This window comes from Echiichthys vipera, assembly GCF_963691815.1.
Source record: "Echiichthys vipera genome assembly, chromosome: 18".
In the NCBI taxonomy this organism is placed as follows: domain Eukaryota; kingdom Metazoa; phylum Chordata; class Actinopteri; order Perciformes; family Trachinidae; genus Echiichthys; species Echiichthys vipera.
In genome coordinates, this window is record NC_139843.1 from 7,411,010 (window position 1) to 7,535,522 (window position 124,513).

Below are 124,513 nucleotides of genomic sequence, written 5' to 3' on the forward strand. Positions count from 1 at the left end.
GAACGGGGTATTTCTTATCTGACACGAATCAATCGATCTCCTGTTGTTTTCTACATGTGTGGAAGGGAGACTTTGGTCAGGGCCTTCTTTGGACATCCAGAGTTCATGCAAGAAAACGTCATGAACCACCATGAAACTTCAGAGATGGAAAATTTTGGACCTTGACGAGTAAAACCAAGAAAATATTTTTTGTTATTTTGGCTGAATCAGCCCTTTAAAAGTTTAAATGTAATGTACCTTCAGAAGATCAAGTGGTGTTTCATCAGCTGACGCATCACAGATGCACGCACACGGAGTCAGTTTCTTCTCCTCTGGAGGGACATGTTAGACACAAGAGATCTGCTTCACAGTATTCACAAAGACATTAGACAAAGACAAAGACACTGGACATTACAATACCAGTGAAATTATAACAGTGCAGCTTTTATACCTTTGCACTCGTCCTCTCGGGATGCAGAGTCTTTCTCCATCAGATACATCACCAAAATCGTCTCCAGGAGGCTCAGCAGCATCAGGGCAAAAATCCCAATGCAGTAGACCGCTAACAGGAGGAGGCAGCATCATTAATGTGGACAACTAACCGCATGTTGACTCAGTTTATGTTCTGTTCCTGCTCATATGAAGTGCAGTCCAATAAATGCAAGACTCTGAGCTTTGTTACCTATAAGAGGGATCCTGTCTGAAGACGACGGCAGGATCTCATTGAGAATAAGCTGCATCACAGTGACGGCGAGCAGCACAGTGACCTTGAAGCCGAGCTTCTCGCCCCCGCTATCTGAGACCAGGAAGGAGGCCAAGTCCAGACCCAAGAAGAACATGATGGGTAGTATGAAGTTGACTATGTAGAGGAGAGACCGCCTCTTCATGGTGATCTGTGAAATGATGTTAAAGGGTATGTTTCCTGCGACGTATCATAACGTCTTCCATGACTTTACACTGTCTACGTTCCTGTAGTAATACACAGTAATGCTTACAGAGTAAATCACCACATCTTGTTTGTAGTCAAACATGTCAACAGTTTTGTTGGTGACTGTCATGTTGATGAACAGCCACTCGTACTGGGTCCGCATCACCTCACGAGACCACTCTGTGATCTTTGAAGAGTTGTGCCAGCGAACAAGCTGTATTTCAGCGACTGATGTGGGAGACAAAGACAAACCGAGGTCGCATGAATACCTGGTTGTGTGTGTTAAGGAAGTGATGACATAATGTGAACACATATGACAAGACGCAACGGACTCACCAGAGTGTACGACAGACTTGAACGAGAGGGTACACATCTGAGTGTCGAAGGGGAATTTGTAAACGTGCATCCTGCAGGTGCTGACCAGCACCTGGTCGTCCTGAACACGGACTGAACCGGTGTAGTCGATGGTGAGATGAGGACTCGGAGGGGCTTTGTCCTTTTCTGTCCTGAAACAAACAAACATGCACACATTACACACAACAATAGCAAATTATTATGTTGCAACTATCTTGGTCCATCCAAATGCTTTAGCTGAGGTTTTATTTCAAACCGTAACATGTTTCCCTATCGCACCGATTACTGTAATTACTGTCAGGGATGGGAATCGAGAACCGTTTCCAGTCGAGAGCCGGTAACAAATTTAAATCCGAACCAGATGTCAAAGCGTTATAACAATTTAATTATAATAATATTAGTCCCAATGAAAGCTATTGAAAACCTGTGTAGACCAACTGAATCAATAAGGGAATCGATAAAGTACCGGACCGATAAGCAGAATCAATCATTGGTATCAATAAAATCTTATCGATTCCCATCTCTTATTCCTTTTGTGAGTATTTGTGAGTGTGATTGCGTTTGCACTTACATTTCTTCAATAATTATGTCTGGCTTCCACAAAACTTCAGTAGGGAGAGAAACAGTCTCAATACCACAAAAGTCATTTGGATCCCAGGAAATGTGTTCGTTCTGCCAGTTCTACAAGAGGAAGAGGAGGAGTCAGAGGAGACGGGTTATGAACTCAGAGAAAATACATTTGAGTTTTCAAACACAGGCTTAAACACCAATATTTCAGATTTTGGGCAATTTTGCTGATTTCAGACTGGACAGACTAAAAATACTAAGAGTACACATTTAGGTTTTTATCTTACTACACTTTGTCTATTTGCATCTGTAGATTTCTCCTAAATCCCCAGAAGGTTAGCAATAGATAACGCCTCATGCATCCTTTAATTCAATTTCTGTTTTTCCAGAAGAGAACTCACCGAAAAAATCCAAACGTAAGGAACGAACGTCTGGTCGATTTCTCTCTAGAAACAAGCAAAGAAAACTGTCGTAAAGCTTTGAATCACTCAGACGCATTTTTAAAATTCGAGCAACTTTGAATATTTGAATGTGAATGTCAAATTCTCACCACATCTAGAATGGCGTACAGCAGTACCTCCAGTGACACCTGAGTTGGGCGTTTGTGGTCTTTTACTGGCCGGGCCATGGTGTACAGATCACTGTTTTTGGTCAAGTTCAGGTAGTTTAAAACATCCTGATAACTGCACGCCGTCTCAGAAGACACCCTGCCCACAGCTAAAGACATCAAGACACATTCACTGTGAGAAAGATGATCTTAAAGGGATAGTTCTGACTTTTAGAAGTGGGGTTGTACAAGGTACTTATCCATAGCCAGTGTCAGAGAAGCAGAGAGGAGGACAGGCACTAAGAAATGTACGGCTGTGGACGAGGACAGCAGCAAAATGTATTTTAGCCACCCAAGATGCATGTTCTCCCCGTGTCTGCGTGGATTTTCTCCGGGTTCTCCGGTTTCCTCCCACAGTTCAAAGACGTGCTCGTGTTAGGTTAATTGATGACTCTAAAATTGCCCGTAGGTGTGCATGGTTGTCTGTCTCTGTTCGTCTCTATGTGCCCTTTGATAAACTGACGTCCTGTCCAGGGTGTACCCCGCCTCACGCCCGATGTCAGCTGGGATTGGCTCTAGCCCCCAGTGACCCCAACAGGGAAAAATGGTTGAAGATGAAGGAATGAATGATGAAGATGCAAATAGTTAAAGGGTACACTAGAATGTAAGTTGTCATGTTTAAGTTTAAACAGGGCGAACTTAAACTCCCTGCTCTTGTCAAAGCCGCCAGATACCATAAACAAAACCAGTCATATGAAAAAATATCTTATGAAATAAAATAAAATCACTGATCGCGGCAGCGGTAGACCAGCAACGCCCGTGTCCTGTGAGGTAAAATTACTTTTTTTTGCCAAAGGAGTCTGTTGGCTTTGACGAGATCATAAATCGGCTTTCGTCCCCCATTAGAACGGGCTGTATGACGGTGAGGTAAAGTTGGGAAAATATTCTAAATATAGCGTACGCTTAAAGTGATAATGTTGTTTTTTTAAGGCAGGCCTTTCTTAGGGGGCTTATATACGTTTCCTCCTTCCTGCTTCTCCAAACTGCTGCGTGCCGACCACCGTCTTACTGTAGGTAACACACTTATGACTATGGATAAGTACCTCATACAACCCCCCTTCAAAAAATCCAAACTATACTGGAAAGACAGACCGATTTCCACATATTACCTTTTAACTTCAGAGCTCTGTCTGTACGTTTGTTTAGTTAGCCACTCCATCTGGATTTAGCGTCTGAAGTTTATGAATTTTTAAACATCTCAAATCATATCTGGTGCCTGTGGTCACAGATGGATATTGGCAGGCATGTCTCGCTCACCTCCTCGACCACTAAATGAGTCAGTCATCTGAGTCTTTATGGCTGTCCATTTGCAATCCATCAGCTATATACAGCGCAGTAAATGCATGATAATAGAATTATGGTCAGCAGCACTTAGGACTGTCTGAAGACCTGATTCAGTTGCATCAATTTAAAGAGCTGTACCCAATATTGTCCCAGAATATTGCAGTCATATCCCTCTTCAATCAAATACTAAATTGTGATAAAATTATCAAAACTGTCTTTGTTTTACTTATATTTTTTTCGCAAGCTACTTTTATTGTTTATGTCCTTTGGAGAAAGCCTGTAGATGCCTCATTAAGGAGAAAAACTAAAAAGTATAACCGTGTATGGGATAAATATGACAGCATAAATATTGTGTTTACACAGAATAAAATAATAAAGTGTCCAGTACTGGAAAAAAGTGGAGCCAGAAGTGCAGTTATTGCACTTTTTAGCTCTAGGGATGCAGACCATTTTGAGTTAATTTGTCCAGGTTTTTTTTTTTTGTATCCATCTCTGAGATTTCTGATTCAACTCAATGAGGATGAGTGTAAATTTATTTTTGTAGCGCTAAAAAATTAAACAGCACCACCTCTTTTCAGAAACTGTGGCCATGTTACTCTTGATTAGCCACAGACGTCCCTTTGAACAGTTGTCATTGGTATAAATTAATTCCAATTAGCACACTGTCAATAATCCAGAGCAAAAGGGACACTGTGTGGATGAGAGAAACCTTACCTGTGAGGAGGAGCAGGGAGAGGAAGGCAGCAAGCATCATGAGCGCAGGGAATCCAAGACGTGAGAATCCAAAGTCTGAGAGGTGAGTACAGCCGATTGTTCAGACTGTTCAGACACATCACCCCTCACTGGAAGAGGGCTGGGCAAACTGAGTGACCCACCCTTTGGGTTTTGCAGGAAACAGGAGTCACTGATGTACTACACTGTGGGCAGATTATTTTACTGTCAGACCGAATGCACTTAACTGCTTTTAATGCCTCCACATCAGCCAAACGACCGTTGTCCGTCTCATTCTTGTGAACAACTCAGGAACAACTTGAGGTATTTTCTTCAAATGTGGCACAAAATCAACCTGGACTCAAGGGGGAACTGATTCGAATTTGGAGGTCAAAGGTCAAGGTCACTGTGACATCCAAAAGACATTTCACATGAATTGTCTACGTAGGATAAAGGGATGACATTTTTAAAAGACCAAAGGTCAACTCCACAGTTATATCGTAATGTTCTGCAAAAAATGCTCTCCTGGCCATTATTCAACACACACACACACACACACACACACACACACACACACACACACACACACACACACACACACACACACACACACACACACACACACACACAGACACACACACACACACACAAACACACACACACACACACACAAACTCTGGAAAAAATGGTCCCCAAAGCGTGGGTAGTATGTCCCCCATGGACCCCACCAGGACAGAAAAACAAACACACACACACATACACTCACACACACAGACGTAAAAAAGGAGACGAAAAAAAGTTTGTGGTTATTGTTTATTTCAGCAGTATAAAGTCTAATACATGTGATTACAACATGAAACTACTCAAACCATAATAGAGGAAACATTTACATGTCTTCAGAAAAAAGCTTGCAATACTCGCTCACTCCTACTATTCACGGCACTTTTTTGTGTACAATGCCCGACACTGCACACATGATTTCCACTGGTACTGCAATCCAATCGGTCCTGAATCAGTCTGTATTGGTTCGCATTCGCAAGCTTGCAGAATACGTGCAGAAAAACAGAAGAAATGTAAGCAGAAGGCTCCGTCTGTATCCGTATCTAACGTAGAGCATAAATGAGCCTTAATGTTGCCTTTCTCTCTCTTCATCAGCATTAAGGATGCTGCCATCTGACCGAATTTACAGTGTGGGTAAAACGCCTACCATCTGATCCACCACGTCCTACATGGCATTCTCTTTCCCTTCCTCTATCTACGCTATCTATTTTTTGCAAGGTTGTGTCTTTCAGATACTGGGTTGCGGATCTTTACCCAGGTAGCAGGAGCAACAGTTGTGGTTGATATATACACAGCAATGTTCATTGTATAATGCACTTAATACTTCCACTCCTTGATTTGAAGTGTTACTTCTGGGCTTTGATCAAATTATTGTTACAGTCAGAGGAAAAACTGTAGTAAATTGCGATCAATTTGCCGATCACGTCATTTGTGAGGGTTTTGACGATTTTCCTGATAATGGATATTTGCCAGGATTAACTTATTGTGAGTGTCCCATCTCTAATGTGTTTATTATGGAGAGAATGGACTTATTTTGTCTCATTTATGTAAAGGTTATATTGTTTTACTGATAAAAGTAAATCAAAATGTGATCATTTTAGCTCTGTCTATATGGATTACTTAGTCTTAGTTATAAAGCAATGGCTATGTTTTCAATGCACTAAGTGAAGTTGTGATTCATCAGATGTATATCTCTTCCAAATGGTTGATAATATAAGCAAATGGTCAAGTAGGTAACCTTAAATTTGCAAAACACTCGAAAAACTTGCCAACAGAAGACCTATCCTAACCTTAGCCACTCAAGGTCAATGCCCAACCACAACCATTGGGTTGTCGTCTAAACACGACCAATTTGCAAGGGAACAGTCGCTGCATCGGATGCACAGCGTTACTCAAGACAACTGTTGTTGATTCAAACAAAGAAATACAAAGCATTTATTTCCCCTGTAGCAGACACTTGTGCAGCCTGAACACTAACAATAAAAGTAGTAACTTGATTTGCAGAGTCTCTGTAATGAAATCAGTAAACTGCAGCAACTGTTATTTATCATAAATATGAATTCATTGGGTCATTATTTTCTTTGGTCCAGACCAGCGAAACTGAGCTGCAGGGGGAAACACTACAGATGTGTTGCATGTTAAATATAAGCCTTTACCATTACTCGTCTTCTGCTTTGTTCCAGATTGAAAAGATAACAATGAAAAACACACTGGCCGCCGTGACATAGAAAATGAAGAACACTTTGTTGATTGTTTTAGTCACTCTGGTCCAGTAGCCGGGCTTCCCTTCTTCCTTCCTGCTGTTGAGGAGCAGAATCAGTGTTTTCTTCACCTCCCTCAGCTCACCTGAGACTTTCTCCAAGGCAGCGGATTCCACCTTCAGTGGGCCGCTGTCGCCCTGCAGAAGTAATTTAATGGACTGTTAATTAATGACATAATAGAACATATAAGATTTCAAACTGCTGGTTTTTGTGTCCATTGGGATTAAAACAAAAGGGTCGGTTCATAGATAGATCAACAGACAGACAGACAGACAGACAGACAGACATATAGATAGTTGTTTTAACAACTATCTATCTGTTTTGGACAAGTGTGTGTGAGAGAAAGAGAAAAAGAAATGGACAGAGAGAGGGTCGCCGAGCAATACAATGAATAAGAAGAGTGCTCTGTAATCTAGAACAAAGCAGTGAATCAGGGAAATAAAGCGTTATTTTCGCCATTTCATCACAATCATAAATGTAGCTGTAGCAGGTATCTCACTATCTCTGTCCTCATTTTTAATGCTACAAATTAGATCCAGCTAAGAAAAAAGGCTGAAAAGTCAGAGGTTAGAACGGAAGTACAGAGAGTCATTGCTATAGAGATGGTACATCGTCACACTGGTGTGAACTGGCAGGGTTCAGAACATTGCAGACCTGCACGTTGGAAGTAGCTGCAAGTTTTAACCCGTCTCTTTTTTGCGAATCTTTGCGTCACTGAGCAACTCTCATAGGAATGAACAGGGCCCTGCCTCCAACATGTATCCAGTTCTTTTTATACAGTCATGGTCGGAGCACACAGGCTGTCTTGGTTCGTTTACATAACTCATAGGGAAGGTGAAATATTGCCACTTCTGGGAAGCAGGAGGATTTTCCGGTCCAATTTATCTCTGTCATCTCTGCAGCAGCCACGCTGTCTGGATATGTGCCGCTGCAGGCTACAAGTAAGCTAACGTTGTCTTTGCCTGCATGCTAAGCCTTATGTTGCTGTAACGTGTAGTGTTGCTTTTATACAGCAGTTGCGATCAACTGTCAAATATTACGCTAATCTTACTAAACATGTCTTTGTGTCATCCATTTTACCCTGTCCACCAAAGTTGTGGATGGCCTCAGTCTCAGTCAGTCTGAGAAACCCAAAGAACACACTGTTTACAGGGTTTTAGGGATTTATGTACCTCTAACTCTTTTGTTTTTTAATTTGGGTGAACCGACCCTTTAAAGTGCAATCTGATGCTTACCTCTTTGGTCACTGACAGCAGTTCAGATGGAGGTTCATCAGCAGGCACATCACAGACTTGAGTCCATCTCTTCACCACTGAAAGGATTTGGCACAAAGGAGGTTGTAGGGTTCAAAATTCAGAGTATTCAAATAAAAGTAGTAAAATATAAGAGTAGCAAACTGAACGACAAAGGGAGTTTGAGCTGAGATCCAGAGGCTTTTATGCTTTATCTCACCCCCATCAGAGTCTGCACTGTCCTCACTCCAACTACGGTCAATGTCTGCCTCATTGTCTTGCCTCATCAGATACATCACCAAAATAGTCTCCAGGAGGCTCAGCAGCATCAAACCAAACATCCCAATGCAGTAGACCGCTAACGGGAGAAGGCAGCGTCATTAATGAGGACAAATAACCACACATTGACTCAGTAAACGTGTCGTTCCTGCTCATATGAAGTGCAATAAAGGGAAGACTCTGAGTTTCTTTACCTATAAGAGGGATCCTGTCTGAAGATGACGGCAGGATCTCATTGAGAATAAGCTGCATCACAGTGACGGCCAGTAGCACAGTGACCTTGAAGCCGAGCTTCTCCCCTCCGCTGTCTGAGATCAGGAAGGAGGCCAAGTCCAGACAGAAGAAGAACATGATGGGTACCAAGAAGTTGGCGATGTAGAGCACAGACCGCCTCCTCATCTTGATCTATGAAAAAAGGATCAGAGGATTGATCTTCATGATTGTCTTTATTCTGTGGCCAAATAGGTAAATTACATCTCCAGCCTCACGTTAGGGAAAGTCTTGTTATCAAAGAGATATGAAAACATAAAGCATGCATTTTAGATGAATGAGATGAGACTCCAGTTGGTCCTCGTCATTGCTCAGCGCCGTTGAATTGCATGTACGAGATACAGGGGTAATGTTAACAGACATTGTGTGGGGAGGAGGTCAGATGGATGGGTCAGACAAACACTTTAAGCCTGCAGACAGCTGTTTGTGTCCTGTGTGAAACCAGAAGTCCACGTATTTTAACTTAGTTCTTTTAACTACAACCACGATATTTTCCTAAACCAAACCATAACCTGCATGATGAAAGATGACGGCAAAGGTAGAGAGTTAAAGACTTAGATGGATCCTGTCCTGACCAAGCAGCTGTATGTGACGAGTTTGGAGAAAGAATGTGTTGCTCACATATTGACTTTGGTTGTGACGGCGCCAGGAGCTACGCCTGGCTTGTGTGTGTTTTGTTGTTGCGGGCGATGTCTAATCTTTCGGAGAGCCTACATTTAGATTTGTGCTGAAAAGTCTTAGCGGTAGAAAGTGCTGAAAACTTACAGTGTACACGATCATACTTTGGTTGTAGGTCAAATTGTTGACAGTTTTCTCTTTGACTTTCATGTCGATGAACAGCCACTCGTACTGGGTCCGCATCATGTCGCGAGTCCACTCTGTGATCACTGAAGAGTCGGAGATGACCTGAAACTTTATTTCTTCATCTGAGGTGGAAAACAAAAATGAGTTGTTTTCTTATCAGGTTAACAAAGAAGGATTGTGTTGGTGTGACAATAGACTGTTGGAGTGATTACAGCACACATGCATTTGAACACAAATCACACATTTTAGATTAAGTTCTACATACTTATCAACACAACAGGTTTCAGGCTCACCCGAATATATGGCAGACTTGAAAGAGAGGTCGCAGCTCTGAATGTCGAAGGGGAATTTGTAAACTTGCATCCTGCACGTGCTAACCATCATCATTTCATTCCTTAATTCGACGAGACCATGCCAGTTAATGGTGAGATAAGGATTCGGAGGGGCTTTGTCCTTCTCTGTCCTGTATGGGAAAAAACACATTATGGCAAAGTCTTTATGCTCAACATTGTTTATTTTACCATCAAACATGAATCTATAAAATGTACAGTATAATGCAATCATGGATGGAACTGAACAGGTGTACCATGCACAGGCACAGAGGTCAAGGGCTCAGTCACATGGAGAGTTGTTTAAAAAAAACATAACAATCACAAATAAACACAAAAAAAAGATGCAAAACAATCACAGTGATTCAAAACAACTACACAAGGATGGGAAATGACTAATAATAGATTCAAAATGACTACAAAAGGATGCAAAATGACTAATAATAGATTCAAAATGACTACAAAAGGATGCAAAATGACTTATAATAGATTCAAAATGACTATAAAAGGATGCAAAATGACTAATAATAGATTCAAAATGACTACAAAAGGATGCAAAATGGCCAAATGTTTGATTTTCTTTCCTGTGTAGGGGAGACTCTTACATATCTATTACCAGGGGCCCATTGTCTCATAACAGTTACTGTCTAAGGCTTAAAAACTCTTCTGTTTTCCTATAATATACCTTGAGTGTTAAAATATAGAAAACACCATCAGCACAATATGAATATCACATATTTTGACATCTCAAATATCATCAACATGGCCCCCGACTGCTCCTCTGATCCGTGAGGCTTTAACAAACTTACATCTCTTCAATAGTTAGATCCGGCTTCCACAATATTTCAGTAGGAACTATTATTTTTTCAAGTTCACAAAAATCTGGTGGATGCCAGAAGATGTGTTTATTTTCCCAGCTCTGCACAGGAAAACAGGGGAGGGAGAGAAACAAGAAGCAGGAAGGAGAGAACGAGAAAGACAGAAGGAAAAGATGCATTTTAAGTGGAAATGTTAATTAAATATTATTAATAATAATACACAGGAGTTTCTACTACAGAAACAACTCACCATATAAATCCAAACATAAGGAACAAAAGTCTGGTCGATCTCTCTCTGTGAGCAAAGAAATACAGAATGTGTTAAAATCTTTACTGCAGCAGATTTAACATGATCATATTTAATGTAGCTGACCGTAACCACATCAAAACTGTCTTAACATAACACTATTTTACACCTGCATTATCATTCATTCATTCATTCATTTTCAACCGCTTGTCCCTGTCAGGGTCGCGGGGGGCTGGAGCCGATCCCAGCTGACATTGGGCGTGAGGCGGGGTACACCCTGGACAGGACGCCAGTCTATCACAGGACACATAGAGACGAACAGAGACAGACAACCATTCACACCTACGGGCGATTTCAGAGTCATCAATGAACCTAACACAGGCATGTCTTTGGACTGTGGGAGGAAACCGGAGAACCCGGAGAAAACCCACGCATACACAGGGAGAACATGCCAGGATTTGAACCAGGAACCCTCTTGCTGTGAAGCGACAGTGCTAACAACCACACCAGTTTATTAATGTTCTTCTGTGTTTTATGTGAATCTCTTTGAGTTAAGAAACAAAACAATAACACTTAATTAATCAGTTAATCAAATTTAACTTCAGGCACACATGATTAGACAGGGGTTTCATTATGAAACAGACGACACATTACTAAATCATAACAACAACAATCATAAAATCCTAATTTTCCCTTTTTTTAACTAAAAATGGTGAATATTTGGTTCAAACGTTGGTTTGATTTTATCATTGCTTATAGATATGATGACCACGGACTCCCTCCTAGTGGTTGGGTCCCAGAGAGCTTTCCCCTTTTATGGTACTAAAGAATTGTTCATTTTTGGCCAGGACTGCCAAAAATGAACAACTGGACACAGGTTTGATTTCCACAGTATACTTCCTGTGTATTGTTCAATGTAATAATTGTAAAAATAACAAACACACCCTCCTTTCAAAAGGAAATAATCAAAAATCATCAAAAGAAAAACTTCAGGAATTTGTAAAACTTACCACATCTAGGATGCCATAAAGTGCCATTTTGAGGTAAACCATTGTCGTCTCTTTGTGGTGTTTAACAGGACGGGCTATCGTGTACAGCTGCTTATCTTTGATAAGATTCAGGTGGTTCACAACATCCTGATAACTGCAGTTACCTGTAGAATCTATTGGAAGAATATTAAGACACAATCTCTATCAAGGAGTTTATTCTTAAATACTTACATGCTCTCATTTTCTATTTTAAAGTGGAAGCTGTTGTTTGTCTGGACATCAACACTATTGTATTCATTATTTATCATTTTGATATAGCAACAAACATTAATCTCTGTGTATAGATATTCACTGCTATCCACAATGTACTGTCAAACACTGGAAAACACCAGCTCACATATATCTGCAGTAGCCTAATATCCAGTGATTGTGGAGTCATCATAACAGAGGCGTTGGCAGCACTGCAGGGGTTTGTGTCATCAGTCCACTAATGAGCTTTAAATTTGAGCATTTTTCTGTCATGAGGACCCTTTATTTGACATCCTTCAATTACAAGTTGTCCAAATGCATCTATCGTGATCCCAGGCCAATACCCATCCACTCACATGAGACCATGCATACTTTATTGAAATTCATTTGCTGTTTACACCAGTGACATCTTTTAGTTTTACTACTGCACTCAAAAACATCAAAAATAGTTAAAAACATACAAGTATCTTAAAGTAATCTCATCTCATCTCATCTTCAACCTCTTATCCGGGGTCGGGTCGCGGGGGCAGCTGCTTTAGCAGGGGACCCCAAACTTCCCTTTCCTGGGCCACATTAACCAGCTCTAACTGGGGGATCCTGAGGCGTTCCCAGGCCAGTGTGGAGATCTAATCTCTCCACCTGGTCCTGGGTCTTCCCCGAGGCCTCCTCCCAGCTGGACGTGCCTGGAACACCTCCCTAGGGAGGCGCCCAGGGGGCATCCTTACTAGATGCCCGAACCACCTCAACTGGCTCCTTTCAACGCAAAGGAGCTGTATTTTAAGTGAATCTATCGCAATTATATTAAAAACTGTAATTATATTAAAAACTGTGTTTCTGTGGCAACCTTTAAAGATAAAATGCTGTATTGAGTTACTGCTAATGCAAATCGAATGTTTCCTGCTGCTGCAGCTTCACATTAAAAGCATTTAACTGGTGAAACAAAAGCTGACATTTTTTATGAGTTAGTCACAGGAAATGCAATGTTTTCAGAGCAGTTTCAAATATTGCAGTGAGTAATGGCGCAGGCAGGAGCAGGCACACTTTTGCTGTTTGCATCTCAGGCTGTGTGCTGAATAAAATCATCACACTTGTTCACAGGATGATAGAAAAAGCCGGACTTCTTTATTGAAATGATGACTTTGATTTGCTGCCCCCAGTATTTCTGGAACCCGTAGTGTTACACCACATCTGCTGTTGCCCGGGGAGTCACCAGATTAACCATGAAAAGTACCAAGACTTCCACATAATTACTGCGTACATACCTTCATCACTGTCCTGATTGAAGTTCTGTTCATAATCATAACCTGAATAATTGGAAGTACTTCCACCTGACAGGAAAAAAAACTCTGTTACAATGATTCAATTGCATCAGTTTAAAGTCACAATTTTGAAATCAGTATTAATCTTTTGACATCCTGAAAAACATAAAGGGTCAGTAAACCAAACGTCCTGAATACATATTTTTTCACTAATTATTGTAGACTTTTGGAGTGTCTCCTGTAAATACCTTCCTCAAAGCTGTAATTGAACTTCTGCTGATCATCAAGGAGCTCTGGTTGCTCTGTGGAGGTGCTTCCACCTGACGGAAAAAAGAATATGCAGCTCATTAGATGCATTGTTATTTCCATTCACACATTTCTACTGCTTTCCTACACAACGTGAGGTGGGACACTTCTTGCAAAAACTATTGCTATTTTTCTTCCATAACATGTTTAGTGTCAGACGAGCGGCAAGAAAACATCAAAAACACACATTAAGGTGTTTACTTTATTACACTTTGCCTATTTTTGCCTGTAGATTTCTTCCAAATTCACCAAAAATTAGAATTAGCAAATGCCTCATTTGCATATTTAAACCTTTCAGAAAACATAAAATAATTATCTCAATGTCGTTTTTGTGGAGCCCACGAAACATCAAAATGGCAGTTTAAACAGCATCATCTCTTTCCAGGAACAGTGTCTTTGTTACTTTGAATTATCCACATGCCACACTTAACAGTTTTTGGACAGAGATAATGCTTACAGTATTCTTATTTTTAGTTTTTCGTATGCTTTATCACAAACAAAACTCAATACACCTCCATTGTATTGGGGAGGAAACAAAAGTTTCACTTCTGCATGCATCATAAAGAGCTTACCTGTGAGGAGGAGCAGAAAGAGGAAACCTGCGAGCATCATGACTGAAAGTCAAAGTTAGTGAGTATCCAAGTCCTCTCTGTGTTTTCTGGAGATGTTTGTTACATATATATATAATGTCACTGCCTTGTACTGGAAGAGGGCAGGACAAATGTCATGACCAACCCCTCATTGTTCAAATCTCATCATTCAGTGATAGAAACATATTGTTGTTGCTAATGCAACAACGCTCCCAGGAACTGCCAACACCCTCGACACTTAGCCGCCTGTGGGCAGATCCATTTTGCCAGTAAAACCAAAAGCTGTTTATTTCTCATTTCCACTGTGGAGGCTGTTTGGTTTCTCAAGTAGTTCAGTGTTAAGGTCTGCTGCGTCCCTCAGCTCTTTTAAATCAAGACTGAAGACTTTTCTATTTGCCGCTGCTTTTCAGTGATCTGCACTGTAACTTCTGTTACTGTAACCATCTTTGATTCTTTAAAAATTCTTTTATATGTTTGAATTGACCTTTTATGTTTTTAAAATGTATATGTTTTATGTGTTATTTTTCCCAATGCTTTTAATGTTTTATGTCAAGCAATTTGAATTCCCTTGTTGTTGAATTGTGCTTTACAAATAAAATTGCCTTGCCTTATATTTGATGCTCACAATCACAATACTAACATTCAGTCATTCATTCATCTTCAACCGCTTGTCCCTGTCGCGGTCGCGGGGGGCTGGAGCCGATCCCAGCTAACATCGCACGTGAGGCGGGGTACATCCTGGACAGGACGCCAGTCTATCGCAGGGCACATAGAGACAAACAGAGACAGACAACCATTCACACCTACGGGCAATTTTAATGACATCAATGAACCTAACACATGCATGTCTTTGGACTGTGGGAGGAAACCGGAGAACCCGGAGGAAACCCACGCAGACATGGGGAGAACATGCGTGCGACTCCACACAGAAAGGCCCCAGTCGGGATGTGAACCTGGAACCCTCTCGCTGTGAGGCGACAGTGGCACTCAGCTTGCACTTCTAGCACACTGCAAGTTGACTCACATGGAGTGAATTTTAGAGATGCTGTAAACACACACACAAGAATCTAAACATGTTATAAATAAAGATTGTCTTGTGAGCAAAAAAATATAAGCTAAAATCGAGCAGAGCGAAGCACAAGAACCAAGTCGATATTCAGTTATATCAAAAACTTTTCTGCAGATCATCCATTACACCACAAAACATGAATGGTTTCCACATAGTTATAAGACAGAAAGAGCGTCTCTGTGTAACCTCTAACCACTCATACACCATTTGCTGGTATTGGCCCTATCTTGACACATCCAGTCCAATGCAGTTTCCCGTCTTTTGTGCAAGTAGAATTCACTCACACACTTCTAAGAAACAATGAGGGAATTTTCATATATTTCCATGAGCATTTACAAATCTAATTAGAATATGAAAGTGACTTTGATGAAAAAGCAGAAAAAGTACTTGGACGACACTCAGCCTGAGCGGCTCAGGAGGGAGTATAAATATAAAAAATGTAAATTTAGGAGATTTTACAGCTTATTTTGTTGAAAGATGTCATTTTATTGTAAAGAACTGAAGCACAGTCCCAGATGTGTAGACAGCATCGATGTAAATTAGGACCATTAGGGCCAAAAGCAGAAAACAGCTAATTCACTGGTGTTAGTGTCCTTTTTGCCAACTCTTGTAAAGGAAGTCAAAGTTAAAATAAGGGGTTAAAATGATAGTCAGTTAGAAAAGTAAGTCAGTTAGACTTTACTTTTACACAATTAAATTAACTTAAAACAAAACTCAATTAGAAAGCGCACCGGAATTGATAGAACCAAAAGTAGTTAGGAAAAACGACCAGCAGGTGTCGCCCTAGGAACCTCCGGATCAATATCCCCAATGCAATTTCAGTGAAGAGCAACTGGACTTGGTTATTTGTCAGGAAGACGTTTCACCTCTCATCCAAGAGGCTTCATCAGTTCATGTACGCATCTGACCAGGCTGGGACTGGACCAGGACCAGGCTGGGACTGGTCCAACTAACTGGTGTGAGATCCAGATATCTAACCTCTCACAAGGCCGATGATGTCACTGGAACCCTTTGTGCTCCAAGTGTCGACGACCGTTGTTATAGTGACAGTCGTTGGTGGGAAGTTGGTTTCGACTTTGTTAGTGCTCTATTGAGCCTCACAGCAGTGGTTAAGACTCAATAGAGCTCTAACAAAGTCGAAACCTCACTCTATCAACGCTCGTTGGCACTTGGAGCACAAAGGGTGCCAGTGACATCATCGACCTTGTGAGAGGTTAAATACCTGGATCTCCACACCAGTTAGTTGGACCAGTCCCAGCCTGGTCCTGGTCCAGTCACAGCCTGGTCCTGGTCCTGGTCCTGGTCCAGTCCCAGCCTGGTCCTGGTCCTGGTCCAGTCCCAGCCTGGTGAGATGCGTACATGAACTGAAGAAGCCTCTTGGATGAGAGGTGAAACGTCTTCCTAGACAAATAACCAAGTCCAGTTGCTCTTCACTGAAATTGCTTTGAGGATAACGACGACCTGGACAAAGGAGAACATTCACAGGCTCCTGATCAATTAGTTTGTTAAAACTAGTTTTCTCAAAAACTAAAATGTGGCTATATTGACAGAAAAAAAGGCATCTATAGATATAGATAGGTATTTACGCAGTGAATATACTACAGGGATAGTGAGCATCATATGTATACTAACAGTGTGCATTGACTACTGTATTTCCACAGAATAAAACTTGATTTGAATCTTCAGAGCTACACTTACATTTTCTTTTATTAATTATATGTATCATTGACTCACTAACAATTACATATTAAAGGCATATATTATTAGAACTTTATAATACAACCAGACCGGTGTCATAGGCTAATACAGAATATGTGTTATTTTGATTTGGTGTTAGTTGATAACAATTCAGTGCCTCCATGGCCTAGGGGTAATTGTTTTCTGTGGTCCAGACCCGTGAAACTGAGCTACAGATGGAAACATGGACTAGATGTGTCCATGTTCTCCCATTACTCGTCGTCTGCTTTGTTCCAGATTGAAAAGATAACAATTAAAAACAGACTGGCCACGGTGACATAGAAGATGAAGAACACTTTGTTGATTGTTTTAGTCACTCTGGTCCAGTAGCCGGGCTTCCCTTCTTCCTTCTTGCTGTTGAGGAGCAGAATCAGTGTTTTCTTCACCTCCCTCAGCTCATCTGAGACTTTCTCCAAGGCAGTGGATTCCACCTTCAATGGGCCACTGTCGCCCTGCAGAAGTAATTTAATGGACTGTTAATTAATGACATTTTGGGCCGTACACTGACTGGAGATAAAAAGTTAGAGAAAAAAGTATTAATACTTGATTTATTCTGAAATAATGCAGGACTAAATAATATCATATTTTTTGAATAACCAAGGCACTTCAACAAAAAAACTTTAATTTGTGAAAAAAAAACACAGTGAACAAAATTAAAGTAACAGTAACCAATGTGTCAGAAGAGAAGACTTAAACAAAGTTTCCTTAGGGCTATAGATTTCAAAAACAACAACCTCCCTCTCTTAGCAAGCTCTGAAAGAAACTTTTGAAGTTTCTTTTGTCTGCCAGAAGTAGCCGACTAAACTGGTGGAAGTCTCTTTGCACCAGTGTGGAATAGCTGCGATCATCTGGGGATTTTTTGGCTTCATGCGTCACTGAGCAACTCTCATAGGAATTAACAGGGCCTTGTCTCCAACATGTATCCAGTTCTCTTTATACAGCCATGTTCGGAGCACACAGGCTTTCTTGGTTCGTTTACATAACTCATAGGGAAGGCGAAATATTGCCACTTCTGGGAAGCAGGAGCATTTTCCAGTCCAATTTTTCTCTGTCATCTCTGCAGCAGCCACTGTCTGGAAATGTACCGCTGCAGGCTACAAGTAAGCTAACGTCAGGCTTTGTCTTTGCCTGCATGCTTAACTGAACATTGCTGTAACGCACAGAGTTGCTTTTATACAGCAGTTGCGATCAACTATCAAATATTACGCTAATCTTACTAAACATGTCTTTGTGTCATTGTGTCATTTTCCCTGTCCGCTAAAGTTGTGGATGGCCTCAATCTCAGTCAGTCTGAGAAACCCAAAGAACACACTGTTTACAGGGTTTTAGGGATTTATGTACCTCTAACTCTTTTGTTTTTTAATTTGGGTGAACCGACCCTTTAAAGTGCAATCTGATGCTTACCTCTTTGGTCACTGACAGCAGTTCAGATGGAGGTTCATCAGCAGACACATCACAGACTTGAGTCCATTTCTTCACCACTAAAAGTATTGGGCACAAAGGAGGTTGTAGGGTTCAAAATTCAGAGTATTCAAATAAAAGCAGTAAAATATAAGAGTAGCAAACTAAACGACAAAGGGAGTTTGAGCTGAGATCCAGAGGTTTTTATGCTTTATCTCACCCCCATCAGAGTCTGCACTGTCCTCACTCCAACTACGGTCAATGTCTGCCTCATTGTCTTGCCTCATCAGATACATCACCAAAATAGTCTCCAGGAGGCTCAGCAGCATCATAGCAAACACCCCTATGCAGTAGACCGCTAACAGGAGAAGGCAGCATCATTAATAAGGACAAATAACCACACATTGACTCAGCAAATGTGTCGTTCCTGCTCATATGAAGTGCAATAAAGGGAAGTCTCTGAGCTTTGTTACCTATAAGTGGTACCCTGTCTGAAGATGACGGCAGGATCTCATTGAGAATAAGCTGCATCACAGTGACGGCCAGTAGCACAGTGACCTTGAAGCCGAGCTTCTCCCCTCCGCTGTCTGAGATCAGGAAGGAGGCCAAGTCCAGACAGAAGAAGAACATGATGGGTACCAAGAAGTTGGCGATGTAGAGCACAGACCGCCTCCTCATCTTGATCTATGAACATTTTTTTAAGGATCAGATGGTTGATCTTCCAGATTTACTCACATACTAGTGTCAAAGGAAACGATGTGGTACCCAGGTTACAAATGAATCTGCAGGGGTTGAGAAAACCTTAAAATGAGATGAGAAATGAGAAATCATCAAACATGCATTTAAGATAAATGAGATGAGACAATATCCATTTTTTCCTTGGCCCCATATGCTCAGCCCCATTGAATTGTATGCGTGGGATGTAGAGATTTTCTACCTGGAAGTTATTGTAAACAAACATTGTGTAGGGAGGAGGTAAGGGATAGATGGATGGGTCAAACAATAACAGACTGTCCAGGTTGTACCCCACCTCACGCCCGATGTCAGCTGGGATCGGCTCCAACCCCCCCGCGACCCCGACAGGATAAACGATGAAAGATGGCGGCAAAGTTAGAGTTAAAAATGTATGTTAAGGGGTCCTGATCAAGCAGCCGTATGTGACGGGTTGGGAGAAAGAACATAATGCTCAAAGTGATGAACCAACAGAAACCAAAGTCTTGTGTGTGTTTTGTTGTTGCTATGGGTGTGTAATCGTTCAGAAAGCCTTCATCTAGATTTGCGCTGAAAATCTTTGGTGGTAAATTGTGCTGAAAACTTACAGTGTACACGATCATGCTTTGGTTGTAGTCAAAACTGCTGTCAGTTTTCTTTTTAACTGTCATGTTGATGAACAGCCACTCGTACTGGGTCCGCATCACCTCGCGAGACAACTCTGTGATCCCTGAAGAGTTGAGGAGTGGCATAAGCTCTAGTTCCTGATCTGACGTGAAAAAATAAAAATAAAACTTTTTTTATCAGGTCAACAACAGCATTAGTGCTTTTCTGACAATAGGCTGTTAAAGTGATTACAGCACACATGCATTCAAACACAAAACTTCCATTTTAGATTAAGTTCTACACACTTTTCAGGTTTCAGGCTCACCAGAATATACGGCAGACTTGAAAGAGAGGTCACAGCTCTGAATGTCAAAGGGGAATTTGTAAACTTGCATCTTGCACGTGCTAACTATCATCATTTCAGTCCTTAATTCGATGAGACCGAACCAACTAACGGTGAGATAAGGAGCTGGAGGTGCCTTATCCTTCTCTGTCCTGTATGAGAACAAACACATCACTTAATGCTCAACATTGTTTATTTTACCATCAAACATGAATCTATATAATCTACAGTATGATGCAATGGATTACTGAGAGAGGCCCAGGGGCATTTCCCTTTTTAGAAATTTGCTAAGTCTGTTTTTGTCATTGCCCTGTGATAGACTGGCGTCCTGTCCAGGGTGTACCCCGCCTTACGCCCAATGTCAGCTGGGATCGGCTCCAGCACCCCCGCGACCCCGACCCCGGGATAAGCGGTTGAAGATGAATGAATGAATGTTTTTGTCATTGTGATGTATTGTGTGTAGATTGATGAGGAATAAGATGGATTTTATTTATTTTATATTGAGTCTATAATGCAACAAAATTTGGTAAAAGTGACGGGGTTCACATACTTTGCACAGCACTGTATTTGTTTATACGTATATACTGTATAATGATAATGAAGGAATGATAATGTATTAAACATAACGCTGTATCACCAGTGACTGTTTTGAGTGTGGCAACATGAACAAACTTACATCTCTTCAATAAATATATCTGGCTTCCACAATAAATCAGTAGGAACTACTATTTGATCAAGTTCACAAAAGTCTGATGGAATCCAGAAGATGAAGTCATCGAACCAGGACTGCACCGGAAAAACAGGGAGGGAGAGAAATATAAAGCAAGAAGGAGAGCAAGAGAAAGACAGAATGAAAAGATGCAATTTACATGGAAAATATATAGTTCCCACTACTGATGAACAGAAAGAACTCACCATATAAATCCAGATGTCAGGAACAAAAGTCTGGTCAATCTCTCTCTATGAGCAAGTAAATTCAGAATTTGTGAAAATCTAAACAACAGCACAATTAACATTATAACATTTACTGCAGCTAACACAAAAAACAGCAACATTTCAGTTATTTACATTTAAGTTCTAGCACACATGATTTCAGACAGAGATGACATGCACCTGTGTAAACCTGATTTAGGATTCATTAACTTGTTCTTCCCTGAGCCCCCGCCGGCGGGGGCTATCAGGCAGTATAACAACATCCCCCTGTGCAGCAACATGTAGCTTGCATACAGACACACATGCTGCATACCCACAGAAAGCTAAGAATCTTTTCTTCACGCTCATATAAACCATTCCTATGACCAACAAACCAAGTTACAACACCGAGCAATCAAACATGCAAGGCGAAAACACAGAAATACGAGTGACACAGACAAATAAAGCTGGCGCAGTGGCTGCTCTGATGTCAGCAAGATTTCACTGCATCCACTCGATAGCAGAGTCTCCACACGCAGTCGCCCGAGAAAAGCATTGGCGTTAGACCGCAAACTGCGTCAAACTGGATGTGTCAGTATCGTGCCAATAACAGCAAACGGTGTACGAGTGAAGACACAGAGACGCTAGGTACACACATACAATAGAATACATTATTATTTCGGTTTGAATTCCCTTCCAGCTCCCAGGTTTTAATTTAAGAATTATAAAAAACAAACATACCCTAGTTGCCAGAGGGAATTATGATAATCAACTATAACAAACTTGAGAAAATGTAAAACTTATTTTAAGACTTACCACATCTAGGATGCCATGGATCACCATTTTGAGGTATACTTGTGTAACATCCTTGTAGTTTTTAGCAGATCGGATCATGGAGTACAGCTTCTTGTTGTTGGTCAGATTCAGGTGGTTTAAAACATCCCGGTAACTACAGATTTTCCCTGAATCCACATCTATTGGAAGAACATTAAGACATAATCTCTATCAAAAAGTTTACTTTAAAAACACACACACAAAACAAAGTCTAACTTACAAGCTCGGATTTTTGCTTTTAAATTGAAACCTGTTGTTTGTCTGGCACATCAATGTTATTGTATTCATTATTTATGAATTTTAATAAATTACAAACATTAATCTCTGCAGACAGATATCCACTGCTAGCCACAATGTACTGTCAAATACCGAAAAACAGCTCACATATATCTGCAGTAGCCTAATATCCAGTGATTGTGGAGTCATTATAAGAGAGGCACTGGCAGCACTGCAGGGGTTTATGTCATCAGTCCACTAATGAGCTTTAAATTTGAGCATTTTTCTGTGATGAGGACCCTTTATTTGAAAACCATCAGCTACAAGTTGTCCAAATGCATCTGTCGTGATCCCAGGCCAATGCCCATCCACTCACATGAGACCATGCATACTTTGTTGAAATACATTTGCTGTTTACACCAGTGACATCTTTTAGTTTTACTACTGCACTCAAAAACATCAAAAATAGTTAAAAACAGTATCATTTGGTGACCTTTATAGATAAAATGCTGTATTAAGTTACCGCTAATGAAAATCTAATATTTCCTGCTGCTTCACATTAAAAGCATTTAACTGGTGAAACACAAGCTGACTTTTATTATGAGTTAGTCACAGGAAATGAACGAGCAGATCAGGTTGAAATATTATTTAATATAATTTGCTGTTTGCTGAATAAAATCATCACAGAAGTTGTTCACAGAAAGATCCAGAAATTCAGACTTCTTTATTGAAATGACAACTTTGTTTTGGTGCCCCCAGTATTTCTGGGACCTGCAGTGTTAAACTTTCTGTTTAATCTTCTGTTGCACCAGATCAATCATGAATTCTTGAGTTTCCATTAATCAGGGATACAGGAATAAATATCCATTATTCTAATTACTGCGTACATACCTGTATCATTGTCCTGACTGGAGTCCCGTTCATAATCATCACCTGAATAATTTGAAGTACTTCCACCTGACGGAAAAAATCACTGTTACCCTGATTCAAGTGCAACAGTATAAAGTCAATTTTGAAATCAGTATCAATCTTTTGACATCCTGAAAAACATAAAGGGTCAGTAAACCAAACGTCCTGAATACATATTTTCTCATTTAGCTCTGCAGGGTTTTAACTGGTTTGGGGATTAAATACAGGCTGCAGGAATAAATACCAATACATATCATTACTGTGAACTTTTGGAGTGGTTGTTTCCTGTACATACTTCCCTCAAAGCTGTAATTGAACTTCTGCTGATCATCAAGAACCTCTGGTTGCTCTGTGGAGGTACTTCCACCTGACGGAAAAGAGTATACAGTTCATTAGATTCAATCCTTTCCTACACAAATTAAGGTGAGATACTACAGGTAAAAACAGAATTTTTTTGCTTCCATAACATGTTCACTGTCAGACGAGTGGCAAGAAAACACTCAAAACACACATTAAGGTGTTTACTTTATTACTCCTTCTCTATTTATTCATTTCTACCAAAGTCACTCAACGCTAGCATTTGGTAATCCCTCATTTGCATATTTAAAAACACATTTCCGAAAACTTATAATACAAAAATAAATATCTTAATATGAATAATGGCTCAGTGCTCAGAGCAAAACTATACAGTCGCTCAATCTCTTTCCCATTTCCTATCAATCCCCAGCTGTCTTTATAAATAAAAGGCATGACCAAATTAATAATTAATCAACTGGGAATGTTTTAATGGTGATATCTATTTGTTAAAAACACTTATCCTATTCACCTGTAGTGTCATCCATCTCCAAGATATTTGCCTCTACCCTAAAACATCGAGGGTAATGGGATTTTGTTTGTGGAGCCACTTTGAAATGGCAATTAAAAAATTAAACAGCAACATCTCTTTCCATGCCACACCTAACAGTGTTTGGACAGAGATATTGCTTACAGTATTCTTATTTTTAGTTTTTTGTATGCTTTATCACAAACAAAACACAATTCACCTCCATTGAATTGGGGAGGCAACAAAAGTTTCACTCCTGCATGCATCATACAGAATTGTTCCAGCTTACCTGTGAGGAGGAGCAGAAAGAGGAAACCTGCGAGCATCATGACTGAAAGTCAAAGTTAGTAAGTGTCCAAGTCCTCTCTGTGTTTTCTGGAGATGTTTGTTACATACATATAATGTCACTGCCTTGTACTGGAAGAGGGCAGGACAAATGTCATGACCAACCCCTCATTATTGTTCAAATCTAATCGTCCAGTGATAGACACATATTGTTGTTGCTAATGCAACAACGCTCCCAGGAACTGCCTCGACACTTAGCGGCCTGTGGGCAGATCCATTTTGCTATTAAAACTAAAAGCTCTTAATATCTACTACTTCCCCTCTGGTGGCTGTTTGGTTTCTCAAGTAGTTCAGTGTTGGAGTTACATCTGAAAATAGTCTTATGTCATGCATATATAATATATATTTGATATGTATGTACTGTAGTTTTTACAATAAATCAGGTGTGACAGTTAATTTCCTGCCCACTTTTACCACCGAACATCCTGTTCCTCACAACGCCCACTTTTATAGAGTTGCAAAGTGAAAAAAGTCTCCTGAATAATTTAATAATACTATAGGTTTATTATTTCTTTTAACTGTTTAACTGTTTTCTGAGAAATGGCTTGAAACACTACGATACCCATGATCCTCAGCCACCATTGCTGTTGAAGCAACCAGTGAACGACTTAAATCAGAGCTGAAGCAGATTCTCAATTGTTTGTCATAGAAAAAAGACAAACAATCCACAACCATTTAAGCAGCTTTGTGATTCTGTACTGTGATGCTTCCAGCTAACATGCTGCTAACATTAGCATGCTTACAGTAGATGCTCACAATGACAATACTTACAATACAAGGACAAAACATGCTCTGTGTAAAACTGAGTATTTAAAACTCAGCGGTGGCGCGCAGCTTGCACTTCAAGCACACTGCAAGTTGGAACATGAAGTGAATTTAAGAGATGCAGTGAACACATACACACACAATGAACATAACAAGATAAGAAAATAACATTGATAGCAAATAGCATTACTTCCAAGCACACCAGACATTGCATCCATGCAAATAGGTGGTCCCCACAAATGACCAACCAAACAGTTGTCCCCATAACTGTGAAAAACAAGAATGTATGTGTGTGATTGTCAGGCGTAAAAAAAGTTTTTTTTTGTTTTATTTGTGCAATACATTGAGTCTGATATGTTTCAAAACCTTTACTGTACATACAACAGATCACAGAATTGTTCTATTAAATAATGATTTAATAATATTTATATATATCTAAATATAGATACATATATCATGACATAATGAAGCCTGAAGCAAACAGCATTAACTAGTTGTACACTGAACTGCATTTCCTCAAAATAAAACAAAGTGATATTTATGTTTCCTGCAAGAATCTAAACGTGACAAATAAATACTGTGCATATTATATGCTAAAGTCATGTTAGTGCATTACAAGTTTACAATACAACCAGACCAGTTCATACTGTGTATATGGGTTTGATGTTGCTGTAGAACGGCATAAACCATGCAAAAGACTTATACTGAAGGACTAAATATATATGAACAGCCAAGTAAATATTTCCCTCATCAGCTGTATGGAAAACAAGACTTTTACGAGTGTACATCTTCCAGCAGAGCAAGATGTGAAAAGAATAAAACCACTGTTAAGTGCTCAGGGGTCTAACAGAGCCGAGTGCCAGGACTCACGTCTATCAAAACCTTTTCTGCTGAGCATCCACTACTCCACAACGATGGATGGTTTCCAGATCGTTATAAGACATAGGTTTCATCTCTGTGTCACCACTCACACACCATTCATTATGGGGAACACCCACTCTGAGGCAGTTTCCAGTCTTGTCGTGGTGTTTTTTTGGATGATTGACACCAAATGCAAGTAGAATTTACTTACACACTTCTACGAATCTACGAGTGAATTTATATACATTTCCATGTCCATTTCCATGTCTAATTAGTATATGAAAGTGACTTTGATGAGAGAAAGCAGAAGACCCATTGGGCGACAGTCGGCTTGAGCGGCTCAGGTGGAAGTTTACATCAAAAATGGTAATTAAGGAGCTTGTATGGCTAATTTTGAAGTTGTCGACGGATGTTATTTTATTGTAAAGGACTGAAGTCTGGTCCCAGATGTGGCATTGATCTTAATTTGGACCATTAGAGGCACCTGGTGGCTCAGTAATTAGAGCAGGCGCCCCATATGTAGAGGCTAAGAGTCCTGAACGCAGCGGCCCCAGGGTCAACAATGATCTTTGGGTCTTTTTACTGCATGTCGCCCTCGAATGGTCCCGACCATTAGGACCGTGAAATTGGGTGAGAAGGTAAGAAGTAAGACTTTCGTTTCACACCATTAAATAACTCAATATATTAAACAATCCTTTAGACATTTTTAGAGAACTTTAGTCAAGAAATGTGCGACTAGTGACAAAATCACTATAGATGGTACTAATACATCTGTTGAGTGAACCGTGTGAACTTGTTGTCCTGTTAGTGATGGAACTTAGTTAATGAGTTCAAAAGTTCACTTTTTTAATTAAACAAAATTGTGTACAATAACAATTTTAGCTCTGGCTCAGGCTACATCAACAATCTCTTTCCTCAAGTTTTAGCACCATTTCATAACTAGTCTCCATCTTTCTAACCCGCCTGAAAACACATATCACACGGCCATTCGTGTAAACTGGAAATGCTCGTGCCAATAATGGACGTGGAAATTATTGCACATTGTTCAAGTAGGTAAGGCTGTTAGCATTATAAAATGCATAATTCAAGTGCACAACAGCTTCTAGCAACGACTACAAGGTCAGAAATGTCCGTAATTCGTCATCTATGTTGAATCAACCCCCAGTACTCAAGGCGGATGTTTCTCCAAGAAAACGGTCACATGACAGAGGAGTGATGAATCAGGGAATGCCGCGTACATGTCTCAGTTTCTGCTCATCCAGACCAAAACACAACCCCTGATTTTTCAAACTAAAACAGGGTCAGTAGCCTTTCCAATGTCTCCATCTTAGGGCCTCAGAAACATCGGAGTAGTGTGGACAAAATAAAAGTTAATATGGGTATGGGTAATATGGTATGGTAATATGTAGCCTCAGAGTACACGGCTGTGCTATGCAAACATAACAAATCAGGTACGTGTTAAGCTCAACAAAGACAGGAGAAAAGAAGGAAACTGAATGACACTATGTAGCATGATCACCTCTATGGATTGTTCCACTTTAAAAAGAGAACAATTAGAAACAGACTGACCACTGTTATATAGAAAATTATGAAAACTCTGTTGACTTTTTTAGCCACTCTGGTCCAGTAGCCGGCCTTCTCCTCTTCTTTCCTGTTGCTGAGGAGCTGAGACAGCGTTTTTTCTATCTCCCTCAGCTCATCTGAGAGCTTCTCCAAGGCATGGTATTCCTCTATCAGTTTGCCGCTGTTGCCCTGCAAACATGGTTCAGGAGACGGGTCTATGCAATTATGGATTGTAACATTATCAGCTGAAATTTGATATTCAATTATGTTGTGTTCAGTGTAGTTAAAGTGCAGCCCAGTTCTTACCTCTTTGGCCACAGGCAGCAGTTCAGTTGGAGTTTCACCAGTAGACACATCATAGATACACGCACATTCAGTCCATTTGTGCACCTCTGAAAGGACAGTTTTTTCCCCAAATTAAAATAAAACTATTAACAAGCATCAAAAATCCTTCTTACCAAGGTTGTAAGGTTCCTTTTTTCATAGTTTAAATAATTAATAAACAGTTTTTCATCAAAGTCTTGAGTACATACATGCGAGTTCCCCAAAAGAGAAGCCAAAACATCTTGAGCTCCCCCTGGTGTTCATGTCAGTGGATGGGACATGAGCTAAACTAAAAAATAGAAAGTAGACCACACGTCAAATCAACTTTTCCCAAGATGGTTTCTGTGATTTTAAGTAGTTCTTATTAAGTGTCAGTTTTTGTGATAAGTTCCGTTTTAATTAGTTATTTGATGCTATGATAAAAGGTTATAACCTCATGTTTGGCAGCTGAGACTGACTCACGATTGGTTGGGTCAGTGTATGGACAGGACTTCATAACTGCCTGATCTCTACTGCGCAGACTCTGGCTCTACAGTTACAAGATACCAGCGTCCATTTCTGTGATATTTTGGCTTCACTTTTCTACAGTGGGAGGAAATGGAGATGTGTTGTCCAGTCTACAGGTGACAATGTTCCATGTTAGCTTCATCTTATACTCTTTAACCTACAGTAAGCAAGTCATATAGGATAGTTTCTAGTCCGCTCTAACATTACATGTGGTATATATTAGCTTTAAAAATGTGTTGTAAAAGCTAATCTTTACTTAAGGACTGATAACTCCTTAACTCGGCTAATTTTGGTGCAACTGGCTCCTGGTCTGACCTCCATGACAGTTGACCATGCCCTGTTTGGTGCAGTCCTCACTCTGGCGTCGGTCTTTATCTGCCTCGTTGTCTCGGGATGCTCGGGAGTCTTTCTCCATCAGGTGCATCACCAAAATCGTCTCCAGTAGGCTCAGCAGCATCAGAGCAAAACACCCAATGCAGTAGACCGCTATGGGAGAAGGCAGCATCATTAATGTGGACAAATAACCAAACGTTAGGGGGGATGCAGGACTGATGCAAAGCTCCTTTACCTATAAGAGGGATCCTGTTTGAGGAGGAAGGCAGAATTTCATTCAGAATAAGTTGTAACACAGTGACGGCGAGCAGCACAGTGACCTTGAAGCTGAGTTTCTCGCCCCCGCTGTCTGAGATCAGGAAGGAGGCCAAGTCCAGACACAAGAAGAACAGGACTGGTACCAAGAAGTTGACAATGTAGAGGAGGGAGCGCCTCTTCATGGTGATCTGTGAAATTATGTTTCCCGTGTTAACAGAAAGAACAGAGTCGTTAAGTAGAAGTCACTCAAATGATGGCTTAAGTAAAAAGTAGTAACATGTAATTGTGAGGAAAAGTATTCGTTGGTGGATTTGTGTATTTTTAGATCAGTTAGAGAAGGGAGGAAGAAATGGGAGAAAGCAGTGAATAAATAAGGAAAGGTTGACGGCAGAACGGAGGAAGGAAGGAAAAAAAGGGGACGATGGAAGGACAAAAAGAAGAAATACTCAAGTTAAACGGCCTAAATGTTAAGTAAACATACAGTGTAAACGATGATGTCTTGGCCGGCTATACTGCTGGCATTGTTGGTGGTAACCGTCATCTTAATGAACAGCCATTCGTACTGGGTCCGCATCACCTCACGAGACCACTCTGTGGCCTCTGAAGAGTTGTCACTTGCCTGGAGCCGGATGTCCCTGGCTGAGATGGGAGATAAAAGAACTGTAAGGTTGTTTTAGGTGAGATAACGTGCGATGAATGGATGATAAGTGCCAGTAAACGATTGGGGGCAAAAACAGGACAGACCACCAACTTGCATAGCATTAACAGCATATTTCATAAGATATCAAAGGAACCAACGAGACTACAGGACGTGATATTCACAAAGCTGTTCTGTATGCTGCAGAAAAAAAAATTACAATGACATACTTCTGCACTGAGTCAACTCATTATATTTATTGATATATGTGTTTATTGACAGATGTTCAAGGCACTGTACTCCACTTTTAGATCATTTTCTATGTAAAGTTAGAGTGGTGTGATGGCGTCATAAGTTCGTTATTGCACGTATTTGGGTGAGAGCCCACTTTTGTTTTAGCATTTCGAGTACAGCTCCGCCATGACCGAAAGAACGGGGTCGCGGCTGAAATGTGTTTTCTTAGGAGGGGGGCTGGAGTCTCCCTTAGAGAGAGGGGGAGAAGTTCAGCCATCCGTGAGGAACTCGGAGTAAAGCCGCTGTTCCTTTGCGTTGAAAGGAGCCAGTTGAGGTGGTTCGGGCATCTAGTAAGGATGCCCCCTGGGCGCCTCCCTAGGGAGGTGTTCCAGGCACGTCCAGCTGGGAGGAGGCCTCGGGGAAGACCCAGGACCAGGTGGAGAGATTATATCTCCACACTGGCCTGGGAACGCCTCGGGATCCCCCAGTTAGAGCTGGTTAATGTGGCCCAGGAAAGGGAAGTTTGGGGTCCCTGCTAAAGCTGCTGCCCCCGCGACCCGACCCCAGATAAGTGGTTGAAGATGAGATGAGATAAGAGTACAGCTCCTTTGAACCCGTCACACGTCAAACTTGTCGCACTCTTGTCACAGTAAGTGGTTCCTCTGGAGGATTTTAAACACATTTTACAAAATCTGGAGCGATCATCCGTGGGGGTCTGCTCTTGTTTTTCTACATAGTTTTAAACTACCGCCATTACACTTCGCTCTTGTCACTTTTACGGACTGTGAATGTCCTGTTCTAAGTAACTGTGTGTTGTTTGGCTGTTGTATCTTAATCAGGTCCCTCTTGAGAATGAGAACCAGTGTTTCAAAGACATTACCTGTATAACTAAAGTTTAACTAACTAACAAAATAATAAATATATCCATTATGATCTCACCGGTGTGTATTATTGACTTGAAGGAGAGGTTGCATCTCTGTATGTCAAAGGGGAAATTGTAAATGTGCATCCTGCAGGTGCTGACCAGCACCTGGTCGTTCGAGACCTCGACATCCCCTTTGTTATTGATGGTGAGATAAGGACTTGGAGGGGCTTTGTCCTTCTCCGTCCTGTATGAGAAAATACGGAGACATGAGAACAAAAACACACGTGATTGGCAGTTTCTTCAGGACGCTTTGCTGATTTCGATCTAGTTCCATCTAGTTCACAAATACTTTTCATGAAACTTGAGGACAGGTGTTGCTTTGGCACTTAAATTGACTGATGGCTATAGAAACTGTATTTGATGCGGGTCGGTTACGTTATTGCTGATATCCAATCAGGTCAGTTTACCAACACAGGTTATTCAGATCTTTTGGATCTGTGAAAACCAACAAAGCTCTCTTAAAATGGATATAACCGAGAAATGTGACACCAATCTGAGAGCCATTACATCAGTTTAGACATCAGAGTTAAGTTACTTTGATCATTTGTCTTTTTAAAAAAAAATTTGTGTATGCACCACACTAATCAGTGTGTGTGTGTGTGCGTGTGCGTCTGTGTGTGTGTTTGTGTGTGTGTGTGTGTGTGTGTGTGTGATACATCCACACTCACATTTCTTCGATAGTGATATCTGGCTTCCACAAAACTTCAGCAGGAAGAGAAACATTATCAATTCCACAAAACTGATTTGGATCCCAGGAAATGTATTCATTGTGCCACCTCTACGGAGGAAAACAAGCCACAAAGAGAAACATGAACAGCAGGGGGCACAAATGGAAGGGTCAGTGCAGGATTTGATGCCATCTAGCGGTGAGGTTGCAGAGTGACACCAACTCAAACTTCTCCTGTGTGTGCCTGGCATGTAGGAGTGCTATGGTGGCCGATGGGGAAACGCAAATGGTGGTATTTAGAGCCCATATCTGTCTGTTCTGGGCTTCTGCAGAACTGGACTCAGTGGAAGAGTGTGTACATCACATCTGCTGCTGAGTACTTAGGCTTCAACACAATTCAACAGACAGTTAGACTGGCTTACAGAATATAACGACACTTTTTACAGTGAAAAATCCAACAAAAAAATGATAATTTACCCATTTAAACCAGGCTTTTGTCATGGAAATGTGGGCATTGTGTTAATGAATGTTTGGCCTTCTCAGTGGAAGAAGTCCTTGAGGAACAGAGCATCGCGGGGGGGCATGGAGCCGATCCCACCTGACATCGGGAGTGAGGCGGGGTCCACCCTGGACAGGACGCCAGTCTATCGCAGGGCACATAGAGACGACCAGAGACAGACAACCACTCACACTCACATTCACACCTGCACCAACAGCCTGTCTTTGGACTGTGGGAGGAAGTCGGAACACCCGGAGAATACCCACGCAGACATACTAACCACCACACCACCGTGTCGCCCCCATTTAAGTATTTAAGGCTTCTAAACCAGAAACAACGCAATCAAACATGTTCCAGCAGAAATGTGACAACAACAGACATTACTTCAGTGTTTACATTTACACTGCTCCACATAGTTACAGTAGCTACATGATAATGTCTGGGAAAACTGTAATCTTGGTTTCAGATGCTTTGATTTAGAAGTGTTTATTTGGGATTTCTCACGGTAAGAAAGTGCAGCTCCCTTATTGTCAGTTTAACTGTCTGTTGAATGGTGTTAAAGCTAAGTATTGACACCTGCTCAGTTTGCGTCACGTCTACATCTGTGGAAGAGGACCAGCTCCGTATGAAGATATGAAGGGCTCATTCTGAGCTAACGAGAAAAGACCTTCTTCTTTAAGGTGATTACACACTAAAGAAAATATACTGAATGATATATTTCATGTCTACCAATAGATCACCATAAATCCTACACACTGTTCCATTAAAACGGGCTCTGAGAAAATAATGAAATATGCCATTTAAAAGGAAAAACATTGGATTTTCACAACAAAAGTTCAGCCTTCATGATCTACTGACAGGACTCACCATGACGGCCCAAACATAAGGGATGAACTTCTGGTCTTTCTCAACCTGTAAGCAAAGAAAATGTGTGCAGAGTCCTTTACATAGAAGTCTGTTCAACTGACAAAGTCGGGGAAGGTTAAGTTACATTACAACACGTTCGCCCATCGGCAATAAAAAACAATAATACATGTAAAAAAGTAACAAATAGAACCTTTGAAGTTTTGTCGCAATTACTCGGTATGTTCAAGAGACATGGCGTTTTTTTTTACGACAAATTCAAGTAAAACTGAAAGGAATATCAACAGTGGACGAGGCCTTTTCTGACAAAAAAACCAATATAACAAGTTTAATAATTGACGAAGAAAGCCTTTGAACACACACCACATCCAGAATGGCGTAGAGCAGCACTTCCAGGGACACCCGTGTGGGGCGTTTGTAGTTTGTAACGGGCCGGGTCATGGTGTACAGCTCATTGTTTTTGGTCAAGTGCAGGTGGTTTAAAACATCCTGGTAACGGCAGTTTTGCTCAGAGTTCACCCCATCTACAACAGAAGCATGTCAGACAATTATAAGTACATTGAGTTTCTTCTCAAAAACACGACACATACACTACGCATCATTGTCCATTTTCTCCTCTTCAGTCATTCCACCATTCACACCTCAAGAGTCAAATAACATCTTGCAGATTTTACATCCAATATTAAAAATTAGAGGAAGTTTCACTAAGATGTTATCCATCTCATCTTCAGCCTCTTATCCGGGGTCGGGTCGCGGGGGCAGCAGCTTTAGCAGGGGACCCCAAACTTCCCTTTCCTGGGCCACATTAACCAGCTCTAACTGGGGGATCCTGAGGCGTTCCCAGAACAGTGTGGGGATATAATCTCTCCACCTGGTCCTGGGTCTTCCCCGAGGCCTCCTCCCAGCTGGACGTGCCGGGAACACCTCCCTAGGGAGGCACCCAGGGTTCATCCTTACTAGATGATCCTGAACCACCTCAACTGGCTCCTTTCAACGCAAAGGAGCAGCGGCTCTACTCCGAGTTCCTCACGGATGGCTGAACTTCTCACCCTCTCTCTTTTTTTTTCTTTTGTTGACATTAATTACACATAGCTTATAAGGTATAAATAAGTTAATCTTTTCCTGTGTTGGTTGTTTCTTGTTGTAGTCCCTTTATCTTAAATATGATGAGAGTTTAAAAGAGATTAGATCAGATTGACTTAATATGCTCTTAAGAAATGGCAACCATTAGTCTCTGTGGGTAGGTATCCGTCACCTCTCTAATGTATCAGCAAACCTTGAAAAACACCAGCTCAGAAATATCTGCAGTCCTGTCGGTGAGTGTGGTCACTGAAAGGCCATTATCAGATGGGCGTTGGCGTTGGGGCTTTATCAGATTAGTCCACTAACGATTTTTTAAATATGAGCATGATCGCAGGGTTAAATGGGGCTCTCAGTCTGAGATCAGCCACACACATTTTGTCTGTAATTGTAGAACTGTGCTGCTGCCGGTCTTGACCAGGACTCTCCTGTAAAAGAGATTTTTAATCTCAACGAGACATTTTCCTGATTAAATAAAGGTTAAAAAATACACGTTGTTCAAATCAAGGCACAAGTTTCAGCTTAAATCTTTGAAAACCTCTTTATGTCCCATTGTGTGTCTATGTTATTGTTCCTATAAGAAGCTATATATTTTATGGTATTAAGAACCAATAACATTTTAATATTTTTAGGGTGAAGTCAGCTAAAACGGGTCGGATAAGGTTGGATCGCCATAGCCCTTCAAATGAACACTTCATCCTACCTGCAGGAGATTTATCAGGATACACTTGAACGCATCGTGCTGAACAAGCTTACCTGTGAGGAAGAACAGAAAGAGGAAACCGGTGAGCATCATGACTGCAGAAGAAGAATCCAAAGTCAGTGAGAGGTCTGTACAGTCATTCCCCGTCCTCTCAGCATTGTCTGGAGATGTCACCAAGTGTGTTGCAGTATGAGGTGGTGGTATCATTAAACCACCTCCTCATACTGGAAGAGGGCTGGGCAAACTGAATAACCAATCATTTATTTTTGTTTTTCATTAGTATGACAGGCATCCGGAGACAATAATCCCTCCCTAAGGGGTCTTTTAGGGGAGGAACAAGAGGCGAGAACGCCCTGGTGGAGACAAAAAATGTACTGTAATAATATTCAATGGTAAAAGTAAGTACAGTTACTGCAACTCATAAACATGTTGCACACACATCTGAGTCAGAGACATCTGAAACTCTCCTGTCTGAGACTCTCAGTAAATTGCTATTACATGATCCTCTAATGTAGCCTTTTGCAAGTTATTGATGTGGATTATTCTCCTGACATTGATTCTATTAAACGCCTGTTAAACCATCTTATTAGACTGTATGGTTATGCTAACTAGGCTAACCAAAAGTGCAGCTTTCAGCATTTTTGAGAACCGCTCATCAGATCACATTCATGCACGCCCTTGGGTCCTCAGCAAGACACCCGTCTAGTGTGAAAACTATATTATGAGTAGTTCTTGAGCAATGTGAAGGACTGTCATTTATGCATGCATAAGACAGAGATTTGTGCCTCATAGTTAGATGATGATGATGCTACAGTGCAGCATGAATTGTGTCATTTTTTGCTACTTCTTCTATTCTTCAATCGACCAAACGGTTGAATTGTCATATCCACTCAGACATCATATCTTCACATGTCCACCAATAACACAAAGCATATGTCACATGTTTTGTAATATAAGCCCTGCCCACGGCGTTTGGGCAACCTTTGAGGGCCAGCTGTGACAAAACTGTACAGAAAATCAAAAATCTGAAAAAGTCACTTTATGGAGATGTTATGGACCAAATTTGGGGACGATTGGTCAAAACTTGTAGAAGAAGTAGCAAAAAATGACAAAATTCAAAATGGCAGAAAATCACTATAGATGCATTTGTCTTGACCCAAAGAATCCAAAGAGAAAATACTTAGATACAGAATAAAACGTAAAGTTCATTGTTATAGCAACACCATCTGGCCAGTTTGTACCAAACTCAACACAAAGCTCGTCACGTGGTCCTAAGCAACGCACACACCAAGTGCAAAGTAGAGCGGATGAACAATTCTTCAGAGAAATGCAAATTACTGACGGACTCAGAGATTCTTTGCTTAGATCAAACTTTGCATTGGAGGCAAAATAATGTTTTGTTTTACATTTTAGAAAGTTGTTGTTTTGTATTAATTTTTGTAATAATCAACTGTGATCTCACTCGAATACTGCAAAAGAAGAATGTCAAAGCTGACTGACTGCAAAAAGGAGAGCTCATCAGCCAGGGGGTGCTGCTGGAATGGGGCATTATTGGGTGAAAGTCCAGCCTCATGGGGATGTGAAGACTTTATGTATATGGGACTTCCGGAGCACTTGTTGGAGACAAAGGCCTCTTTCACGCATGCACCACAAACCTGAAATGATCTGGACCAGGGGTGTCAAACTCAGGCTCGTGGGCCAAATCTGGTCCGCGGTGTAATCATATTTAGCCCGCAAGATCATATCATGGTTCTATGAGAGCTGGCCCGCGAGTATAAAGCACATACACGTTTACTTTCTGTTAACAAACATGAGCATCCATGCTGCCAGTCTCTGCAGACAAACTTAATCCACCCCTTCCCAAAAACGGCCAAAAGAAAGATGGAGAACAGGAGCTTTCAGCAGCGGTGGGAGGCAGATGATCTGTTTATGGAGGTAAAGAGCTGTTTGTCTCGTCTGCAGAGCCACCATGGCTGTAACCAAAGAATAAAACATGAGAAACACCACGACAAGAACAAGGACCTGCACTGAAGAGGTTCAACATCACACATCTGGGGAGAAGGAAGAAACATGTACATTTGCAGTCTTTGTCTTTTTTAGTAAATATTGAGTTTGGCCGCAACTTCGTCCGAGGTTTTTTAATTTGACCCACTGTGATTTGGAGTTTGACACCCCTGATCTAGACATTAAGCGACAGGGCTATATGTGTGAACGCAAATATCTAATTCAGTCAGACTGGACTTTAAACAGAGTTTATCCTGCCAGCTCCCCAGTACAAGGACCGGGTCATTTCTGAGTGGGCTCATGTGCAAACACAGCCGCTCAGTCTCCGCTTTATCAGAGTTGAAATGGGCTTCTTGGTGACATTTGTATCATGCATCGGCTAAAAGCAGAGCATAAAACAAACCTTTGACAGGGAAAAAGAAGGGTCATTTACATTCAGACGACAACGAATATATCTAACCGGAGAGACAAGAAGATTAAGCAATGTCTGGAATTTCTAGCCGAAGACTTAGAAACCGCACACGGGGCCCCAATAAATGTAGAAGGAAACATGATGGTGGGTGTAATCAATTAATATAAGCCAGGGCTGCCAAACCCTGCTCCTGGAGGGTCACTGTCGTGCGTGTTTAAGGTTTCTCCCTGTTCCAACACACCTGAATCTAATGATGTTCTCGTTATCAAGCAGCTGAAGCTCGTCACAGGTTTGAAAATCTTTAGACTCAAGTGTGTTAGAGTAAGAAGAAACCTTAAACATGCAGGACAGTGGCTCTCCAGGAGCAGGATTGGGCAGCCTGATTTAAGCTATCGTAAAATATGTATCAAAGACAATAATAAACAATAACTATAGTTAATATAAGGGGAATGTTTACCTGCTTGTGGTGCTAGAGGATCAACACAGTTATTAGGATGCATCCTCCGGGGAACACGAATATCTGTCCGGCAATCCATCCAATAGCTGCTGATATCTTTCATTCTGGATAAGAGAGAGGTGGACGGAGCAACACCGCAGCCGGCATGGCATAAAAAATAAATAACATCTAATGTGATTGGATGTGGTGAAACAATAAAACATGTAAAAGCCCTGAGGGGAGTTTTTCTAGGCAGCCTGAGTGATGAGTGTGCACATGTGTGTTTGACTCGTCTTGTTCTTGAGTGCATCCACGATAACACCTGATCCTGCTTTATTTACCAGGCTGGTGAGGACGGACGTGATTGGTTTAAAGTGTGAGTGACAGATGACCTGCGAGCTGAAATAAGACTGAAGCAGGACAGGAGGGAAAGATGTGTTCGTCCGAGCGGAGAGATAATGAGAAATATCACATGAAGGATTTGAACTGGAGGCGGTAAAGATTCCTCTCCCGTCTCTTGCGATCGATGGTCCTGATTGGATTACATTTTTTTCCCTGTCTTATTGCACACAACATGTTAGGAGATGGTCATGACGGCATCGAGGTTCACCAGCAGACACAGCTGCACTTTCATCTACGTAAGGCAGGGGTGTCAAACTCCAATTCATAGTGGGTCAAATTTAAAAAGGGGACAAAGCTGCGGCCAAACAAAAAAATATACTGCAAATGTGCATGTTTACTTCTCTCCAGATATCTTATGTTGAACTTTTTCGGTGGAGGTCCTTGTTCTTGTCGTGGTGTTTCATTTAACGGTGGCTCTGCAGACGAGACAAACAGCTCTTTACCTCCATAAACAGATAATCTGCCTCCCACCGCTGCTGAAAGCTCCTGTTTTACATCTTTGTTTTGGTCGTTTTTGGGGAGGGGTGGATTAAGTGTGCACTTTGAACCAGAGTCGAGTCGTGCATTTGGGTCCTGATCCAACACAAACCTTAACACTTTGGCTTTTATTTCAATACAACTATTAAGACATCTCTACAATGAAGACTTTAAACGCTGATTTTAAAACTCTCTGTAGGATGGTTATGTGTTAATATTCATTTTCAAAACATTTTGCGGCCGTAGTATTTATTTATTTATTTCAGCTTACAAATTGATCATGAATTCACATTTGGTGTCAAAGACTCCAGATGGCTTAAAGCGGCTATTGTGTCTCTGTTTTTCCTTTCTCTTTTTTTGAAATTCAAACATTTAGCTTTGACTTTATCCTGGTATCTATAACTTTACAGTCATATTCAAAGGCACTGCATTAAACTGGTCTCTGCAAAAAAAGTTTTCTCCAATGCAAAAACAAATAAAGCTTTCATCGATGGTAGAAACCTCTGCTCCACACGTCTACAGGATCATGCAACTTTGCCTTCAGCTGTGGGAAATGTATCTCATCTAAAACACATAAATTACATTCACAACCACAACCTGTACATGCAGAGCGTGTGCTTCTATAAGCTCAACACGACACTTGTAGCCACACGATTTGGCACAAAGGTGCAATACAGAAACTAAAAGGGTACTACGAGGATTTCTAAGTGTTCCACTGGATGAAGATGAGGCACAGAAACAGTGACACAGTGGTGACGTAGAAAATGAAGAAGGCTCGGTTGATTCTCGCGGCCCAGTGGCCGGACTTCCCTTCTTCATATCTGCAGTTGAGGTTCAGATTCAGAGTTTTCTGCAGCTCCCTCAGCTCCTCCAGAATCAGCAGTAACAGGTGGGACTCTCGCGACTGAATGCTGTTGGTAACCTGCACAAAACAGGAGTCAGACGTTAGAGACTGAAAATGAATTAAAGGACAAGTGGACAGAATTAAGTTATCGTCTCTTAACGGGTTGAATCAGGCATCTTAGGTTGTTAAAAGAATACATTTTCATTTTACCATGTTAGTGTTGGCTGATGCTTCTACCTCCTGATCTTCCACTGAGGGGAGACGAATCTGCAGCCTAAATGTTACTATAGACTGTAACAAATAGTGATGCATAATAAACTGTCATTTCCTACTGATCAGCTAAATAATCTACACTTTTCTTCGTCATGTTTCCACCTAAATGTAGACCATTTTTTTTACAGAATTTCCAGAAAACTAGCAAAATAAACGGTGAATGAATGCACTTCTTCACCCACTGCTGTTGTGCAAATATTAGGAGGTAGTTGTTAACAGTTGGTTGCTAATTCTGCGATCGGGTGCCATTGAAACAGTGCAGAGGATGTAAAATTAAAAGAGTCCAATAACTGAAAATTATGTTGCAATAATGTATGTTTCATGTGTTAATTTGAGGAACTTTTCAGCCTTCTCATTGTTCCACACACATCTAATTTTTTGACTGTTATGCTCTAATTGAAAATGTGTATCCAACAGGTGGTTGGAAACACATTTATTGGCATAATATAAGTTCTAGCACCAATTCTATTAAATACAGTAAATTAAGAAATACACGATTTATTCACATGACAGTTTGAATACAGATAGAAGCATTACAGGATATTTTAGGGTGTAATGATACAAAGATCCTGCACGATACATGCACACGCAGAGAGAAAGTGATAATAATAACATTTCTCTTTAATTGTCTGAACCTGTCTGTACCTCTTGAGCCATCGGCAGCAGTTCATGCTGTTTCTCACCGTCGGACGCTCTGCAGATGCAAGAACAGCGGGTTTGCCTTTTCTCCTCTGAAAACACACACACAGCAGGTTTGTCACAGGGAATCTGATTCATAATGATGCTGCATATAAAAAACACATTCTTCTAGTACATTTTGTGACTAAATGTGGAAGAAAAAACCTTGTTATGATTTAATACGTTTCTCCTTTATTTGGACTGAGCAGGCAGTTTGATCAGACACAGTGGCAGAACGGACAAAACGACAGTGTCAGCAGATCTGGATTCATATGAGCAGTTTGAAAATTAGGCTTTAAGACCTTTAAGATTATACACTAGCCAGTTCCTCCAAAGATTTCCATTCATGGAGCATCCAATAAGTGAGCTGCGTCTCACCTGTGTTTAAGTTTTCGGTTGTGACTTTCCCCCGTTTGTCGTCACAGTCGTCCCTCAGCCGGAGCTTCTCCTGAGATTCAGAGTCTTTCTCCATAAGATACGTGACCAGGATCGTCTCCAGCAGGCTGAGCAGCATCAGGGCAAAAATCACAATGCAGTAGGTCGCTGAGAGGAGGAAACACGCAATAACTACTTTTTGTTTTGGTATCTTGAGCTCCTGACTGTACAGTATGAATGACAATCCCCTTACAACACGCCCTCTTAACAAGAGTTAGAACCTATGAGAGGAGTCTTGTTGGACATGGAGGGCAGGATGTCGTTCAGGATGAGCAGCAGGACAGAGATGGCCAGCAGCACGGTGACTTTGAAGCCCAGCTTCTCTCCTCGATGATCTGCGATGAAGAAGGAGGCGATGTCCAGACTCAGGAAGAACAGGATGGGCAACAGGAAGTTGATGACATGAAGGAGGGGCCTCCTCTTCATGGTGAACTAGGCAAAAAAAAGATTTTCAAAGGTCAGACTGGATCGTTACAAGTTAGAAACTTACTCCAGGGGTCAGGTGGAGGACATTAAATGTGTGCAAAAATACGTAACTTGTGTACTAAACATTTGAGAGCAAACATTATTTAATTCCAGAGAAACTCATACGTGTGATAATGTTTAAATGATGTTACTCTTCACACGAAATGGAGATCAATGGAGATCAATCGAGATCAATGGAGATCAATGGGGATCAATGGAGATCAATGGAGATCATTGGAGATCAATAGAGATCAGTGGAGATCAATGGGGATCAATAGAGATCAATGGAGATCAATGAAGATCAATGGAGATCAATGGAGATCAATGAAGATCAATGGAGATCAATGAAGATCAATGGAGATCAATGGAGATCGATGGAGATCAAAAGAGATCAATAGAGATCAATGGAGATCAATAGAGATCGATGGAGATCAATAGAGATCGGTGGAGATCAATAGAGATCAATGGAGATCAATGGAGATCAATGGAGATCAATGGAGATCAATAGAGATCAATGGAGATCAATGGAGATCAGTGGAGATCAATAGAGATCAATGGAGATCAATGGAGATCAATGGAGATCAATAGAGATCAATGGAGATCAATAGAGATCAGTGGAGATCAATGGAGATCAGTGGAGATCAATGAAGATCAGTGGAGATCAATGGAGCTCAATGGAGATCAATGGAGATCAATGGAGCTCAATGGAGATCAATGGAGATCAATGGAGCTCAATGGAGATCAATGGAGATCAATGGAGCTCAATGGAGATCAATGGAGATCAATGGAGCTCAGTGGAGATCGATGGAGATCAATAGAGATCGATGGAGATCAATGGCGATCAATAGAGATCAATAGAGATCAGTGGAGATCAATGGAGATGGCAAGTGGAGGTGAAAATGTAACGTTTGAGGCTGCACCATCATATCTGAAGTCAAGGTTTCTGGTTTGTTAAAAAGGTTTTTGCTTTTTCAAAAATATTTGTTGCATATCTTAAATTTCGTCACTCGAGATCGTGCATGATGTTATTCCAGATCACAAACTGGTATGTTAGTATTTTGTGCGTCAAATTCACTGATACAACAGCAAAAATGAAGAAATTTCATAATATATGTGCATGACTGTAAAACCGACCATGTGTAATGTTATTTTAATTCGTAAAACAGTATTTAATGTTCTCAAGGTTTGTCCAAACAGCTTCAATAAAAACACATACGGTGTATATGAGCTGTTCCCACTGTCTCTCGTTGAAGGAGAAATTTTGGCTGGCGACGGACAGCTGGAGGAACTCCCACTCTCCCTGAGTCTTTATCATCTCTCGGGAAAACTGCGTCGCTCGAGAAGAGTTGGAGGACGGGAGGAGACGAATCTCATTAACTGAGGAGAGAGGAGAGGAAGTCTGAGTGACAGAAGGGTGAAAGCACTGACTCCAGTCACGAACAGTCACGCGCAGACTCACCGCAGTGTATTGCAGATCCGATGGAGATGTTGCAACTCTGCGTGTCGAAGGGGAACTTGTGCACGTCCATCTTGCAGGTGCTGACCACCTTCACGTCCTCTTCAGAAGTGATCGCCCCGTCGTGGGATACGAACATGTACGGATTGTGAGGGGAGTCATCTTTCTGTACCCTGAGGCGCAAACACACAGAAGAATTCATGCTTTCGTGTTTGTGGGCGATTCAAACCCCTTCAAACACTATTTCACATGAATCACGGAGTGAATGAATAGATGCTGGAGCCGTGACCTCAGGGTGTGTTTGCGTGTTGTTTCTCTGTGTACTTTAATAAAAGTGAGCACACAGTAAAGTCGTTTACCCTTTTGCAACAGCAGATATCATGGTATTACATTACTTGATGTTTACCAGCTAGAAAATGGATGTTTGACGCAAATAACTTCCATTCTCTACCAAAGCTCGCCTTTCTTTTTGATTTAAATCACTGCCTTTCCTCTCTGTTGTTGCATTGTCTGTTTTACATTTGCTTAGCTGGTTCCTTTATTCACTTATTTACTTTTTTGAAGATGACCCTGGTCCGTTTCTATCTCATTTTTAACGGAATACTTCCACAGACATTTTGAAATCAAGTTCTTCCGGTCATAAATCTGTAGCAAACATCGTGATTTGATCAGGCGCCAGTCTCTATTCTATCAAAACTGAGCAGCTGAGTAAGGTATGTGTGTGTGTGTGTGTGTGTGTGTGTGTGTGTGTGTGTGTGTGTGTGTGTGTGTGTGTGTGTGTGTGTGTGTGTGTGTGTGTGTGTGTATGCGTGTGTGTGTGTGTGCGTGTGCGTGTATTGCAGGCTCACATCTCGTAGATGAAGAGGTCCGGTCTCCAGAGAATGTCTCTAGGAAGTGAAATATGAGTGATCCCACAAAACTGAGCGGGGTCCCATGAGATGCGTTCATCGTGCCAATTCTGCAGAACCATAAAAGTGTTTTAGCAGAAAGATAACGGAGAGTGATTTTTACATAAATAAAACACAGAACAACGGGTGAACAACCAAAGCGTTAGCGGAGAGTCACGGGTGAAAGGTAAAAACATCACACACTTAAGAGCGGGAAAAGCATTAGGTCTTCTCACCTGTGTCAATACAAAAACTTTTTACACACAACATATAAGGGAAAAAATGATGCCTGCTGTGATTTAAAAATTGTGTCTATTTGTTATTTTTTTAAAGAACATGCTTCATTGAGATAGACTGGCGTCCTGTCCAGGGTGTACCCCGCCTCACGCCCGGTGTCAGCTGGGATCGGCTCCAGCACCCCCGCGACCCCGACCCCGGGATAAGCGGTTGAAGATGAATGAATGAATGAATGATGCTTCATTGATTCTCTCAGCAGCTGACACACACATCTAATTTTCTCAGAGTTCATTTCTAGAACGGGTTGACAATGTAGTTGTAAAGATCTAGTTCTGTCAGTACCTTCCTCACTTCCTTTTTGTGTGAGTTTGTCTCCCTCTGTCTGTGTTTCCCTGCATGTGTCTTCCCTTGTCTCTGTCTAGGTCCGGTAGGCGTGTTGTCCGTGTCTGCATTGGGTCCACCTTTTGTGTTATACCTGTACCGTTCCTGACAGCAGTACCCTGTGTTTATAATGTATAATCATGTTAAATACTCTTTAATACAGCATCTTTTTGAATACTTTTGCAGACATATCTGTGCACAATTGGTCTATTTTCATTCCTGCAAGAAAATTCACTCCATCGAGCGCCAATTTTTCCCTCTAAAATCAGTATCGGCCTCACAAATCGGATATCTGTCGAGCTCTTACACGTCTAAATAACCCAAACTCACCATTGTGATCCAGATGAAAGGAACAAACGTTTGCGTTTTCTCAATCTGTGAATGAACACACACACACACACACATCAGAACAGATGAACTGCGGATGGATCCCACTTTGACGCAGTGGAGGCGCCGCACCCACCACAGCCAGGATGGAGTAAAGGATGATGTCCAGCTCCACCTCGGTGGAGCGTCTATGGTCCAGGACGGGCCGGGTCATTTTAAACGCTCCGTTATCTAGGGTCAGATTCAGGTGGTTCGCTACGTCCTGGTAACTGCACACCTTCTTCCTGGGTGACCCACCTGCATTAGAACAAGTTTTTTCTTTATATCAAGGTCCCGTAATGAGTGTTACTTAACAGGTACAGTTAATAAGTGCCTTATAAGGTGCTTATAAACACTATCACGTGTTAATATGACTATTTAAGTGTTAAATAAACATGTTTGTTAGATTACAGCCGTCTATAGCAACGCATAACTTTGCTTTTTTGCAGCTACCAGATCTAAAGCCAGAACAAAGCTGTGTAGGCGTTAATAACTCCTTTATTATGCACTAATTAACTGTTTTTAAAAAGAGACTTAAAGAGGAAGGGGATGACATGCAGAAAAGCCCCCCCCCCCCCCCCCCCCCCCCGTTTATCTAATGAGCACTTTAGATCCAGAGAGTAACTGTTCATAAATGCATGATAATGTGTTTCTAATAGGAGCTTATTAATGTCTGATAACCTAACAATACATGTATTTGTGATTTCATTATGAACATATCTAGTCTCATCAACACAATAATGTTAATAAGGATTTTATGAGGACTTATAAACAGACTTATAACACTTACAAAGCCATTATTAACGCGTATTACAAGGAAGTTCATATGAAGTGTTACGGTTTTCTTCAAGAGACGTTATAAAATATGTCTCTTAGTTTTCTTTGCTTTGGATTTTTATACATTTCATTAATATTGTTGGATTTTTGTTTGAAGTGTGTCTGGATGCTATTCTTTTATTATATAACACATGCTACATAACTTTAACTGATGTCAAATGCTCTTTTCTGTAACATGTATTATAGATTATTATGTTGTGCATGTCAGAAAGCACCAATGTATTCTAAATCCTGTTTTTTTTATGCTTAAACTTGCTTGATTTTTGTCTTTTGCAAAATAAAACATAATCATTATTTATTTTACATTCTCAGCTGGCTGACAGACCAATCCTCTGTGCACATGTTTGCAATGTGCTTTGATAAGAGGAGGGCTTCTGGATCTCTGGTCCATTTAAAGTCTTTCATTTCACTTTGTTCCTCCTTTAAATGAAGCTCTGTTTTCTCTTCACGGCGGCGAGAAGCAGGCAAACCACAGAAGTCTGGACAAAAACTAATGAACAGATTCAAGTTTAGCTTCGTCAGTTAGAAATATGATATGGAAAACCTCTGTGGCAAAGTTACAGTGCTGGAATAATAAAAAAAATACATATATCTTATTTAAACTGAAGTTATCCTTGATACTCTGTTACTCTTGATACTTCAAACACACGTGAGACTCATGCAGCACAAAGTCTTACCTGTGAAGACGATCAGGAGGAGAAAAGCAACATGCTGTAGTATCATATCTGCAGCCGTGAGTGTGCGCGTGCGTGTGTGTCCCAGCTGTGAGGCTCTGTGATGCCGTCCTTTGCTTTGAGCTGCAGAGGGCTGGGCTGAACGAATGACCTCTGCCTGAAGTGAGAAACCACTCCCACAGAGGAGAGCGGGGGAATGATGTTGTAATTGGTTAACGGAGGACGTGGCGTGTAGATCAGGCCTCGGTTTGGTAGCTGGAGCCAGGTGAGATTGAAGGTGCAGACAAATAATAAAACTAAGGGAACGGCAGGTGGAGAGCTCTCATCCATCTGAGTGCAGGCGTAATGTGAATTTGCAGCTTGCTCACGACTTATTCGACACTATAGTGTGTGTGTGATCTACACAGCTCCAAGAGAGACGTTTACTGTAACACATGCAGGGCCGCCCACGTCCAATGAGAGGGTAAAATTCAATTAGAGCGGAACTTGACGCGGTAATGAAATTATGAACACTGACGCCATTTAAACCCACTTGTCCTGGTAGACATCCCACTGCCAGGATGACTGTGGCATCAAAGCTGATTTATTATTCATGTTAAACGTCTCTTTTTTTTAACAGTAAGTGACTTCACTGATGCAGCTTCATTATTGCATTTGTACGCACTCCTGCAATTACACTGGAGTTTATGAACAAAGCATAATTAGTTTCGTTCTCATTAATTGTTGTCTGATCGAAGATTTTCAAATTCCAGCCGAGGTTTTGATCAAGTTAAAATAATAAAGTTTCTGTCGATTGATTAAAGCTGCAGTCGGCGAGACTGGCAGATGGATGTTGACTCAACTCTCACGCCCCTCCCCCTCTACCACGAGCTCCACCGCTCCCTTCCATCGAGTGCTCGTCAGCGCGCGTGCACCAGATTCCTGTGAAGTGTCATGAGTGGACAGGATGACGCGGGCGCGGTGGATTTTTGCACGTAGAGGCACGTTTCTTTTTACTAAAACCGGATGATTTATGTTGTTCTATCGGAGCACAGTGTCAAACATCAAACAAATGTTGCCGACTGGAACTTTAAATAAGTAGTTTACAAACTTTATTGAAGATAGAGTAAAATGTTTTTGTTTCATTAATGTACATTTTTGTTTTAGATTCGATTTTTAGAACTGGAGATAAAGGTGGGATGTAAATAATGCCTATGTGGAGAAGGGGCTCACAGGTACAGCAGATACACGTGCTTTTACATATAAAGACAAAAAGAATGTCAGTCAAATGCAAATAAAGCTAAGCAGACAAACAATTGCATTTCTTCCGTGGGAAAGGTGGTGATTTAGAGCCCGAGAAGTTATTTTTTACTGGTGACAAAAATACAAATGGAGCTCTGCGGTGGGAAAATGCTGCAGAGCTGGAAAAAATGATTGTACGCAGCAGCGAGGAGAGTTTCCTGACCATGTTAGGAAACATCTCAAGGGCAGCGAGAACCAAAACACAACCTTGAACCTTTGAGATCAACAGGAACAGAGGACTACTCAGTGACTGTTTAGTTGCAAAAACTTTATTGTCCGTTTTTTTATGTTTCCTTTGACATTTTCACTGATAGTTCTAGAAAAGTGTGGGGGATGAGGGGTCTCACGGATTTGGGACCTGGTGCCAGAGAACGGCTTCATCTACACAATCGGACTTTGATCTCGTGACTGTTTGCAGCTTGAGTATAGTAGTGCAGTCCTCTTGACCGTAACAGTTCGGGTCAAGTGAAACAGGGAGCCAGCAACGGATACATACTGTATACAACACTGCAGAAGGATATGGTCCGGCTGTATGTGTGTGCAGTGATCCATCATCAAGTGTTCTACAGGAGGGTGCAGACCGACCTAGACTAACATGCTTACTCTACTATCGCCTCATGCACAGCAAAGTGTCGTCTAGGAAACAGATAATAGTGCATTAGATGCTGATATTGTCCCTTTTTCAGTTATGTGAGCGCGCACGTGTGTAAACCTTTACACATTTTTCACATATTTTCATCCACGTTCTGGTAAACGACACAGTGTTTTGCAACAAATTAAAAACGCGGTTAACGGAGAACATCGACAACAGGTGAGCTATACCTGAACATTAAAGTTATACAAAAAAACAACTAAAAGCTTCACAAACGAGGAGGAAAAAAAGGGCTCGTGGGACATGATGACAATAACATGAGGGGGAACAAAACGCCGGCTAAATCTCCCGTTAAGGGTTTCAAATTCACTGCATGGTGTTTTAATCCCATTAGAATGGCAAAATGAAAATTTAAAAAACAACAATTGAGCACACTGAAACGTCCGAACTCGTATGTAGGCCGGTGCAAACACACAGTTTTTGCACATGAGCGTCCGACTGCGGGAGAGAAGGAGGAGATGCTGCTTTGGCATCTTTATTGCTTGGTGGTAATTGTTGGTTTCCAGTTGCACTGTGATAATACTGGCATGCTAAGATGGCGTTCAGAGGGAGAGGGCGTGCGTGTGTGTGTGTGTGTGTGTGTGTGTGTGTGTGTGTGTGTGTGTGTGTGTGTGTGTGTGTGTGTATGTGTGTGTAGAACCACATTAGGGTCCAAAGTTCACGTTTTAATTCCAGTTTCGATGGCGGTTTAAATGTCACGTACATTCCCCTTCTTAGACATCCGCGTCCAACGTCCTAAATTCTGTGTGACATTTTCGTGTTCAGTCCATTTCTGGTCAGTTTGGCCGCCGTTTCTCGGCTCGTCCGCATTCTTACAAGTCTGACCGCCTCTGTATTCACATTCAGCAGAGGTTGTTTTGAAAATCGTGGCGGGGAATGAGAGGAAAACAAACGTCAGCGGAGGGGGGTGGGAAAGCTGCATGCGAAGTGGAGACGGGAGCTCCCTGATCCGAAGAGAGGAGTCAGCACGTTTTAGTTCGCTTAGGTAAGGTAGTCCGGTGTGAGCTGACTTTAAAATAGTGTTCAACATAGAGTTCATAAGAGAGAAGGAGAAGAAGTACATTAGCATTAAATCAGATTGCCGATCACAGTAGCCCCTGACTGTTTGGCTGGTAACAGAGGAGAGGAAAGGACAAGGAGCAGCATGTGTTTCCCTAGAGATAATGTCACAATACTCGGCTCTCATTGGTTAGACCTACAGGTAATAAATAACAACGTAGCAGTAGGCTAATCAATCCCACAACAAGGTAGATCACAGACACAAAAAAAAAGAAAAAGAAACTCCTGTTAGATAAAAGTGCACAGACGACAGACGTGTGGTGCCCTTCTGTTCCTCTTCCCTCCTCTTTCTACTTGAGAGGAGCTTCAGTGTCAGCAACGACAACTAATCCAGGAAGTGTTCAGACGGATGGAGGGTGGAGGGTGGAGGGTGGAGGTTCCCTGCTCAGTGAGGACAGTATCCAGCGATGCAGCAAAATGGCAGGGTAAGAAGAGCTGACTCTGGACGGAGAAGTCTGTGTGTGTGTGCGTGTGTGTGTGTGTGTGTGCGTGTGTGTGAGAGAGAGTTTGTTTGAGTGTGTTACACAATGAGTGGTCCGCGGCGGGGATGTTTAGGACTCTGGTCGTCACGGTTCTCAGCCCCCTGCTCCTCCAGGTTGATGTTGCTGGTGGATGTGTGGTGGGGGTGGGGCTCAAAAACAGGCCTGTAGCCCCCGAGATACATGAGACCTGAAGGAGAGACGAAGACGGGGGGAGAGAGAGAGAGAGAGAGACAGAGAGAGAGAGAGAGAGAGAGAGAGAGAGACTTACGTTTCAAAACCAGAGGAAATTCACAGATCTCTATGTGCAGTTACACTCGGCAGGTTTAATGTCACAGCAGAGGAGGACAGACTTTGTTTGTTGCTACCTGAAATTAAGAATGAGTTCATTTTATGCTACTTTTTAACATCTTTTTAGACTTTTTTATTACTTTTATTACATCCATTTGTGTTGATTTCTTTTGACTGCTAAAAACCTGAGTTGTGCTTCAGGAAGGAAACCTTTTGTTGTATCAGCTTCTACAGGTTGTCTTTAAAAAATGCATACACAATTTAAAAAATTGTTAAGTATGTGTTTATTAAAATTAATTTATGTTTATTGTCTTGTCACCGCCTTTTCTCAAACTGACGTTCATTCTGGTGCAGACAACGCGAAAATGGAATCGCACACATCACGAAACATTTCCCTGGTAGTTTGCGTGCATTCACGTTCAAATGACGTGTTGAATTGAATTGAATTTGAATTGAAAAGCTGCTCTCAATTCAGCGACTGTTGCAGGTCTCATAGCGTAGACTTTATCTTTTTGGTCTCCCTATAATATTTATATATATATATATATATATATATATATATATATATATATATATATATATATATATATATATATATATTTATATATAAATGAGCTGCTAAAGTGTGTATACATTTTTTGGGACACCCTGTATTTTTAAATACACACATGCATTGCTTCCACTAAATCTGGATAGAAACTTGACCCGTGTCAAAGATCTTTGATGCCACCGTGTTTGGTCTCGAGCCTGTTAGATTGCCATGACTGCTCTGGTTTATAACATGAAGTCTGACGTGTCTCTCACCAAGTCCCAACAGGACTTTAAAGCTGTCGTCTATAAGATTTTACTCTAGTTAATTGTCTGTTAAGTTTCTATCTATCAAAGAGTGAGAAGTATGATTGATCATATGACCTACTAATGAAAGCACTTGTGTTTGCTGCTTTGTCTGTGGCGACTTCCCCACGCTCAAATCAAATGCTCCGCACAGTTAGTGACCCTTTTTACGTTGTTCCCTTTCTCTCTTCGGACCTCCCAACAGTGTGTGGAGCGTGTGAGGGCATCACGCTGCATCAGGAGGTGAGAGCTGCCGATCTACTGACGTCATACCGTCCACACTGTTTGGTTTCCAAAGGAACTCTGGGAGATGAAGTCCCAGAGGAGAGCATGCAATTACATCTTACCCTCAAAGCAGACGCTAAAAACAACGTATCTAAAGTCTTACGGATTACTACTTTAAAGCGGAGAGACCAATGATCAATGATCGTTTATCACCAGATTAGAGTTCAAACTTGACGTGTTCCTTTGCGAAGGACATCATACTCTGCTTTTCCTTAATTGCACCATACTTAAAAAGGGTAAAATTGAATGTCCATCCTAATTAAACAAAGTTATATTCTATATATCGTTGTCTTTTCTAGCCGAGATAACTACACTTTGCACACGCCTACAGCATGGCCTGTAATCAGGGTCACTTCAGTTAACAGCAACTCAAAGAATCACAGTGAATAACAGAAAATATCAGCCAGGAAATAAAATTAATTATTCATCAGTTTTAGGTCTCGACCACAGAGAATATGAATAATGAATAACATCAGCATTTCAAACTTTAACTGTGCAACTGGAGAGTACGAGAAAATATAATGCACGGTTGATTCTGAGCTGTGATTGAGAAAAGCTTAAAACTGCACAAAAAGAGCATGAATCCGCCTGTTGCATCACATTTTTAAATATATAAATCATATATTTGATGATTTAAAAACTTTATATTTCATGAGAACATTTTTTAAACAGATAAAACGAGTAATTAACAAAAGGAGAGGGGTTGTTACGGTGCATGCACACTACAATACATGACCCTGGTGTCTGATCTGCCATCTAGCCATAACTCCATACCTAGTCCTCAATGTGCACTGGGCACGACTCCTCATCTGTCCATCCGAAAGAAGGCGAAAGAAGGAAGAGAGAGACAAAAGGAGAGAAAGAAAGAAAGAAGAGAGGCAGGAAGGGAAAATGTCCAGGGAAAGACAGCAGAAGATGTGAAGAATGACGGTGGGGGGGGGGGGGGGAGAAGAGAAACAGAGAGATAACAGAACACTTTTACGACACAGAAAGAGAAAACATGTCACACCATCCACCATAAAAGGGCTGATGTTAGGTCCAAGGGGATGGAGGTAAATCAGGGTTTTAGTGGCTGAGGGTTACGAGGAGGATGAAGAGCTAAAGGCCATGAGTCAATAATCAACTGTAAATTAAACAAGCAAAACTTTTTTTTAAAAAGGAGATAGTAAATCAAGACCTAGATTGACACCATTAGCTCTCATCGCAGTCACCCGTCGAGTGTTAGGAAGCGGGAAGGAAGGATTAGGAGAGGACGGAGTGGGGCGATGGAGGGGCTGTGAGAATGAGTTGCAGATGTTTGGCAAAGCGGCTCGGAGCTGGCAGACGCTGAACATGAACTTCAAACTCTGGGATGGACGAGACTCTGCTCTCTCTCTCACACACACACACACACACACACACAGAAATCACACGAACGCACACGCTAGGGCTTCAGCTAAAGGAGGGAGAGAGGGAGTGCACAGCTAACCGGTACTGGAAAAGCAATGAAGCACCACAACACCAAAGGGGAGGGATGAAGAGAAGAAGGAAGGCTCCAGATCTTCATGCTGGGGCAAAGATGCTACAAAACCTCTCTGGTGACTAACTGCAGCTTAATAAAACATCTAGTTTGTTTTATTTCTAGCCTTGATTTGCATTAGCATGTTAGCAAAGCAAGCTAATGTGTCAGAAAGCCTTAATGCTTCTGACTCATGCACTGTTACCCCCCCTCGTCTTCCTCACTCTTCCCCCCCCCACCCATCCCCTCACTCTCATGCCCAGTCCTCAGCTCTCATCGGTCCATGTTCGAGAGGTTGCCACTCACCGGCGAATCGGCTGTCGGGAGCCTGCTCATTATCCAGCCCCAAAGAGGGCGTGTCACAGAGGGCGACGCCCTGATTGTTATTGGCCAACTCTGGACACCTGCTCCGCCCACCTGCAAGCGAGGGCAAAGGTCAAACAAGAGCAGCCAGGCACAGCGGGGGGTGGTGGTGGGGGGACAGGCAGGGTGAGGGAGGGAGGGGAGAGGGTGTCAGAGGTGGAGGGGGGGGAGGTCGGCCATGCTGGAACGGCATTCACAAAATAATAAATGAGAGGAAATTTCTGCATCTGAAGAGGACACAGTGTTGGTGACACCAGAATCTTTGGCTCTGATCAGTGAGTGGACGGTTTTTAGTCTTTAAGACTGCTGATATTTCTTTCATTTGGAACGAAGTCTCATGAATTCTGACACACGTGTGATGTTATAATCGAGTGGTTCTCAAACTGAGGGAGCTGAGAAATAACAACAAGGCAAAATGTGTCCAAATGCGAGAGAACAGATGTACAGAAGGAAATGGACACATCTCGTAACTCTGGAGAAATAAGATCAATTGGATCGGAGTAATCTTGTAATCGCACTTTTTTTTTTGTTGTGTGTGATCGTCTGTTTTTCTGTGTCTTGTGTGTAAAATTTCTGCCTTTGTGCTGCTAGTTCACTCTTGGAAAAGGGGTTTTAATCTCAAGTTTATCTGGCTGAATAAAGGTGATTGGTTGGTTGGTTGGTTGGTTGATTGATTGATTGATTGATTGATTGATTGATTGATCGATACATTAAATGTTGTTGTGTTGCAGAGATGTCTACAGAAAGATCCTCGTAAAAATCACAGGACTATAATTTTATATAAGAATGAGAATAAGGATGCATCAGTGCAGCGGGAGATATTTAGTCTGTTTTCAGTTGCACATTAATTTAGTGGTTAATTCCTTTTTTTTAAGCGTAGGAACCACTGTGATCATCAAATCTACCAAATGTTGTTGTAAAGAAGCTTTGTAAAACTCTTTCAATCCCGCTGCAGTTTCCATTTTAAACAAAGCCACAAAGACTGGAACTACTTTTTAACGCAGCGCTGCTCTTATTTATTCATGGATTATTGTTTGTTTGTTTTTAATCGTACTTTTGCTTTTATGTGAGTCTTTCACGGGTCTTTTTGCATCTTGAATCTTTTAACAAAGACAATTAAAGTTTGAATATCTCATCTCATTTCATCTCATCTTCATCCGCTTATCCGGGGTCGGGTAATATCACATTTCTTAATTTAGAAAAAAGTCTACATGTGGGGATACATTTGCCATTTATGCCGTTAATGGTGGAAATACAATATATTTTATATGATGTAAGATTTCCCTACAGGTGTAAGTGTTTCATCTTTTCTCATGGATTCAATTTGACCTATTTCTTTTATACTTTTATGATATTTGTATTATTTGATTGATATGGACATTACCCTTTTATGTTGTATACTTTGTTTAATGCAATTTGAGCTTATGAGTGAGTTGTTTTACGTTATTTGTCTTTATTTGTAGTAACTGAGCTTACTAAGAGAAATTCCAATCATATTGAACCTCAAGTGTTTAAATAATTGGACTACTGCATCATCTCATCTACAAAAAAAAACTGATTTTCCAGATATAATACTGTATCATGATATACAGGATACCTTTATAATACTAACATATATCATGGTTGATGTTTTAATTCACTTAATCTGCACTTAATTTAGCTTTGACTGTCGACCATGTTCACGCTCTCTGGAAACAAAAGTGACAGCTTTGTAAATGGAAATAATATTTTGTCTGTACTCATATTCTCAATTTCTTAGCCATCACTCAACGGCGTGTTTGATGAATGAGCCTCTGATTTGTGCGTCTATATTCTCATTAAATCGGTTAGCTGACAAATGAGACAGGAAGGCTCATATCAGCTGTCTAGATTAGCATTTTTCTGTCTTTTCCAGCGTGGCCAGATAACAGATACCGACATGTTTAACCAAGTGCCTCATGCCTGCAGCAAGCCTCTGTGTGTGTGTGTGTGTGTGTGTGTGTGTTCAGCGTGAGTGTGTGTGCTAATGAGGAGGAAGACGGCTGGATGATTGGCAGCTCAGCACAGAGACACAGACAGGGCACATTCAGAAGCTGTCTGGCAGCGCCGGTGCAGATGCAAACACACATCCTACAGCGCGTGTGCACATTCACAGTCTGTCAGGAAGCACAGGTCCGCTCGTCTGTCTCCTAGAGAACTGAAAGGTCATTCGGTAACTCACAGGTACACAGGTAGATTTGTTTCAGTCTGGCCCCAGGTGACACACACACACACACACACACACAGGGCATGCACGCACGCACGCACACACACACACACACACACACACACACACACAGGGCACGCACGCACGCACACACACACACAATCCACAGAGAAGCTAATTTACATTTTCATTTCAAACTGTTGTCTAATGAAGGAGAACTTGTTTTCGCTTCAACCTTTACTGGCCACAGCACTTTCTTTAGCGCTCAATCACTCTCTCTTTCTTTCTGTCTTTCTCTCTCTCTCTCACACACACACTAACAAACAAACACACACAGATGAATCACGGAGAAGCTTCCACTTCATGATGCAGCAGCTAAAAAAAGCAAATGGTGCAGAGCATTTTTCAACACATAGATGAAACACCTCACACACGTACAGTCGAACCACAAACGCACAAACATTTATATAAAAAAAAAAAGGTGCAAATCATGCAAACGGGCGTGCTGGTGTGCAGCAGAACCTCGTCTAAACAACACAGGATGCCTGTCCGCGCTCATTTCCTGTTGTGAATGAAAGGATGCTCTGATCGATTTGGATCAGTCGATACTTGTCGCTAATTGTTTGATTACCGGTCATTAAATCCAGCAATAAGGAAATAGGGGAAGAATGTAAATAACCTTTCACTGGCCAATCAGTCACCTTTGTAAAAACCCAGGGGCCGATCCTTTTATTATTATCATGTTTACATTTAGTGTGTTGTTAGCTGGTTTGGCTAATTTTAGCCTACATTTATTGATGCAGTCCAGGAGGCTGTCTGCTCTTGTTCGCTCGGCTCTTTTGTTAATATAATGGGATTTAATGTTGTTTTGACTGTTTGTGCTGATTCCCTGCTTAACATTGTTTTGTATTAATCACACGCCTTTAACGGGAGCGTACCTATGTTGTATGTGACCGGGAAACATATTTTTAAGAAAAGGGTCCTATCTTCCCCGGTCTGTTATTTTTCCTACAATCAGTGCCGAATTCCCCTAGCCTCATGAGACCATCCTGATCTCAGCAAATATCCTTTACCGACACGTTGTTTACTTTCTGAGCTTTGTATGTCATACGCTTCGATGATCTGATTGGTTGATTTGACCCGTATGTTGGTGATAGACAGATGGTATATCCAATCAGCAACCAGTATTTTCGTCCCTTCCCCAAAGTTCTCCAAACCAGAGTTCCCAGATGGAAATGCAGAGCAAATGAAAATCAATCCATCTGGCGGAGTCAGGTTAGAATTCCCCTGCAAAAAGGCTTATGTAGACCCTAACCGTAACCCCGAACCCTAACAAAATACTGCATCAAATCAGCAGAGGCCTAGGCTAATGCGACCGGGAAACACAGGACCCTTTTTGGGGAAAAGGGTCCTGAGCAGGGAACATAGGACCCAGGGAACATAGATTGGTTTACACCTACTACCATATATGACATTACCTTACTCCTTAAAGGATTTTATCCTGTTAATCTCTTTATGTTTTATATGTGATTTGTTTTGTGGTTTTATTGGTCACTTTCACAGCAGTTGAACATTAGCTAACACTGGCACGTTATATTGATTCATGTGTCTGTCCCTGATAAATTTATGTATAAAGGCTAAAGTGAGGCTAGCTGTTGATGGTCACTAAATGCCTCCAGAGCAGAAAAAACACGATGTCTGGATTTTATTTTCTGCATGTGAAGTTGTGTAAAAGGCATGTTTGACAGAGCTGTGCTGAGTAACGAAAGAGTCGAGAGTAACTCATCACTTTTGCTGTTAAGCCTGAAAAACAGATGTCTTTGGACACAACCAGTTCATTTGGAGTCGTGTTTCTGGTAAATGCAAGTCCAACATGTATTCTCCTTTAGCTGTTTTTGTTCTCTACCAACTCCAGATAGAGAACAGTGGGTTTTTACACCTTTCTCACTGAAAACAGCGAGTGAGCCAAAACAGTCAAGTTGCAGTTGTAAAAACCAAAATAATAAGCTGAAACTCGGTATAGAGCTCCGTAAAGCCGAGGGGGGAGCTGCAGATTCAGGTGTTTTGTCCTAAATAAAACTTTATCATGTGTTGGTATGACGTAGTCGCTCTAATAAATGAAGACTTTTCCTGAACTGGTACCATACACAGCCTGAAACAGTTACTGACCCCGTCTATCTTTTCACAGATTTAAAAACAAGTCTGTTTTCGCTGAGGCAGCACCTGTGGGCTCGTGGTCGAAGAGATAATGGAGGCGACGCTGAACTTCAAAGTCCTTTATTATTATGATTATGAAGATTAGTTTTTTTGTACAGAACTTTTGTACGTTTTTATACGATCACAATGTAAGAATCAGATTTGAGAAGTTAGTTTTTTCCACATCCAGCCTAATTTTGTGACCGCCGACGAAGACTCCGTCAGTGACGACATGTCTGGAATTAATTTGGGTCATTTCAGTATTTTAATTCAGAGTTTTAAGAGCTCAGACTTCACTGTGAAGTAGACCCGAGGTTCTGGTGCACACACAAAGTATGAGAAGCCATTCAGTCCAGTTGAGACGCTGCATGTTGTGGTGGTTTCAGCCGTGCATGACGTGCATTTTGAAAGGGACTGCCCCATCTAGAGGACAATGTCTGACGCAGGATCCCTTTATTTTGAAATGGGGTCGTCATTTCTCAGCCATGATTCAAAAAGCTTTACCATCAGCAACAATATACTGGATCAGCCACTCAGTCCATAATGTATAGTTTGAATGAAAGAGTGTATTTTCTTTTTCAAAATGCAAAGGGAGGTGAGAGGTCAGGGGTGAAAGGTGACGGGTGGTCCCCATAGTTACCTTTCCCATTAGACGGGGAGGAGCAGTCCTCTTCAGTGACATCGTTGCCCTGGAGCAAAACAGAAAAAAAACCTTGTGAGTCTTTACGTTAGATAAACACGCAACAAGAGCATTGATCACGTCCTGCTCTCACCTCTGAGTCCTGCTCCTCTACAGCCACTGAGTAGTTTTGTCCCTTTGGCTCCTGGGAAAACTCCTGAACGAAACAAAAGATGCAAAGAGAGGCCGCACAATGAGGAGGCGTTTAAGATACATTTCAGGATCTTGCAGCAAAATTCTCCTCGACCCCTCCTGGGTTCCTCACCCCATCCTGCTGCGACGGTCCTCGACTCTCCATGGGGGCGTCCTGGTTCTCCTCGCCCTCGGCGTCTCCCCCCTCGTCCCCCCCAGGCTCGCCTTCGGCCCCGGCCAGGTAGGACCCTGACATGGAGGACATGGTGTCAGTGCTGATGTGGGAGTGCTGCGAGTGGGACGAGGCCATGGACATCACTGACTGGACCAGGCTGCTGCTCACTGGGTCTGACGGACAGACGGAGAGACACATCACGGTCGGGCTCTGGTTACGGGGACTGTTTTTTTCTGGTTGCCGGAGATTGTTTTTTTTTATATATATATATAAAAGTGATTCCTACTCTTGCCGAATTACCAATAATTGACCAGAATGGAGAATTGACTTTCTTTCAGAGAACAGAACAGATGGATAACACTAAGTATGGAGCCTGAAGGGTGCATTTAAAGCCTGGCACTGTCTAAAAAAATTTTCATTTTGTCAGATTATTTTGTATTATTCACTCTTGGTCCTGTGTAAAATGTCCTTGTTAGTTTTTATCATACTTAGTAAACCTCATCTTGGTAAAAAGCTGGGCATTTTAGTCTCATCTTAGTCAAAGGAAAGCCTAACTGTTTTAGTATAGTATTAGTTAATGAACATTTTAGACTTTTTTAAGTCATCAGATGAATTCTGAGGCGGGGACGCTGCACAGACCCACCCTAAAATCAAAAACTGTCATTTTTACATGCCTGTGTATGTACAAAGTAAACAATGAGCATACATTGTGTTAATTAGTGAGTTTTTTTCCACTGGTGGGCACTTTTTCAAACTTTAAAACAGAGCCAGGCTTGTTGTTTACCCCTCTGCAGTATTTATGCTAAGCTAATCGCTTAATGCACAAACACGAGAGAGGTATCCATCTTCTCATCTTACTGTTAAAAAAATAGAGGTGGTCTTTTAAAGATAGATGGATAGATAACTTTATTTATCCCTGAGGGGAAATTAGGTTATCGTAGCAGCGGTACAGAGCAATCAGAAGTACTACAAATAAGATAAAATATAAAATACAAAATATGAACAATAAAATAAAATAAAAGTACAGTATCGCAGATAAACACTATATTACAATATGCTATGTGGATTTTAATGTGCAAGAGAGAGAAAGGTGCATTTCAGTGATAGGTCTTTTTGAGTAGTGTGTTTTTATCTCATAGCTGAACATTTCTAAAGAAAAACACTCATTTCTGAGTATCCCAGTTTCTTTTATGTACTCCAGACCTCAGTTTGACACACGGTGGAGGCCCAGCTACACGAGGATTATCTTTGTGGAAGAGGATAAACGTGTTTGAAGTGATCTTTTCATTGAGCCTTTTATTCCCGCTGGAGTAAAAGTCCCCTCGTCCTGTTTGGTGCCGGAAAACCATCCAGTAGATTCCCCATAAAATCACAGTGGCACCGATGTAAACTGCTGAGTTCAAGCTTATGATTTATTTATGTTAAAGTGCTCCATGTTTTTTAACCTCTTCTGCACCGGTCGCATCCTGAAGGGAAGAATCAGTTTCATAGACTGATCTGATGAAATGCTTCACTGTTTATTAAACAGATGTAGTAATAATAATAATAATAATAATAATAATAATAATAATAATAATACATTTTGTTTGTATAGTGCTGTTCAAAGGTAAAGACAAGTTCACAACAGCATGCACATCGAGATGATAAATACAACACACTAGACGATGCTCCTGTGAAACATTTATTTATTTAAATACAAAGAGCATTACGTTCGAAATGCCACATTGTTGGTGATTTAATGGTTATTCGTTTGATTGGAGCATTATCTAGTGTGCAGACTCCATTTTTCAATCTTGTTTGATACAAACGTGTGAGATGTGTGTGTGTGTGTGTGTGTGTTGTGTGTGTGTGTACCTTCAGGGGAGGTGATGGTGGAGGACAGCGGGGTTCCCGTGCAGGACGACTGGTCGATGGCTCCAGACGAGGACAGAGTCAGGTTCTCGCTGTCTGGAGTCACTCCGTTCTGTGAAACAACAAGAGCAGCGTGAAGAGAGAGGAGCTCACAACACAGAAACACACACAAAGACATGTACACAACCACGGCCTTTGGCACTGAGATGAACGATAATGTATTTTCTATTTGTCTCTGTCTCTCACACGCACGCATGCATGCATGCGCGCGCACACACACACACACACACACGCACGCACCTCTTGCTGGTCCACGGCGAGTTTGTGGCGACAGGCCTCCGATTCACTGCAGGACTTCTCATCTTCCTCCTCAGGAAGCACAGATGAATTCTGGGAAAGTGACCTAAAATAGACCACATAATGGATGAGCTCCAGACAGAAATAACAGTGAGTGGGTTTGATGTACCTGCACCTGTCCTGAAACAACACACACACAAGGACGATTTCAACTAGAATTACCGTTACTGTCCAGACTTGCATAATAAATATGAAGTGAACAGTTTGAAGGAATTTAATTAAAGATATTAAGTGTATTTTTTTGTGAAACGTTGAAGCTTTCGCACACATCTTCACTCTGGCAGCACAGAAGATCGAAACAATCAGCACAGATTGAAGATTAGTGTCTCTAATCCAGTATCCAACCAAATGTCCCACCTTCTGTTCCCACTTCCAACCATAGACTGTATAAAAAATGGACGCTGCCTCTATGTCGAGGTCCGTTTTCTCAACTTGATCCAATCGTCCTCGCCTACGGGAGTCTCCATCTTGTCAGACTTTGACCCCGCCTCATTTCCTCTGACCAAACAAGGGCATGTATGTGACGCTGGTGGGAGAGAGATATGCCCATCTAGCTGACGTTCACCTCCGAAGTGAAGTGAGGGCCTAGCTGTCACTCAAGAAGCCAAGCCCCTAATTATTCATACACTTTAACCTCCAATAAAATAAAAACTAGCCTGGTATAAAAAAAAATTCAACCCCCTCAGTGTTGTCATGGAGATATGACCTAAACATACAGACTAGAATTTCTTTACACCAGGCCTTAAACAGGCTTAATGATGCTGTGAAAACGGCCTGTTTAACATGGGGGTCAATGAGAAAGTGCTCTATTATGCAAACTGCCCCTAGTGGACACTCAGAGAACTGCAGGTTTTGGCACTTCTGTATTGGATCAACCAGGAAGTCGCCGTGGTCGGGGGTATGTTGTGAGACATTATAACGTCACAGTGAAGTTGACCTTTGACCTTTTGGATATGAAATCCCTTCATAATTTTATCCTACTAGACATTCGTGTGAAATGTGGTCAGATTCAGCAGGAATTCCTGAGTTATGGAAAAATGTGCATTTGTGGACGTTTGTGCCAAATGTGAGATATCGTGTTCAGAAGAATGAGACGGACAAACCGACGGAAAACCCAAGAACATAATACCTCCGGCTGCAACGCCAAATCAAGCCAAAAGCATGAAGTGGTGGGGCCCTTTCCCTGCTTTCTACCTCCCTACTTCTGGCACCCTTGCTAAGACCACGGCCATCTTCGACCTCAGCCTCAACTACACACCTGTGAAGTTTCGTGACTGTATCTTGAACAGTTGCGTCGCTATCGCAGTGACAAACACACGTCTAGCATATACGCAAAGGAAACCAATGAATTTACAGTTTATTTCCATTTTTGTTGTAATGTTGTAATGTTGGAAATCAGATTTTTTTTAGACGTCAATAATACAAAAATGGAATATTATCTTCGAAAAATATCAATGCACGCACACCTAACAGTCCGTACCCAAAGCTTTCTCTGTTCTTCATAATTTTGAGGCTGTTTTTAATTTTTCCTCATTTGTTTTCTCTTTTTCCTGTTTACCAAACTCAACAAAGATCGTAATAGAAGGATTGTAAAGTAGTGTGTCGTGAACACAGTGCCGTCTGCAGCAGGAAACATCCCATTTTTGCTGATTGAAGACATAAAATCAAGAAGTTTAGACCGATCTCTACGTTTGAAAAGAGCAGGGTAATTTTTTTAGGTAAACATTTTTCATTACATTCTCATCCTACAATAATCTGATATTCCAGGCAGAAACAAACAAACATTAACCGTCACTAATACTCACTTCGAACCGCTCTTCTTGAGTTTGAGGCCCTGACTGGAGTTGGAGTGGTCTAGAGGGGAGAGGGAGCGGGCCGGTGCCGGGTGAGGCTCGCTGCTGTACGGGGGCAGCGTTCCGGAGACGTGGCTGGGACCGGAGTGGAGAGGCGGAGGATTCACTACGGAGGTGCTGAGGGGGCCGTTCAACGCCTCCAGCAGAGACACCACCTCGTAGCCTGGCGGGATGTGCTCCGACGCCTGCAAACCAGGAGAGGACACGGGTGAGTTTTAACGTGACTGGGAACGATCCTTAGTTCCTATTTGTTCAGCTCTTCTGTGTCGGCGCTGCCTCACCGAGTGTTCCTCCGAGTCAGAGGTCTGTGAAGTGATGACGGGGTTAAAGCTGGTGGGGGACAGAGGACTGAGCTTCTTCCTCATGGCTCGGATCTGCAGCAGCGCTCTGAATGCTTCAAGGAAAACAAGATGATGATAAAAGAGAATTGAATCGTGTGTTTATCTAACAATCATTGCAATTTTGAGACTACAATTAATATAAAAAGATGAAATTAGATGGATAATCCTTTATTGAATTTCCTTTTTATAGCAGCAAAGTGGATAGCAAACATAGAAGAAGCTTCAAATATGAAACAATAAATTATGCAATATAAGCAAGGAGATATAGAAAAATATGAACAATATAAACGCAGGGAAATATAAAATATAACAATAATAGGAAATGTAGAAACAATATTTATACATTTACACATAAAAGGAGGAAAATGGGTCTCGTAGAGCTAGTTTCCAAAATGTTGTCCATTTTAAGGAAACTATTGAGAGGATTGATGACTTTAAAATACAAGGGCTCTGTAAAACGCTTCAGTGCGGAACTTAAAAATGATCCTTTGTAAATCAATTACTCACACCCTGTCACCTTAATTTCTTAAAACAAATAGTTTTTCCAGAATACCAGAAATGGAGATATAATTTGTTCACATGCAAGAATTCAAGAAATCAAGGTAACACGGAGTAATTGATACACAACTGATCATTTTAAGGGGGGGGGGGGTACTCCTTCAAAATAAAAGGAACAGACTGCTAAAAATCCCCCTTGGTCTTGTGTTTTTGTTCCGATAATCCTGCATATTTAACCTTTAAACAGCCTGCAGATGAGTGATTGTGTTGATATTATGTTTTAAAGATGGATATCAAGTCTCATTTGATTCTTTTGTACCAATTTTGGCTTAAAAACTTGTTCTTTTCCTATTGTAATTATTAACATCAACAGTGTGTTGAGTCATTGGGAGGCAGCATTAAAATGTATGTTCTTCTTTCAGCAGGTCAAACCGTTTTTCCACTGCTGAATTTTTGTCGGTGTGAACTCACGCAGTCTGCAGATGGGGCAGCAGTTGGCCTGGTAGCGCAGAGTGTCTGCGCAGGCGTTGCAGAGACACAGGTGTCTGCACGGCAGGATGAGTGTGTCCCGCACATCCGACAAACACACCACACACTCCGCACTGTTGTCACTGATCTCATCGTCAGCTACCTGGAGATAAAAAAAGCATTTAAATGTGAGGAAGGAAGAGAGATTTAAAGGCATCCAGTCGAGCTACAGACAGAGAGTAACACTGATTTATTATGTTGTGTCACTTCTGACGCACTCAAAGGACTCAAAACCTCGCGTGCCGTCTGATATTTACCTTTGATTCTTGGCTGTTGTATTTGTTCTCTATCCCGTAGATCTCCTGCAGGAGATAACTCACTCCATCCACCTGGGAAAAGGATTACAGTTAAGAATAAATGCTGCGGGTCTCACGGGTTCAGGTGTAGTGTTTAAGACAGAAGTGAGAAATAAAGCTTTGCTATGTCTTTGTCTTTCAAAACATAAAAGAAAAAATGTTACACAAAAGGAGGAAGAGAGAAGAAAAGCGCGTTTATTCACCACTTGTTTCTGCTTCAGAGGCTTCACACAGTAGCTCCCGTCCATGTGCTGCAGAAGAAAGCAACAATTGTTGTCTAATACATTCAAAAATGTGTTTATTTTTTATTCTTTTGCATTGTTTAATATTTGAGCGGCACTCGACTGAACTGTAACGCTGTGTAGGGGACTGGTCACTGCAGCATCCTTAAAGAAATGTGGGATTGGACTCCTTAGTAACCAGAAGATTTATGATTATTAGTCTAGGATCAGGTTAGAGTCCATAAATCCTCCTAGAGATCATGGGAAACAGACGCTCCTTAAGACTTCACAACTTGCCTGATCATCACATGTTTAAAGTTTTCTTGAATATAAAGTGATCCAGTGGTAGTTGTCTGTAAAGCCACAGGTACAGGTCAAACAGTAACTGCTAACAGCTAAGTCCGCATACTTTTAATGGTGCCGATTTGCAAAAAATGTAAATTTTTCCAGAGCTTTTTCAAATGAATGTTGAATGGTTCTTCTTGTGTTGTCAAAGTACCAAAACTATTTAACTCTCTATTAGTTTTTTCTCTGAAATCCATGCCCTCTGCAAATAAATATCTCCTGACATGTGTCACCATTGTTCACATAAAAGTCGATGTTTTAAACTCAAGAGAGCGTTCTGTAATCGAGGAGCTGATTACAAGATGAGAACGCTTTCATCCCCAAATAAAACTCAAACATATTTAATTCACATTCATAAAAAGCAGAAAAAAAAGGTACAAATATCCGGCCTCTTAGCAGGAAAGGTTACTCGAACAATTAACTTATTATTCAACATTTCATTTCAATAAATGTAGAATGTCTGCTCTAACTGAGACCCCTGGTGATGTCTGGAGAACAGCAAATTCCTGCTGCAATTACACTGATAAAGAGCGTCTCTTACCTTTTCAAACGTAGCCAGCAGTATGTGAGAGTGGCCCAAATGTTCTGCAAAGAGAAAACCACAGCTGACACAGCTCTCCTAAAATCCTGCAGCTCTGCTTTCACGTCAGAGCATCAGTGCAAGAGAAACGAGCGGAAACTCACCTTCCCCCTCGTCGACCACAGCCTGCACCACCATGGGGAAGACCTCCTTGTCCATGTCAAACAGCAGCTGAGCAGAGAGAGACGGGTTATTTCTGCCCTCGTGCATGAATCGGTTTCACAGCCTCGTGCACTTTCAGTATTCGGCCGACAGACGCGGCGCCGCTTACCTCCTCGTCCGCCCACTCGCTGAGGTTGACGGTGTGTGACGGCAGACAGAACTGCTGGCACACGCCCCTCTTGAAGTGCACTGTCTCAGACTGCAGAGAGCTGTCCTGGGGCAGGTAACTGCACGAAACACACAGGTAACAGATCAGAATCAATGCACAAAATACGCAGCGGGGGCAACGATAAATCAGAATCAGGAAGATAGTCGCTTATACCTGCTGTAGTTGGACACGTGGAAGGTTAATTTGTTGATTACAAGTGAATTTGATATATTTAACCTTTGAACTCTGCAATAGAAATGGTCCACCTGTGCATTCATCTGCATTTTTGCTTATTGTGATGTGATTTCCTAGAGTATTTTCTAATTCTTTATATCCCTAAAATATGTACAACCTAAGATAAAAGCTTATGTTAGTCATTAAAACATAGTAATTAATCAAAGTATTTCAACTGTGAATCAGTTTTTTTTATCAAATTTTACTCAAACATATTGGTCAAAAAGATTTATACATACAGACACGTAGAGATCAACATCAAAATTAATGTTTTTATTTTAGATTGTTGTACAGGATCACGTCTACAGGCTGATCTCCTGGTGAGGTCCGTTTCTAAACCATGACAGGCTTTGATTTCTGTTTAAATGAAATAGTTAGAAGGGTCGAATGCATTTTATTTTCTTATTTAAACACGTTCTTTTCTATGCGGAGTGGCGTAAAGGCAACGTCTGCCTGAACAGGAATAGAATCACAAGTCTTTATGCAACGTTATGCAAATAATGATATATAATGCCAGGTGTGTATAAGGTATGTGAGACCGTGTTGGCATAACTTATGAGTCTCTGCATGAATATTTATGGAGACGTTTCCATCCTGTTTACATTTTTGAAAGGTAGCAGATGTCGCTCTTTTGATATTTTCTAGAGATGCTTTTTTCCCTCCAAGGACACAGACTCTGATTCCTCAACTTTGGCTTTCTGTGGATACACATTCAGGGCGCACTCGCACTGTCCATCCGTACCGTGCCTAAACAGGTAAAGTCTAGTTCGTTTGACCAGTGTGAGTTCAACCATACTGTAACTAGGAGCGGTACGCTTGCCGACCACGGTCCGTTTGGGAGAGGTGGGCTTTTGTAAAGCATGTTTGCACATGTACGAGTACGAGTGCGTGCATGTGTATGAGCACGAGGCCTACGGCGGTTCTGACGTCATTCTATGTGCGCCTGTTCGGACATAGAAAAAAGAAGGACAGACCATGCGCGGACATTTACAACAATGGCGGTGAAAGGTTCACGTTGGTGTGATGCGGAGGTGGAGTGTTTACTGCAGATTTGGTCGGATGAAAAGATTCAAAATCAGTCGACAAGACGCACAAAAACTCTGAGATCTATGAAAAAATTTGTAAACAAAGACACGCATCACGATGACGTCCATCAATACGTGTGACGTGTTACGGTCGGATGACGTATAGGCAGCAAGAAGCATTCGCCGAGGCCAAGGCAGTGTGAGTGCAAACGGGCCTGGGCCACGGAGGGAGAGGGAGGGGGGGACAAGTACCCTTAAGCACGGGGCACGGTACGGATGGACAGTGTGAGTGCGCCCTCAGTCTAGGTAGGAGCAGATTTTCTTTTTTCATTTTCAAACTTGTAGTCTTCAACTCAAACCAACACGGAGACAAAAGGTTCTGCACAACTTATTTCCCACATTTTCATTTCATTTGAGTGATTACAGCCAGTTTAGTGTTCAGCAATAAAAGCAGCAGGTGCGTTAATAAACCTTTGAAACATCTGCGTTCACACACACACGCTTCAAACAGCTATATGAGTCAATTTAAAGCACCTTTCAAGACGCCTAAACTAAAACGTTCCAGATTTTTGAAGCTTTTATCACATCTGAGGGATGTTTAATTTATAATTTTGAAATATTTTTGGTTTACATGAACGACTGTGTAAATGAAAGTACAGACTATGTTGAAAATTAAGCACTTTTTAAAGGAGTTTAATCGAATTCAAGCACATTCCTGACAAGGTTTGGGTAGTATCTATTTCTTCACGCCTTCATACAGTCTTAACATTTTACCGGGGTTTATAGTATATGACATAAATACATTTTTACAAAAAAGAGACTACTACAAAGAAAGCAAGACTTAGTACAAACCCAGAATACCAGGCAAACCCTACTTATTAAACTAGATACACTGTGATCGGTAAAATGAAAAGTATAGATATGTTTATCATAAAGCGAGATTTCACTTACACAGGCACTCCGTTGTGAAACTCCTCTATGGCCTGGTAGTAGATGGTTATGGCCACCTGCGTGTCCGCGTCGAAGGTGAACTCCACGTTGTAGCAGGATCTGTTCTTCCCCGTTGCCTCGTCACCCGGCAGCTTCAGGTCTTCGCTGCACCTGTGGACGTTTTTTTTTTTTTTCAAGTAGAGATCAGAAATCTGAGCTGGATCCAAACAACATTTATTGAAGTACCGGAGAGTGTGTTTTTATACGGCAGGTGTGAAATCCAATTGTGTGTTTCGAGCCATTAGTTTTTGTTTGTGCTGTTCGTGGATAAGGGACATTTTGTGCTTTTTATGTCTGGCTTGGTTCTTCTAATTGGATGTTATGTTGTTATACTACGTTGTTGTTTGTGTTTTTGAGGAGTATGCCTGAAGAGAAAAACACACGCATGATTTGACACAATCCCTTAAGTCAGCTGTCGTGTCTTGTTCTCTAAAAATAGCTCAGTGAACATAAAATTAGACAGCGGTGGTGTAATGAGGGGGTTAAGTTGAGGTGGATAGAGGTGCGTACCGTACGAGCCGCAGCGTGTCCTTGCGGATGTTTATAAGGCTTCGTAATGTCTTCACTGGTTCCTGAGGTGGAGGGGCTGCATACGGGAACTGAAAAACAACAAGGAAAACAACAAAATATAGATGTAAAATACATGTTATGAGACCGAAGAGTAGTAGCATTCATCTCCTCTCAAACCGCCCCGACATTCCTCTCATTACCGCAGGGAATTCGTGGGTTACAGTATGACCGCGGCTGCTCTTGGTTTAACCTTTAAGTGTTTCGGTTGGTCAGCACCAGCGAGATCCGTGCTGACAAGTGCTGAGCCAGAGCAAAAAGAAAAATCTGCTCAGATTGTGTCTTTCCAGGGACGAGGCTGACACTTCAGACAGTGTTTAGCCACATTTCTGCACACGCAGGGACCACAGGAGTGTAAAACGCTCCAGGGTCAAACAGCGCCTGTAGTCAACTATTGCGTAGAGAAGGATGCAAAATACGTTCTTTTTTCACATGTTTCTCTTGTGAGCATCCCGATCTTTAATGATTAAAAATAAACATCAAAAACCTTGGTGTAAAATCCACATTTAACTTTTAAAGTTGACCCGAACTGTGGGTCTCTTCTGTTGTGTGTTTGAAGCCTGAAGTTGCTGAGTGAGCGTAAGACGAGAGCCGAGGTGGTCTGAGGATCACGGGAGGAGAAACATGCAGGATGTGGTCAGATACCTCCACACTACAGGCCCTCATCTGTCAGTGTGTGTATATATATATGTATATATGTATAAGTGTGTTTGTGTGGCTGTGAATGGCACCATATTCAGTACTATTACACATCTGGGCTCAGCGGGAGTCACGCCTGTAAACTACACAAACATGCACACACACTCACACACACACACACACACACACTCACACACACTCACACACACACACACGAAGTAACAGATGCTGAAAAGAACCATTCATTAGGAAACTCACAGGACACACTGTGGGTCTTATAACGTATTAAAATCACCAAAAATCAGAGCAACAGTCTGCATTTCCTCACACTTACTCAGCCTAACATAAAAAGCTTAGACTGTTTCCCTTTTCAAACACAGATTTTTCTAAGAATTAGTCCATTTTTCAATAATCACTTAATACTAAAGACACACGGCAGCTCAGTGCAACTCCTCGCTGGACGGTGGTCTCCGTCTGACATTTATCTTTTCAAGAGCACTTGTGTTCTAACGGCAGGAGGAGAGGAGGAGAATGCCTCTTCCCCGCACTGTACATCCGTTAAACGACACCAATGTTCACAACAGCTTCAAACGTGGCTTCTCTTGGGTTTTTATTTCACTCGCAGCAGAAGTTGCAGGACTGTCACGCTCTCTTTCTGAGTGAAACGGAGCTAAATTAACCATGAAAGTGGTTTTTCGCTTTTGTATTTTTGTGGCAAAAAGGAAGAGACGCGTTGGGACATTTCTGTCTTTGCGGTCAGTTAGTCGGTTAGCACCAAATGAAAAAAAAGTACAGCTGAATTTTTAGTTTTTGAAGTCTCTTGCTTGATGTAAAGTTGAGGAATCACATTAATATGTTCCACGTATCTGAAACAAACTCTCAGAAACTCGGGTCTGCTGCAGCACTCAGTTCTTTAAATCAATGCTGAATATTTTTCTGTTTGTTCTCATAAATATTTTACTTTTATTCTTGCATTTAACATCTGTCTTTTTCTATTTGGCTTGTTTTTACTTCAATTCTCTTTAATGATGGTGTTTTTTATTGTTATTAAATGTTCTTTTAATGTCTTTAATGCTGTGAACGGCCGTGTTGCTGAAATGTGCTTTGTAAATAAACTTAACATGGTGATCAATGCAAAATGAGCCGATGCATTTCACCAAAACCCCAAAATGTCAGCCGTGTCATGGCACTGTATGTAGAGTCAGAGGATCACCAAAGTCTGTCAGGTTCATCCTCTGAGAAACATAATTACGTGTATATATATATATATATATATATATATATATATATATATATATATATATATATATATTGTAACGGACTGTGGTGACTGTTAATGTTAATGTTAGAGTGTGTCACTGTTGGAGTGAGATGTCCCACAGGTCAGTGAAGTTACATGTTGTTTTTTAAAGAGGCAGGAAGCCTGTAGTTAAAAAAAGGACGAGTAAAAACGAGAGTTAGAAGTTAGAAGGTTGTTCTTTGTTGGCGCCGGCTGCGTCCTACAGGAGCCGTGTTCAGTTAGACCATGGGCGTCAAAGTGATCCGGTAAAGGGCCGTGTGGTTGCAGGTTTTCATTCCAACCAAGCAAGAACACACCTGACCCGACTTCACGAATCACCTGAACTGTCTTCACACAGTTGATTTGTTGGACCAGGTGTGTTTTTGATTGGTTGGAATGAAAACCTGCAGCCACACGGCCCTTTACTGGATCACTTTGACACCCATGAGTTAGAAAATAAAGCGCAACAAACTGGATAAAGTCTCCCCGCCTCATCATTGAGGGACGTCACAATATATATATATATTTACTGCAACCCATCCAGTAGTTGTTGAGATATTTCAGTCTGGACCAAAGTGGTGCACCATTAGCATTTTGCACATCTATGCGCTTCATGCAGGAGTTTCTGAAAACCCTTAAATACGACCGTGTCCATTATCGTATTTGTAGAGCGCTGCAGGAGACTGAGAACACAACAACTGCGGTCGCTTTTATGATTCCACTACACCATCTGCTCAGAAACCACCAATCCTTATATAATGCTAGTAAAGCTTCATACAAGAAAAAAAAAAAATCACCAGCTGCATCCTGGGCCCACAGGAGGATTATAAACACCCACATAACCGGGAGAAAAAGTGCACTACTAATTTTAGCCCCAGTCTAGACCAAAAAAAAACAGCAGTGCGGCTGAGATTAGCGCACAGTGATGGAGCAGAGATGTCGGCTTCACTCCGTCAAATAACTCCTTCAAAGCCTTTCGGTCCGTGACAAATTCTCTTTGCTCCCGGGACTGGAGCCGTGTGTTTTTTTTGATCCGCAGCTCTCATTAGTTTGACCTTCACGCTTATGATTAGGTTGAACGAACCCTCCGGAGGAACCGCTGCTTATCGGGCCTCTGTGTGCGAGGGAGCAGCAGACTGTCATTTCACTTTGAATTAGTTTCACAGGATGAGACGCTGACATAAATTAAAACCAGTGACGGTTTGAAAGCCTGTTAATTGCCACTGCAGGAGTCACGGCTGCTGAAGTGCGTCTGCTCTTTTTGGTGGATTGATGAATTACAGGCGATTGACGCGCAATTATTTCGACAATGGAGTCAATGGATGAAACGGTTACCGGGTTAATCGTAAACCGCGGTGGAGTTACCGGTTAGTATTACCGTTTTAAATGTTGAGTATCATTTACAAGCACGTGTGAGTACCACACTTTGAAAAAACACACGGTATGCCGTCCAGCATCAATGTAAAGTTTCCCCGGTGAAGGCGCGGCAACGTGGGCTTGTTTTGCGTCGACGCGAACGTGGCGGAGGGCAGTGACAGCGCATCGCGATGACGTCAATCAATGCGTGTGACATGTTACGGCGTGATGACGTATAGGCAGCAAGAAGCATTTGCCGAGGCCCGGGTAGTGCGAGTACAAACGGGCCTGGAGGGGGGGACAAGGACCCTAAAGCACGGGACACGGTACGGATGGACAGTGTGAGTGCGCCCTAAAGAACAGTTGACAAAAACTTTTAGGCATAAAGGTGCGAGAATTCTTCCTTCAAATGCTCAGAAAACAACTGCTTCAAACATAAAAGTCAAACATTTAATAACATAATAACGTTTAATTCAGCTGATAGTGAGTGAGAACACCTACCGCCACAGGTCTGGTCCCCAGGAAGTTCAGGTCCGTGTTTTCCCCGAACAGGTAACCCTCCGGATGGGTGGAGTCAAACTTCTCTCCCCCCATGATAAAGTGGCTGGCGAAGTAGCTCCCTGCAGGCACAGAGAGACTCGTTTTTATACACACTTCACTCAAAACACATCAGATTACAAAGAACATATTAATGAGTGGGGAGCACAACACGACTGGTCTGGATTAAACAGAAAACATACACTTCTTTACATCTCCAGATGTCATTTGACGATGTACATGTTCCTCCTTCTATCGCCGACATCTGCTCATGTTTGTGAAACCACGGGTTATTTCATCCACTTCACGTTAATCGCATTTAATCGTTTGGTAAAGTTTCGTCATAAAACAAAAAATGCACTTTTCTAAATGATATTCCCTCATTTCTAATAACATTTACACAGAAGTTTGAGTTAATGTGCTTGTTATCGACAATTAGGACAAAGGAACTGTGTCTCACCAAGTCTCACTACGGTCTCTGTATTTTCTTTATGTTTTTCGCTCTCAAGAAAATAATTGGTAATGTTATTTTCAAGGGTAACAGAAAAAAGGTAAAAATAAAAAAAGGTATAGGGCAACGATCACTTTGTGTAGAAATATGGGATATCTATGTGTATTTACGGTTATATATCTATATATGTGTATTTATGGTTATATATCTATATATGTGTATTTATGGTTATATATCTATATGTGTATTTATGGTTATATATCTATATATGTGTATATTTATGGTTATATATCTACATATGTATATTTACGGTTATATATCTATATATGTATATTTATGGTTATATATCTATATGTGTATATTTACAGTTATATATATATATGTGTATATTTACGGTTATATATATATATGTGTATATTTACGGTTATATGTCTATATATGTGTATTTACGGTTATATATCGATATATGTATATTTACAGTTATATATCTACATGTGTATATTTAGATATCTATGTGTATGTAGATGTGCCTCTATGGATGTTTATATGTACGCCTATACATTATATTATGTTACTTTATATATTTATAAGATTGTATGTATATGTTTTATTGTATAGTTAGATTTACAAACTGTACATATAGTGAATAAAAGATACAGATTACAGCAGTGACTGAATTGTAAATAAAGGGTCGGATTATATAAGTTAACACTTCTTCCTGCTTCTTTTCAGACAGAAATAAATTGTATATTTTTTCTCTTAATTATTAAACTAGTTTTATTTTGTATACTTTTGTGTTCTCATTTTGACATGTCTGTAATAAATTCATACACAGAAAACAAAGCACCAGAGAGAGTTTATTAAATGAGTTACCAATTGGCCCCTGCACCAGCTCCTCTCATAGTAAAGTCCATTCATGTGGATTACCAAAGTCATAAGGAAGGAGCCCATTAGTGCTTTGTTTCCTGTGTAGGGACTCTTCTCATGCTGCTGCAGAGGTTTGCTGTTATTTTCAGCAGTATTAGTGGTTAAAAAAGACGTTTGAATGCGTTCACCGTGCTGCCCCGAGCTAATCAGAGTTAGCCACGATCTTATCTGATGGTTGTATTTGCCGAAAAAGACCCTGATACTTTCTTGTGAAGCACTTTGTCTCAGCTCAGCCGTCTGTAAATGTGCTATAGACACAAAATTTGACTCGACTCGACTTGAAGCGAAGCCCTGAAAAGCATCTGTGAGGATATTCTGAGTGGCGTCGGGTTGTTATCGGGGAGTTCTGCAGCTCATCCACCTGTTTACCAAGACTCTGGATCGACGACAGCAAAACTAAACAGACGTTCTGCCTTTAAAATCACAGGGTGAGCTAATATCTTAAGACCTTAATGGTGGTTTGGAGTCTTTAAATACATGCTGGGCAGACGAGATGTGTATCTGCAGGGAGGACTTAGCTCGGTATACTTCATACTTCTAGAAAAAATCCAAAACACGAGAAATCATGAGCTTAAAAAAGCTACAACGACGCGCTCTCTCTCTCTCTCTCTGTCTCTCTCTTCATCACCTTATTATTATTTACAGCAGGTGGGGAGGCGAGCTTTGTCACCAGATCCCAGAAACAGGAACTGGGGCTGACAGATCGGTTTCACCAGCAGCCACCACCTCCACCTCCACCACCACCACCTCCACCACCACCAGGCTGTAACCATATCACAAATGCATACCGCCTGCAACTTTTTCAGCTACATTACAGAGAGAGGGGGCTCCAACGGCAGCCACAAGTCTACCGTTTGTCTTCCCTTCTGTCCTCTCTTCAACACATCGCTTCACTATTAGATCTAAGATATTATTAATGTCAGAAAATAGCCCAACTCATCACATCGGACTGTAATGAAACACCACTTCTATGCCCTGATTCTGCTCCAGGTCCCCATTTTGTGACAGATTTTCATTTTCTTTATGCGTTTGCTTCGGTTGGAACTGAAACGCAGTTACGTTATTTCTTCACAACACGATTCTGTGATGGTAATATTGGATTACCGCTAAAAAGCCCTGTGACCTGCACACGGTGCTGCGGTCAGAAAATGTCACATAGAGGAACAATAAGGACACGGGTCGAGCACACGGAGGTTTGAAATGTGTTGATTCAGGTGCAAGTACCTGAAATTTCAACACCAACCTATAAAGCATTTCTCTAAACCTCTCAAATGCATCAGTGTTTACGTTGCCTTAGAGAAAATAGTGGTGCAAGCTCTTTGCTTTAATAATACACAATATAAATGAAGCAAAATTATGATTTTACTCATCAAATAATAAGTAAACATGATGCGATTCTAAAGGGAGATGGGAAAAGGTTTCCAGCTTCTTTCTGGTTACAAATGTGATTATTTTTTGCTTATTTTCTTAATCTTCTATTACAAAAGATGTTACATTGTGTTCTGGAGAATTACTGTGGAGAACTTTCACTGTTTTATGAAGTTTTATTGACTAAACGATGAATTAGTGCATCAATAAAATACCAGAACTATGACTTGATGATTATGATATTTGTTACCAGGGTAAGAGATCTCTTACAATTGCATCTATTTGTCTTTAAATTAGTATTAAATCAGCTGCCCGCAGTGGTAAATTAACATTTTTAATCAAATGGCCCAGAAATGAATCAACAATATTTGAAAATGTAATAATTTAATTAATGTAAAAAGCAAAAATGCTCAACGGTCTCTAATTCCAGCTTGAGAAATGTGAAGATTTTGTGCTTTTTTTCATTTTATATTGTTGTTTATTTAATATATTTGGCTGTTTTGGACAAGTTGGAAGACGACAGCACGGCTCTGGAAGTTTGTGAATGCCATATTTATATTTAACTATTTCAGCATTTTAATATTGGGGGAAAAAATATAAAATAAAGGATGATGGGGAAAAACATTGATTACATAAATGATAATTTACACTGAACACACCACTAACTTCCATAGATGAGACATCTCTCCTGCTAATGATGATGGTCTTTTCATTTCCATCCTCTCGGGTCCATCATTACTTATTTATCTTACAGTCAGACAGAGACAGTCATGATGCCTGCTGCTAACATATGCTCATAGTTGCACCAAGATAAGAGCCAACCCTAGTTATGTATCTGAAACTCTGTGAAAGAGCTGAAATACAAAGGTTAACTTGTGTTGCGTGGGTAAATCAGTAGATATGTCCCTTTTGTTGCTCCCTCAATGGTCAACTCAGCATTGCTGCAGTGCCCGAAATACATTACAATACATGATAGAAATGTGATAAATAAACATGAAGTAGAGGCGAGGGACAATTTGAATTTGTTAAGGGGAAATTAAGTTCAAAGGGAGCTCAGTAAAATCAGGTACTGGTCCTCCCCTCTCTCTCTCCACAGGTAGCTCCAGGTTAAAAGGCCCAAATGCCCTGCAGCAGCAGCAGCAGCAGCAGCAGCAGCAGGGTTAGATGGTGATGTCTACTTTTCATGCACGAAATAAAACCATATGCATATGTAACAGTTGCTCCCATGCAGCCGGGTCTGTTGCTCGGTGACTTACCAGATTTGGGCGGATAACGGTACACCGAGCTGGACGGGATGTCCACTTCTTCCACGCCTATGTTCTGCCTGCTGGTTAAAGCTCCCATTTCCAGTCAAATAAAAGACCACACGGATTAACGCGCATAACACTTGAGGGTCTGCTTTGTTCGCGAAGTCTCCCTTTTATTCCCTATCGTTTAATCCAGTTCATGCTGCCCTGTCCGTTCCTGTCGGGTCCACCGAGCCCCGCCGTGAATGCGACCGTCCTGCTGGGGATTAGTTCTCCGGCTGTTTATCCCCTCCACTCGGTCAACAGCTCGTTTTTTTTTTTGTTTTTTTAAAGGCAGAAAACAGCCGCCGTAGCCCCCTTTAACAGCAGAGAGGCGCTCTCATGGTGCGCCGCAGTCGCGCACAACCAGAAGGGGATTTCTCCGCGTAAAGGTCTTTACTTTAAAAGGGCGGGTTTGTGGCACAAAACAGCCGTGCGCTCGGTGCGATCTCCCGGCCCCGCTGGGTGTCGATCACGCATCCCCCCCGGTGCTGCTTCTCGTTGTTGGATCCTGTCAAAGAGGTCTGAGGCTCCCCATGACGTCAGGCAGGCACAAATCCGGGCCGAGGGTTTTTGCGCAGTCCTCCTCTCTCTTCCAGCAGCAGCCACGGCCTAAGAAAGGAGGCTAGGACACACACAAAAATTATTTTTTAAAAATGGGGTATGACACATGCGCAGTTACATGTGCAATTACCAAGAGGCTCAGGGGCTGGCGCACAGTTAAAGTATTATGTATAGCACTGATTTAGTCACTGTACTTAACTTTATTTGTGTTATTAATATACGGAGGACTAAACACGACTTAAGTCTCAATAAATAAATACATGCATCAATAAAATAAACGCATAAGTAAATGCATAAATAAACAAATTAAAGGATAAATAAATAAATGCTTTACATTTATTGCTATATTTTGGTTCAACTACACTTTATGTATTTCTTTTTGTCCATATGTTAATGAGGTAGGAGGTTCCATTTATTCATTTATTTCTGTATTTTATGCATTTATTTATACATTTCTGTTCAACTGCATTTATTTATTTATATATTTTATTCATTTATGCATTTATTCATACATTAGTTTATGCATTTAATTATTTATTACTGTATTTAATTAGACATTAATGTATGCATTTATTTATACATTTCTGTTCACCTGCATGTATTTATTTCTGTATTTTATTCATTTATGCGTTTTTTATACATTCATTTATGCATTTATTTATACATGTATTGAAACTTTCATCATGTTTAGTAGTCCATATTTATAAGATAGTGTAATCACTATTTCTAGCGCCAACTGCTGGAAACCTCCAACGGCGCAGCTTCAGTTCCATTGCGCATGCGTTACACCCCAAAGCGCAGACTTTTTATGCGTGTGTCCGAGCCTCCTTCTATTAGCCTTGGCAGCAGCTAAAGCCGACCCACTTTGTAACGTGACCTTCTTACGCCAAACGTGCGTGAGTGGCGCTGACTGCAGTGCAGAGGACGACTGTGGCAATGGGCCTACACACCGAGCAAAGACTACATTACCCACAATGCCAGTCAAACAACAGGAAATGTATGTTTACAATGTAAAAAGACTTGGAAAACTATGGAAAACTCAAAAATAATAAATTGACAAAACTATTAGATTATTTAGGCATTTCAAATGTACTCCGTAACTAAATAACTAAAATAATAAATAAATGTAATAATTAATACATAAATAAATTAATACATAAATACATGAATAATAAATTAATAAATTAATTAAGAATGCGCAAATACGATTAAAAAAATAATAAATAAATGCTTAACATTTATTTCGACATTTTTGTCCACCTACATTTATGTTAAGTCATTTATTTCTGCATTTATTTATTTAAAATTTAATACTGCATGTATTTATTTGTTTGTTTATATGTTTACTCCCTCGGTGGATATCTGAAATGACAATTGTAGATTGTCTGACTAGTAAGAATTCAGTTTAGACTTAGGATAAATGTTATTATGGATATATAAAATGTTATTAGGAGTGTGAATCTATTACATATTAAGTTTAAAACGCTTGTTGCCATGGGACAAACTGTCTTAAAACGACGGTTGGTGCCTCCCCGTCGACAGAGGGCAGTGTAACGGTTAATATGGCGGAAGAGGAGCAGTCAGCCAATCAGAGGAGGCCAACACGAGGCGCAAAGAAAGAGGAAAAAGGAAGCTTTGTTGCCGCCATTTCACGTGAGTGGAGCACGGTAGGGACAACGACCAGCGCCATACTATTTTTAAAAAACCGCCAGATTTGAGCCAAATAGCCCAACAGTAGATTAATAAACGAAGAGTAACCGTTTACCTACCGGTAGAGCCTAACGGGCTTCGACTTAACCGCCCTGCTGTGTTGCTTAGCGACGGGAGAAAATGAGCTACGGGAGAGCGCCGCCAGACGTTGAGGGGATGACGTCCCTGAAAGTGGACAACCTGACTTACCGGACTTCACCGGAGACTCTGCGCCGGGTCTTCGAGAAGTACGGCCGCGTGGGAGACGTGTACATCCCCCGCGACAGATACACCAAGGAGAGCCGCGGGTTCGCCTTCGTGCGGTTCCTCGACAAGCGCGACGCAGAGGACGCAATGGACGCGATGGACGGCGCGCTACTCGACGGGCGGGAGCTTCGAGTGCAGATGGCCCGTTACGGACGACCTCCGGACTCCATGTACAGCCGCAGAGGCGCCGCGCCACGCAGATACGGCGGAGGGTACGGCGGTCGCAGAAGCAGGAGGTAAGTGCGGGTGTGATTAGGTTTAAACCGCGGAACTAGTTTGTTCCTTTACCTCGAGGACTAAGCGTGACTTAAGTCTCAGTAAAGAAATGGGGCCTACTACCTCATTAACATATGGACACAGAAATACATGCTAACAGATGTAGAAATGAATAGAAAACATGTATGTATGCATTTAATTATTCATTTATATGTGCATTTATTTATATATTTGTATTATTTATTTATTGAGACTTAAGTCATGCTTAGTCCTCCATAGCACACATGCTCTTACATGCACTTTTTATATTTACAGTAGATGTTTTTGCACTAGTGTTTCTGTATTCTTTGCTTTTCTCTTTATTATGGTATCTCAGGTTTCGTTGTACTTGTGTGCAGTGACTAAGTATCTTTCTGTCCATGCTGCAAATATAAGACGAGCACATGATGCAAAGAGAAACTAACTTAGTTAGAAATCATTTCCTGCGTGTCTTCCTTTATCATTTATGTAAACCTTTAATATTTATCAAGTTCTAACAACACTAACTGTACATGTGAGTCATCATAATGCAATATTACTAAATGTACCTTACTCTGCATAGACTATTGTGTTAATAGGTCTGCAACTAACTAGTTTGGCCATTATCTAGTAATCTACCGATTATTTTAATTAATAGTGTCAAATCATAAAAGGTTTTTAAGACCCTTTATTCAGAGTAAGTCTAGACCACACACTGGTTTATTTATGATTTACAGAGAGACCCAACAACTCCCAAAATCTCTGGACTAATCGATGAATAATTTGGTATCAGAAACTGTTTAGCCGTAAATTGCAGCTACCCTTGTTTGAGCACTTTCTTTAAGTTCTTTTAAAATGTACCTTTTACATCATATTTGTCAGTTTCCATTTTGTTTTGCTCCTGTTGCTTTGTTTAAGTCCACTTCTCTCTGTAACCACAGCCGCTCAGGTAGCCCTCGTCGCCGCAGACGCAGCCGCTCCAGGAGCAGAAGCCGCTCCCGATCCAGGAGCCGCCGCCACTACAGCCGCTCCAGGTCCCACTCTGACTCCAGGTCAAGGTCCAAGTCTAAATCTAAATCCAAGTCCCGATCCAAGTCCAAGTCTAAGTCCCGATCCAAGTCCAAGTCTAAGTCCCGATCCAAGTCCAAGTCTAAGTCCCGATCCAAGTCCAAGTCTAAGTCCCGATCCAAGTCCAAGTCCCGATCCAAGTCCAAGTCCCGATCCAAGTCCAGATCCAAGTCTAAGTCTAGATCCAAGTCCAGGACCCCCAGACGGAGCAAGACAAAGTCTCCCTCCAGGTCTCGGTCCTCCAAATCCAAGTCAAGGAGTCGAACCCCGGGTTGCCACAGAGGGTCCAAATCCAGGTCCCGCTCCAAATCCAGGAGCAGGCCAAAATCTCCAGAGGACAACTGAGCAGAGACTTAATCTACACTCGGACACACATGACGGTATTCAGGGGAAAGGGTGGATTGTATTATTTGCTTCAAATATTATATTGTAGATGGCGGTCAGTCATCACTGGTTAGTATTCTGCACTCTTGTTGCTACATTAGTCATTTGCACACAAGCAACACGTCTGCAGAATCCTGAATATTTCTAGAAATTTTAAATAAGATTGGGACTGATGTAGTCTACAGTGTGCTCTAATCCCAGTTCAGACCAAAGATTTGCAACGAGTCGTGTTGAACTATTTGCAACGTTCTGAAACCTGCCTGTTCAGACCAATGCGACCAAGGCGAGACAGTTTATCGTCTCCATAGCAACGCCTCTCTGTACTACCTCCGACTTTTCAGGCTTTCCCTGATTTACTGCTTTGTTCTCGATTACGGCACTCCCTCTCCTTATTCATTGTATTGCTCGCTCGACCCTCTCTGTCTCTTTTTCCTCTCTCTCTCACGCTAGTTGAGCCTCCGACTGATTGAGTGGCTGTTGACACAGGTGACGTGTGTAACGTTCTAAAACCAGCTGCCTGCTTTTTGACAAGCTGAAACACAGACGACGCCCCCAGCCGGGTCGATTCGCAACAGGGCGGGTCAGTTCACACCGCAGCAACTCTCACCTGCGGCGTCCTCAAACAGTTTCGTTTTGAATCTTTGGTCTGAACAGGGCTTTACTTTGCTTGTGTGTGCAGCCAATCTAAAGCACTCACAGACAACAGGAGATTTGGGTTTATGTGACCAACTGTATGATATACATATATATATATATTTCAAAATGGGGTGTATAGTGTGTACGGGAGGGACGTGGGGTGCTTCACTCAAAACCTTCACCTAAATGTGGAATTCTTTCCTCCAAGCTGCGGAGTCCTGTTTGCAAAGAGAGGAGGAGGAGGAGGAGATGGGGGTGTGGCAGTGTGAGAGCAGTTAGTGTGTGACCGGCCCATGTGACCTGTCTGTTGCTGAGAGCGATGGCAGTTGCTAAGGAGCAGGTCACCAAGGCAACGGTGGTTGCTATGGAGCAGGTCGTCATGGCGGTGGTTCGGGCTGTCAGTTGGTGTATGAGGTGGTGAGGTACGTGGCAGATGCACTGAGCACTGTTCCCACCTGTGCCCGCGGGTTCCGCCGCCTCTCACAAAGGGAACCGAGGTTTGTTTTTCAAATTCGCCCGAGTGTCAGAGTCTCTAAGGAAAGGTGTGTAAACAAATGTGACATTTACTAGAAATGTTAGGTATGATACATGACGATGGATGCCCAGAAAAGAAAATGCAGTTTGATAAATGTTAGCGTCAGGGGAGAGAAGATCAGACCTGTACTGTGTGTAGATATCCAGGTCAGCTGCAGGAGTGTAAAAAAGAAGCCATTTTGTTTTTTGCTCTTCTTAACTCTGCTCTGTCTTTCCTTCCAGATCTCAGATGATTGAGCCTTTGCTGAGGACATCAGGAAGAGTCTCACATTGAGCAAGTGGACTCCACTTAAACCACTGAACGCAGACTCAAAGGTTATTGGAGTTTGGTCTAAAAAAAAGTTTTAAATTTGACCTAATTTGCATACGTTCTGTAACTTTGATGTGATCATCGTTTGTAAAGTCGAGCATTTCAAAAGGGATTTGTTAGATGTTGTCTCACTTCAATTGTTTTGGATTTTTTTTTTTGCATTTTGATTAAACTTGTACTTTAAAATAAATTCTTTTTTTGAATCATAGACTTATTTTTTAACGCAGTCCCTTGTTTAACTCTTTCTAGATGGATATGAAAGTTTGACTTTCAGGGTGTCATGTTGGATGTTCAAAGCATTTACAGCTATGTTTTATCACTTTTTAGGGGGGAAATGGCTTTTTTGCTCAGTTAAATAAAAACAAAACATTTAATTATCTCTGTGCCACGTAAATTGTGATTTGCTAATCCGGCAACACACATTTTCTTTTCTGTCAAATCTCTTTATTTTCTGTCTGGTTAAAGTTGCTTTCCTATGACTCTAACCCTCTTTCTTGTGTATCTTTTGTGCACTAGGCGCAGTTGTGTAGCAGTTGAGTAATGCTGGTTAGCTGTTAAGATGCGGTGCAGTGCGGTGGTGACATGGTGTGGCGTGTTGCGGTGCTGAGTGCCCGGCGCTGTTCCGGGGCTCGACCCTCCGCTGCCGTTTGCTGGTTTGTAAGCTCACAGGTGTGGCAGATCATCCATCCTCTCCTGTCTTGTGATCTCTCATCCCCCCATGTGCTGTACAGATTCTCTCACCCTTTCTTTTCTCTTTATTGTCCCCTCCCCCCCCTGTGGTTTATCCACTGTTGATAACTGGTTCTGCTCGCTTTTTTTGAAATTGGGTCCAGTGTGGCTCCTATAGTGAAGGGTTTAAAGGGCAGTCCCCGGGCTGCCTCATGAATGATTTTTCTGTATTTCATTCCTCTGCGAACCTCTCAAATGTCTTGTAATTGCTTCTGGTGAATGCTAATAAACATCTTTGTCGCTCACGTCAAGTTTCAAGTCTTTCTTTGTCTTTACGCACTTATGGACTTATGCACAATAGTCAAATGTAAGAAAGAAAACATGCAGCTACACTGACTTGCCTTTACTGTATATGTGCTATTGTCACAAAATGGCCCCTTGTTGCTGCTGTTCTGTGTTTTTAAATGAAGGAAAAATCAAATTGGCTAAAAATGTCTAATTGTCTTGATGGGAGGATTTTTAAACTACTGTGATTTTGAAGCAGTGCCCTTGAGCGGATATGTGGCCTCGAGATAAAATGACGTAGGACGCTTCGACATAGTGAAGTTGATGTCAACTACACAGTAAAGTGTCATATCGGCAAACGCGTTTAATTCAAAAGAAAGAATAATTTGAATGTCACATTAAGCTTCATGTTGGTAGCTGTCATGGAGCTTTCAGTCCCATCGCATGATCTTCATCAGCAGAGGAAAGTCTTGCACCGCAGTTATCAGTGGGGTGAGCAGGGAGAGGCTTGTTTGGAAAAGACTCGGCACAGTCTGGTCCAAACAGAAGCTTCTGACAAAACAATGGTTTCTAAAAGGCTGGAAAGTTACTTTAATGGATTCAAAACTATTTTGTGTAGTTTTAGGAATAATTTTAAAATCCCAAATGTAAAAAGCTGTATTCTGTGTTTCATTGAGGCTAAAAATATAATAATTCCTGTGCATAAACGACTAACTTTAAGCCGCCCTCCCTTCTAAAGGTAAACAATGTCACTGATTTCATCCCAAAACCACATGGTAGTAATTTACTAATATATGTGGTTGTATAGAAGTAAGCTTTGCAGGTGGAGGTCACGGCGTCCCTGGGCCTGTGCTTACAGACCAAGCCAGTAATCCATCCAGGTGTATATGTGAGAATCACAGCATTTACTGTTTAACAAAAGACACAAAGAGACAATAAAGAATATGTAAAATGTCCATTTATTAAAAAAAAGAAAACAGCTGTACAGCATGGTAGTGTGCACAGATATTGACAACACATCAAACCATATAATAATATATATGAATATGATAATGGCACATCAGATCCGCAGGTGTGTATTAAATCCCCGGTGCAGACTGATCAGAAGGTGCATCCTCAGGTGAGAGGCCCGCACCGACTAAACCCGGTTAGACTTGATCCTCCTGCACCGTCGGTACACGGGTCCTGTCACAAACCATCAGTCTCCCGGTGTGTGCGGTGCACTCACCTCTGACGGGATTAACGGCCAATGCAAGAGAGCCGAGCACGTTGCAGCGCGCCGTGCCAGCCCACCTGATCCGCCCGGCGGGGTGGAGTTAACGCCGGGGCAACTCTGCAGACATACACGGGGGAGGCGTGGGGGAGGTGGGGCCGGAGGATGTGACGTCCTGCTCGGAGAGGAGATTGCAGGCTTTCCATATCCCGTAAACGCTGCTCGTTAACGGTGATGTTTGGTGAGGATTACCCCAGGCTGCGGGATGGACAACTGTGAGTGAATGCAGCCGACTCAGGTGAAGGGAAAGCGGGGAAGAGACGAGTCACAGACACGGGCCTGATTTCACCCCCGCAGCTGCACGAACATGGATGTAACTTTTGTCTTATCAGCTGTTATCTTCACGCTGCTGGCCATCGTGGTGGCGACGTCGCTGCTGAACAGCTCGTCGGCTTCGGTCGACTTTGCAAGTTATTTCGGACACAGAGGAGAAGCTGCAGACGGGGGATTAGATCAGCCGGGGCCGAGGCACAATGGCTATTTACCGGACAAGAAGAAGAAGAAGAAGGAGGAGGAGGCAGAGGAGGACTGGTGTCAGATGAGCGGCAGCTCGCACGATCACTGGGATGTAGTGAAATCTGTGCTCTCAGTAAGTCTGCCATGAGAGCTGGTTGTTTATTGCATTATGTAATTCTCTCTTAATCTGTGTTACTGACTTCCCCTCCCACTAAGGTGCGCTGTGCATGTCCATCAGAGGAGGAGGAAGCCCTCTGAAGCCCTTATTTAAGCACATGAAGTGATGTTATAATGGGAAAACACTCCTAAACCAGCAAAGATGCATTATAAACTGGATTAACTGCAGTGCAATGTTATTAAATAGCACCAAGAAAAAGGCAAAATAGGAAACAATGAAAGTTATCTCATTTAATTGGAAACCTCAACGTGCAAACTGTTCATATATGTTTCATTTAGTGGAGTCATTTCATCAAAACTGCAGATTATTAAGTGAAAAATAAAAGTCCTCAAACTCGCAAGTGTTATCAGAAAAATGTAACTCATTTTGCTTAATGAGTAATATTTGATCGTATTGTTGGATTAAGAAAAAGTAGCCAATTTTAACTTTTTCAGCCTGTTTTATAAACTGTTGATTAGTTTAACCATGTTTTGAATGCTTCAACAATTAATTGATTAATTGATGGGCAGGTAATTAATCAACAAGAATCTTAATTTAAAGGTAATTTTTGCACATTTTGTCCAGTTTTCTCACTTTTCTTTAAAAGTACATTTCTGTTTTTTGGATGTTAATCTTGATTAAAATAATCATTATAAGATGTTACATCAGACTTTGGGAAACTTTGAGCTTTACTCTGTTATTTTGTAAACAGAAAAAACATCAAATGAATCAAGAAAATAATCCGATTATTCATTAATGACAATAATTAGCCAGTGAGCTGCAGCCCTTTGTATGTCAGTTACATGTAGTGAAGTAGCAAAACTGTGACCACTCAAGTAAATACGTTCTTCCAAACCGCACCAAAGCACAGTACTTAAAAGCTTAGCTGATTTCCGCCTCTGCAGACTTTTCTAGTAGAGGATATTGCTCTCACCTGTGTTGCCTCTAGTAGAGGATATCGCTCTCACCTGTGTTGCCGTGCACTAATGACAATAATGGCGTTGGGGTCAAGCAGGGCAACAAGTAAGAGGACGTCAACAACATAAACTGGGTTTTGTTGTGTCTTTAAGCCTTAATTTGTATCAATAAATAGAAATAAGCAACATGGCTTTAAACTCTTGGTTTGATGAATAGAAAACAGTCAGGATGAGCCTCCTCCTCACGCCTCTCAGCACCATAGACCCTATAAAAAGGCTCAGCAGCCTGTTTTTAGCCTCTGAACTGCCCGTTGAGGATACCTGGACGTCTGTAGGTCAAATCAGCACCCAAGGGAGCAAAGTATGAGTAACGATAACCGGACATCTGCACCAATTGTAGGCCAGGTCCGCATCCAGGAGAGGTGAGGAATACAGGCAACACGAGGAGTTATTTCTTTATCTGTGCAGCCGTTTCTAATCCGGGCCCGCCTGCAAGGACGTACGCATATCTCACACATTAAAATAATACATTCTTTGCTCTTTTTTTGTGGGGAATATGTGTGAAAAATGGTGTGATATCCTTCATATTACCCCTTAACTGTCTGACAGGAGGAGGCACACCCCCACCCTCACACCGAAGAACTGGCAACACCAGTTGAGCATTCCTCCACGTCCAGCCTGTCCGTCCCGACAGCCGCGTGTAGGCGTACGAGCCTGGACGTAGACTCGTCGTCCGAGGCCTCGTCCGGGACGAGCCGCAGGTCGTTCATTGGGCTCTCTGATAAGGACCTCCTTAAGTGTGCTTTCTCCTACCCTCAGACTGAAGGAGCCGCAGAGAGCCCGGGGGTCAACGGTGAGCCCTTTGAAAACATGTTCTACATCTCTTATTTATTTAAAAAATAAAGGTTTGATGTAGATCTCTAATCAACGTTCGTTCTGTTTCATCAGACAAAGAGGAATTAAATGCGGACGATTCCTTGAAGTACGTCCCTGGGAAGGCGCGGTCCCACCACTTGGAAATGATGATGTCCACGGAGGAGATGGCGGAGGAGCAGAGGTCAGTGAAAACTACAAATACATTTCCACTTTCTGACAACGCACCATTTTATAAAGAGCTTATAAGCCAATTAATTAGAACAATTAATCAGGGGAACGCCTCTAATAGCAGAGCAGTGCATTGGAGGGTCCTTCCTGATGAATCAAAGCACTAAAGACGAGTTTGTTACTGAAGGAGGATTCTCCACAACCTGGCAACCCAAAACATGCCTTATTAATAGCTTCTAACTTATATATGCCTTGGTGTGAATATTTAAAAATATTGTATATATTTGGTTCCTGTTATTCTTATTTTCACTGTATTTATATTGTTTATATTTTTCTATATTTTCTACAATTTATTGTTTCTTAGTGATGCTTCTTCTATGTTTCCATCCACTTGCTGCTGATTTTAAAGGACATTTCCCCTTTGTGGGACTAATAATAAAGGAATATATTATCTTATCTTATCTTAAAAAGCATTAGTATTAACCAATAATAAAGCCACTTGCTCGGCATCTCCCTCTGTTCTCCCAAAATACTCCAAAACGGAAACAAAAATCCCAAATTTCCTGAAAATCAGTTGTTCTTACTGATTGTTTCCCTCGCTCCCATGTAGCCGCTCTTCCCCCACTCCAGTGTCGACTCCCTCTAATCTCCCAACGCCTTCTTCACGTGTGTCCGTGTGTTGTCGGCGCTTCGCTCCACGTTTAGCTGCTGTATCGGCCCTCCTCATTAGGCCAGACTGGGTAAGGAGAGATTGAGTCTCTGCCAGGCATTAGCTGCAGGATGAATGACACGAGACATAAAGAAACTCCGCGGTTCGGTGGTTGCGGGGGGAAGAAAGGAAACAGAGTAAGGTTATTTTTTTCTGTAATACATCTACATGCCCTGCTCTTATCATTGCAGGATACACTCCAACAAAGACTTTAACTGTCTGTTAACCTGAAAAAGCAGCAAACGTGGTAAAGTATGAGTTATTCTCACCCGTTTATCTCAGGGGAGTCACTTTCTGGCCATTGCATTAAAATAAAAACTACCCCAAAGCCACTGTGCATTCTCAGTCTGCAGCCTCATCAGCTCGTTTTCTTCAAGTGGCCATAAAGCGACTGATCAAACTCCCGCACCCCCCCCGCCCCCCGCTGCCCCATTATTCCACATTAGACGTTTGATCCTCAGGTGTCACAGCAGGTGTTGATTGTGTCTGCGCTCGTCACCTCTGACTGAAGAGTGTTAGTTAATCCTCTCAGGACGCGCCAAACGCAACACTGCTGAGACTTGTGCTGACACGGCAGTCGCTTCCAACACTTTACAGTCACACTGGAGTGGAGAGGGTGAGGGGGGGGAGACTGGAGGTTTGTGCACAGATAAGAGGAATATGTCTCGTAGTATGTAATGACAGGAGACAGGTGGCTTTATGTTTTATAATGAGGCTGTGGATGGAACATAAAACGTTATTAAATACACACAAGGGGAGACACTACAGGGGAAGAGGGTAAAAAAATGTTTAATAACTGACATTCAGACAATTATTTTGTTTGTATTAAGTTTTCTGAAATGTTAATTATATGCAAATGAGATAGTATCTTATGAAATACATGCTTATTGGGATACATTTCCAGAACAGACATGCAAACGGAGGATAAAGCCAGGTTCTTGTTTCATTTTGTTGACTTATTTGAGTGAAATGTTTTTGTGGAGATCCCTTTTTATTACTGCAAACTACCATTAAAAAACAAAGCCATGTTTAAAGGAATAAAGTGTTGTATATGATTGATATATGAACAAACCCCTCTGTAAAAAGCTACAGAAGGAATAAAACTGTGTGTGTTCTACGTAAGTGGAGATTTCTGGCTTAGAGTGAAACAAAAAAAACACTTTGGAGAATAGTAACAAATGGAAAACGTGGATAAAATAAACACCGTAATTGTATTTTGGGTGTTTTCTTTCCATTGGTCTGAAATGAGACAAGTTAAGGAAGCAAAACAGCCCAAAGTCTCTAAATGTATTGGGCCGTAAAGTGTCTGGCCTTAACGCTGCCTGGTCATGGAGCTCATCTTTATCTGCGTTCCCTGCCGCATATGTCAACACGCGTCTTTGTGTTTCTGCACAGCTGTGAATAATTAACTTTGACTTGTCAAGTAAGGAAAGACGAGCCTTTATTCATCCGCAGAGGAGATCACAGCAGCGCAAAGACAGAAACAAATACAGAGAAAAAAAGATAAACATATACAACTAAAGTCAGTTTGAAGAAGAATAGAAACCAAGCAAGATCAACATATGTATATTGTATGTTGTGCTACGTTGCTACATCCGGCGTTTCTGAGCCTCTGAAACAGAGAAATGTGGAAATGATGATGCAGAAACCCACATCTTATCAGTTAGGTAGGCCAACATACCTTTTGTTTTTCCTCCTTCTTGTGTGGTCGTTCAAGTCCCTGTGTGAACCATGAACGGAGCGTAGACTGGTGGCTGGAGAGGTGCCAGTTCATCTCCTGGGCACTGCCGAGGTGCTGTTGAGCAAGGCACTGAACCCCCAACTGCTCGGGGCGCCGGTCACTGGCAGCCCCTTCACTGTGTGTGTGTGTGTGTGTGTGTGTGTGTGTGTGTGTGTGTGTGTGTGTGTGTGTGTGTGTGTGTGTGTGTGTGTGTGTGTGTGTGTGTGTGTGTGTGTGTGTGTGTGTGTGTGTGTGTGTGTGTGTGTGTGTGTGTGTGTGTGTGTGTGTGTGTGTGTGTGTGTGTGTGTGTGTGTGTGTGTGTGTGTGTGTGTGTGTGTGTGTGTGTGTGTGTGTGTGAAAAGTAGAGTGAAAATTGAATTTTGGGACGGATAAAGGAATTCTTCTTCTTTGCCTTTGCTTCCTCCGGCGATGGATGACATAACGTACTTTCAGCAACGGTTCCACCTCTTCATCGATCCGAGCAAATAACCCTTTGGTTTTGGCGTGTTCATATGGACAGAGATTATTTCTGCTATGAAACGCTTGACGGAGACGGGAAGCAGAGTTGAGCTGCAGGTCTGAGATGTGAAGTGTAAAGTGCGGACAGTGTTGAAAGCACAGGAGAAGTTTAAGAGCATGAGTCTAAAAAAAGGGGCCTTGTGGGTCAGGAGTATGACGGCATCCTTACAGTCCACAACAGATCCAAACAGTGGGTAGAGCCAGGGGAAAGTGTCTAGTATAACAGTAAAAGACTTAACGTTAGCGTCTGAATGAACCCATTTAGTCGACCCGTGAGCGTTGATAAATAGAGGCAGCAAGAAGGACTTTAAAGCAGGGTCACTGCTGAATGGAGTTTGCTCCTGTAGTTAATGGATAACTATTAAGATACAACATTACACAATAAACACAGAAATGATTTAGCTACCCTTTGTCTTTTGCATTCTCCCGTTGTCTCCTGTTCTTATCTCAGACTCATCCCCCAGAAACAGCCCCAAACCCCATCTCTGCAATCCGGCTGTTCAGTCTGACGTAACACCCTTTCAAAATAAGATTTCAGGGTCCAAACGCTCTGTTGAAATAAAACAGCCGAACATTTATGATCACCTCTAACATCAGTTAGACGTCTTTTTCATCCATAAGAAAGAGGTAAAATCACGATTACGTTGTCTGTTCAAACAACGGGGAACACGGCACTGCAGCGTTGTAGAAATATGAGAATGGACCCAGAAATCTTATTTTGAAAGGGTGTTACGTAGCATCTCTCAACAGCCGTATAATAATTAATAAAAGGCTGGTTTAAAGTCCTTCTTCCTGCCTCCATGTATTAATGCTCATTTGTAGACTAAATGGGTTCATTCAGACCTTAACATGAAGTATTTTATTGTTATTTATACATAAGATTCAACCAGACATTTTCACCTGCTTTACCCAATGTTTAGATCTGTTGTGGTATTTATGAAAATTAGCGCATACGTTATTAGATTATGCCCCGTTTGCCTATGTTAACAAACGATTTAAAAAAACTTGTAATACATTTTTTGTTTGTCTTGATGTAAGTAATCAACTCAGTAATTTTCATGTTGATATCTGAAGGTTATTATTTTTCCCCATTCACATGAGAAACATAATGCATAGGGTTTATTTGGGTCTTTTTCAAAACTTTCTGCTATTGGGATTCTTCTGGGCTTTTTTTTCCTGACTCAGGACATATTGAGGATCCAAAATCAGTTGAGTTTGCTTCTGTTGCAATTTGTTCAACCCCTATTTTGACTTAAAATGACCGGACGATTGTTGCAGTGGGTTCAGGAAAGCAGGTTCCTCAAGGCCCACGGTTGTGGTGCAGTGCCATCCAGTGGTGTGGACATGTCGAGTCAAGGGGAGCCGGGTCTCTTGAGTTTATCAGGCGACGATTCAGCCTCTGAGGGCAAATGCGTTACCTGTACGCAAACAAAGCGTGCTCAAACGTGATTGGTGATTAGTACTGGGGATAAAAGATGTCGCTTGTCGTGTCAGTCCCTCCTGTGTTTCCCTTGTCCTTAAGTAGTCGTGTGACACTGAAGATGATGATTTGTGCAAAAACAAAATCATGTTTTTCAAACTAAGTGCACTGAATAAGTCTTATCGACAGCCTGAAAGATGCTGCGGACTCTCTCTCGCCTTTAACTTCATGGATTACTTTTCTGTCCTGAGACTTTCACCAGGTTAACAAACATGTACTTGGTTTCTGGTGGAGAGTGAGAAGACGACGGCAGCCGTCGTTGATAAAAGTTGTACAAAAGATCATGTGCGAGATTTTTTAGGGTTCTTTCCCCTCTCAATATTTCTGTGATGTGTTTGTTTTCCCAGGGTGCAACGTGAGCAGCTGGCCGCCATCTTCCAGCTGCTGAAAGAAAACCAGGAGACGTTTGGAGAGGTGTCCGAGGGCGACATGGAGGAGCAGCTCAGACTCTACTCCATCTGAGACGCCTCTTCAGGTTTTGGGACCCACCCTCTGATGACGCTTGTTTTAACCCGTGAGCGCTACTGAAGGACTGCTCCAGTGCATCAGATACTTCAATAACCTTATCTCAGTATTCAACACAAGCTGAACAGTCCACTCAACAACCATATGTGTTTTAATATGATGTACTTTTGTTTTATTGCTGTCCCGTGATCCGCCTGTCGTCCACACGGAGACGAACGCAGCTGGATCTCTCCCAGCACAGCAGGATTTTCTAGCTACCCGCGTGTAAATAAAGGGGATAAAGGACTATTGTTTTGATTAGTTTTATATTATAATACAATAAAAAAAATGTTAATTTATCACATAACTTTTTTTAAAATTCAATTTTATCATTATATTTGTTATCCATCTCATCTTCAGCCTCTTATCCGGGGTCGGGTCGTGGGGGCAGCCGCTTTAGCAGGGGACCCCAAACTTCCCTTTCCCGGGCCACATTAACCAGCTCTAACTGGGGGATCCCGAGGCGTTCTCAGGCCAGTGTGGAGATCTAATCTCTCCACCTGGTCCTGGGTCTTCCCCGAGGCCTCCTCCCAGCTGGAGATGCCTGGAACACCTCCCTAGGGAGGCGCCCAGGGTTCATCCTTACCAGATGATCCTGAACCACCTCAACTGGCTCCTTTCAACGCTAAGGAGCAGCGGCTCTACTCCGAGTTCCTCACGGATGCTGAACTTCTCCCCCTCTCTCTAAGGGAGACTCCAGCCCCCCTCCTGAGGAAACACATTTCGGCCGCTTGTACTCGCGACCTCGTTCTTTCGGTCATGATATTTGTTATCCTGTTAAGTTAAGTCTGCATAACTTCGCCTCTGTTGTAATAAACCACATAATGCAACGTTGTGAAGGTGCGCGTGAGAGTGGTTCCAACTTTATTGTGCATCTCCACACTAAGACGTGTTTGTTTTCAAATGCATAACCGTCGCTACGTTTAGCCTACACCTTGCGTCTACATTACTATGCTGAGTCCCTAAAATGGTGCGTTTGGAAACGTGGCTGAGCCCGTTCTTGTGTGAAAACTCTGGGGTTGTGTTTGACGCTGCTTTCAAATCCAAGTTCACATCAAATACAATTTCCCAAAGATGGTTCCTGTCGTTTTAGTTTTTAGCTTTGTGGTATGAGGCATGTGCAGTGGACCTGGAGGTGCACTGTTGTGTGTGTGTGTGAGTGTTGATGAACTGTCAGATCAATGGCGGATATTTGATATTTACATATTTGTTTTTCAAATAAAATATACTGTGACCCAAGGCTGACTGCTGACTGCTTCAGTGAAATCAATCAACCACCTCCATGTATGTCTAATTTTATTTAGAAGATTCAATCATGTTCCAGAGTTATACACAATTCCAAAAGTATATTTAAGTGTATAAATGATAGCATCAATTAAAATGTACAAAGACAGTAATTTTTGTCTTATTTTTACATAATACATTCTTCCCAAAGATGGTTCCTGTCATTTTAGGAAGTTATTATCACGCTGATTTATGCTGAAAGTGTTAAGTTTGTTTTTCATTAGTTATTTTATTTTATTTATTACTTTTATTTAAACTTTATTTTGGATTAAGAACAAGCAGACATCAGCAAAAATAGAAATAAGAGCATTGTGCAAATACTACATATAAAAAATAATATAGCTAAATATATATCAAATAATAAATTAAGGTTTTCATTAGTTTTTTTTTTTTCAAACTCTATTTGTTTTGTTTTTTAATTTACAATAATAGGGCAAATTAGCATTTATAAAATTAAAATGGGTGGAGAAAAAACATGAAAGTAGGATACAAAAATGATAAAAAGATATGAATTAAAAATATAAATAATAAATTATGGTTTTCATAAGTTTTTTCTTTTTCAAACTTTATTTTTTTTAAATTTACATCAAGAAGGCAAATGAACATTTCTAACATGGATGGAGAAACAACATAAATAAATAAATAATAAAATGATATAAAATAAAAATAATAAATTAAGGTTTTTATTAGTTATTTTTCTTTTTCAAACTTTATTTTATTTAATTTTTAATTTACAACAAAAGGGCAGATCAACATTTCTAAAAATAAACATGGATGGAGAAACAACATAAATAAATAAATGATAAAATGATATAAACTAAAAATAAATAATAAATTAAGGTTTTCATTAGTTATTTTTCTTTTTCAAACTTTATTTTTTTTAAATTTACAAAAATAGGGCAGATGAACATTCCTAAAAATAAACATGGATGGAGAAACAACATAAATAAATAAATAATAAAATGATATAAACTAAAAATAAATAATAAATTAAGGTTTTCATTAGTTATTTTTCTTTTTCAAACTTTATTTTTTTTAAATTTACAACAATAGGGCAGATTAACATTCCTAAAAATAAACATGGATGGAGAAACAACATAAATAAATAAATAATAAAATGACTTAAATTAAAAATATAAACAAATTAAAACATAGTTAAAAAAACTGACTCGTGATTGGACGCGCAGGTGTGTGGGCGGGGCTTCGACACCCGCGGCTCCAACGTCCAATCAAACTGCGCGGACTCCAGGTCCAAAGATACAAGATGGCGGCGGCCGTGGTCAGGATTAGTTTGGCTTCACTTTGCCACGGTGGGAGGAAATGGAGACGCTCCGTCCGTCGTTTTCGTTTTAAAACGGCGTTTTAAACTGAGGAGACAGTAATGTGGGTGTAGCAGTGTTAAAATACTTTAGGTGACTTTTCCACCTGGGCAGAAACACCAGGAGAGAAAGCAAACACTTGGTAGTATTTAAGTAATTTAGGTTATTAAAGCGATGGCAGCTCAGACCTTCAGAGTGTTTTCTTTACTGCTGGCTGTGTCAGTTTGTATTGTGTTTTTTCTTATATCATGGGGGCATTCATCCAGCAACATCAGGTAAGTTGTGTTTAGACTAGAAATAATAATAATAATAAGAACTTATTTTATGTTTTCTGGTTAATTAGCTGATCCCGTTGAAGTTGAAATTAACTTTTATTTAATTTAGCCATTAGAAAGTTTGCCAAGGTGTGTGCCGAGTTCTGCATCCACCGTGCTATCTGCAATCTAAGTCTAATAAAACACTGACTCATCATCAATTAACATCATTCATTCATTCATCTTCAACCGCTTGTCCCTGTCGGGGTCGCGAGTGGGGGGGCTGGAGCCGATCCCAGCTGACATCGGGCGTGAGGCGGGGTACACCCTGGACAGGACGCCAGTCTATCACAGGACACATAGAGATGAACAGAGACAGACAACCATTCACACCTACGGGCAATTTTAGAGTCATCAATGAACATGTCAAAGAAAATTATTATTTTAAGTACTTTATGATTAAAAAACATATGAATGTGATTATTGTTGGTACAACACCTGCAGCTTTGGCCAAGGCCTATGGAAAGAGGAGGGACACCAAAAAAATGTGACCTCCTAGCTTTGTCTTAGTCTTGTTTTAGTTTAGTTTTGTCCATTGTACGTTTTTTATATTTTGTAACATCTATTTCGTCTTTATCTTTATAAGTGACTTTCTGCCTGACTTTGTTTCAAAGAAGTTCAGTGTTTTATTTGATTAATAACATTTTATTAATCAAATGAAACAAACATCGTTTTAAGTTTGTGCTTTTGTTTTTTAGAACAAAGTTATTTTATTTTGGACGGTTAAATGAAGCTTTAGTCAACAGCACTTAAACGTTAGAGGACACTTTATTGTGCGCAGTGGAAATAGAGATGCGCTGTTGGAGGGTCACAGCAGATGGCGCTGGAAAAAGAGTGATAACCTGTTTCTAAGAGGTTTTTTCTTTCTACTTGCACATGATGCCAAAAGTGTATTTCTAAATGTAGAAACAATCATAACATAGATTAAATGGTCCCCTGCTGGAGCTGCTGCGCCTGTGACCCGACCCCGGATAAGAGGCTGAAGATGAGATATTAATTTAGTAATTAACCATGAGCAAATTCAAACAGCGGTACAAACAGATGGTGTTTACAAGGTACAGGGAAGAAGAGGGGTATGACAAACATTACGGATCTCACGTTTTGCCATACTTGTCATTTATTTATTTTTACAAAAGCGGTTATTGTTTGTTTTGTTTAGTGTATTAAAAAACCAAAACAGGATACACAGGAAGTAAGAACACCTATAGTACTAGGTAGGCTAGGCTAAGTGGAGAAGGGGTAGGAATGAATAAGCTAATGCTTCTTCCTACTTTTCAAACATACAAAGGGTTTTAATGACTCGTGCTTCAAGTGTAATATATTTTTCACATGTTTGAAATAAAGCATTCATTCATTCAGTGTTTCTTTTTTTTATTTTGGAGATATCTTCAAGTACCACCAGAGGGAGTTTGAGTACCACAGATTGAGAACCAGTGGTCTAGTGTACTATTGTTACTATAGTGACGGGTTTAAAGCTGTATCAGCACGTTCCCAGGTGCATTGTTTTAATTTAAGTGTATCTGTCTAATTACGTATGTTGCATCTGTTCTTTGTGTCCAATCTCCACCTCAGCTGGACGACGTTCTCCAGAAAAAACAGGCAGCAAATGTTGTTTGAGTTCTGGGGTGAAAACAGCAACTGGACTACGCCACCTGTTGCGTTTACTCACAGAGCAACAACAAATCCAGTGACGACGTTAAATCAAACGAGACGCTCGACACGTGACGCTGTGGCTGAGACCCCCATGCCCCTCCTCATCAAAAAATCCTTCAAGAAGTATCCTCAGTGGGATTTTGAGGATGTTTATAACCAGGATGCTCCACCCAGGCCCACGGTAAGCATGCTATGACAAGTTAAGACAGAAACGTGATAAATGTATCGTCTTTGTGGGAGTAGGTAGTTTGCACATATAGTGTAGTTGTGTGTCTTTGGCGTGACCAGCGTGCAGTTATTGTTTTATAAGCCAACCTCCCTGTTTGGCTTCATACCTGATGTGTCTTCATCTGTAAGGAGCCTTCACCAAATCAGTGGTTTTAGCCAGACGGACGGGGTTGTTCTTAACATAATATGATAATTTCATATTTTATGCTGCATTCTCAGACATGTGCCCAGTCTCTGCGAAACTCTGAGGATGAGAGCTTCAAGAAGGCTTTCCTTCCCAACGTACGCATGTTTCTGCACAAAGACAGTATCAACATGAGCGAGTGGAACCGGCTCTCACATTTTAACAACCCTTTTGGTTTCATGGAGTATAAGTATGATGGTAGGTGTTTCTGTGTGAGACACGAGGGCCAAAAATAAATAAAGAGGGCACTGAATGCACGTGGTGGGGTAGCAGCGCAGAAAGTTTTCTAGCGTAAAGGGTGGTCTGTATGGCACCGCATCGTCTCAATATTAAGGACTACAGAGGCACTTTAGTCTACTTGCAGGGGACAATAGAGATCACTTTTTCAGGCTTTCTCTACTATAAAGGCACCACGGAGGACACTTTATCATGTTTTCTCTACTAAAAAGGCACCTAGAGGACACTTTATTATGTTTTCTCTACTAAAAGGGCACCAAAGAGGACACTTTTATCATGTTTTCTCTACTAAAAAGGCACCTAGAGGACACTTTATTATGTTTTCTCTACTAAAAGGGCACCAAAGAGAACACTTTGTTTTCTCTCCTAGAAGGGCACCGTAGAGGACACTTTATTGTGTTTTCTCTCCTAGAAGGGCACCGTAGAGGACACTTTATTATGTTTTCTCTCCTAGAAGGGCACCACGGAGGACACCTTATGATGTTTTCTTTACTAAAAGGGCACCATAGAGGACACTTTATTACGTTTTCTCTACTAAAAGGGCACCAAAGAGAACACTTTGTTTTCTCTCCTAGAAGGGCACCGTAGAGGACACTTTATTGTGTTTTCTCTCCTAGAAGGGCACCGTAGAGGACACTTTATTATGTTTTCTCTACTAAAAGGGCACCACGGAGGACACCTTATGTTTTCTTTATGAAAAGGCACCACGGAGGACACCTTATTATGTTTTCTCTACTTAAAGGGCACCACGGAGGTCACTTTATCATGTTTTTTCCACCATAGGAGCTTCCAAGAGGGTCGTTTTTGGGGGGCACCAGTGGTGGCAGTCGTAAGCTGTTTTGCATCTTAAAACGCATAATGTATTTCGGTTTTTGTTGTTTGCAGATGTGATGTCTTCAGTGAGGTTGATCCCAAAGCCAAAAGAGCCACTACTCCTCCCGAAGCCAGGCGGTGACGGCTGTGTGCGCTGTGCTGTGGTGGGCACTGCGGGGATCCTGAATGGCTCTAAAATGGGGAAAGAGATAGACGCTCATGATTACATTTTTCGGTAAGAAAGAGTTTTAGTTTTTTTGGGCCTCAACTGGGGGGGGGGGGTTTGTGTCTTCAGTTGTGTCTTCCATCTGTCAGAGGTGGCGCATAAATGATAATTTTGTTGTTTGCCAAGGCAATATTTAGTTATGGCGGATCCCTTAAGGTTGATTCATGATTTGTGTGCAAAGAAATGCCATCGTGGTATTTACATTAAAGCCCTCTTATACACAAAGCCTCACGGGTGAATGAAAATGGTTGCCATTCTGGTAGAACAGGCTCCGGGACATTCTCCCAGATGGCAGGAGGCTGAACAGGCTGTGTGAGGGGTGACTGTATCAGCCACAATGCATGGATGCTCTGCCAGTGAGGCGGGGAACATAGACATGGAGTGAGGGTAGTGGGTCACCAAAGATCCGCCCAGCAGCGTTCACTTTGTGCTGCAGGGTCTTGCAACTGGAGGAGGTGCAGCTCCTGACCACACAATGACTCAGCCGGTCAGGATGCTCTCGACGGTGCCCCGGTAATAGGAGCACATGATGGGTTGGGCAGCACTTCCTCTCTTCGCAGAGGTTGTAGAGGTGCCGCTGGGACTTCTTGGCCAGGGAGGCAGTGTTTGTTGTTCAGGAGAGGTCCTCACTGATGTGCACACCCAGGACTTTGGTGCTGCTCACTCTCTCTACAGCAGCACCGTTGGTGGTTAATGGGGGTTAAGGGTGGGGCCTCTCCAGAAATCCATGATGACCTCCTTGGTCTTGTCGACATTTGAGAAGAAGGTGTTGAGAGTGAGCAGCACCAAAGTCCACACCACGTGGCCATTTCGCTGACTTCCTTACTGTAGCGTTGTGGCTGCTGAACGATGGAGCGCAGTCGTGGGTCAGCAGCGTGAAGAGCAGGGGGCTGAGCACACAACCTTGGTGGGCCGCAGCGCTCAGATTGGTGGTGCTGGATGTGTTGCTTCTGACCCATACTGCCTCTCGCTGAGAGGATCCAGCAGTTAAACAGAAGTGCTGAACCCCTGCTGGTCCAGTTCGCACATCAGCTACTGAGGGATGATGGTGTTGAACGCTGAACTAAAGTCTATGAATAGCATTCTGACGTAAGAGTTTTTGGTGGATCTGTTACTTTGGTACGCAAACTGGAGGGGGTGGTCTTCTGGTTTTCAATGGATGTTTGTGCGGCAGGATGAACGGTGCGATCACCAAAGGTTGCGAAGAGGACGTCGGAAACAGAACATCGGTGTACGTTCACACGGCCCACTCCATCACTATGTCGCCGTATTTCTTCAGGAAGTACGGATACACAACTGTCCCTAAAGATGAGGTACTCAGACTTGAATATAATGTGTCGTAATGTAACAGTTTATACCCCACACTCGCACACTCACACACATCTGTCATCCTGTTTTCGCAGGGTATAAAGTACGTGATGATTCCTGAGGGGATGAGGGATTTCAATTGGCTCAAGGGTCTTATCAAAGGAGAAAGGATCGTTTCTGGCTCATATAAAGGAAGGAGGTGAATATGAGCTCCCTGTCAAACACTCTTAATATCTGATGCATCTATTTGTAAAGTAAAATTACTCACAACTTACTCAATTAGTGGGAAAATCTGGAAATGTAATCCTGCTGTTCTAGAAGCAAAACTGAACCCATTAAGTCTTCTTGTAAATTCAGAAGTTATTCATCCAGTTATTATTAATTCAAGAGCAGATTTGTATCATTGTTCCTGACCCCATCTTCAATTATAGCATTTAATTGCAGGTAACTTCAAATTAATTAACATTGATACACATTTAAAGAGATGTAATACGGTGATTATTTAAGTGTGTTTGACTTGATCACACTTTAATCACAACATATTAATATATAAGACGTAGATGCATTCTTTCATTATCACCATTGACTGTTTGTATTTTAACCCTGCAGGCCGAGGTCGTACTACGCCGGGCAGTACAACGAGACCCGCTTCTATGTTCTGCACCAGGATTTCCTGAGATACGTTCGAAACAGGTCAACCTCCCAAACATTTGACTTCTCATGGTTTATAATAAGAGATGCAGCCCAGAGAACTGCATTGAAGATTATGTGAAGCACAAAACAAACGATAACAAAACCCTCGGATAACGAGACATCAGACGTGATGGTCCAGGGGCGTGGAAGGGCGGGGCAGTGGCTCCTTTCTAACTTCCTACCCACCTACTTTTGCCGCCATTGCTCGGACCACACCCATTATGAACTCTGCCTTCATTTTGAGCTACACACCCGTCTCCAGGACCTTTTTACTATGATGACACACACGTTCAATACCATTTATGTATTTATTTTTTATGCTTACTTTACAAGAGATCATTTCAACATAACCAGTATTGGATACGCAATTTATAATTTTTTTTTGTTTGTTTACTTGTAAATATGTATGGGATTTTAGCCAGGAGGCTATTTTGCATAATGTCCCATTGGCAGGAAAAAGAAGGGAGAGAGATCAAGACAAGTAAAAAATATAGCAGAGGACAAAAACATGTCTCAGTTTGGAGTGCATTCACTTATCTGAGCTACAATACTTGGGTAGAATATTCTTGTAATTACTTGGCAACATGTAAAATATAGTCAGAATTTAACATACGTGTGAAAAGTGAAAAATCCTCAGAAGTCTGAAAATGTAATTCTTAATAAGTATGCAATTTTGAAATGGAAAATGTGTAGGAACCCTGGCTACTGCTGACTGTCCTTTTAATATAGTTGATGGTTTGTTTTGTCACGTTTCAAGAATGAAATGCAGAGTCACATTCAACCCTTTCAATGGTATTGCATCTCTAGACAACAGCCCCGGTGTTCGGGAATCTCAACACCATACATTAAAAGCCTTCACCTACAGATATAGGAAGCAGAATTCTCCTCCATACATGGTTGCTACCAGGTATTTGTGGAATGAACACAAGCACCCAGGTTGTAAAATAGCGTCGTTGAGGAGTGAATGTAGAACAAAGACACTTTTCATTGTCACTCTGGCGGCTGTAGTTTGTCTTCTTACATTAAAAATCTGTCTTTAATGCATGTTTATTTAACACTGTTTATTGCCCTCAGGTTCTTAAAGTCTCCTCATGTGAATGCTTCATACTGGGCGATAGTCAGACCAACCAACGGGGCGTTCACTCTCTTCCTGGCTCTGCAGACCTGTGACACAGTAAGTTAAGCTCCACTCACCCACGCCTCTGAAGCTTCTGTGCTGTGACGTACGTCCAGGTGAAGCAGAATATGTCAGTGGTGTAAGAGCAATGTTTAAATCAAATCCTTCTCAAACAAAGTGTGTGAGCTTAAAATTTCGCAGATATGGAGCCAAAGAGGAGTGTTGGCGCCACTCGCGTCTCATTCACCCGTTGTTAGATCAGGAGGAGGGAGAGGGAGAGATAAATGGGGAAATGTGCAGACTTTCAACCGCAACCCAAAGTCTCATTAAAGTGGATTAACTTTTGTAAACGACGCGTGAGTTCACCATGAGTCATCAAGCATTTGAAATATTTTTAAGGGAAGAGGAAAGACGTAAAAAAACACACTCTGGAGTCAAGTTATCAAGAGATAAACGATCAGTTCACAAAGGAACTGAGTCTGGAAAATGTGTTTTTCATTACACTGGGACGTTAATTAGTGGTGTTAGTGAGCAGATTACCTTTGAACAGAGCCAAGCTACGGTTTCCCTCTGTTTACAGTCTTTATGCTAAGCTAAGCTAACCATCTACTGACTTAAAGTGTAATTCTGGCGCAAAATCATACTAGGGTCTTATTTTGGCAGGTTTTTTTTCGTGTATCAACTATTAACTGAGAAATCCGGGAGAGTCGCTAACACTGATTAGCTCTTGGCAGCACGGTGAAGCCATTAAAACGTCTTTTTTAACCACTTATACTGCTCAAAATAACACCAAACCTCTGCAGCAGCATGAGAAGAGTCCCTACACAGAAAACAAAGCACCAAGAACATAGTTAGTGAACCCAGAGTTTATGAAAAGAGTGTTTTAAAGACTTACCTACTGGCCCCTGTACCAGCTTCTCTCATAGTAAAGTCCATTCAAGTCGATGAAAAACACGAAAAAAACTGCCTCGATGGCTTATTTGATGTATGTAAGTGCTCAAAAAGACCAGTGGGATGATTTTGTGGTGGAATTACTCTTTAAGCTTAAGTTTTTTCCACAGACATGAGGGGTATCAATCTTGTCAACTCTATGCAAGAAAGTGAAATATCGTATTTCTCAAACTGTTCTTTTAACAAATCTGTTCTTGGTGTGAGTTGTGACTCATTTTGTTTTTTCCCTTTTCGTCGTTCTCAGGTTAACGCGTATGGATTCATGACTGAGGACTACAAGAAATACTCCAACTACTACTTTCAGAAGGATATTAAATCCCGTGTGGTTTTGTACGCCAACCACGACTATCACCTGGAGAAGAGAATGTGGAAGAAACTGCACGACAGCAAAGTACTTAAGCTTTACCAAAGACTAGAGTCAGAAACGGGGACCGAAAAAGAAAAGCCGAAGCAACACTGATGCACCGAGAAGTCCCGCGTTTCTCAAAACTCCTTAGTTAGGTTTTGGAAAAGATTGTGGTTTGGGTTGAAATAAGTGTCACATTTGTTAGTTAAGTACGTTACATACATGACCCAGGTTAAGTACATAACGTAAGTTGAGATAAATCAATGTTGGCTTGTTTTTTACACGGGACACAGCGGCCTCCTCGTGTTTGTTTGACCCATCCGTCCACCCCCGACCTCCTCCCTGCACAGACTTTGAGACGGGGCTGTGTTGTACCAGGGAACTTGTTTGCCCGTCTCGATAAAGGATCCTAATTAACTCTCCATTGGCATCGTTGCCGTCTCCCACCTGAGCAAAAAGTTTAATCGGTGCACGTTTCAAGTTCATGAGACCGCACACTGTTTCCACGATGTGTAGCAAATGTATTGGAGGCACCATGGGAGCGAATCAGAGTGGTTGAGTTATTAATTTATGTCTTTACCAGCTGAATAAACCATGTCCAAAATAAAAGTATGTTTAATTAAATCCCTAACATTGTCGTCATCTTTGATCAGCTGCTCCTCTTGTAAGAAGCTGTACAGTTTGAAGTGAATCTTTCTCGTTAATGGGTCGCAGGTACTTCGTTTTTAACGGTCACAATGGGCATAAGAAGGTTGATTAAGGGCGCACTCACACTGTCCGTCCGTACTGTGCACCGTACTTTAGGGTACTTGTCCCCCCCTCCCTGTCCCCCCAGGCCCGTTTGTACTCGCACATCTGGGCCTCGGCGAATGCTTCTTCCCTGTCCATACGTCATCACGTCGTAACACGTCACACGCATTGATTGACATCGCGATGCGTCGCTTTGTTTGCAAATCTTTCCATAGACCTCTGAGTTTTTGTGCGTCTTGTCGACTGGTTTTGAATATTTTCATCCGACCAAATCTGCAGTAAACACTCCACCTCCACATCACACCAACGTGAACCTTTCGCCGCCATTGTTTTAAATGTCCTTGCATGGTCCGTCCTTTTTTTCTATGCTCAAACAGGCGCACATAAAATGACGTCAGAACCACCGTAGGCCTCGTGCTCATGCTCGTGCACACACTCGTGCTCGTACATGTGCAATTGTGCTTTACAAAAGCCCACCTCTGCCAAACGGGCCTGAACGGCAAGTGCAACCGTACCGCCTATAGGAGCGTAACGGTTGCACTCACACTGGTCAAACGAACTAGACTTTAGCTGTGAAACTTACTTGGGCACTTTACGGATGGACAGTGTGAGTGCGCCCTTAGTCGGATGTGCGTGTAGAAGAATTTTCTATCTACATTCAAAATGTCCGATTGGTTTTTGGAGGTCAGATACGGGACAATGAAGCGATGACATTTTTAAATCCAAAAGGTCAACGTCACTGTGACATAATGTGTCGTAAGCCGATACTGACCTTGAGACGCTGATCTTGAAACTGCTGGTTGTTTAAATCTTCTGTGCTGTCGGGTTGAAGGTGTGTGTGTGTGTGTTTGTGTGTGAAGCATCAACGTTTCAACCAAAAATACCCAAAACAATTTTTATCACATTTCTCCAAAGCCCTCACAACAGTTTGGACGTAAACTGTAACTGGACTCGTTGCAGAAGGCATACAACCATGAGGCGGTAATTCTAGTTAGACATGCTTTTATTTTGAAGGTTGCCTGGAGCCAGGACAATGAGGTTGATTTAACTATGACGTTTTTCTTTAATCCCTCACTGTTCTTCTCTCATACGTGTTTATCATGACACATTAATAACCTTATATTGTCATTGGCCTAATGACCTAAAAAGGTTGTTGTTTTCTGTCAAATTGTTGTGATTTCCACACTTGAAAGCCGCTTCATGTCACGGAGGAAGAGAAAGACGGAGCAACTGTGATGGAGCTTGTTGCAGGACACGATCAGCTGTTACACAGAACCTCGAACATTCTGAGCATCAAACACTTCATTTCCTGCAATTGGTTGGATTTTCATGCACCAATTAGTGTAATTGTCTTTATTTATAATAAGGAAAATACAAAGATGACATTTTAAAGTATAAAAATATGACATGTAGCAAACTCTGACTTTAATCTTCAAATGCACATGCACTTAATATCCAGGTAATGAGATTACAGGGATCTGCACCCATGAAAATACCATTACCCTTAAAAATATTTTAAAAGTTAAATATTGATTTTTCCCTTCTAGTCTGTTTCAATTTTCTTTGTAATGGATGAAACATTGAGCTGCACATCAGCTGAAAATCATCTTGGAAAACCAAAACATGTTAGTGGAAGCATCCAGTTACGTAAAATGCCGCCACCTATCATTTGAAAGTGTTAAAATGTTCATTAAATAACTTTTACTGGGGCAGTATTTCAAACATCACAAACACAACTGATCAACAGTTCTTTTTAAAACCACAAATGGCAAAAATGAATTAAAAAAGTAAACTAAGGTACGGCAAAAATCAAACGCAGGTGTTGTGAGAGAACCCGGCCGGCTACAGTAACCTTCAACCCTTCAAATGTAAAGTGCCTTAATGTTGCTAAATGCCCTTTTGTTTGGTAAATGCCCTTTTGTTTGTCGGCATCCTTCTACAACCCTCAGCATGAAAGCAATAACCCGAAATGACTGCCTGCTTTAATGACTACAACCAACCAGACAATAACACGTGAACAACAAAGTACAAAGATGAGAGACTATTTCTAACCCATCCTCAAATTTCAGTCAAAAGCAACTGGACTTGGTTATTTGTCTAGGAAGACGTTTCACCTCTCATCCAAGAGGCTTCATCAGTTCATGTACGCATCTGACCAGGCTGGGACTGGACCAGGACCAGGACCAGGACCAGGCTGGGAGATGCGTACATGAACTGATGAAGCCTCTTGGATGAGAGGTGAAACGCCTTCCTAGACAAATAACCAAGTCCAGTTGCTTTTCACTGAAATTGCTTTGAGGATAACGACGACCTGGACACATGAGAACATCCACAGGCTTATTTCTAACCCATTTAGAATAAGTGAAATAATAAGCTCTAAAATACAAAGACATTTAAGCGTATGGGAAAACAATACTCAAAAGCTTATCTTATATCTTCTACATACACACACATACAGTACCAGTGTCGGGGAAGCTTTAAAAGCCATAATTAATTAATTCACATTACCCCATGAAGAAATCCAGTTTGGTAAACTTAAGATGACTCAACTGTGTAAACAAAACTTTCAAATCAACAACGTACATGTGATTAAATTATAACAGAATATAAAACAAAAAAACTCAGATTCAAGCAAATGAAGAAGCCACTCGTCAGCTTTGCACGATGAACCTCTGCCCTGTCGCTAACAGGGCGATCACGAGGTAACTACGGCCTAAAGCGTCGTCTATTTGAGTCTAAATGTGACCAGAGTTCACTGATTTAACATTCAGTGCTGTATGGAAGAAGACTTGAAACTAGCGACTCTGAACACATGCTCATTAGGAAAATGTTTACTGAGGGTTAGGGTTAGGGTCGACTACCTTGAATGAGGCGGGTCTATCTCGCCAAAAACGCCCTAATTTGCATGTGAGTCGCTCGGGAGGCCGTTTGACCGCGTAGAATATGCCCTGTCGGAGAGCAGGGCCTCTTTTATCTCCGGAGATTTACCCGATTGCTGATTGGATGTAGCTCTCAGCGGGATGTGACGCGTGGTCGTACAGACGCCACAACAACACGGCGAAGTCGACTCTTTTAGTCAGTGGTGTCGAAGACTTAGTGCAAAAAAATGATTTGTGCACGGATTCTGGATTGAATTTCTGACTTGTGGTCCTTTGCTGCATGCTCCACAACCCTCTAGCTCTCTCCTATTTACACACACACACACACACACACACACGCGCACACACAACGTACCGCAGTGTCTGTCAACAAACACCTTTACAGCGCCGCGAGCTTCATGCCTTTCTTTCATGTCACTTGTTCATAAGTTGACGTGAATAATACGGGTCACCTTTAATCGAACTACACCTATTCTGTATTTCTCTGCGTCGCTGTATCACTGATCAGCTGATCACCAGCGATCTAAACCCGTCATTAAGAGTGATACCTCACCTCCGGAGTCTCGTAAACCCCTCTCGGGCCTTTTTTTTGTAATGGAAACACGGCGAGTGAACGGCCATTTGAGAAGATGTGGCGCGTGCCTTGAAACGTTTCTGGAGCCCGCGCTACAGGGCTAACGAAAACACAACTTCGACTTCTATACAAACGGACAGTTAAATCGCCCCCTGCTGGACATTAGAGAGACTGCAGGTTTAAGGCACTTCACCATTGGCTTCACTTTTCAGAACCAGAAGCTGCTTCCTTCTTTATAATATAAACATATGGAAACTTTACTTTTTACAATACGGGACATTTAACTAACGAACGTCACGTATTTATTTTAACACAGGAGACCGCTGTTTGTGTCCAGTGTGAAACCATCTTCCTGTGTCAGTGTGTCAGTGTTGCGCTGGCTTCTCTGTCCCCGTTTCTGTCTCCAGTCTTTGATACAGCTTAAGTACTTTGCTGTCGTGTAGTTGTTTCCACAGGTTTTTCTCCATGGTGTAGTCGTGGTTGGCGTAGAAAACGACCTTGGATTTAATAAACTTATGAAAGTAGTAGTTTGCGTATTTCTTGTAGTCCTCAGTCATGAATCCATAAGCGCTCACCTGAGAACGACCAAAACACAGAACAGATAACTCACACCGAGAAGATTTGGTGATGTAACATTTGTCAAAAGAATAGTTTGACGTTTTTTTCAAATGTGACAATTCACTTGCTTCCAGAGGCCTTTACAAACCGGGGGCGTGACGAATGAACAACATCAAAATGCAAAACGCTCATCTGCGAATATTCATACTGGTGATGTGCTCGGCCTGCCAGATCGGCAGTCTAGGGCTTTTATTGTGAAAGGTGAGAACAGACAGAGTTGATTTTGTATGTGCTGCCTTTGTCAAGGTTGAAAGGAATTTTGCTGTCTTGAAAGGGAACTACGGAGCTTCCTTGGCCTGTAATTTACAGTGCCAAATCTCAGAAAAGTCACCTTGTTCCAAAGAAAATGACTTCACTTTCGCCACTATTATTTAAATTTGACCATAAGGCCTTAGTGTAGTCTGGACGAATCTGCCAAATCCATGTTTCATTTGTTCTGGCAGGTACGTCTGGCTCCTCTCCGATACAGACCGATTTCCAGCCGTCCTGGCCCCGTGCGGACCAATCACAAGCATTTATCTCCAGACGGTGACTGACACCATCACCCACGGGTCTGCAGGTCCATTCATCACGAAACACAGATCAAACTGTCAAACTAGACAGCACTGGTCAAATATGACTCGATATTCTGTTACTGTATTGATTATTTCTCTCATAAGTTGATTCAGAAACTCAGTTTACACTAGTGTACTGTTTGGCTGTAATTTGAGAAGGCTTCTTATTCGGCCAATTGTTTTCCGCTGAGTAAGCACTGCCATTACGTTGCTGTGATTGGTTGTAGGTCACGATACGTTGCTGTGATTGGTTGTAGGTCACGTTACGTTGCTGTGACTGGTTGTAGGTCACGTTACGTTGCTGTGACTGGTTGTAGGTCACGTTTTGTTGCTGTTATTGGTCGTAGGTCACGTTACATTGCTGTGATTGGTCATAGGTCACGATACGTTGCTGTGATTGGTTGTAGGTCACGATACGTTGCTGTGGTTGGTTGTAGGTCACGTTTTGTTGCTGTGATTAGTTATAGGTCACCTTTTTGTTGCTGTGATTGGTTGTAGGTAACGATACGTTGCTGTGATTGGTCGTAGGTCATGTTACGTTGCTGTGATTGGTTTCAGGTCACGTTTTTGTTGCTGTGATTGGTCATAGGTCACGTTACGTTGCTGTTATTTGTCGTAGGTCACGTTACATTGCTGTGATTGGTCATAGGTCATGTTACGTTGCTGTGATTGGTCATAGGTCACGTTACGTTGCTGTTATTTGTCGTAGGTCACATTACGTTGCTGTGATTGGTCATAGGTCACGTTACGTTGCTGTGATTGGTTGTAGGTCACGATACGTTGCTGTGATTGGTCGTAGGTCACGTTACGTTGCTGTGACTGGATGTAGGTCACGTTACGTTGCTGTGATTGGTTGTAGGTCACGTTACGTTGCTGTGATTGGTTGTAGGTCACGTTACGTTTCTGTGATTGGTTGTAGGTCACGTTACGTTGCTGTGATTGGTTATAGGTCACGTTACGTTGCTGTGATTGGTCGTAGGTCACGTTACATTGCTGTGACTGGTCAAAGGTTGTCTATGTAAGTGCATCCAGAAGCGTTTTTTCTGCAGCGTTGATAACGTCTCCTTGGTAATTGTAAATGGACTGAGAAGTTCCAGACTAATAAGCATTTGTGATGAGTCTGGTGATGTCTTAGTGTGATCAAATCCTGACAAAATATGGCGGTTGTATCACATTTCATAACATATAGCTTTTTTTGGGGGGTAACTTAACAGTTGTGAGGGCATTAATCCAATGATCTGTTGATGATCACAACGGCAAAGTGCAGAAAAAAATGTTAAAGTCGAAAGTCTAATCGTATCGTGGATTTGGAGCGCTGTGGCACCTACCTATATTGTAGATATAAGGACAATTTTAAGCAACATTAACTTACAATGTCACAGGTCTGCAGAGCCAGGAAGAGAGTGAACGCCCCGTTGGTTGGTCTGACTATCGCCCAGTGCTTGGAGTTCAGATGAGGAGACTTTAAGAACCTGTTGGCAAGGAACAGTGTGTCAAATACACTTAAAATCTGTCTTTTATCTATAAGACAAGACAAACTACAGGCTCCAGACATGAAAAAGAGTCAACTCTGGATCGATTTATTTATGTTTTGCTGTTATTGTAAAACGTTTATGAAGGACTGTGAGAGGAGGTTGACCTGTTTCGAACGTATCTGAGGAAATCCTGGTGCAGAACATAGAAGCGTGTCTCATTGAACTGCCCGGCATAGTACGTCCTCGGCCTGCAGGGTTAAAATACAAAAGGTCAATGAGAGTTAATGACAGTAATAAAGAGTGATGCAGGGCCAGACTTTGAATGGATGGCTGGCTGTCATCATGCTTTGTATGCAAAAATAATTCATACATATGTGTGTTCAGACCAGACGTGTTTACGCAAATTACACGGCACAAATACATAGAAAGTCAATGCAAAGACGCAAATTTGCAGCAGAGTGAATTCTGCCAATGCCACAAAGGGAGTACATGAAATTCTCTCTATTCACATATCCGTGTGAGTTGAAATATTTCACCTTGAGCGAGAAATGTGCGTGACACCGTCGCATAAGCCAATCAGCGCTTAGATCACCAATGGAGGAACTCGTAGCCGTCTGTGGGCACCCAAGAGCTCAACAGTACCTCATATTAATACAGAGACCTGACCAAAAAGGAGCTTTCTTGGAAAAAAGTAGGCAAGGAAGTTGCGCTACCTGGTAAATTCTGAAAATGACGTGTGTGTTGTTGAGTTGATGGAGCAGCTACAATGTAAGCAAAGCCCTGAAATATCCAAACTGCAGAGAACAAACATTTTAAAAGTTGTTCCTTTCCAACTTGCGGATGTCTTGACACACCTGGCAAAGCATGAATTCAGACTTTTTACAAATCGTCATCATGATGTAGTTATTTTCCGCTGACTTTTTATCCGTTTATTACAATTAAATCACCGCACAATTGGTTTGTTTTGGGTTCATATCTACTGTATGTAGTAGTGGCAGCCAGCATAGCTAGGATCGATTCGAACTGCATTCAGAAAACAAACATCTTAAATGTTGATTGCTTGTCGTCTTGCGGACAGACCCAACTACATCTTTTTACAAATCTTCATCATGATGTAGTTATTTTGGCATATTTTGTATCCGTTTATAGAAATTAAACCACAGCGAAATCTGTAAACCTCACCGCTGGAACCTACAGTCATTCAGACATTACATCCTAGAGAAGGCAGTGAAATTCACCAAGCTCCTCACAGCAACGCCGTCTTCTAACGTATCTGGGACTTTCACAACAGTTAGCAAAGCAGCAATAGTGGTTATTTCGTCAAAGACAAATGATCCAAATACAATGCTACGATGAAACTTACGTGAATAAAGTAAAGACAATATTTGCTTTGTGACTGGTGTAAACACAACAGAAGAAAATCCGAAAGTATTTGTAAACAACACAATTATTGTAGTGGCGCTTTCCAGTTTCCACACAACACAAGTGGTAACAATGGTGGCGTCTGCAAAGCACAGAAACGCTGATATTTACAGATTATCCCCATTCCTGGTTCATATCGTATGTATCATATGTAGTCAGACATAGATGGTGAAGAAAGGCTGGGTGATAATGTTAAAAAATATAAGTAATAAACTTGATTAATCACTTTCAGTGCTGGATTTACAAGAAGAAGTTTTGGCGGGTTTGGTGACTTTCTGCCTGAGCCACAAAGAAGCAAGTAGCGCATCACGTGAATGTGTAAAAATCACTTGTAAACTCCATGAAATTAACCAACTAACTGCCTTCTTCTACTAATGAATTAAGTTGGGAGTAAAATGACTTTAAAAAGAAATGTCCACTTGCATCAGATATAATGTAATATGACTTTACATAAACAGCCCCAATCCAGTGTGCCCCAGCACGCATGTTTGTGTTTGTGTTTGTGTTTGTGCGAGACTGTTACCCTCAACTAATAATATACAGAGAGCTGGTATTCACCTCCTTCCTTTATATGGGCCAGCTACAATCCTTTCTTCTTTAAGAAGACCCCAGAGCCAATTAAAATCCCTCATCCCCTCAGGAATCATCACGTATTTTATACCCTGCGAAAATAGAAGAGAATGACAGATCAGTGTGTGTGTGTGTGTGTGTGTGTGTGTGTGTGTGTGTGTGTGTGTGTGTGTGTGTGTGTTACATGATGGCACATTATATTCAAGTTTGAGTACCTCATCATGAGGGACCGTTTTGTATCCGTACTTCTTGAAGAGATACGGCGACGTAGTGATGGAGTGGGCCGTGTGAACGTACACCGATGTTCTGTTTCCGACGTCCTCTTCGTAACCTTCGGTGATCGCACCGTTCATCCTGCCGCACAAACATCCCAACGTGAGAGGCCTTTTTTAAAAGGAATTTTCATTCGCTTATAAACTAAATTATATGGTACTCACAAATAATCTGTCATGGCTGTCAGTTCACTTACATGCAAAAGGCAAATAGGTCAAAGTAAATGCATTGAAAGTGACTTTATTTGGTGAAAGTACAGCTGGAGGTTGATAGGAAATGGGGGGGGGGGGGGGGGGGGTCATAATGGAGTCAAACCCAGGACTTTAAGCTGCTGTATATGGGGAGCCCGCTATACCAGGTGAGCTTGTTTTCAGTGATTGTAAATGTTTCCATGCTCACAGTAAAGTCACTGAAGCAAACATCATCTCATCTCATCTGCAACCGCTTATCCGGGGTCGGGTCGCGAGGGCAGCAGCTTTAGCAGGGGACCCCAAACTTCCCTTTCCCGGGCCACATTAACCAGCTCCAACTGGGGGATCCTGAGGCGTTCCCAGGCCAGTGTGGAGATATAATCTCTCCACCTGGTCCTGGGTCTTCCCTGAGGCCTCCTCCCAGCTGGACGTGCCTGGAACACCTCCCCAGGGAGGCGCCCAGGGTTCATCCTTACTAGATGATCCTGAACCACCTCAACTGGCTCCTTTCAACGCAAAGGAGCAGCGGCTCTACTCCGAGTTCCTCACGGATGCTGAACTTCTCCCCCTCTCTCTAAGGGAGACTCCAGCCCCCCTCCTGAGAAAACCTATTTCGGCCGCTTGTACCCGCGACCTCGTTCTTTCGGTCATGACCCAGCTTTCATGACCACAGGTGAGGGTAGGAACCAAGATTGACCGGTAGATCGAGAGCTTTGCCTTCCTCAGCTCCCTTTTCGTCACAACGGTGCGGTAGAGCGACTGCAGCACCGCCCCTGCTGCTCCAATTCTCCGGCCAAACTCACGCTCCAGGAATACTAAAATCTGTAGTTATGAACTTTGACAGAGGAAAAAGAACAAAACGTTTACCTTCTGAAATAATCAATGAAGTTACTGTTTCTCATGCGTAAATGTTGTGTAGTGAAGCAGTAGCTCTGCTAGACCACATTTTAGATTATGGGATTAATATCTAATGCGTTATTTCACCCATGAGCTAGTAATGTGTTTTCTCAGGAGGGTGGCAGGAGTCTCCCTTAGAGAGAGGGGGAGAAGTTCAGCCATCCGTGAGGAACTCGGAGTAGAGGCGCTGCTCCTTTGCGTTGAAAGGAGCCAGTTGAGGTGGTTCGGGCATCTAGTAAGGATGAACCCTGGGTGCCTCCCTAGGGAGGTGTTCCAGGCACGTCCAGCTGGGAGGAGGCCTCGGGAAAGACCCAGGACCAGGTGGAGAGATTAGATCTCCACAATGGCTTCGGAACGCCTCAGGATCCCCCAGTTAGAGCTGGTTGATGTGGCCCGGGAAAGGGAAGTTTGGGGTCCTCTGCTAAAGCTGCTGCCCCCGCGACCCGACCCCGGATAAGAGGCTGAAGATGAGATGAGATGATGTTTGCTTCTGTGACTTTACTGCTCGCATGGAAACATTTACAATCACTGAAAACAAGCTCACCTGGTATAGCGGGCTCCCCATATACAGCAGCTTAAAGTCCTGGGTTTGACTCCAGTATGACCATTTCCTATCAACCTGCAGCTGTACTTTCACCAAATAAAGTCACTTTCAATGCATTTATTTTGACCTATTTGCCTTTTGCATGTAAGTGAACTGACAGCAATGACAGATTATTTGTGAGTACCATATCATTTAGTTTATAAGCGAATGAAAATTCATTTTTATGCCCAGACTGTGGATTAACCACGGATCAACTGCAGATCATGAATCTTACTATGACTAATGCACTCTGTAAAAAGCAGGAAGACAATGCGTCAAGATGGCAATGCATCAACAATGTACCAGACCACACCTGATTTTAGGATCAATGCACCCATTGGCTTACGTGTTCCCATCACAAGACAGTTGCATGTCTTTGTTTGGCTTGGATGCTGTCCAAATGTTGCTGTAACATGAGCAGAATGTATACGGGACCTGGATAGACCTCTCTCAGCCGGTTTCACATCATAAATGCTTAAACACAACCTCCACTCATCATACCAGTATGCAGTGTCAGATGCCACAGACAGCCTGCTTACTCACTGGCATAACCTAGTCATCTTTTCTTAGTATGAGGAGAAGACAGTTTTATACAGAACGTATACATCTGTTCTTCAGAGTGTTCTGTCTTTCGGTCTTATCTGTGTGCTTGGCAAACAGAACCAAGCCAGGCCGCAACGACAAATAAAGGCTACAGGGAAAAATCACGGGAGTTGACCGAGAAACAACAAGAACCGTCTTCACTCCAAATTCATCCACAACAGAAACCTGAGAGTCTCCTACAAAATAAAACCAAGATAAGCAGATAAAAGAACTCTTTCATTGCCCCGAACCGTCGGTAAAACACGCAGCTACTTCTGCACACTCTATGACTTATTTATGATTTACATAGACCCAACAATTCGTGGCAACGAAAACCTTCCCTATTACAGGCAGGAACGTTGATAAATGGTTGAATAGATGGTCCCCACTATTCTTATCATAATGGGGAAGGGTCAACGTCCTGAAGATGAACTTTATCCCAAGATTGAATTATTTGCTTCGATGTCTTCCCATTGCAATACCCCGAAAGTACTTTAAAAGGTGGTAAACGTGCAAGGATGTAATGTGGAATTCTTCTTCTTCTTAATGTTAAGTTCTCATTGTAATGTGGAATACAATGTAGCTGTGGTGTTCAAAAACTCAATAAAATACTAATTACAAAACAAATAACCTCCTATGCCCACAATCAGGTGTTGCCACATTCCTACTTTTTCAATGTTGTGTGTGTAAATCCACATCCTGAAGCTGCGTCCTTGTTTATCCACGCTGAACAAACTCAACACTGCTTTCCATCATCTTGAGATCCCCTGCACTAGTTTAGAGTACACTTTGTATTTTAAACAACTTATACATATATAATCTAAATGAGGCGGTGACATGTGAAGATGAACTCCTATAAGTCGACTGTTCAGGTCGTTTATACAGCAGGGTTTTAACGTCGAGGCTAAATCATGCAGTCGGTGTGTGCACAAATCATGTCTTCATGAGATCCACCATGAGTAAATACTGCTTTGGCAAATATCGAGAGTGACAGATGAAGGACAGACGTTATAACTGACAGGGAAAATATGATCTTCCTGGCCCTTACCGAAAAACGTAATCATGAGCGTCTATCTCTATCCCCATTTTAGAGGCGTTCAGGATCCCCGCAGTGCCCACCACAGCACAGCGCACACAGCCGTCACCGCCCGGCTTTGGGAGGAGTAGTGGCTCTTTTGGCTTTGGGATCAACCTCACTGAAGACATCACATCTGCAAAGAGATATATATATATATATATTAAAGGTCCCATATGATGCTAGTTTTCAGTTCCTACTTGTATTTTTGTTTGTTGTTTTCATGCTTTAATGTTCAAAAATCACATTATTTGTCTCATCCTGTCTTTCTGAATATACCTGTATTCACCATCTGTCTGAAACGCTCCGTTTTAGCGCCTGTCTCTTTAAGAACCAGTTTGTGCTCTGATTGGTCAGCATCTCCGGGGCTTCTGCATTTGCGCTCTATGCGTCACTGCAGCCGGGGAATGACTGTAACGCCACTGTGGCTGCACTTTCTATATAGTTGGGACAGAAGTCCTGACGGCTCGTTCAAAGACGTCGTTTCCCAATACAGCCTGTGTCTATTTCTCTGTGAATTGATGTTTTTGATACTTTCACTATATTTATAAAGCACCTCGAACCTGCTTTATAATTTAAAAAAATCATGTTTTACAGTACTGACTTTGCAAAACAGTTCCCAACAAGACTTTCTGCGAACAAAACTGAAAATACTGCCAATAAGCTGGTGGTTGCTAGGTGGTTGCTTAGCAATCGGGTTATACTTAAAGCATAATTATTGTTTTTAGGGTAACAGTGTATTCGTATGAACCTTAAAGAATTATCCTGTGAATCTGCTGCTCCTCTCGGCTTTATGGAGATTTGCGGTGAGCTCGTTGTTTAGCTGTCTGGCCCACAACTGTGCTGGTTTGGTTCACTCTCAAGGCTGGTTGCGTAAGATAGGGTATCATGCAAACCTGCTGACCAAGTATGTTTGCCCTCAGACAATGGACAGTTATGCAGGTCTACGCAGTGTCATAATAATCAAGGAGTTCATACCAGGAAAGAAAATACTGTTGTAACTGCATTGTTACAGTTAAGGAAAAGTTGAGACACAGAAGTCTGCGCAGCAACATTATTTATAGAAATCTTTTACTCCAATCCATCATACGTAGATCACTTAATCCTCGTTTTTTGTGACTTAATAACATTTAATTACATTCTTAGGAAGCAGCGCCTGTTTTTACACGTTGTTTGTCTCATTTACTCCGCTGTGTGTCTGAGATTCATACTGTTGTGGCACTGTGCAAGACTTCTCTCTCAGCCGAGTTCATTCAACCAGTGTGATGATTCACTTAAGCAAAAGTAGAAATACCACAATGTCAGAATACTCTGTTGTGAATCAAGTTTACATTCGAATTCAGCGTGAATTTCTGTCTAATATTTCAACTACTTTTTTCACAATTCCAGCATTTTTATATGCACAGACTGAGAGTGCGTGCCTGTGTGCACGTGGACAACAGTCACTGCATATTCAGGCTCTAATTTTCACATTAAACAGTCATTTTATCCACGGTTCATATACAAATATGTATTGGAGCAGCTTTAAATTAAATTTCTAACTATGATACAGTTGAAAGGCTTTTCTTGCCAAACAGGAAACATAATTTATCAGTTGTAAATGACATGGTGTGTCACAGTTTCCCATATGGTGCCAAGAAAGCAGAGGGAGGACAAACTACAATAGAATAAAATGTTCACTGCCTACTGTACTGTACCAACCCCGCCCTATGTTGCACTGATACATACAGAAACACCTACCATCATACTTAAACTCCATGAATCCAAAAGGGTTGTTAAAATGCGAGAGCCGGTTCCACTCGCTCATGTTGATACTGTCTTTGTGCAGAAACATGCGTACGTTGGGAAGGAAAGCCTTCTTGAAGCTCTCATCCTCAGAGTTTCGCAGAGACCGGGCACATGTCTGAGAATGCAGCATAAAATGTCAAATTATCATATTGTGTTAAGAAGAACCCCGTCCGTCTGGCTAAAACCACTGATTTGGTGAAGGCTCCTTACAGATGAAGACACATCGGGTATGAAGCCAAACAGGGAGGTTGACTTATAAAACAATAACTGCACGCTGGTCACACCAAAGACACACAACTACACTATACTGTATGTGCAAACTACCTACTCCCACAAAGACAATACATTTATTATTACGTTTCTGTCTTAACTTGTCATAGCATGCTTACCATGGGCCTGGGTGGAGCATCCTGGTTATAAACATCATCAAAATCCCACTCAGGAATCTTCTGGAAGGATTTTCTCATTAGGACGGGCATGGGGGTCTCAGCCACAGCCTCACGTGTCGAGCGTCCCCTTTGATTTAACGTTGTCACTGGATTTGTTGTTGCTCTGTGTGTAAACGCACCAGGTGGCGTAGTCCAGTTGCTGTTTTTACCCCAGAACTCAAACGACATTTTCTGTCTGTTTCCTCCTGGGAACGTCGTCCAGCTTATGGGGGGGAAAAGTTCAACAGATTCAACATAAAAGAATTAGCCAGAAACACTTTTAAGTAACTTGAAGTAAAATACTGAACCTGGAGATGTGCTGATACGTATTTCTTTGCAGACAAATGAACCATAAAACATTACAGGTACGTTCCCTTCTTTCCCTGTGAGACTAAATACAAACTCACCTGATGCTGTACGATGAATTCCCCCACGATAATAGAAAAAATATAACGCAAGCTGAGACCACAAGCAGCAAAGAGAAAACTCTAGAGGTTAGGGTTGCCATTCCTGAGACCGAGAACTGGAGGCTGGAGGCTTTGTGGTTCAATTAAATACTGAAAACGCTTTGCTTTCTCTTCTGGTATTTGTGCCCAGGTAGAACGGTGACACAAGGTGCTGTCACCTAAGGTTACTGGGCAGGGCTACAGCAGAGTTTACTGAATACAGACATACAATAAATAAGGGAAGTGCTCTCACACACCTGCACACTCACACACCTTCACAGTGATACACGATCTGGCTCATTAGAACGGAGGCAGTTATGTGGCAATGCCTTCTGATGCAAAACAGGATTTACCTGCAACAGACTGAATGATGATATTGGTTTTGTTTCGTAATGTTTCCCTTTTATTTATGTGGGTGGATACAAAATCCTGCTCTGTGTTGTCTCGGAGTCAGCTGCTTTGGTTTAGTCTTCATGTGGCCCGACAGTGTGTAATATCTTGGGATTTTTGGGCACACTTTATGAACCCTAAAAACACGGTTGTTGTCTAGTGGCAAGTTGTCAAGACCAGGCTCTGAAGCCGTGACAAAAGAGAGGGAAACAACTGTTATGAGGTAGCCTGGGTAAGGCGGAGAGAGCAACAAGTTGATCAACAGCGGATGAACTCTACTCCGTCCCTCAGATACCTGCTGCCTTAAAGAGAAACAACACAGTAGGAGCGTTCACATCGGTTCCCAGGTAGCTCTTTGCTGCAGACGGCCCCGCCTTTGCCAAGCAACGCGCTGCACACAGAGCTCCGGCGCACCAGAGCTGAGAGCGGGCGGACAGACGGGCAGGTGTCAGATCACCAGGGACCTCTGCAGCAACGACACTTCCACCTCTGCCAGGCAACCTGCAGCAAACAGAGCTACAAGAGAGCTGGGAATAAGAGCGGGGGGACACATCGCCGACAGTATGACAATAATAGAGGCGCCGCAAGAAGGCAAAGCAGGCAGCTGCTCGGGGCCCCAGCCCAGTAAGGGGCCCCTGGAGGACTGACACATTTTTAAACTACAACACTGACAAAGTGCAAAGTTTGAAATGACAGTATAGACCGGAGGGGCCCCACCTGACTCCACCTAAGTTTACATTGTTCTAGTTTTTACTGTTCATATTCATATTAAAGCTATTCTTACCTTTCTGGCATTTTTACTCTTTTCTTTTGTAGACACTAAAATGTAAAAGAAATACACCAGGTGTTGAAACTCATCAATACTCAATTCTCATATCTTTGTGATAAAAGTCTGACCAATCATTTTATTTGGATCGAATAAAATTATTTCCCGAGCTTGCTGCCGGTTACCAGTCACTCCGTTTCACTTGCACTGCTCATGCTGCGTTCAAGTGCCATGGGAAGTCCGAAGTTTTGGACCTCCAACTTGGCAAAGTGCACTGGTAGATTCTGTCAAAGTGGAATCGGGGTAGATCAACCGACCCCGGATTCACGAGTGAGAGTATCCACTTTGACAGGCACTCCAGTGCACTTTGCCTAGTTGGAGGTGCGAAACTTCGGACTTTCCACGGCACTTGAACGCAGCACTTCCCCCTCTGTCAGGGGCGCAGGGAGCATGAGAGCTCAGGCAGGGGGAGGAGGGTGGGACTTTGGAGGGAAGCCCTGAGTATATTACATTTCACATTTTTTATTTTGTTGGTGTCAGATTATTTATAAACAAAATGGTAATGAACTCTGGTTTGAGGGGCCCCCTGTGAAGTTTTACCCAGGGCCCCAACACGTCTAGAATCACCTCTGCGTGCATTATAGGTTGTACGTCCTGCCGATGTGACGTGATTTGCAGTGTTTTGTTTTATGGCACACCCTACGTTGCCACTGTTTATAAAAGGAGTAGAGTTGAGCAGGAGTCTCTCTCTCTCTGGCCACTGATGTCTTTCACCAGAGCTGTGAAGACGTCAATGAACGACATAGTGTGTGTGTGTGTGTGGATGTGTGTGGGTGTGTGTGGGTGTGTGTGTGTGATCCTTACTCAAGATTAGTGACAAAGGTAAACCTGCATCATTCAGCACGAAGCTCATAACGTAACAAAGACGACAACATTTTTTTTAAGCCTAGCCCCACCTGTCACCTTTTGTTTCCACTCATATTTGTGATCAAATCTACGAGTTCATGGTTCCCAGAAGATGAAATCTGCTCACTTCCATCAACAGTTTTGAGGGAAATGTCTCCACAAGTGAGCTGAGCCAGAAGGCAAAGCTCTGGATCTACCGGTCAATCTTGGTTCCTACCCTCACCTGTGGTCATGAAAGTTGGGTCAGGACCCAAAGAACGAGGTCGCGGGTACAAGCGGACGAAATGTGTTTTCTCAGGAGGGTGGCTGGAGTCTCCCTTAGAGAGAGGGGGAGAAGTTCAGCATCCGTGAGGAACTCAGAGTAGAGCCGCTGCTCCTTTGCGTTGAAAGGAGCCAGTTGAGGTGGTTCAGGATCATCTAGTAAGGATGAACCCTGGGCGCCTCCCTAGGGAGGTGTTCCAGGCACGTCCAGCTGGGAGGAGGCCTCGGGGAAGACCCAGGACCAGGTGGAGAGATTATATCTCCACACTGGCCTGGGAACGCCTCAGGATCCCCCAGTTAGAGCTGGTTAATGTGGCCCGGGAAAGGGAAGTTTGGGGTCCCCTGCTAAAGCTGCTGCCCCCGCAACCCGACCCCGGATAAGAGGCTGAAGATGAGATGAGATGTCTTCACAAGTATTGAATGGATCGCCGTGTAATTAAGTGAATAAATCATAGTTCCTGTGAGGATGATTTGTCAGTAGTTTAGTGATCTCTTAACCTGTTTTCAATATCAATAAAATACTTTGTGAAACTCCAAAAACAAAATCTGAGCTTGACCGAGTTGTTTGTAATCAGTGTTCTGGGTTGATTTCAGTCATTTGTGTGGTTCTCAACCGTGTGGATACATTTATCTTTACCTGGTTTTCAGAATATAAACATCTAAATAAATGAGATGCTGACATCAGAAGGGGATGTGATAGATTTACATTACAAACTAAACTCAACAGTGGAGATGTAGAAGGTAAAGAAACACATCATTCTTGAACTCTCATGTCTTTCGTAATTCTCCTCCTCATTTAATGATAAAAACGTTTGAACTTTAAAACCAAGATATTGATCATTAAATCGATTATTGCTGTATCTTGTTAGAAATATGTCGTCACCACTGCATTAAAACCCATTGTGATTAACTGAGCTGGATTTGTTCTAATAAACATATAAAGAACTACGTAAAGTTAAAAAAAAAAAAAAAGATGAACTGAGCTGGATTTGTTCTAATAAACATATAAAGAACTACGTAAAGTTAAAAACAAAAGATGAACTGAGCTGGATGTGAGTAAATTAGAAAAGTAGATTTGCCTGAAAGTTAAGTAGTAAAATAGCACCACCTGCTGACTTGTTTCATTACAACTTCAAAGTGAGGGAGTCGTGGTTCTCCTTCAATCTGCAGCTTTTGCAGGAAGTCAGGAGTTCACAGTGACTCGGGGCTTCACACTGTGACCCCTTTAACACCAACATGAAGAGCGCGTGCCGCTGACGGTGCAGTGTGTGTGTGTGTGTAAACTGTTGCATGTAAATGTGGATTAAACACACAAACAAACAAAACACGGTAACAGAAAAGACAGAAAGGTGCATGACGCGCTCCTCCTCTCCCAGCATGCCTTGCGTCAGGACAAACGTTTGCAGCATCATCACAGGCCATCACCTCACAGAGCGCGCGTGCATCAGAGCAGCTTTCACGTGCACAGCGGAGTGTGTTCGGGTCTTTCTTTGTTTTTTCGCAGTGGTTTGATAAAAACACACACACACCGGCAGTGAAGTGCGTGTGTCCGCTGAAGTGAGCGGCTGCTCCGGCTCCTCTGCAGCAGATCACTCTTGATTCTCTTCAGATCGTATAAATCTTTCGCCTTTTACTAAAGATTTCCGTGGAGAGGATCAACAAGAGTTTTACATAATTTTTTGATGCCCTGCTCACGCGGGGCTTCCTCTACTTGTCAAATAATAATTCAGTTTCATTTACAGCGTAAACTTATAACAGAGGTAATATTATCTTAGGACATTATACACCAGAGATGTCAAACTGATCCAGTAAAGGGCCGTGTGGCTGCAGGTTTTCATTCCAACCAAGCAAGAACACACCTGACTCGACTTACTCAATCACCTGAACTGTCTCCACACAGTTCATTTGTTGGACCAGGTGTGTTTTTGATTGGTTGGAATGAAAACCTGCAGCCACAGAGGGCCTTTACTGGATCAGTTTGACGTCCATGCTTTACAGAGTAGGTAAAGACCACACTCTATGACTTCTTTATGATTTACATAGACCCAACAATTCCCCCGTAGAGTACGGTGGCAACGAAGACCTTCACTATAAGAGACAGGAACATCAGACAGACCCAGCTCTGTGGAGGACGGACATCTGTCTGCACCGGTTGGGGAGGAAGAAAAGGAGAGAGAGAGAGAAAAGACGGACACAGAGAGACGAGGACAGACACACTTCCAGTAACTATAATAATATCTATAGTAATGTGAATATGACTTATTAATACAGCAGAATAGTAGAAACAAGCACAGCTAAGGTTATAGATTATAACAGCAGCAGGAAGCGTCATGCAGGACCACGGCAGCAGGCACCACCACCATCAGCAGAGACCTGCGAGACGACAAAGCACAAACAACTCCAGGGAAGAAGCTGAATTAGTAACATGCATTGGTGAGACATGAATGATACAGACAGAGAGGAGAGAAGCTCAGAGGATCTGTAAAAGTATTATCCCCCGAGATAACAAATATTAAAATGCATCAAATTTCCTGTAACTTCTTTTTATCTCTTAACTCATTTCTAGTATGTGATAACGATGATGCTATTTGTGTTAAGTGTTGCAAAAAAATGATTTAAAATGTAACAAACTTATTCATGATTCAAGAAGTTTTATTTATGGTGTAACAGTTTCAATACACAGATGGGTAAGGATCAGAGTGACAATAAGCATAAAAACATAAATCAAATCAAAATAAAGCAGTTGAGGTGGTTCAGGATCATCTAGTAAGGATGCCCCCTGGGCGCCTCCCTAGGGAGGTGTTCCAGGCACGTCCAGCTGGGAGGAGGCCTCGGGGAAGACCCAGGACCAGGTGGAGAGATTAGATCTCCACACTGGCCTGGGAACGCCTCGGGATCCCCCAGTTAGAGCTGGTTAATGTGGCCCGGGAAAGGGAAGTTTGGGGTCCCCTGCTAAAGCTGCTGCCCCCGCGACCCGACCCCGGATAAGCGGCTGAAGATGAGATGAGATAAAGCATAAAATAAATCAAACAAACTAAATGTGACAGAGTGCAACAGACATTGTGGTTAAACGTAGGCAAATACAATATACAACAATACGCAGCGTGCAGTTTAGCAGCAGATTGAAATAAAATAAGTACAAAGTAAATAAGTGATAAGGAGCGATAAGTGATAACAGTGTTAAAGTAAAGCAGCATTTCTTACTGAACTATCAGTCACAATGTATCAATGCACGTGATTTACATCCTCTGTACTTGTCAAATATTAAACTTTATTATAGTGTTGCACACTTCTGTTTCTGTCTGAACACCTGTGTTGCTACAGTGTGTCAGTAATTGTGTCATTGCAGTGAAAATGTTGCAAAATATTATTTAAAATGTAACAAAATTATCAGACAATGTATCGATGTACGTGATGTTTCTTTATGATGTGCCTTTAATTGTTGTATTTATATTTATATAGTTGATATATTGTCCGACAGAAAGGTACATGACGCGCTCCTCCTCTCCCAGCATGCCTTGCGTCCCAACATGAAACAGGACAAACGTTTGCATCATCACAGTCCATCACCTCACAGAGCGCGCGTGCATCAGAGCAGCTTTCACGTGCACTTTAGAGCAGCTTTCACGTGCACAGTGGAGTGTGTTCGGGTCTTTCTTTGGTTTTTCGCAGTGATTTGATAAAAACACACACCGGCAGTGAAGTGCGTGTGTCCGCTAAAGTGAGCGGCTGCTCCGGCTCCACTGCAGCAGATCACTCTTGATTCTCTTCAGATCGTATAAATCTTTCGCCTTTTACTAAAGATTTCCGTGGAGAGGATTAACAAGAGTTTTACACAATATTTTGATGCCCTGCTCACGTGGGGCTTCCTCTAATAGTCAAAGATTAAAATGCAATTTGCATGATTACATCTATGTTTCTGTTTAACCATTTTTTACTAAAGTGTGTTGACGATGTTGTAATTTCTGTTAAATGTTGCAAAGTATGATTTAAAATGACACAAACTTATTCTAAATTCAAGAAGCTTTAATTATCCCAAGGAAAATGATTGTGCATCAGGCCTGTGAATGTTCTCCTTGTGCAACAGTTTCAATACAAGATGGTGTCATGTGTGATGGCAGAGAATACACGGAGGAGGGGACCCACATGCAGACACGGAACTCAGGAGACGGTATTAACAAATTTAATATAACTTATTTACAAAAGGTGCACTAACACAAAGGAAAAACACGAAGAGAACTAGATACAAACTGACATGATGAATGGACACAAGAGGAGCAGGCACACAGGGAGACATCAGGGTATGTAGAGGGAATGATCTGAGTGAGGCTCAGTACCGGGTTGATATAGGAACCAATACTATCCAGCTGCAGACCCGGAGCACGAACTCCAACAGTCTGGTGTGGTCCGTTCCCTCCACAGGGAGTCGTTGTTCTCCTTAAATCTGCCGGTTTTGCAGGAAGTCAGTAGTTCACAGTGGCTCGGGGCTTCACACTGTGACCCCTTTAAAACCAACATGAAGAGCGCGTGCCGCTGACGGTGCAGTGTGTGTGTAAACTGTTGCATGTAAATGTGGATTAAACACACAAACAAACAAAACACGGTAACTAAAAAGACAGAAAGACAGAAAGGTACATGACGCGCTCCTCCTCTCCCAGCATGCCTTGCGTCCCAACATGAAACAGGACAAACGTTTGCAGCATCATCACAGTCCATCACCTCACAGAGCGCGCGTGCATCAGAGCAGCTTTCACGTGCACAGCGGAGTGTGTTCGGGTCTGTCTTTGGTTTTTCGCAGTGATTTGATAAAAACACACACCGGCAGTGAAGTGCGTGTGTCCGCTGAAGTGAGCGGCTGCTCCGGCTCCTCTGCAGCAGATCACTCTTGATTCTCTTCAGATCGTATAAATCTTTCGCCTTTTACTAAAGATTTCCGTGGAGAGGATCAACAAGAGTTTTACACAATTTTTTGATGCCCTGCTCACGCGGGGCTTCCTCTCTTGTCAAAAGTTAAGAAACCATTACCAATTATAGCTGATGTTGGTGCCGGAACTTGTTGTAATATAGGTGTTTATATGATGGTTTTGTCTGTGTTAAGTGTAGTAACATGTGATTTAAAACGTAACAAATGGCGGTCGATGCTGCGTAGGTGAAGATAAGCAGACCGAGTGATGTTATTGATATGAGAGTGAAAAGACAGAGTACTGTCGAGGATGACACCCAGACTCTTGACCTGAGGGGGAGACAGTAGAGTTGTCGATGGCTGTTGAGAAACTGTTGGTTTTGGATAGAGATGATTAGGAACCAATGAGGAGAACCTCGGTTTTGTCACTGTTTAGTTTGAGAAAATTGGAGGAGAACCGGGATTTTATGTCTGTTAGGCAGTCAGCAAGGGATGAGGGTGGGAGGGTGGAGGTGGCTTTACTGGAGAAGTAGAGTTGGGTGTTGGTGTCATCTGCGTAACAGTGAAAACTGCTGTTGTTCTTACGGAAGATATTGCCGAGGGGAAGAAGGTAAATGATGAAAAGGAGG

At 41.8% G+C, this 124,513-nt stretch overlaps 9 protein-coding genes across 16 annotated transcripts in view; 3 read left to right on the forward strand and 6 right to left on the reverse strand.

The window, feature by feature from the left end:
• LOC310960469 (uncharacterized protein) overlaps window positions 1-14,142 on the reverse strand; it is a gene marked incomplete at both ends in the record, with an annotated part of 15,884 nt that extends 1,742 nt beyond the window's left edge. The window contains 19 exons of the mRNA XM_083932178.1: window positions 238-311; window positions 431-541; window positions 662-872; window positions 975-1,135; window positions 1,244-1,413; window positions 1,833-1,942; window positions 2,379-2,545; window positions 4,434-4,508; window positions 6,837-6,888; window positions 7,987-8,063; window positions 8,204-8,341; window positions 8,457-8,667; window positions 9,298-9,458; window positions 9,630-9,799; window positions 10,475-10,584; window positions 11,741-11,892; window positions 13,231-13,296; window positions 13,476-13,547; window positions 14,106-14,142. Coding sequence (XP_083788304.1) covers window positions 238-311; window positions 431-541; window positions 662-872; window positions 975-1,135; window positions 1,244-1,413; window positions 1,833-1,942; window positions 2,379-2,545; window positions 4,434-4,508; window positions 6,837-6,888; window positions 7,987-8,063; window positions 8,204-8,341; window positions 8,457-8,667; window positions 9,298-9,458; window positions 9,630-9,799; window positions 10,475-10,584; window positions 11,741-11,892; window positions 13,231-13,296; window positions 13,476-13,547; window positions 14,106-14,142 — 2,325 coding nt within the window. The remainder of the gene's footprint in view (window positions 1-237; window positions 312-430; window positions 542-661; window positions 873-974; window positions 1,136-1,243; window positions 1,414-1,832; window positions 1,943-2,378; window positions 2,546-4,433; window positions 4,509-6,836; window positions 6,889-7,986; window positions 8,064-8,203; window positions 8,342-8,456; window positions 8,668-9,297; window positions 9,459-9,629; window positions 9,800-10,474; window positions 10,585-11,740; window positions 11,893-13,230; window positions 13,297-13,475; window positions 13,548-14,105) is intronic.
• A 2,999-nt stretch (window positions 14,143-17,141) lies between these two features.
• LOC310960470 (5-hydroxytryptamine receptor 3B-like) lies at window positions 17,142-24,010 on the reverse strand (the record flags this gene model as incomplete). Its single annotated transcript, XM_083932179.1, has 10 exons — window positions 17,142-17,381; window positions 18,334-18,410; window positions 18,551-18,688; window positions 18,804-19,014; window positions 19,650-19,810; window positions 19,973-20,142; window positions 20,667-20,776; window positions 21,719-21,876; window positions 23,157-23,228; window positions 23,974-24,010. The coding sequence occupies 10 exons, from the start codon at window positions 24,008-24,010 to the stop codon at window positions 17,142-17,144; spliced, it is 1,374 nt and encodes a 457-aa protein (XP_083788305.1).
• Window positions 24,011-27,176: 3,166 nt separating this feature from the next.
• LOC310960472 (5-hydroxytryptamine receptor 3A-like) lies at window positions 27,177-34,342 on the reverse strand (the record flags this gene model as incomplete). The annotated part of the gene is made up of 11 exons (XM_083932182.1): window positions 27,177-27,191; window positions 27,273-27,407; window positions 27,525-27,610; window positions 28,365-28,535; window positions 28,618-28,828; window positions 29,122-29,279; window positions 30,451-30,620; window positions 31,105-31,214; window positions 32,470-32,514; window positions 32,830-32,990; window positions 34,303-34,342. The coding sequence occupies 11 exons, from the start codon at window positions 34,340-34,342 to the stop codon at window positions 27,177-27,179; spliced, it is 1,302 nt and encodes a 433-aa protein (XP_083788308.1).
• Window positions 34,343-38,683: 4,341 nt separating this feature from the next.
• Window positions 38,684-45,562, reverse strand: LOC310960473 (5-hydroxytryptamine receptor 3A-like; the record flags this gene model as incomplete). Its single annotated transcript, XM_083932183.1, has 10 exons — window positions 38,684-38,902; window positions 39,743-39,828; window positions 40,154-40,318; window positions 40,432-40,642; window positions 41,892-42,052; window positions 42,135-42,304; window positions 42,980-43,089; window positions 43,967-44,011; window positions 44,100-44,260; window positions 45,517-45,562. 10 exons carry the CDS (start codon window positions 45,560-45,562, stop codon window positions 38,684-38,686), a joined length of 1,374 nt encoding a protein of 457 aa, XP_083788309.1.
• A 1,519-nt stretch (window positions 45,563-47,081) lies between these two features.
• rnf157 (ring finger protein 157) lies at window positions 47,082-76,013 on the reverse strand. Of its 5 annotated transcripts, XM_083932574.1 has the most exons (20): window positions 75,432-76,013; window positions 71,394-71,512; window positions 67,562-67,650; window positions 67,013-67,162; window positions 64,764-64,881; window positions 64,597-64,663; window positions 64,454-64,497; window positions 63,550-63,597; window positions 63,308-63,379; window positions 62,994-63,153; window positions 61,965-62,077; window positions 61,636-61,868; window positions 59,774-59,876; window positions 59,477-59,585; window positions 57,581-57,795; window positions 57,410-57,472; window positions 57,277-57,325; window positions 52,199-52,309; window positions 51,169-51,203; window positions 49,040-49,174 (listed from the first exon to the last, which is right to left on the reverse strand). In XM_083932574.1, exons 1-19 carry the CDS (start codon window positions 75,517-75,519, stop codon window positions 51,169-51,171), a joined length of 1,986 nt encoding a protein of 661 aa, XP_083788700.1. In that variant the 5' UTR covers window positions 75,520-76,013; the 3' UTR covers window positions 49,040-49,174. The 5 variants fall into 5 exon arrangements, with proteins under 5 accessions (XP_083788698.1, XP_083788699.1, XP_083788700.1 ...); XM_083932572.1 differs by lacking the exon at window positions 51,169-51,203 and having other exon boundaries at window positions 47,082-49,174; XM_083932575.1 differs by lacking the exon at window positions 52,199-52,309.
• A 1,639-nt stretch (window positions 76,014-77,652) lies between these two features.
• Window positions 77,653-82,121, forward strand: srsf2a (serine and arginine rich splicing factor 2a). Of its 4 annotated transcripts, XR_014593626.1 has the most exons (4): window positions 77,653-78,217; window positions 79,157-79,663; window positions 81,060-81,152; window positions 81,664-82,121. XR_014593626.1 is itself a non-coding variant. In XM_083933198.1 (3 exons), exons 1-2 carry the CDS (start codon window positions 77,856-77,858, stop codon window positions 79,626-79,628), a joined length of 834 nt encoding a protein of 277 aa, XP_083789324.1. In that variant the 5' UTR covers window positions 77,653-77,855; the 3' UTR covers window positions 79,629-79,663; window positions 81,060-82,121. The 4 variants fall into 4 exon arrangements, 2 of the variants coding, with proteins under 2 accessions (XP_083789324.1, XP_083789323.1); XR_014593625.1 differs by having other exon boundaries at window positions 79,157-80,800; window positions 81,060-82,121; XM_083933198.1 differs by having other exon boundaries at window positions 81,060-82,121.
• Window positions 82,122-83,500: 1,379 nt separating this feature from the next.
• mxra7 (matrix-remodelling associated 7) lies at window positions 83,501-91,268 on the forward strand. Its single transcript, XM_083933448.1, has 4 exons — window positions 83,501-83,963; window positions 85,514-85,757; window positions 85,853-85,961; window positions 90,724-91,268. The coding sequence occupies exons 1-4, from the start codon at window positions 83,682-83,684 to the stop codon at window positions 90,836-90,838; spliced, it is 750 nt and encodes a 249-aa protein (XP_083789574.1). The 5' UTR covers window positions 83,501-83,681; the 3' UTR covers window positions 90,839-91,268.
• Window positions 91,269-93,657: 2,389 nt separating this feature from the next.
• Window positions 93,658-101,667, forward strand: LOC310960475 (alpha-N-acetylgalactosaminide alpha-2,6-sialyltransferase 1-like; the record flags this gene model as incomplete). The annotated part of the gene is made up of 9 exons (XM_083932185.1): window positions 93,658-93,701; window positions 95,370-95,631; window positions 95,898-96,060; window positions 96,985-97,147; window positions 98,313-98,451; window positions 98,542-98,645; window positions 99,056-99,139; window positions 100,214-100,313; window positions 101,452-101,667. The coding sequence occupies 9 exons, from the start codon at window positions 93,658-93,660 to the stop codon at window positions 101,665-101,667; spliced, it is 1,275 nt and encodes a 424-aa protein (XP_083788311.1).
• Window positions 101,668-104,546: 2,879 nt separating this feature from the next.
• LOC310961208 (alpha-N-acetylgalactosaminide alpha-2,6-sialyltransferase 1-like) lies at window positions 104,547-116,866 on the reverse strand. Its single transcript, XM_083933205.1, has 9 exons — window positions 116,620-116,866; window positions 116,174-116,435; window positions 115,737-115,899; window positions 113,970-114,132; window positions 110,611-110,749; window positions 110,384-110,487; window positions 108,568-108,651; window positions 108,301-108,400; window positions 104,547-106,331 (listed from the first exon to the last, which is right to left on the reverse strand). The coding sequence occupies exons 1-9, from the start codon at window positions 116,718-116,720 to the stop codon at window positions 106,122-106,124; spliced, it is 1,326 nt and encodes a 441-aa protein (XP_083789331.1). The 5' UTR covers window positions 116,721-116,866; the 3' UTR covers window positions 104,547-106,121.
• Window positions 116,867-124,513: the final 7,647 nt, after the last annotated feature.

What these genes read in the sequence shown, in the direction of transcription:
- rnf157 (XM_083932572.1), bottom strand. Translation starts at nt 75,519, where the DNA reads ATGGGAGCTTTAACCAGCAGGCAGAACATAGGCGTGGAAGAAGTGGAC. An exon ending in CCGTTATCCGCCCAAATCTG is followed by an intron (nt 71,513 to 75,431) that starts GTAAGTCACCGA and finishes CTGTGCCTGCAG; the next exon opens with GGAGCTACTTCGCCAGCCAC. An exon ending in CTGCCCCATCTGCAGACTGC is followed by an intron (nt 62,078 to 62,993) that starts GTGAGTTCACAC and finishes TTTTCCTTGAAG; the next exon opens with CATTCAGAGCGCTGCTGCAG.
- srsf2a (XM_083933197.1), top strand. Translation starts at nt 77,856, where the DNA reads ATGAGCTACGGGAGAGCGCCGCCAGACGTTGAGGGGATGACGTCCCTG. An exon ending in GGCGGTCGCAGAAGCAGGAG is followed by an intron (nt 78,218 to 79,156) that starts GTAAGTGCGGGT and finishes CTGTAACCACAG; the next exon opens with CCGCTCAGGTAGCCCTCGTC.
- mxra7 (XM_083933448.1), top strand. Translation starts at nt 83,682, where the DNA reads ATGGATGTAACTTTTGTCTTATCAGCTGTTATCTTCACGCTGCTGGCC. An exon ending in AGAGAGCCCGGGGGTCAACG is followed by an intron (nt 85,758 to 85,852) that starts GTGAGCCCTTTG and finishes CTGTTTCATCAG; the next exon opens with ACAAAGAGGAATTAAATGCG. An exon ending in GAGATGGCGGAGGAGCAGAG is followed by an intron (nt 85,962 to 90,723) that starts GTCAGTGAAAAC and finishes TTGTTTTCCCAG; the next exon opens with GGTGCAACGTGAGCAGCTGG.
- LOC310961208 (XM_083933205.1), bottom strand. Translation starts at nt 116,720, where the DNA reads ATGGCAACCCTAACCTCTAGAGTTTTCTCTTTGCTGCTTGTGGTCTCA. An exon ending in AATTCATCGTACAGCATCAG is followed by an intron (nt 116,436 to 116,619) that starts GTGAGTTTGTAT and finishes CCCCCCCATAAG; the next exon opens with CTGGACGACGTTCCCAGGAG. An exon ending in ATGCTCCACCCAGGCCCATG is followed by an intron (nt 115,900 to 116,173) that starts GTAAGCATGCTA and finishes CTGCATTCTCAG; the next exon opens with ACATGTGCCCGGTCTCTGCG.